General features: G+C 35.4%; 3 protein-coding genes across 6 annotated transcripts; 1 reads left to right on the forward strand and 2 right to left on the reverse strand.

The window, feature by feature from the left end:
* Positions 1–7,681: 7,681 nt before the first annotated feature.
* On the reverse strand, positions 7,682–34,033 carry LOC127865082 (uncharacterized). The gene is made up of 4 exons (XM_052404977.1): positions 33,422–34,033; positions 31,890–31,963; positions 28,870–29,045; positions 7,682–7,875 (listed from the first exon to the last, which is right to left on the reverse strand). Exons 1-4 carry the CDS (start codon positions 33,470–33,472, stop codon positions 7,682–7,684), a joined length of 495 nt encoding a protein of 164 aa, XP_052260937.1. The 5' UTR covers positions 33,473–34,033.
* Positions 34,034–38,099: 4,066 nt separating this feature from the next.
* Positions 38,100–100,790, reverse strand: LOC127865090 (germ cell nuclear acidic protein-like). The gene is made up of 4 exons (XM_052404989.1): positions 100,167–100,790; positions 45,384–45,735; positions 44,345–44,436; positions 38,100–38,195 (listed from the first exon to the last, which is right to left on the reverse strand). Exons 1-4 carry the CDS (start codon positions 100,788–100,790, stop codon positions 38,100–38,102), a joined length of 1,164 nt encoding a protein of 387 aa, XP_052260949.1.
* A 22,578-nt stretch (positions 100,791–123,368) lies between these two features.
* Positions 123,369–128,737, forward strand: LOC127864277 (uncharacterized). Of its 4 annotated transcripts, none has more exons than XR_008041672.1 (4): positions 123,369–123,490; positions 124,948–125,167; positions 126,072–126,228; positions 127,827–128,736. XR_008041672.1 is itself a non-coding variant. In XM_052403948.1 (4 exons), the coding sequence occupies exons 2-4, from the start codon at positions 125,059–125,061 to the stop codon at positions 128,040–128,042; spliced, it is 462 nt and encodes a 153-aa protein (XP_052259908.1). In that variant the 5' UTR covers positions 123,369–123,497; positions 124,945–125,058; the 3' UTR covers positions 128,043–128,736. The 4 variants fall into 4 exon arrangements, 2 of the variants coding, with proteins under 2 accessions (XP_052259908.1, XP_052259907.1); XM_052403948.1 differs by having other exon boundaries at positions 123,369–123,497; positions 124,945–125,147; XR_008041671.1 differs by having other exon boundaries at positions 123,375–123,497.
* The last annotated feature ends 15,442 nt before the right edge of the window (positions 128,738–144,179 follow it).

Consider the following 144,179-nt stretch of genomic DNA (forward strand, 5'->3'; position numbering starts at 1 on the left):
TTTATATGATGGGCGCATATGGAATAAGACCCATTTTCACATGACGAGGGTCATTACAAATCTCATTGCGAATTGAAAATGCCACATTTAAGAACAATGCTTTTTGATACAAAATTGAATTGAAAATAGCAAACTTGTTAATAATGGCAGCCTATCCACACATTAAGGAATGATTTCCAGACGTGCTGACCAAGTACGGCAAACATTGTGGTATGATAATTAAACGATTTTCTCTTATCGTGACACTATACTATTTCGCTAATGATTGTTTTCTCATCTTGGAGGCGAAAGTGAAATTCTGCGAGATGGATTGTAACGCGTAATTGTAACAGGGCCACAATTTGTGTCGTTTGAGCATACAGAGAGTAGTCCGGAATTCCTTACACTGAACAGTGCTACATCCTTTGTATTGAGCACATACGCAGTGGTGTAGCAAAAATTCAGAGGTTGTAACTCGAATCAGCTTATTAAATATTCGAAAATATACATGTATTGATAATGATAACTTCTAGCTTATTGATTCATTTCCCACTTAAAACACAAACTTATATCATGTATATATGAAACAGATTTAGAGCAAATATAAAGAGAGGATATTTGTTGGATTCGATGGAATATCGATTTTATTTCACGAGTGATCATATACAAGAATATTTCACGAGTGGCGCAGCCACGAGTGAAAATATGTATTGTTTATGATCACAAGCGAATTAAAATCGATATTCCATCGATTCCAACAAATTTTCTTTTTATTTTATGCTTTTTTCACCGTTTATTTACATTGTAAAAGAGTTTAACTGGATAATGTCGCATGATTTATGACGTCATTTCGTCGAAAAAATGACGTCATTTCACTGTAAAACAGTGAAAAATATCGTTATTTTTCACTGTTATTTTTCTCTGTTTCAAACAGTGAAATACCAGTTTTATTTCACTGATATTTCTCTATAAACCACCGGAAAGCATAAAATAAATAACTTTTATTTCCAGATATTTTAGTTTAAGGCCCTTTCTTATCTAATAACGTCAGACAAATATTGTGGTCGGACGTACCAACTGACAGACAGACATGATGATGGACAGAGGGTTAGCCTACAGCCACAAATATCAGAATACATTTCTGAACACAAAGTCGTGTGTTTTTGGATCCATACTAACAAAACAATTTATGTGATTTTGTAACATTATATACAATACACAAATATAACAGGACACACATATATGTAATATTAATACTATAAAACAGCATGTTAAGTATGTCTGCAAAACGAGATTTTTCGTACAAAATATATATTTATATCTTATTATGTACCATAATATCTTTTCCTTTGGTATTCAAACCATAAGCCATACATACCAATTTGTTTACACTCTATAAAAATAACAATATATATCACACCATCTTCAAAATACTCTTCTCTCATTGGCTGTTTGACGTCACATGATGAACCCATATATTGTATATGGTGTCAGGAGACTATATGGGGCAGTAGAAATATAATAATACTGGTTATATATAACCATAATTGTTAATTTATTGAGTTGGAAAGTAGTTGGGGTGATATAATTGTTACAGGGTTAGTGACCCGATACGGGATAAACGGTTCCGTGGAAAACCTGCGGTCTCGCCCCGAAATTGTTTCCACAGAACAGTATATCCCGTATCGGGTCCGTATCTAACCCTGTAACTACGCCCCGATATGGTTTTCAACAGATCCGTATATCCGGTGTGTAACTAACCCTGTAATAACGCCTCGATATTATTTTCCACAGAACCGTATATCCCGTATCGGGTGTGTAACCTACCCTGTAACTACGCTCCGATATGGTTTTCCACATACCCGTATATCCCGTATCGGGTCAGTACCTAACCCTGTAACTACGCCCCGATATGGTTTTCAACAGATCCGTATATCCCGTATCAGGTGTGTACCTAACCCTGTAACTACGCCCCGATATGGTGTTCCACAGAACAGTATATCCCGTATCAGGTGTGTACCTAACCCTGTAACTACGCCCCTATATGGGTTTCCACAGAACCGTATATCCGGTGTGTAACTAACCCTGTAACTACGCCCCGATATGGTTTTCCACAGAACCGTATATCCCGTATCGGGTCAGTAACTAACACTGTAACTACGCCCCTATATGGTTTTCCACAGAACCGTATATCCCGTATCAGGTGTGTACCTAACACTGTAACTACGTCCCGATATGGTTTTCCACAGAACCGTATATCCCGTATCAGGTGTGTACCTAACCCTGTAACTACGCCCCGATATGGGTTTCCACAGAACCGTATATCCCGTATCAGGTGTGTACCTAACCCTGTAACTACGCCCCGATATGGTTTTCCACTGAACCGTATATCCCGTATCAGGTGTGTACCTAACCCTGTAACTACGCCCCGATATGGTTTTCCACTGAACCGTATATCCCGTATCAGGTGTGTACCTAACCCTGTAACTACGCCCCGATATGGTTTTCCACAGAAACGTATATCCCGTATCAAGTGTGTACCTAACCCTGTAACTATTAATACACACTCTGGGGAAACAGGTCTAAATTTATGTGACAAGTGGTTTCTCTGTCAGGATACTTTCCGCGTCAATTCTATCAAAATTAAGGCTAATCATGTTTCCCCTGGTTAGCCTGAACGGACTGCACTGGCTAATCTGGCACTTCACTTTACGCTGTACGGACTGCACTGGCTAATCTGGCACTTCACTTTACGCTGTACGGACTGCACTGGATAATCTGGCACTTCACTTTACGCTGTACGGACTGCACTGGATAATCTGACACTTCACTTTACGCTGTACGGACTGCACTGGATAATCCGGCACTTCACTTTACGCTGTACGGACTGCACTGGATAATCTGGCACTTCACTTTACGCTGTACGGACTGCACTGGATAATCTGGCACTTCACTTTACGCTGTACGGACTGCACTGGATAATCTGGCACTTCACTTTACGCTGTACGGACTGCACTGGACAATCTGGCACTTCACTTTACGCACATGCATTTAGTCCCTGTACGGACTGCACTGGCTTATCTGGCACTTCCCTTTACGCACATTCATCAAGCCCAGTTTTTCCCAGAGCTAGGCTCAAATACTAGTAAACAATTCAAACTTATCCCTCAACATTGTTTCATTCATACATCGTACATTAAAACAATCACAAATAATTACTATCACACTGATAAGAAAAGAACAGCTGTGATTATTTGATAAAGTAAAACTCTTTGGTTGCTCACTTGTAAAGATTCCCAAATAAAAAGCAATAGATACAAAACACTTGTTGGAAATGGTGAGCTATGCAATTCATTATGAATATAAGTTACCCCATATATTTTACCGCAATGAAGAAAGTGGGCATTATACACATATTGATACAGGAAAGTTTATTTATTTACCTAATTTAAGAAGAGGTAAATAGCTGAATATGTGATTTATCAATTAAATTAAAATAGAACACCAAGCAATAATCTAAAGAAAAATATATGGATGAAAATAATACTTATACTTGTATCAAACAGGGCTAGAAAAATTTGTATTTTGTAAAAACTACTGAATTGCGGAAAGGTTTAGCATTTGATAATATCTACTATTATCATTCCAAAAAATTATTGCCTAAAGGACAAACAATATGCGTGGGTTTCAATTCCTCACAATGCTCTATACAATATTTATTAATTGATTATTGCCAGTGTGCATGTTATAGTCTGCAATTAATACTTAGGTGACATGTTCCGTGTAAAATACAAAATGGAGCCTCGTTCTGGAAAAAGGGCCGTTATGCATGTTTGTTAATTGCCGTCCCAAATTAGACTGTGCAGTTCGCACAAGCTAATCAGCGACGACACTTTGCGATAACAAAAACTTGTCTTTTATAAAAGACTGCCTTTAAACGCAAAATTGCATAAAAGCGTTAAGTGGCGTATCTGATAAGTCTGTGTATTCTACACAGGCTTATTCGATACGAAACTTTATGCATATGCATTAAGCCTAGTTTTCCCAGGTCGTAGCTAAATGTTTCTACAAGGTTCCTGTCTCAACTGACTGTGACGAGGTGTCGACTAGTTACATAGTGTTCCACCGATTGTCGTCTTGGATTTTCTCACAGACCATATAACTATGCCTTCTGTTTATATGTCATATTCAGTATTTTCGCGTAAGGTGTATCATTAAGTCGCAGTTCAAATAATAGACATGTTCAGTAAGTATTTATTAAAGCCTCGGTCTGGGAAAGCTGGGCTTAATGCTTGTTCGTATGCAATGGCTAATCTGGGACGACATTTTCCGCCTAACCTGGATTTTCGCTAAGAATGGACTTCCTTGAAACGACAATAAGATATGCCTGTATGCACTGAACAGGCTAACCCGGGACGAAACTGTACGCACATGCATTAAACCCAGTTTTCCGAGAAAGAGGCCAATTTCATGTTTGAATGTTGGGAAAGTGTACACAAATAACCATTGCAACAGGAGTATGAACTTGTTAATCCACGGATATATTTTTATGCATCTAATATACTGGTATATAAATACAAAACATAAAAAAAACACATTATTACAGTCAGTTACGTGTTCATTAATAATGTCTACACTTGCCACACTATAATGTCAAGTGATAAGTATGTATATGTTCTAAAACAATAGCACGCAGTTTCATATCTCGTTTGAACAGCTAATAAATACCCTGACTTTAAATCATAGTTAATACACGCAGAGATGAATTCATGCATATTGTTGTTCTCAGATACATTCTATTTTACCTCTAACAGAAAACATGTTTTTAATTGCAAATATGAGATCATAAGCTGACCGTGTATTAATAGTAACACGGCTCCTTATTCGCTGCGTACGATGTAATAGGGTTAGTAAAATTCACTCTCGTTTACTTTCCTGTATCACAGCGTGCGGGGTTAGTAAAATTGTGTGAAATGAATTTATCTTATCGAGTCAACTGCATTCTCCCGCAAAATCTTTAAAACATGACGAAAGTAAGGTATATTGTTTTTGAAGGCGTCATTCAACCGGGTGCAGGATCACGTGACTTTGATGGATTCCCAATTAAACGTTAATTAAGGAAAACACACCGGTGGTGATTTTTTCAAATAACTTTTTAAAATATGTTTTCTTAAGAATTTCGACTAGTGCTTAAAATAAATATTTTTATGCTGCTTATGGCAATGGGAAAAACATAAAAATTACTTTATTTGATAAGCGTGCTCCTTAAAAAAGTCGTTGTGTACTGCACGGTTATGCTGCACGCAACTTGAAATGTTGTTACCGATTTCAAGCGTATTCAAGGACTTATTCTTATACCTTAAGAAATCTTTTATGCACCAAATATTTTTTACAAATGTATTGCAATAACTTAAGATATTAAAACAAAAATTCCTAACGGTGTGTTTGCATTATGTCCAGCCCATGTGTAACTCCCTGAAAACCCACTTTAATTTGCACCCTGTTCAATGCTACTGACTGCGTGTGAAAAGCTACGGACCTTATATAGAGCAATATATGTGTTTGTCTGAAACACTATGTCCCCTTCTGCGCCGCTTTGAAGCTATATATTTGACCTTTGACCTTGAAGGATGACATTAACCTTGACCTTTGACCACTCAAAATGTGCAGCTCCATGAGATACACATGCATGCCAAATATCAAGTTGCTATCTTCAATATTGCAAAAGTTATGGCAAATGTTAAAGTTTGACGCAAACACACAAACAAACAAAGCAACAAACCAACAAACCAACAGACAGGGCAAAAATAATATGTCCCCCACTATAGTGGTGGTGGACATACAAAAACATTGTCAACATGCTTTGCAAAGAAATAAAGAGTATTATGTAAGGTGAGATAATTTTCCATATAAGCTTCGAGGCTTTTCACGTGCATTCGGCAACGTTAAAACAATAAGGTTAATGTTTGTCATGTTATTGCGTTGTATGCTGGAGAAATAAAGGTACTCGATTAAATAAATTCATGACACGGCTTCTTATTGACCTCGCTTAATGTGATACAGCTTAATATGTTTAATGGGCTAACTAAGAAGCCATATAACTAATTATGTTGTCTACAATAAATTTTAAATATCTTGAATTAGCGATAACAGTAATTATGTGCATCATTAGAAAGGTATGGAAGACGAAAACATCCTCTTTATATTGTCGAAAAAAAGTACCTGGCTAAACCATCGAATAATTCAAGAAGGTATATTTGCTGCATTATGCTGTTTTACAACAATTAATTGTTAACACATATGCCTGTTCTTTAGTGCAACATTTTTAATGTTGCGTTAAGCGCATTCTTTTCATTAGTGTATTTTGATTTTAAGATTCAACAACTACAATGTGCTATCGGTAACTTTCACTCCCTTTTATGTAAAAAACCCGCTCCCTCCTCTTAAATAGAAAATTGTCTCCGCATCTGGTGTCCCACTCGCCCCCTACTCGCCTCTATTCCCAACACCACTTCATCTAACACAGAATCATGTCACCGCGTCTCGTTAACTTCGCGCCCAATATTACCCACGCTACCTCCTCTGACACATAATAACGTCACCGCGTCTGGTTTCTTAGTCGCCCACTACTCGCCTCCTACCCCTCCCCTTACAAATGATTATGCACACGCGCCTGATGTCCTACTCGCCCATACAACCTGGAGCTGGGGGACACAAGCCTTTCCGCGCTATCGTCGCGCTGGTCAAACGCACTACTCATCTAATGTTTCAAATGATTTCTCACAGTGTTCCACGTCGAGCCGTTGAAGCCGGAGCCGGCGGATCGCAGTGCGACTGCGAGGTTTGCTCAGCGTGAATACCGGACTGTCGGTCATATCCGGGAGGAAGCGCCGTTTGCTGCGCGTCCGGGCATGAGGTCCATTTCGAGTGCTTCCGGAGGGACAACAGACCAATGGTGCTCGTCCGGGAGCGGCGAAAGCGCCACCGGAACCAGAAGCGCCGCTCTTCGGTGTGAACCTGTCATACACAAATGACCTTGTAAAGTTAACGGTCTAAACTTACAACGCATGGACCAACATTGATAAATGAACTCAATCTAACACTCTAGACTTTGTCCCAGCTTAATGGGACTGGTAAACAGATAAATGAGACAGCAAATAAAATGTGGTATATTGAAAAAGATAGCATTCATGCTATTTAAACAAACGAAACAAAACATATGAATATTTCGTTTTGTTTCTTGATAGGTAAATCAATAGCGTTTGTAACGTTTTTGTCGATGCATTGGAAAACACATGCTTTTGCCTCCCTGACAGGTTCCTTGCCCGATCGATAGTGGTTCCGAGATCAATCCTCGATGGAGAACGCGGCTTGTTGAGTTGCGATACATTTCACGAAGTGCGAGAAGGGTGTTAGTATCAATGACTGGATCAGGATCATAAACACCGGAAATTGATAAAAGTTTGTGAAATAGTCTATCGTGCCATACCCTGTCAAAGGCCTGACGAGCGTCCAGAAAACATAGATATACACTTGATCCCTGATAGAAGCGAGTATACCGTCCTTGCACCGGCTTAATAAAATCGATTCATAAAGCTTTAGCAGCGTTGACGATAGTGTAATTGCTCGGTAATTATTAGGCTGGTCTCGCCGCTTTCGCCCGCCTTTAAACAGTGTAATAATCTCACCTTCCTTAAGTTTGTCAGGTCTGCTCCACTTCCTGTCTGACAACATACTCCCAGTGTGAATCGAAGTCCGGTGAGCTTGAAGGGGTGTACAGGTCTTTAAAGTATTTCGCCCACTGCTCCGTTATTTCCTCCCGGCTTCCGTACATATTCCCATCGAAGTTGATGCCACCTCCTATGTCGGCACCGGATCCCCGTTTCCTTAAGTTTACTGTCCACCAGAAACTCACACTGTCATGTACAGAGTCATATTCGAGTTTATGGTCAAGTTCTGTCATAAATTGTTCACCGCACCGCCGCATGGCCCTCCGGAAATGTGCTTTAACCGCTTTATACTCACGATATTCCTTGTGCTGTGCGCCCCGTGGTTTACCATCGCTGCACCACGCGGCACGTGACGATCTCGTATACGCATATAGTTCCGTGAGCTCCTTTGTCCAGAACGGTTTCAAATGACGCCTTTTACGTTTAGTGGGGAAACATGTATTGGCACAATCACGCATACTGCTACACAGCACCGAATACTATTCATTTGCATGTATAGCTTTCTATTTGTAACAACTTTAGATAATGTTTCACACATGATTTATACTTGTACAAAAAGTAACTGTGAAATAAACAAAAATATGCAACCTATGAACTCTGTGTTTGTTCGTCCGTCGTTGTCTAACACCTTCAATTGTTTGTGTAAGAATAGGCGTCCATTACGTTTTCTGTAATGTAAAGTTGTTGTCATAGGTGTGAAACCATTGTTTAAGTAAATATTTAGAACAAGACAAATGAACAGAGTTAATTCAGGGTACAGACTTTGATACTAGCATAAGAATGGTAATTAAATGATAAAATAAAAATAAAGTTAAAAGCAAAAGCAGATATTCACTTTTCATTAAAAAAAACTGCCATGTGCTGACATCTCACACATTTTCGCTAATAAATGATCCCCTAGACTAGTAAATTTAAAATCACAAAATTATTTTCCGGCTAGAGATGTTTGTTTGAAAGCAATTTTCACATAAAATATATTAATAAAGACAACACAGTTTTAGACTAAACCATATACTTTTTAATAAGAATGGTTTGCCTTTACATGAAATCGATACTTTAAAAAGAAATAATAATAAAGAAATAATAAATCTTTAGAAAACAAAGATATGTACTATTCAATAAAAAAAATATGTCTCGTTATTGAATCCTATACATTTTCTTAATGGGTATATCTGGAACTATATATTTTTTTTATAAAGAAATAATAATGTCTTTTTCAAAGGTAGATATCTGATTTTCAAAGAAATTGTATATCTCGGTCATATATCTTTAAAATTTTGCTAATTAACATCTGCGGAATTATTAACGCTAAAATCATAAAGTTTACTTCAGGCTACGGAAATGACCTTTATAATTATCTTCGAATAAAAACATTCAATAAAGAAATAATTGTTTTTAAGCAAAGGCATAACTGAAAGGATTAATTACAAAAAAATACAGCAAAGTCGGCCTTAAACATTACGTGAAGAATTTGACAGATAACAGCGATCTACATGTCACCCATATAAATGAAAGTCTTTCAGTGCCAACTAAATAAATGGAAATTGCAGCAATTAAGCAAAATTCGCCCCGCCTTTTGTAAGCCTAGTAAGCTGATTGGGTTTGAGTGCTTCGACACACGCCGGGTCCTCACATAATACAGCATCGGCTGCGTAAAGACCTTTGTATTTTCGGAATACACACACACGTCACGTGAAGGTTATTTAATAACAAGTTTAAATCTCCCTGGAATATTTACATGATCTGCAATGTTTTTTTAAACCAGTATTTTTTTACATGCTTTATTTGATGATGGTTCTACATGTTATGTAATTAATTGGTTTAAGTTAAACAGTGCAACCGTAGTTTATCTTTATTTGCTTTATAATTTATGTATGTTAATGAACTATATTCAATTTCTTTCTTAGAATTTGAATTATAAAATATAAGAAAGGTACACATTTTATTGATATGTTTTATAAATTAATGATCTTCTTACATACTCAAATAGAGCAATCTCGATGAATATATAAGAATACCAAATTAAAGATGTTAGCTTTATTGTAAGTGCATTACCATGCCGGGGGGGGACTACTTGGCTATGTTTGGAAGTCAATCCAGCAGCTGTTCTCTCCCTTTAATTCTTCAAAGAAGCGAACTGACTATTTTCCCAAAACGATTCATAAAAGAAATAACACTCTTGTCTAAGCATATTGCGATTGTAAAGCGTGAACAGGTTTATTCAATATAAAAATGTTCAGCAGATCAAAAACATGTTTGCATTCTTCTCGATTGTTAAAAGGAATTGTTACGTTTATGAATGATCATAAATTAAAATTGATAATATTAAACACATCTGGAACGATCTTCAACGGCGAAAGCAATGCGTGTTAGAATTTACTTATGTTTTTGGATTATTTGTACACTATTCCAAATGCATACATTATTATTGTATTATATTAAAACATGTAAACGCAGATCTATCAGTATATGGACAGGTTTTTGCATCTGGTACAATAGTTGATGATTTCTGTTATTTAACTTGATTTGACATTATTTTTCATTATCAATGATGTTTTCGCTTATTATAATACAAAACCATATTGATAAGTGTCAATTAGTCTCGTTCTGGGAAAACCGGGCATAATGCATGTGCTGTCCGCAAAGGCTTATCACGGACGATACTTTCAGCCTAGAGTGGATTTTCGTTTAAAAGAGACCTTCTTTAAACGAAACATTCCTTAAAATGAAAAGTTTCATTCCTGCTAAGCCTATGCGGACTGCACGGGTTGATCTGTGACGGCAGTTTACACTCATTCATTCAGCCCAGTTACCCCAGATTTCGAGTCTACTATACTTTAAAATTAAGGTATTCTTTTGAAGACAAATACCTTCCGAGTATTCTTACGCAAGCAATGTTAAATACACAGATATCACTGGAACAAGCACTTATTGAGATTAGTATACAACTTGATTACCTGTGAAAACAGAAGTTAATAAGTGTGACCCCTGGGGATCACAGGCCAACATACACCATGCTGCTAGTTACATAGGCGCTAACAAGTGGCACATGTAAAACGTGTCGTATCTCTACAGGAGACACAAACCATTCTGTTTTAAACAGCTGAAATAAAGACCTTAGTTTACTAAAATATTTTTTTTTATAAATTGTTAATCAACATCTCTTTGAAGTGTATTTAATGAGCACAAAAGACGATCAATTATGGACTTAACAATAACTCAGTTCCTACCAGGACCATTCTTGGTCTGTAAATTAATAGAGTAACAGAATGTCAAAATGTCTTCTTTTAATTGTTAATGTATCGCTCAAATGTTTTTATTTCCGAAACGGGCACCCAGCTGGAGTAGCTTACAATTGATTTGTAAAATTATCATTGGATTTATCAGTTGATGAAATATAAATGATGATTTTTGTTGCAAAATAAGTATTTGTTCCATGTGAAGAATAAAAAGATGATAAATGGAGCATAAACCGATTACGTAAACATAATATGGCCATGAACGTTTTATTTAACATGTTTACGCTCAGAGCACACATATACATCGTATTGTCGCATTCTCCTTGCCTTGCATAGAGTGAAATAGAACGTTGTGCCATAGAGTTCTTAGTTTTTACATTGTTAATAACAAAGTGGTAGTGTCGGTTGAACCAGCGTGGTAAAAGTTGTTTCCGATCAAGGGCGTCTAGAGCTTAGTGCGTGATAACAATATTTGTCACTATAGAAAGCATATAGAGCTACGAACGTGGTTACAATAGTTGTCACTCTAGAGAGCATATAGAGCTACGTGCGTGGAAACAATAGTTGTCACTATACAGCGCATATAGAGCTACGTGCGTGGTTACAATAGTTGTCGCTATACAGAGCATGCAGAGCTACGTGCGTGGTTACAATAGTTGTCACTATAAAGAGCATATAGAGCTACTTGAATGGTTACAATAGTTGTCACTATACAGAGCATATAGAGCTACTTGCGTGGATACAATAGTTGTCTATATAGAGAGCATATAGAGCTACGTGCGTGGTTACAATAGTTGTCATTATACAGAGCATATAGAGCTACGTGCGTGGTTACAATAGTTGTCACTATACAGCGCATATAGAGCTACTTGCGTGGTTACAATAGTTGTCACTATACAGCGCATATAGAGCTACGTGCGTGGTTACAATAGTTGTCACTATACAGAGCATATAGAGCTACTTGCGTGGTTACAATAATTGTCACTATACAGCGCATATAGAGCTACGTGCGTGGTTACAATAGTTGTCGCTATACAGAGCATATAGAGCTACGTGCGTGGTTACAATAGTTGTCACTAGACAGAGCATATAGAGCTATGTGCGTGGTTACACTAGTTGTCACTATACAGAGCATATAGAGCTAGGTGCGTGGTTACAATAGTTGTCACTATACAGAGCATATAGAGCTACGTGCGTGGTTACAGTAGTTGTCACTATACAGAGCATATAGAGCTACGTACGTGGTTACAATAGTTGTCACTATACAGAGCATACAGAGCTACGTGCGTGGTTACAATAGTTGTCACTATACAGAGCATATAGCGCTACGTGCGTGGTTACAATAGTTGTCGCTATACAGAGCATATAGAGGCAGCGTGCGTGGTTACACTAGTTGTCACTATACAGAGCATATAGAGCTACGTGCGTGGTTACAATAGTTGTCGCTATACAGAGCATATAGCGCTACGTGCGTGGTTACAATAGTTGTCGCTATACAGAGCATATAGAGCTATGTGCGTGGTTACAATAGTTGTCACTCTAGAGAGAATATAGAGCTATGAGCGTGGTTACAATAGTTGTCACTATACAGAGCATATAGAGCTTCGTGTGTGGTTACAATAGTTGTCGCTATAGAGAGCATATAGAGCTACGTGCGTGGTTACAATAGTTGTCACTATACAGAGCATATAGAGCTACGTGTGTGGTTACAATAGTTGTCACTATACAGAGCATATAGAGCTACGTGCGTGGTTACAATAGTTGTCACTATACAGAGCATATAGAGCTACGTACGTGGTTACAATAGTTGTCGCTATACAGAGCATTTAGAGCTATATGCGTGGTTACAATAGTTGTCACTCTAGAGAGAATATAGAGCTATGTGCGTGGTTACAATAGTTGTCGCTATACAGCGCATATAGAGCTACATGCGTGGATACAATAGTTGTCACTATACAGAGCATATAGAGGTACGTGCGTGGTTACAATAGTTGTCACTATACAGAGCATATAGAGCTACGTGCGTGGTTACAACAGTTGTCGCTATACAGAGCATATAGAGCTATGTGCGTGGTTACAATAGTTGTCACTCTAGAGAGAATATAGAGCTATATGCGTGGTTACAATAGTTGTCGCTATACAGCGCATATAGAGCTACGTGCGTGGATACAATAGTTGTCACTATACAGAGCATATAGAGCTACGTGCGTGGTTACAATAGTTGTCGCTATACAGAGCATATAGAGGTACGTGCGTGGTTACAATAGTTGTCACTAGACAGAGCATATAGAGCTATGTGCGTGGTTACAATAGTTGTCACTATACAGAGCATATAGCGCTACGTGCGTGGTTACAATAGTTGTCGCTATACAGAGCATATAGCGCTACGTGCGTGGTTACAATAGTTGTCACTATACAGAGCATATAGAGGTACGTGCGTGGTTACAATAGTTGTCACTATACAGAGCATATAGAGCTATATGCGTGGTTACAATAGTTGTCACTCTAGAGAGAATATAGAGCTATGTGCGTGGTTACAATAGTTGTCGCTATACAGAGCATATAGAGCTACGTGCGTGGTTACAATAGTTGTCACTATACAGAGCATATAGAGCTACGTGCGTGGTTACACTAGTTGTCACTATACAGAGCATATAGAGCTACGTACGTGGTTACAATTGTTGTCACTATACAGAGCATATAGAGCTACGTGCGTGGTTACAATAGTTGTCACTATACAGAGCATGCAGAGCTACGTGCGTAGTTACAATAGTTGTCGCTATACAGTGCAAATAGAGCTACGTGTATGGTCACAATAGTTGTCTCTATACAGTGCATATAAAGATATGTGTCTGGTAACAATAATTGTCGCTTTACAACTTTTGTTACTTTTGTAAATTTTGGCTTGTATTACTACTACTATACAACAGGTTATCAGTCTATTGTTATAAGGCTGTGTACGACGCGCGTTGAACTAGAGCCAAACTTTCTACTTTGATATAAAGAGCACTATCTATGTTTATGTGTGTTGTCCATATGATTTACTTTTCTAACTTTATTTTATAACGATATTGTCCACTTTCGAAAATGAATTTACGGTGTTTACAAACCAACCAAACCGAAAGTGAAACTGGATACATTACGTTTTGCGATGTAAACACTAAATATTTGTTCAGTTTAAGGAAGCGAAACGATTTCAGAAGATAAACTATCTATGCAATACAGACTATAATTCTATGTTCTCGTCCTATCTTGCTCCTTAACTATTTATACCGCTCTACATATGCAGTACTAAATAAGTCTAAATGCATACAATTCTAATTTTGTACCCCCCCCCCTACATGCATTGCTGATAACTACCTTCCCTGGAGTATTAAATGCAAATTCACTTTTTACAGGTATACTAGATTATGAAAGACTGATACCTCATCTCCAGAGGCGTAGCGACAGTATTCGGCGCCCGTGTACAATCTATAAATTGTGCGCACCACCCATCTCCTCGTGAATCATTGGAATACAGCATGCGGTGTCATTGAAAAATAAGAGCACAATAGTCGATAACATAATAACACTATCACCAAACAAGGCAAAGGTCTACGACGCACAACGGACGACGCACGATTGACAAAAGGCGAACACAAGCAACACGATATGAAGATAATTTGGAGAAAACTAAATGTATACTTTTACAACGACAACAATCATGATATTAAGTCTTTTTTTCATCAGCCACCCAATGCGCCCATTATTTTTTTTTATCATACTTAATTGATTTTTTTCGGCCCCATGCCCTTAAATTTGTCAATGATAGCATCAAAATCTATTGTTCAACTGTTTCCTTAGTTTAAGTGCAATATCACAGAGGCGATCTGTCAATGATAGCATCAAAATCTATTGTTCAACTGTTTCCTTAGTTTAAGTGCAATATCACAGAGGCGATCTGTCCCACCGATGCCCTGAGATATGAGAGAATTGGCTTAAGTTTGCCAAAGTAACGCTCACAAATGGCTATTGATACTGAAATGGTTAAAATAATTTGCAGAGCAATGCGCAAATTGGGAAGACATCATTACCATACGACTCAATGAAAGAAATACGTTTCAAAGGTGTTGATGGTAAGGCATATTACCATTCGTAGTAAGTTACATTGTTCAGTCCTCAATCTGGTTGAACAGTTCTTTGCATTCAATATCATTGCCAAAACAATTTGCGTTATTACGTTATATTCCAATGTAAATGCGAAAACATCGCCCCTTTATTACGGCAATATGTGAGCTACTTAACCCGTAGGCTTAAATAGAGGCAATAATATCACACATACAACACACACATGATATCCTTACGTGAAGATTGAGCACATTCTTACAAAATACGGCCGCATTAAATCGCCGATCTCTTCTTTATATAATACGTTCAATAGACACAACTGAACCTAAACCACCTATCTACTTATTCTTTACAAAACATACTTTCTTAAATGAACATTTTCACGTTCTGGTAAATTGAAAAATTAAAATACAAGTGTTTCAGACTCGCACATTTTCGTTGTAGTTATGATATTTGTGAGAAAACAGTAATACTGAACATTTACCATGCTCTAAAATATCCAGTATAGGCATCTGTTGACGATTTAAAAACCTGAAAATTATGAAGAGTTGCAACATCGATCAAATGTAGTTTTTACTGGTTCCCGCTAGCATACACTCTAAGGCAACACTTTTATATTATGTTCGTTTTTACTAAGATCCCTGGGGGGGGGGGGGGGGTAACTTCCTATATACGGGTATGTAGGAAAATATGGGGTGTGTTTTTCGACTAAAATTATAGATATGGGTATGGTTTTGAGCATCTAAGTATAGATATGGGTATTGAAATCAGAAATTTGCTTGTATATAAATGCATATAGATTTGAAAGTATCAGTATCAAAATGGGTATGATAAATTTCATTCTTGTATATAAATGGGTATAACGAGGTAAATTTCAGTGGCGAGAAAGATGCAGAAACTTGACTGTTTTTATCGGTTTGTACAATTTTGACGGACCGGATTGGACTAAACGGGAACAGTCAACAACGTTTGAACCCATGGATCGCGTTCTCACTCTTTGTGACATCTTCCCAACATTTTCGGAAAAAAACTGGAATTTGCCTTTTAGTGAAACTTTGGCCTAGATGTTCTGTTAGCAAGTACTTCACTTTTCTTGTATTGAAATGGGTCCGCTTTTTCAAAGGTATCGTATACAAATGGGTCTGCTTTTTCAAAAATCTTGTATAAAAATGGGTCACATTTTGGAAGTCTCAGTGAGACACCCCTACCCTAAAATTTGGGTAGTTACCCGCCCCCCACCCCCCCCGGGCTAAGATCGTTTAACATTTGTGTAAGTAGGTCGGCTTTTGTTTTGTTATTTTAAAGGAATTGTTGTCCCGACTGCAATAAAATTGTTCAATGACAGAGATGTTTTAAATCATTTTGTTACATTTTTTCTTTATATGAAAACCTATATTGAAAAATTGAGCGGTTTAACCTGGAATACCAAGTACCGGAACCTACAATTAAGTTTGGTGGACTAGTTTGGTTGGTAACTAGTGGAAACAAACAACACTTTATTTGCGTTATGTTCATTTCACCGTATTATAACCCTTGACTAAACAATGTGTCGCGATCTATTCCCGTGCTCGTCTGTGAAAGGTCATCCTCTAAATTCAAGGTCAAGGTCATTAATTTTCGTTTCAATACGTCACTTCGTCACGCCTGGTTGAATTGTTATTTACCTTCGGACCAGTATTCCACTCGATGACTTATGATGGTAGAAATACTAAAGAACTGTATGTTTTGTGGCTAGAATCTGCTAACTTTGCATGAACAATACAATTCGACAATGCTTTTCATTCAAGTGAGCCTTACTCACAACTGTTCTTCTTACGCGTGGGCCCAGCGAATGTATCACAATTGCTTTAGAAAACTAAGAAAAAGTACCTCTCTAAAACGCGCGTCTTTCTCTGGCTTTGTCTTAGAACGCGTGCATCGCTGTCGTATTTCCAGAAAGAGGCCACCGGTAAGCTCAGAACCGGTTCTTCATTGTCTAGTCCCCATTCACTTTATCTGGAAGACTGGTGGATGTCACTAAACATTCTAAGTAAAACACAAATACAATGAATCCTCTTCGGGCGCCCTCTCATGATGGCGTCTGGGGCAAATTTCCCCACCCACTGCCCTTCCCTCGCAACGCCTCTGCTTATCTCCCCAATTATACTTTGTGTGGCTCATTCTCAGGACAAACCCATTCAGAGAGAAACTACAGTGTAAAAAGAACGCTGGATTTTACAATTCTGGCTGACCAAGAAATGTTATCAGTTAATATAAATAACACTTCCAGTTTAAAATACATTGAATACCAAATATGACATTGGCTTACAAAGAAAATAATACAACGGTTGATATTTTCAATATTGACTGTAACAATTTGATACTGTTTAAGCTTCTCAGTATACCGTGTCTTAATCCTTTACCCCTTAGATACGTATTTTAACACATTTGTAGTCCCTAAACAAGATAAATTTATTTAAAGACCGATCTTATTAGATTAAAGTTTTAAAGACTTTATTTCCAATAAATACATACTGCAGCAAACAGCATAAAACCTGAACAGTTACTCGCAGGCTGTTCTGGTTTTATGCTGTTTGCACATAGCCATTTTTACTTTGCTTCTGAGTGGGAAAAGGTTAAAATAAAAAATCCTAAATTATGCAGTAGAAACATACATATTTTTATTACTAGTTTTACAAGTATATATTCATATATTATATTTTTATTAATGGTCGATCAAATTAAGTTTACTGATAGATCTATGGTTTGATTTGACTTTTTTCCATTGGAACCAAATTTACATCACATTAGCTCCTTGCTTGTCTGTAAGTACTTTATAAATCATGGATTACTATTTTACTGAGTCAGCCTAAATATTTATACTAATAGTGTTTAAACAGAGATTTGCTTGTGTACATTTCAATTGAAGATGCAACAATATTATAAGGATAAATGTATAAATTAATAAAGAATCAATAACAAAAACAAATTGTGCATTTTTTCAGTTTTTTGTAAAAGGATTTGAAGTAATTGTGTGTTTGTGAACTATTATTTATGAAAATTTGAATTAATAGATCAAACTTTGAATGGGCATCATTTTGTTGATTTTCTCAGACAAAACTATTAATTTCCTATTCAGAATGTATTATTGTAATAGTCATTCTATTATTACAAGAAGTACAAAAAGCTATATTCTATGACTTTTTAATTAATAGTGTTTGTAATGGCATATTTTATCATTCGACTGAATTTATAAACTGTGTTCATGCAAGCATGGACACGGTTTCATTTTTTTGACTATTAAAAAATCATATTAAACATTAAATTTTGATGTAGAATAGGTTTTATATGCAAGTGTCTATTACACTTATAAATTAAAATAGCATATTATACATTATTGAACAGATTATTCCAAGATTGATATCTTATTCTGACTTCGCACAGTGCAGTTCAACATTTGAACATTGTATTGAACTGTATAGGAAGCTATAGTTTTGAAGTACAGCAATACAAAATGCATAATGCCTATCACAAGTAGACCATATTAGGCCTAAATCATCTTGCCATAACTTTTTTAAACCATATTACATGAGTGGTGTCATATTACAATTTAAGCCTATAATTTACCTTAATAATGTGAAATGTCATGTTAATATTTTATTTTTGACCTTTAAGTGGTGAAAAAATAAAAATGCAACATAGTTACTGTAATTAAGTAAATTAAGTGACAGTTAGTTTAACTGATGTGTTTGTTTGGATGCGCATGTAGATATACCATGTTTTATGCAGAGAAAAATAGCAAGAAAAGGAGTTTCACATTGTTTTAGTAAATAAGAAACAAAGTTTTTGGACAGAATCATCTATTATACTTATTGATTACCTATACAAAAGGTTTTGCTGGCATATTGGATATGGTGTCCATCTACTTCTGGCACTGAGTTAGAGTTCGCTAAATCACCTTTAAAGAATATGCACCAGTAAAGATAGGACCATGTAAGAGTAGCAGGGTTTGGTGTAAGGAGAACTTATACTGCCTTGCTATATGAGCTAGCTTTTATGGCAGCGTGGTAGAATGTCTGCCTGATTTGGAACCGGGCGATCCCTTGTTCAAACCACATTTTGGTTGGGGATTTTTCTAGCTGGGTTACATTGGCGCCCAACAAAAACATAAAGCTATATACGGAAAAATGTCCCGCCCCTTGGAAGCCATGTTTTGCAAGCAAACGTAACCATTTTCAAACTCATCCAAGATATCATTGAGACAAATCTTCTGACCAAATTTCATAAAGATTGAACAATAAATGTGGCCTCTAGAGTGTTAACAAAGTTTTACTAAAGCCATACATAGCCATATCAGCAAAAATGCCCCGCCCCCTGGTGACCATGTTTTTTAAGCAACCTTTTCAAACCCAACCGTCGTATCCAGAAAACACATGTTCTGACCAAATTTCAGGAAGATTGGACCAAAAATGTGACTTCTAGAGTGTTCATATGTTTTCACTTTAAACATATAGAGAAAACTGCCCTGCCCCCTGGCGGTCATGTTTTTTCACCGATCTGGACCATTTTCGAACCTGTCTGAGATATCAATGAAACCAATGTTTTGACCAAGTTTCATGATTATTGGACAAAGATTGTGACTTCAAGAGTGTTCACAAGGTTTCTCTATAGCCATATAAGGAATACTGCCCCGCCCCCTGGTGGCCATGTTTTTCAACGGACCGGAACCATTTTTGAACTCGACCAACATATCATTTAGACAAACATTTTGACAAAGTTACATGAAGATTGGGCATCAAATGTGACTTCTACAGTGTTCACAAGGTTTTTCTTTTTTTTTACCTCGTGACCTAGTTTTTGACCCAGCATTACCCAGTTCGAACTCAGGCGAGGTATCAATGGGACAAATGTTCTGACCAAGTTTCATAAAGATCGGACAATAAATGTGGCGTCTTGAGTGTTCACAAGGCAAAATGTGGACGACGCACGACTCACGATTGACAAAAAGGGATTACAAAAGCTCACCATGAGCACGTTGTGCTCAGGTGAGCTAAAAAACACCATGTGTGTCAGACGTCCCACAGATGTCATGGCAATAGGAAATTCCTGGAAAAATTTCACACTTGGAGGAGGTGTATGTAGAAGGGTTCGGTATAAGGAGAACTTATACTGCCTTGCTATATGAGCTAGCTTTTATAGCGACACAGTAGTTTCTGTCTGATTTGGAACCGGGAGGTCCCGGGTTCGATTCCCATAGTGGTCGGGGATTTTTCTGGCTGGGTTACACAAGTATTGTTGATTTGGGGCTAATAATCCTGGAGCCAAAATTTACCCAGGTTTAAGGCCGAGGCCAAATAAGCATGATCCTGCTATACACTGAACAAGTATTGGTTCTACCGAAGAAACAGGATTGAGTGTTCTAGTAAGCTTCAGCCTTTCAGTGCAAGTTATCTTAAATTAATAACTACCGGTACCGGTATTTGTTGAAATAAACATTCTGCACAGATTCAATTATTTATTTTACCTGTTTGTAAGAATCTTTCCAATCCTGAAAGTCATTTAACTATTTCAAAAGCACCATAACTATGAAAAAAAATATTGTTTTGAATATTGCGTTCTTCAAAAACGATGCCGATGATAATTCGACACGATTAGGAATGATAAGATATTTCTAAATTTCATTTTCGCTAACAATTCCAATACCAATTCAATTGCTTTGAACACAGTTGAAAATAACACTCTTACACTGTGGAAATGTTCTACATACTGTACTATATTTCCACTGTTTTTTTCCCCAAGCATCCTAGGGATTTAAACATTTTCTCTGACTTTTGTAAATATGCAGCCATATTGAAATTAGTTAAAAAGGGCGACCATTAGACCAGAGGCAGATTCAAGCGATCAATCGTCTGCTGATCCAGAGTGGTTAAGCAGCTACGCCCAAAAATATAGGTCATGTGATATTTGAGAAAATACTTGATGCAATAAAAGTTCAGTTTTTTACATCCATCATTTAACCAGCTACTCTCCATTAAAAGAAATGCTACCAACGGTTAAGGTCTCATTATAAAGTGTCCAACATTAAAACGAATCTGTAGTACACAACAATGCTTTTTCTACCAAATTTTCAGATGAATATTCCGACCTAAAGTCATGGTAAGTGCCCATACATGAAATTATGTCAACTAATAAATGGTGTTGATTTATTTAGAAAGTAAAGCATATTGCATTGCACAACTGCACTATTAAGTATATTGTAACTTCTACAGACAAAACACTGGTTATAGAAATAGTGGACGAAAATAAACATGAAAATAAACATGAGTAATGGAATGTGCTTTGTCTAATAACAACAACAATGCGAGACTATACACAATATTTCATTTAATTAGCAATACAAAATTAACAAATCACAATAACTTAAACAGACACCCGTTTACAGTTTAGAGAAACATGTACATGTTTACTATAACAAGAGCACCCCATAATGGGTGCCACGCTCGGCTGCGGGTGCAGTTTTGAATGAATGAAAGCTTGTACGAATTTTTTTTTTTTTAAGAGGACACCGCAACCTTGACCTTTGACCTAGTGACCGCAAAATAGGTGTGCCGTGTAGAACTCATCAATGTGCATCTACATATGAAGTTTCAAAGTTTTAGGTGGAAGCACTTTGATTTTAGAGCAAAATGTCAAGGTTTTAGCACGACACGGACGTCGCACAACACAACGAGCTGGCTATGACAAGACCTCGTTTTTTTCCCCGAAAACAGCCGAGCTAAAAATACCCTTAACAGTAATGTCAAATATTGAAGATATTTTCAAAAGCAATTAAAAAATTTATCCGGGAAGTCTACATAGAGTTTATACACCCTATATCTACTAATGAAAAATGTTTATTTAACGTAAATGAAAAAAATCACATATGATTGAAGCATTTCATCTTAAATTACAAACATAGTCCAATACCAATAAGCTTGTATGATAACATTTTTGGGGGCTAAGCATGCATACAAATTATTGCAAATTTTGTATTTTGTTTTCTATTTATCAATTTGATATATCTAAACATGACACACAATTTATACATATAAAGTCATTTTCAGTCGTTCAACAAAAGAACAAACATGTCACATGCATTCAATAAAAGTTCAATATAAACAACCACAATTTGTGGGAAATCTGGATTTAAGACATACGTGTATGCTGAAATTTTAAACTAGGAGAATTACGGAAATTGAACCCCAGTGAATTCACTCCACTGACAGCTATGTTGACTGGTCAACGTTACACAAACTGTAACAAAACTAGTTAAATGACACAATTCTCTAATAGCAGTGGATCTATGTCAATACTTATCAAGTACTTTAAATACAAGTATAATATTATTGTTGAAATATACACATTTCATAAACGTCACATTTACACAACTTTACACATTGTGTGATCATGTAAATGTAATTTTTCAAATAAAGTCATTAATGATGCATTTTGTTATTACACTTGGTGTTTATGTAACAATAAGTATCACATTGTACCTAAACTTTTACTTCCTGAAACAAGCATATATTTTCTAAAGTGTTTATTCCACAAAACCCTTTTAGAAATTCACCTATAGCCGAGTATATAGTGCGAAATAATTAGAAATGTATTTACTTGTTATGTAGAGTTGTAAAACACAATTATTATTTAACAAAATAGATATCTTTTGCAAATAATAGTACTCGCTTATATTGCCAATAGAGGCCATTGCAATTCTTGGCAATTGTTAGCATATGACATCACTCTCCCTTAATTTTAATTCAAATTTCAAGATATTATTTTTTCTTTAGTTTATGTAAAAAAATACATTTTAAATAGTTGCTTAAATTCATTCGATGAAAAACATTGCATATAACAAGCTGTTTATATTGCCTTAACTATCTTTATCTCTTCAAAATATGTCATGCTGCATTATTTAAACAGTTTAATACGTATATGAGCATTTACACAAGAAATGTTGTTTTAGAACAATTGTTTGTACAAATAAATGTAAACAGTGAGTTTATCTTATAAAAATGGCAACATTAAATAAACAGTTTACACTGAACATACAATTGTTTCGCAGTTGCTCTATGTATACATGGGAAAACATACCTATATACAGTGATCAGAAATCTTGGTTAAGTTACACTCACTGATTTAAGAGGGTTGTCTAAATGTGCATATACAAATATATGGCATAATAAACTATTATGTCCAAAAACAAACTTTAAAACTTACCAGCATGTAAGTCTATGATATAACAACACAAACTAACAATCATAACTTTTGCCATTTTTTATAAAATACTTTCATCTTTGTTTAATTCTCATTTACATGAAAAGCTTTCCCAATAACACAAGAGTCATACTCTAATCATTTAACAAACCACAGCCATTGAAATCAACCAAGTACTGGTAGTAAATACAGAATCAATAATGTTAGGTAGATTAAATGATTTTTCCCAGACTTTATTTATACATGTATTCCCATGAAATATTATGCTACTTAACAAGATTCTTGATCGAATACTGACCCGGGTGAGCCAATCGACTCATATTGTTTCAGAAAGATTGATAGACAGACAATTCCGATATTTCATAACTCTCAGCCTTTCTGAAGAATTTGTTTAAGTAGCACATCTATATTCATACATGCCATAATTTTTCAGACCAATTCCGGGACATTGAGTTAAATTGTCCGGGACTTTTGCCGATTTTCCGGGACATGTATAGAATGTAGCAATATTTATAGACATATGCATTTTTGATACGTTTTTTTTTTGTTTCGCATCGTTAATTGCAAAAGTTCGAAAGCCTATCCGAAATACACTTGATCTATTAAGGTCAAATAAAACATTACTACTTCCGTTACTAGATACAAGCCACGTGTTTTCAGTGTAAGCGTTCTAAACATAGATGGTGACGTCACTGCGTTATTGTTATTAAGACCGGTGTGTAACGCGTAGTTGTTGATACGCCTTTATTCATTTATAAAATGTATATAATAAAAAATACAACAATACAGTACCGTTAGATCGTCAACTCAAATCAATTCACAATACATACAACCAATCACAATAAAACAAATACAACGAATCTGCTGGGCGTTTTGACATGGCGAACGCAATTCAAATTCACTTATTATTTTTAACGTTATGTTTACTGGGGGTTTAGAACAAGACAATAATAAACTTAGTGAGGATGACATTTTATATGCTTACTACTTTACTCAACTTCTTTGTCGGTTAAACGTGCGAACATAAACAGCTTTTAATTTTTTACTCAGCGATGTTGGACTTCGGATGTGTGAACAACTATCCTTTGCCCTTACGCAGCGGGAAATAATGACGTAGTAGATTAAAGTCAATTTACAACCACATTAAACAATGCCGCCTTTTCGGTTTGACCGCGAACGTGAGACAATCGATATGATAACAGGACCCCTGTTAATTGATCGATTTTGACACGTAGCGTAGTCTGCCTAATCGGGTATGCATTGTCATGGAGACGCTGCAGATATACACAGATTCGAGGTGCAGTTAAGCCTAAGATAAGGTACATGTATATATGGATTTTGTAAATTCCGGGACATTTGACAGATTTCCGGGACAGCGGGACAAGTTCTTCATTTCCGGGACTGTCCCGGACATTCCGGGACTGTCCGGGACATTCCGGGACGTATGGCATGTATGTCTATATTACTGGTAAAAACAGAAAACATGAACATGTTTCATTACAGGAAAATACTTCAAAATTTTTTCAATTTTATCCAATTTACCACCATCATTTAAACAGCTTTGACAATCTTAAAATAAAATGTTATCATTATCAGGATCAAAGTCTGTAGTGAAAGTTTCATAATACAGACAAAGACATTGGATAGACTTGTTATATGTGTGCTTATGATAATAATGTACATACTATATTTCACCAAAACTTTCAACATAAAATGACTGACAGTATCATAATTCCCATAAAACATATACTTGTGTTTTCCTTTGAATACAACTTGGCTGGTCACATACAAAACGTGGCTGTCCACATGACTTTCTGGCTTTCCACTTCAATTGTTGTGATATGTCATTCTGCCATATCGATGTGAACAAGCTCATTTATTTTCCATCCGTCACAAAATTCAAAGATAAAACCTGTCAGAGTAAGTGCTGAACATACCAGGAGGTATGTAGAGTCTAGCACATCTTAAACAGTATATATCTCTGAGCTTCTCAGGTTTGACTGAGGAAAATATGGTAACAACTGCTGCAACAGGCTGTAATTCTGATTGGCCAGTTTTCTTTCTTCCATGGGTGTCTGATAAAAGAAAGACACATTACTGAAAAGTCAGTTTTTTATTATATTTTTGATACAGATGAAAAAAATTAACAAGCACTGCCTGCCGTAGGGTGTTAAAACATATCTGATTTGAATCCAGAGAGGAAATAATGGTCCTGAGACTATTGATAAAATAACAATCGACTATACATATTAAAGATGAAGTGTAACCTCTTAATATACAAATACTATGGGATGGGATTTGATAAAGATAATTTTTTGCCATTCGAAAAATAATTAATAATGACAATAAGCTGATGGCCCAAAACACGTGCATTGAGCAAGAGTTTTTATGAGAAATCTCATATCTCTTTTGTGAAGTAGGAAACAAGAGTTGGTCACCATGGTCACGGACGCATCCACATTTTTCTTGTGTCACAAAACTCCACTAATGTCATAGAGAGTGAAAAAAGTTACACAGGAGGGTAAGTTCATATGATGGAACATATCTTTGATTTCATCACATAAGACGCAATGCTCTTAGTAGACAATCAAATCCGTTAGCTGATGCGAAAGACTTATGGACGGACTATGTTAAATCTACATTCAACCACCCATCGCTTTAATTGGTGCCATGCAAAAAGCATGCACATGACTTGAAAACTCACCCAAGGTTCCCTATGTTCATAGACTGAGGGTCGTGCAACATGGCGATGACAGAATATCGAGACGATTTTTGCAGCTGATGTTTGTGCCTTGTGTAAAATGCTTCCGGAGCAGACTCTACGCTTTGCAATTCGGGTTTTCTGGAAATAAAGTCAATCATGTGTCAAACGAGACAATACTAGCATGATTTGGACATTTTTTTTTCAAGACTCCTAAGTACTGGTTCAACCCGGCCACACTTGTGATTTTCTTAATAAGCCATAAACTTTCATATAAACAAGGTAAAATTAATAGGCTAAACTAAAGCCTTGTGTCCACGAAGTTCCAGTGTTGGAAAGCCTCTTAAAACTTAACATACAGTCAATGCAATCACGCCAAATATTATAAAATAGTTTAATTTTTTGTTTGTTGGTTATGACCAATTTTTTGAAGAGTATTTATATAAAAACAAATAATAAACTTTTTCTGACAAAAGTGGTATATATATTTGATGATTCACCAAATACAACACTTTTTGAAAAAGTTGATTTACATAAGTTGGGGACAATCACTCAGAGGTGGTTATCACCTAATAGTTACGATGCAGATTTATTAGCGTCTATTTCGTATTAATATTCGCTCTATATCTCTACTTTACTCACAACAAAATTTCTTAGCGGGATCACAAAATTACAGCTCCCGCTAAGAAAATACGTGGCGAGTCAAGTCGAGATATAAGCGTATATTAATACAAAACAAATACTAATCACTTTCTTACTGTTATGGCTGGAAATAAAGCGGCATTTAAAAATTAATAAAACTAGTAAAAGCTATAAAACAGCGAACCATACCAGTCTTGGCATGGACGTCGCCATCTTGACTTGCACGTGATTACCCCCCCCCCCCTGATCACTTCTTCCTTGCCATTGATGCCATGTTGTTCAGTCATCTTGTTAACTGCAAATGACGGAGAATACTGCAGGAACATGTTCAAAGATAGATTCCAGTTCTGTAGTAAATCCGTTTGCAGTAAAAAACATAATGAGATTTCTTTAAAGGGAAAGAGGTTATTCTTTCTGCAGACATTGTGTTTACTGAGAAAGATAGTGACATATTTAAAGGAAAATGTTTAAGACCTTTTCTGCAGTCATTTTGTTTTAAGATATAGTGGTCATCGAGTTCTCAATATACTTTTACAAACATTATTAAAACCAATAAAATACAGTTTATGGAATAACCTAAAATAATTAAAATAATAAAAATTAAGAACGTAAAATTAAAAAAACTGCCTCTATTTGGATTCCAAACTTGGGTAATTTATATTTGTATTCAAGGCAGTAAAAGCATATTGCGATACTATACACTATGTACCGCAATATATTGGTATAAGTTGTAGTCATATGTTTATTCATTTAAAATTGTTGCCATTTTTTTAGTAATGCCAATGAGGTCTGTCAACTTACCCACACAATCTGTGAACAAGTCCCTTTAGGATCTTTCATTTTCTTATTGCCGTGAACATTTAAGCTGATGTGACCTTAAACCTGACTCCCAGGTGTGTACAGTGGTCATGTCAAGTGGCAGCTGATAATTTCATTGCTTGGCACCAAGTGGTTTTGGGTGATCCTCGACCTAGTTAGGAGAAGAGAAATCATAGAAAATATAAATCAAAGCAAAGTTAAATATATCAATATGTTTAGATATTTCCTGAAACACATGTTATTTAGATATATTTTGAAACAAATATTATGTGTTCATCATGTGTTTGAGGCAAAATGTTAAGAAATACATTTTTTGATGTTTGCCATTAATACAATAGTTATCATGCATATGCATCTGTGGTGTTAATATATTGTGCTATAAAACGCTCTCACATTGAAATTAACAAATATTTTCAATAACTCAATTAGGTTTTATTTAAAACAATCCATATAGAGCGGACAGTGCAATAGACTGCGGTGCATAGTTATTTATAATATAAGTTACACAGCCTCTGAATTCCCATGTATGATGAGATACAGAGACAGTCCATTAATATTGTGCAAGAGAGTCATGACTGGGCCAATGATACGTTAGAGCTTTGTCACAAAATGTCAACTAACCCTCAACCCACACTCGACGGGGTTCACACAATTGATGTTTCATTATAATTGTCTTGAGAAATATGCACGTGGTTTAATCAAATACAATACAATCCTTTAACTTTATATGCAGAACAAGCACCACTCTGAATGACTAACCTTCAGAAAAATGACTCCATTATTATGACTCTGTGAAAATGTAGTAAAATGTATGTGTGAAAAGTATCCACTTCGATAAGCCTGTGCAATCTGCACAGGCTAATCACTGACAACACTCTGCCTAAACCAGATTTTTTACAAGAAGAGACTACCTAAATACAAAAAAAAAACATTAAAGCGGAAAGTGTCGTCCCAGATTAGCCTGTGTGGACAACACTTTAGGCACATGCGAGAAAAGCTTCATTGTAATTATCCAGTCAACAATTAAAGAAAACATTCACCAAAGGTTAGTCTCGATATAAGTTTTCCCAAGCCTAATACATTTGAAAGAGCTCAGCAATGGCACTGCTGATTGTTGAATTGTGGGTGTTGTTGCTGCTTTTGCTACTGCTGCTGCTGATGTTGCTATTGAGAATGAAGCAGCAATATCTGCATGTCTTACTGTTGTGACCTCTATTTCTCTCTGTGGCGCTTCATCTTTAGCTTCGGTTGTTACACAAGAGACTGACGGACCTTTAAACATGAATGAAAAGAAAACATGCATATTTGTCCCAATTAAAGGCCAAGGGTATTTCAAGTTCACTGACCAAAACACTCTATATTCCTTAAATGTTAACATTTTCTTTTAAAACAATCTCAAAGTTCCTTAGTAGACAACAATCTAAATGGTTCTGCATTGAAAATCCTCTGAAAGTTGTTAATTGAAACAAGAGGTTCATGATGGCCCTAAAGGGCTTACCTGAGTCAAACGTTAAGCTTTGGTAGAAGACTCGACCTGGTGCAAGATCGGAATTCAATTTTAAACTTTGCTTAGATATTGTCAAGATGAACATTCTGAAAAAGTTTCATCAAGATTGAGACATGTATGTGACTTCTACTGCGGAAACGAGGATTTCAAAAGATTAACTAGTTTTGGATGCATGTCACATAAATTAAAACTCAGCCTAAAATGAAAAGATTAACATTTTGACAAAGTGTCATCAAATCAACTTATAAATGTGGCCTTTAGAGTAGCAAGAAGATTTTTCTACCATAATAACTAGTGACCTAGTTTTTGGACGCACAATCTCTCATTCCAACTTGCCATTGTCAAGATATGCATTCTCTCAAAGTTTTATCAAGATTGAGTCATAAATGTGGCCTCTATATTGGCATCAAGGGTTTCTAAAGATTTGACCTGGTGACATAGTTACATAGTTTTTGGATGCAAGTGACCTCCATACAAAATCAGCCTAGATATTGTACAGATAAACATTCTTACCATCTAATGCAAAGGTAAAAATACAAGTGACCCCTTCATATAAATGGCAGTTTTATTATGATAATTACCTTTTATATGGAAAAGGTTGATTTTGTAAAGAGATAAAACGTCAGTTTGCTTTGTGCCTATAGATAATTTGTATGTTGTTGTTTTTAAAAGCTCTTGATGGTCAATTTAAATTTTAGGGTTTAGCGTGAAACTGTTGCATCTTCTTCACATTTCTATATGAGATGCAATAGTTTCAAACTTATTGAAATAAGATATAATGGTAAATTAAGTGAAGTGCAGAAAACTGAGTTTGCATTTGGATTTTACCAATTTGTTACAGCTTGATTACATCAAAGTCTTTTAGTTATAAGGGCTACATTCTGTGAATATTGGGCTTAATGCACGTGAAGTCTGCACAGGCTATTCATGGACACAACTTTTGGCCAAGACAGGATTTTCATGTAGAAGAGACATCCTTAAACAAAAAATTCCCCAAAAGTGGAAAGTGTCGTCCATTATAAGCCTATGCAGACTGCACAGGCTAATCTGGGGCAAGACTTAAACCAGCACGTGCATTAAGACCAGTTTTCCCAGAACTAGTCTTATTATGAATGGGCCTCATGGATGGTGGTCACAGCTGTGCCACAGTGATCCCTTTTCCAATGGCAAGGGACTTACCTCAGTTGTTTTATATATATTTATTTGGGGCTGTTATTCGGACCCTTTTAAAATGTAACAAAATATAGATTTTTTCCAAAATGAATAAAATTAACAATTGAAGGATTCCAAAACAAATATATTTTTTTTGCAATATTAAGTTCATTTTCATAATCAGCTCTACAAGTTGAAACATAGCAAATGTAATATTGAACACACTTTTTTCCCTAATATTAAAACAATTGTTAGTAAAAACAACCACAACACCAATTTCTCCATTTTACTTAAAACAACACAGTTTTTCAGAATCCAAAGGGCCCCAGCCCCAATCCAAAAGTGGTGAAACAAGCAAATTCGTTGAATTTATATCCCCCACCAATATCAAAATTGTGACAGAGGGATGGACTGACAGACAACGCCAATTCTATATCCCTCCACCTTTTAGTGCGGGAAGAGGGGGGGGGGAGAGTAATTAATGTAAATGTACAAGAAGCTAAGAATGGTTGGTGAACATGGGCCCAACATGTGTGTATTATAAGTATTTGGGAAAAATCAAAAACTTACAACATAACATTTTAGGCATATATTTTATTAATGAAATGCATTTATGTACAAACAAGTTTCATTAAAATGCACAAAAGAAGTTCCACAATATGCTTCTGGACACAAAAGTTTTCTGGATGGACGGACAACGCGAAAACAATATCCTCCTCCAGATAAAATTATGACAGAAGGAAGGACAGACAAGTCAGCGACAATATGCTCTCACTTGTTGGAGCACAAAATCTCTAACCTGTAATTTCTAAGTACAAAGATGAATACATAATTCTGGAAAAAATGCTGGTCAGTTAAGGGTTTTAGCATAGGACCTTACATGAAGCATTTGTGTAACCTTGACCCTTGCATATAGTATATTGTGAGACGTTGACCTTAACGTTAGACATGAGCCTTAACCCTAGACATGAATCTTACATACGACACACAGCAAGGAAGAAGATGGAAAAGAATTATAGAAGGTCAAAACAGAATCCACTGAGCATAGTAAAATAATGGCTATGCAGTAAATATTTCTACAGATGTGTGACGTTTGATGTGTGACCTTGACTTGGGTCACAAACGCATAGGTCTTGCACTGCCTGATATTTGAGGACAATTACATCAGGCCATTTTGTGAATCAATTTAGTATGGCAGAATCCTTACCAAATAAGGCATATTTAATCAAAATGTGTGATTTTGATCTTTGTGTGTGACTTTGACCACGCGCCTAGCAACCTGGATCTTATATTTGACACTCAGCTAGATACTGGAGAACAATTGGACAGTTAATACAGAATCCCTTGATGCATAGTAAAGAAATGACTAAATAATGTGTGACCTTGACCTTAGCCCCTAGCATTATAAGTGTTGAATGTGAAGCACCTCCAGATGATTGGCAACAACTATGGCAAGTTTCATGGCTCTGGCTCATGTGTTAAATAAAGATGCAGCCCTAAGCTTATATTATAAAGCATTTTTTTCAAGATACAAAGGGTCATAACTCCATTATATACAAATAGTGTACAATGTCCATTATGGGTGCATCATCCTCTTATCCATATACATACTCATACCAAATTTCAATGAAATCAACCAAAGCACTTCCAAGATATAGCTCCAGACACAAAAGTGCCAGATGGACTGAAGGACGGACGGAAAGACGGATGGACAGACAACGCCAATACAATATCCCTCCGCCTATGGCGGGGGATAACAAACTATTACTGAGACTTACCTGTTGAGATGTATTGCCTGTGTTGCAATTGGGTAACATTTTTCTCTGGGACTGAACTTGTGAGGATAAGGTCCCTGTGAACAGATAGAAAGATCTTAACAAATCCCAGAAATATGTTCAATGCATTCGGAAATGGCATCAGTTACATGGACCATATATAAAACCAAGGGGTGTTGTGGTTTAACCAAATGTTTTTTCGAAGGTTTTACATATATCAGTCAATGACCACAAGGGCCAGGTGCATTAATCAAACAAACTCTGTAGAGGACCTCTAGATTATGCTCCATACCAAATATGGAACACTTGGGCTTTGAAGTTGCAGACAAAGATTTGTTGTCCCTAAATATGTTTATGTAAAACTGGGAAATCCTAGGGCTAAGCCAGTTGATCCCAGAGACATAATTTGGTAATATTTTGAGAGGACTCACTTTACACTGTTGCACACCAAACATTAAACCTCTTGGCTATGGGTTTCAAAAGCGAAGAAAACAAGATGTGTTTGTGAAACACAATGTCCCCCTATATGACGTTTGACCTTGAAGGATGACCTTGACTTTGTGAAGGATGACCTTGACCTTTCACCGCTGAAAATGTGCAGCCCCATGAGATACACATGCATGCCAAATATCAAGTTGCTATCTTAAATATTGCAAAAGTATTCATAAAATAAGTGATTTGGGCCACATATATTTGACCTCTGACCTTGAAGGATGACCTTGACCTTTCACCACTCAAAATGTGCAGCTCCATGAGATACACATGCATGCCAAATATCAAGTTGCTATCTTCAATATTGCAAAAGTATTCATAAAATGAGCGATTTTGGCCACATATATTTGACCTCTGACCTTGAAGGATGACCTTGACCTTGAACTTTCACAACTCAAAATGTGCAGCTTCATGAGATACACATGCATGTAAAATATGAAGTTGCTATCTTCAATATAGCAAAAGGTATTGCAAAATGTTAAAGTTGGCGCTAACAGACCAACAGACAGACCAACAGACAGACAGGGCAAAAACAATATGTCCCCCACTACTATAGTGGGGGACATAAAAATGAACACCCAAGAAACATTCCTGTGAGGTTTCATTTAATTCTTTCATGTGCTTCAGGAGAAAATGTCCCTTGACAAAAAGTTGACAAACAGAAATACATTGCAAAAGGATTGACAGCAGATACCATGGTATCAAAAATGCATCCACAGTTTCAGGCCTCTAGTAGCAAAAAAAACTGTCAAAAAACATCACTTCAATTATGTCAAAGATATCAAATCAAAATATGGAGGTTCCTAAGTTCACATGCTTTTTTAAATAACTGCAAAGTTTCAATCCCTCTTGCACAATACTTTTTTTAGCAAGGGCGGCCACACAAGGGAAAGAGATGGACGAAAGGATGGAAGGACAGACAAAATCACAGATGAGGGCAAATCTTTATACCCCCCCCTTACCTCATATAGTGGGGACATTAATATCCATACTCTACCAAAAATTATTTGGATGACTGTGAAACTGTTTGCATAACAACCTACCTTGTAGATGAGGTAGTCTTGGCCCCTGAGCAGGGAAGTTTGGAGTTCCATGGATAGACTGGCTGTACCCTGGGGGTAGGAGCTTTACCCAAAATTCCTGACCCAAGAGCTTGACACCTTTACCAAGGCATTGTCCTTGGATGTGGGGGCCCAACTGACCAGAAGGCCTGTTGTTGTTCAGCTGTGTAAAGATGTGTGATTGTATGGGGTCCTGTAGGAACCAGAAAATCTAGAAAATCCCGGAATTTTATCAGTTTTTAATAGACCTCTACACAAACAAGAGCTGTCAGAGGACAGCACGCTCGGCTATTCGAGTGCTTGACAGTATAACGTAATCCATCAGGGGAAAATTGTTCATATTCAATAAGGTCAAGGTAATATAGTCATATTCTAAGTGGAAGAGGACCATAATTGAAACATATTATTGATCCCTTATGTTTTAAAGAAGTTGTACTTTATAGACGATTCTGAGTTCAGGTATATTTTCTACAATCTCTTTAACATTTGTAAAGACATAAAACAAACTAATAAGATTTTATTTTAAGTTTGATATCAATAGCTTGGGTGGGATGGTTGGACAATCCTTCCAAAAGAAAGTAAATAAATATTTGTGGATTTTTTTTACTATGTTTCAAAGAAAAAAAATCTTTTTGGGTGGGGGGGGGGTGGTTGGGTGGGGGTAGAGAGAGGGGGTATAATGTGGGAGTGTGGTCATTAATAAGATGATCTTTCAAAAATAAAAAAAATAAAAAAATATTATTTTTTTTTTTTTTTTTTTTTTAGGGGGGGGGGGGGGTTCTGGGTGGGGCGTGGGGGATGGTTTTGGTGGAGTCATTGTGTTATGTCAGGTAAGTGTTGTTATGTCAAAGTATGAAACAAATCTGATCCTTAATAAAGAAGTTATGGCAATTTAATTAAAATTTATTAATTTGACCTTGAGAGTCAAGGTCATTCAAAGGTCAATGTCAAATTCAACTTGCCAGGTACAGTACCCTCATGATAATTAGAAAGTATTTGAAGTTTGAAAGCAATAGCCTTGATACTTAAGAAGTAAAGTGGATCTAAACACAAAAATTAACAAAATATTCCAAGTTACGAAGACAAAAAAGCGCCATAATTCCATTAAAATGCCAACCAGAGTTATGCAACTTGCCCTGTACTGTCCCCTTATGACAGTTTTCCAAGTCTGAAAGCAATAGCTATGATACTTAAGGAGTAAAATGGACCAAAACACAAAACTTAACCAAATGTTAAATTATCTAAGTATAAAAGGGGCCATAATTCTGTCAAAATGCCATTAAGAGTTACATAACTTTGCCTGCACAGTCCCCTTACGATAGTTAGTGAGTGTTGCAAGTATGTAAACAATAGCTTTGATACTTTAGGAATAAAGTAAACCTAAACACAAAACTTAACCAAAGTTTCAATTTTCTACATATAAAAAGGGAACATAGTTCTTACAAAATGCTTGATATAGTTGTCTGCTCTTGATTATAGATTGTGGTCATGTTGGTCAAGATGTATTCAAATTATAAAAGCAATATTACAATGAACATAGAAAATATTTGATGTGGTACGCAAACTTAACACAGATTTATCAATAGTATGCATATTCTAAGTGGAAAAAGAGCCATAATTCTTACAAAATGCCTGTTACAGTTTTCTGCTCCTGTTTATAGATTGGGGTCATGTTGGTAAAGAAGTATACTCAATATGAAAGCAATATGTTAACGGACATAACAAATATTTTAGGTGGTACGCAAACTTTAACATAAATTTATCAATAATATGCATATTCTAAGTGAAACAAGGGACAAAATTGTCACAAAACCAGGTTTTCATTGTGAAAAAAAATCTGATAAAGGGAGACAACTCAAACTGAACTTTTTAAATGAACAAACAAAATTAACACCCTTTGTAAGTTTGTTTTAAAATAAATCTATTTTTAGTCGTGGCGACCTTGACATTGGAGATATTGACGTGATTCTTTTGTGCAACACACCGTCCCATGATGGTGAACAAATGTGCCAAAAGATTTTAAAATATCATAATGAATGACATAGTTATAGCCCAGACAAGCTCATTTATGGCTATTTTTTACCTTTGAACTCAAAGTGTGACCTTGACCTTGGAGATATCGACGTAATTATTTCGCGCGACACACCGTCCAATGATGGTGAACAAATGTGCCAAATGATTTTAAAATCTGACAATGAACGACATAGTTATGGCTCGGACAAGCTCATTTATGGCCATTTTTGACCTTTGAACTCAAAGTGTGACCTTGACCTTGGAGATATAGACGTAATTATTTCGCGCGACACACCGTCCAATGATGGTGAACAAATGTGCCAAATGATTTTAAAATCTGACAATGAACGACATAGTTATGGCCCGGACAAGCTTGTTCCGCCAGCCCGCCAGCCAGCCAGCCCGCCAGCTAGCCAGCCAGCCAGCCCGCCCGCATTCGCCAATCTAATAACCAGTTTTTTCCTTCGGAAAACCTGGTTAAAAAGGACCATAATTCTTAATAAATGCTTGATAAAGTTGTCCGCTCTTATTTATAGGTTGGGTTCATGTTGCTTAAGAAGTATGCAAAATATAAAAGCAGAATCATTGAGAGAATGGACATGAACATTATTTCATGACCATTCAATTAACAAGCTATATGGCTGACCATATCCCAAAGCAAAATATGTTTTTTTAATTCTTTGAAGAAAACAACATCTTCTAATCTGTATAAAAATACTATAAGCTAAAAGGTGTAATTGCTTTCTAGTCAAACAAGAATTTGTTACCATTGTGACAAAAATATCACCCAATGGTGCAAGTCATAATATGTAGCATGATGTTATAGATTGTCTTAGTTTTGTAATTTTCAGTAAAGTTTGATACAAAATGTACATGCACAACCTCATATGAGAATGAAAATACCTAAAAGTTTGAATGCTGAACGTTGAATCTGAACAGCCACAGGCCACCGACATTTAGAAAGACCGACAGACATCCATCCAATGTGATTCCAATATACACCAATCAACAGGGGTATAATTAATAAATATCTACAGGGCATATTCTTACTCCAGCAGCATATTTGTATACTTAAAACTTGGACAGGTGGTTATTAAAAATTTTAATTTAAAGATATTCTTATTTAAAATAAATGCAGATAATTATTTCATAGAATGTTGACTGCATTTCAATAATTGTTTAATTTAAATAATTTAATAAGTATTTTGTTTAATTTATGCAAGGGGAATTTTGTTAATATACAAGTGAAAACACATAAAAAACTTTCGGTTTAGAGGCTGACTTTTGGAACAAAAATGAATGAATATATGCCCTGACCCTTAATGATTAAAACTGATATCAGTTGTTGCTGCTGCGATAGGGCCATAGCCAGAGATTGTGTGAGTCTTGACGCCAAAGTCACCGCCCTGAACAGGGAATGTAGGACAACACTGCTCCTCAGTCAGGTTCACATTATTGGAGAGCAACATATGGAGGTCAGTCACGTAAACAGGTGAGTCACTCAGCGCCTGCTCTATCTGTGGATCAGATTGTTTCACCTTGAGTGACTCGTCGGATGAAAGTTGAACTCACCAAGGCTCAGCTGTTGGAAGTGTTGCCATATTTATCTGTACATTAAAAAACAGGAATAACTTAAGCACTTTTAGACGTGACACTTTGAATAGCAATTGTTCTTATGTTCAACTTATAGAGCTGAATAAGGAAATGAACTCAATGTCACAACCTATTTAAAACAGTATTTGTTTTGGCAAACATTTAATTGGGAATTAAGTCAGTAATTATCGAAAAATATGGAAAAGACTTTTTGAGATTAGGAATGCTTTGACCAAATAAATAACACTGTAAGGTCTCACTTGAAGCTCAAGATGCAGAGATGACATTCTAGCCTCGCTGATATTGCTAAGGGCCCAGTTTGAGTTCAACCTAACATCGGGTTGAGAGCCAAAGGGCATACTGGACCACACAACAAAACTGTTGTCATTTTTCAACGCCTTCTCAAGCGCAAACTCAATGCCAGGCTGTTTAGGATTGGAGTGGGTTGTTACAAACCCTGATGGGTTCACCTTTAGCACCTTGTTTCAGCTGTTGGTCGAACTTCCCGCCTGAGGCATGGCCATGGATGCTATGAGTGTTCACAACAAAGTCGGTGCTGCCTTTCTTTGTTAGCAACTGCGTCAAAAGTGCGTTCTCTTTGGCCAGTTTGGACACCTGTGAGGACAAACCGGGACTGTCCGTAAAGTTACGACTGTCCAGGAGTATCCAAGTGGTAAGCATACGCTTCCGACTAAAACTCTACAAATATTCCTTGATTTTCTCTTGTTACTTTCCGTTGTATTGTTTGTCCCAAAAAGAATGGAACGCGTTATCCAACTTTGTATTTATCGTGATATTAGTTGTGAAGTCCAACATTGAGAACTGACTGTACATGTTGCCATAACTGCTGCAATAAGTCCTTGTGTCTGTAACGGTTGTCCCATCTCCGGCACTCGGGTCTAACAAACCAAACAGGCTCAAGTGCGGATCACTTGACACGAAAATTGTGGTTGTTGAGAACCATGTGTGAAAACTCTTTGTGCTCAAAATTTTCTATAGGAGGAATTTTTTCAACGATGATGACCCTTTGAAGCTGGATGTCAAATGGGAGAAGCTAGGGGTCAGGGGAGGGGTCGTGCTTGACTTGAGGCTTCTGCCGGCCCGACTGGTGCCATTGCCGTACCAACTCTATATCAAAACCGAGGCTCTCCTGAAAACATGGGAAATATGATCTAGTAACAAGATGTGTTTGTGAAACACAATGTCCCCCTATATGATGTTTGACCTTGTAGGATGACCTTGACCTTGTGAAGGATGACCTTGACCTTTCACCACTCAAAATGTGCAGCTCCATGAGATACACATGCATGCCAAATATCAAGTTGCTATCTTCAATATTGCAAAAGTATTCATAAAATAAGCTATTTGGGCCACATATATTTGACCACTGACCTTGAAGGATGACCTTGACCTTGACCTTTCACCACTCAAAATGTGCAGCTCCATGAGATGCACATGCATGCCAAATATCAAATTGCTATCTTCAATATTGCAAAAGTATTTATAAAATAAGCGATTTGGGCCACATATATTTGACCTCTGACCTTGAAGGTAGTGTTTTTCCCAGGCCATTTTAGCGTGGCGAAAAGCCACGCCGTTCTCCCGGATCGCCACGTTGCCCTTCTCAAAGGCAAATTTCGCCACGCGCCCTTTTTTAAAAGGCAAATTTCGCCACGCGCCCTAATCGATAATATCTTTATTGCCTTACAATCTAACTTGGTCCCCAAAGTCAGCTTCATTGATTGTCTGTGACGCTCCGACTGTGCTTGATTTACTCGAGAGACGTCAACGTCTAATCGACTATATTAATTGAGCAGATTTAATCTATAACAGTGCTCGTATTTATATGTAGGTCTTACTGACTGCTCCAAAGCTGTGAATTAGTCATGCGTGAATAACCCCGTGTCAGTATCAATCGATAATGCCGGAGGCTATGTTATACCAAGCGCACTTTTCGCTCGGCAATGTGTATTCCTCCACGATAAAATCATTACTTCGGAGACTTTGATGAAAAACTCGATGTTATTCTCGTGGCAATTGTGCATTGCATGCATTATTCAGTTATATCGAAACATATATTTTTACGCATAATTACATTTAAAATCACATTTTTTTTTATTCTTTATCGTTTTCGTCTTTAGGATAATTAGATCTAATTATTGAAATAATTACTGAGACGTATACTAATTTAACAAAATGCGAATCGCGCATACGATTTAACGTTGTTATGCACACCTGTCGCTTACAGCAGTTGACATTTTATCAACATTGCGGACTATACAGAATTTAATTGTGACTCGGCAAAAATGGCAAATAACGTCGTAAACGATCGAATTAACGATAGTGATTATACATTAAGAAGGAATTAATGAAATGTCTGTGATAATCAACGATGCATAAAAATGTTTTAGATAGCAACAACATTATTTATTTATTCGTAATCTACTCGGTGGATGTATGTCACGGAAACGAGTGTTTGCATATTGTTAGCGATCAATTTACTCGCTATGTTATTTTAAACATCTGTCGAGATTATTGTTAGAAAATGGGACAAGACAAACATGGTTTCATTTATATGTTAGTGGATCTGTGTATAATCAGATTCATATGCATATATTGCTTTATTATATTTGTCGTGCTGTACAGTTTATTAAAACAGCATGGAACTTAAATGTACATTGCAAGGTAAATATATTAATATAAATCATAGTAAGTTAAATACATCTATTACCATTAAATTTGCTTGTTTATATGTTATTATTTCCACAACTGCTTCTGTTGCGATTACATGTTTCCCTGTAATTCAGGTATTCAGGGAACGTTTTTGCCCGTTTTCGCCTAAACTGCGCGCTAAAATGCCCTTTTTGAAAGTAATACGCCATGCCCCTTTGCCCTCCTGGGAAAAACACTAGAAGGATGACCTATACCTTTCATCACTCAAAATGTGCAGCTTCATGAGATACATATGCATGCCAAATATAAAGTTGCTATCTTCAATATAGCAAAAGTTATTGCAAAATGTTAAAGTTGGCGCAAACAGACCAACAGACAGACCAACAGACAGACAGGGCAAAAACAATATGTCCCCCACTACTATAGTGGGGGACATAAAACAGGTTTATATTACAATCTATAACAAACTATGTCTCTCGATAAGAGTTGAAGTTTTTCAGAGGCAAAACTTCATTCTCATGAATTTTGAACTTGGCATTTCACTGGTTCCTTGTCCAAAATAACATGACAATTGATTCAATCAAACCATATCGTACTCAAACATCATTTAAATTGTTGGTCAATACTTTATTAATCTTTCAATTCATAATTAATATTTTTAACTTTTTTTGTTAGTGTCCGCTACAATGCAATCCCCAGACATGGAAAGGCCGCCCCCCCCCCCCACATCACTGGACTGTAATACGGCCAGCCTTTCTCCAGACAGTTGTCTTCTTTGCTGAGCAGTAGCTGTAACGTTGAGCGAACCAATTTGGAATATGAAAACTGCACAGGCTAATCTGGGACAACACTTTACACACATGCATTAAGTCCTGTTTTCCCATGCAACCTTACATTGTTGCCATTGCATGCATAAAAACTAACTCTAACGCTTTTATTACACTGTTCTGGGAATGAGGCCGGGGTCCTTATTATTGAGAACAAATACATTCCATGGAATCATATTTATAAGCTTTATTAAATATCTCACAACTTTATAAAAACTCAAGGCCTTATGAGGATGACAGAAATTCTCGGGGTGTTGTGTAACTGAGGTTCCTGTATGATAAGTTGGAAAGCATCGAGCTGAAGAAGGGTTTGAGTTATTGATCCTCAAGTAAAACAAGTCCTGCTGTAAACATGATATACACAATAAAAGACGCCATTTTATGTTTTGTTAAATCATATCGTTCTTGTCAATTTCATCATTAACATTCTTAATACACAGGATACACTGTAAACCATTATTATTTGAGGGACATTATTTTTGTTGATTTTAAGGGTTGACTGATCCACAAATTTATCACACACAGAAAAATAACTGACACAAATTCATCATTTATTTTCCTGAACTGAGAAATCCACAAAATAAACTAATGTGAGTTTACACTATACAAACAAGTAAAGAGGATATTTTATCTTAAGTAAATTCATACTTTTCTTTTCCACCTCATCTTTTTTGCATTCTTAATACATAGGGAATACATAAGCGGGTCTTTTCCTGGCATATTTATGGGTATGTGAAACGGACCCATAAGCAAAGCGTTTTTCTTTCTTTAACAAAGGCAGTTTGTAAAACATGCATGCCCCCAATATGGGCTGTCAGTTGTAGTGGCAGCCATGGTGTTAATACGTTTTTTGTCACTGTGACCTTGACCTTTGACCTAGTAACCTGAAAATCAATAGGGGTCATCTGCCAGTCATGATCAATGTATCTATGAAGTTTGATGATCCTAGGCCTAGGAGTATTCTTGAGACATCATTCGGAAACAATTTTACTGTGTCGAGTCACCGTGACCTTGAACTTTGACCTAGTGACCTGAAAATCAGAAGGGGTCATCTGCGTGTCATGATCAATTTACCTATGAAGTTTCATGATCCTAGGAGTAAGCAGTCTTGAGTTATCATCCAGAAACCATTTTACAGTGTCCAAGTCACCGTGACCTTGACCTTTAACTTAGTGACCTGAAAGTCAATAGAGGTCATCTGTGAGTCATGATCAATGTACCTATAAAGTTTCATGATCCTAGGCATAAGCGTTCTTGCAGGGGGTTTTATCTGATTTTTGGGAAAGGGCCTGGCCTTTTTTGAGGGGAAAAAAATCGCGCAAAATACTGGATTTTGGGGGAAAAAATCACGCGAAACGCCGGATTTTGGGGAAAATAAGGAAAGTCTTAATTAATCAATTCAACATATTTTGCTGTTTTTAAAACAAAATCAAGGCAACAGATAATTTAATTATGCAATATGTTATATTTTCTACACTGGATCAGTTAACTTATGTATTAAAAGTTTAAAAAAAAAAAAAAAAAAAAATTTTTTTTTTTTTTTTTTTAGGGTAAAAAAATGAAGTCTGGGGGAAAATTTACCTGCTGAGGGGAAAGAAAATCTGAGGGGAAAGGGCCGATTTTCGGCGGGTCCCAAAGAAGGAAAAAAAGCCCTGTCTTGAGTTATCATCCAGAAACCATTTTACTGTTCCCGGTCACCAAGACCTTGACCTTTGACCTAGTGACCTAAAAATAAATAGGGGTCATCTGCGAGTCATGATCTATGTACCTATGATGAAGTTTCCTGATCCTAGGCGTAAGTGATCTTGAGTTATCATCCAGAAACCATTTTACTGTTTAGGTCACTGTGACCTTGACCTTTGACCTAGTGACCTGAAGATCAATAGGGGTCATCTGCGAGTCATGAACAATGTACCTATGAAGTTTCATGATCCTAGGCGTAAGCGTTCTTGAGTTATCATCCGGAAACCATTTTTCTATTTCGGGTCACTGTGACCTTGACCTTTGACCTAGTGCCCTCAAAATCAATAGGGGTCATCAGCGAGTCATGATCAATGTACCTATGACGTTTCATGATCCTAGGCGTAAGCATTTTTGAGTTATCATCCGGAAACCATTTTTCTATTTTGGGTCACTGTGACCTTGACCTTTGACCTAGTGCCCTCAAAATCAATAGGGGTCATCAGCGAGTCATGTTCAATGTACCTATGAAGTTTCATGATCCTAGGCCTAAGCATTCTTGAGTTATCATCCGGAAACCATCTGGTGGACAGACATACAGACATAAGGACGGACCGACCGACATGAGCAAAACAATATACCCCCTCTTCTTAGAAGGGGGGCATAAAAAGAGAATTAGATCTCAAAGTGTGGATTAAAAGCGTTCATTGGTGACACCACATGTCTGCACATGTGTAGATACAGTTATTACGACAAGGGCTGTTTGTAAAACATGCATGCCCCCCACATGAGCTGTCAGTTGTAGTGGCAGCCATTGTGTGAATATGTTTTTTGTCACTGTGACCTTGACCTTTGACCTAGTGACCTGAAAATCAATAGGGGTCATCTGCCAGTCATGATCAATGTACCTATGAAGTTTCATGATCCTAGACCTTAGCGTTCTTTAGTTATCATCAGGACACTATCTGGTGGACGGACAGAAGGACCGACGGACAGGCCGACATGTGCAAAACAATATACCCCCTCTGCTTCAAAAGGGGGGCATAATAAGTGCCTTATGATTAATATGTCTCAATTATATTTCAATAAGATCTAAAAAAAAGTATATTACTAGCATAATATGATTTTGTTCTTTTAATTTTAAGTATTAGAAATAGTTATATTAAATTTGTTTTTCTTAAATCGATGGACTTTTCGCACGAAAAAAATAAAACTCCCAAAATTGCATTTTTTCCCAAATTGGCCATGAAAAGGCCTGATAATTAAAAACGTCTTTGTTACCTTCTGTGTATTCAGGTCATCCTTGTCCACCACATCCTCAGCATCCTTGTCCTGACTCAGCAGCGACTGGAGCAGCAAAATAGCTTGATGTTTTTCTTGTATGTGTATTTAGGACTCACACAAATTTATATAAATGTTATGAAAATCAATAACAGATGTTCAACAGCATAAAATATGGCAAATTAATAAATCTCACATCAAGTGTTACCTTTCTGTAAACATTGCGTAAAATATCAATATATGCTTCTTCAAAGATAACTTAAACAATATTTTATTTAAAAAATATTCATCCATATACATTTCTTACATGGCATGGTGTTTATAGAAATGAAAGTCTAAAAATAGCCTCAGTTGCTATGTAGATGTGCATCTATGTACAAATATGAAATTTTCAGTTGAAATGCTTTGTTTTTTCATGCAAAGTTTACAAGAACTAAATGTTAGGACCATAATGACACAAATGTTATGACAACATAACATAATATGCATTAGATCTAATGTTCTAACAAAACCCCTCACATTGTGTAATTAGATAACAATATGTTCACATAAATCATTTGTATCTTTAACTACACACTTAATGTTGTATTGTAACATCACACACTACTATGTTTGTATGCTAAACAACACATGGTCATTGAAATACTAATCACTAATTACAACAACTAATACATACATGTACACTCTATTCCACTCTGAACACCAGGATGTTGTTGCTCCTGAACTGTCCCACAATGATGGATGATGTTTTGCTGCTGTAGCAGACTGACCCTGGGCTCCTCACTCCATCCTCCTGAGTAGCCAGCGTAGCCAGCTTACTCTGCCCCTCCCAGCCCACCTGTAGTACAGTGTCGGACCAGGCTCCACAGACCAGCAGCACCTGGCCTGCAGGGGTCACATGTAGACCACGTGGGACACGTAGTGCTGGGTCTGTGAATGTAGCCAGGAGTGTGCCATCCCTGGCCAGGGTGAGAAGCTTGTTGTACCAGTGGCTGGTGATGTACAGCCTGTCTCCTGTGGGACTCACAGCACACTTGTCTACTGCAAAACAGAGTAACATCAAGATATTGAATTGCTGTCAATGTTAAATAATCTTATTAAACATACTGCAGTGATATTGTATTACGCATATGTTGCTATAAAGAGGCCTTTACACATCTAAAATATATGCATACATTTCAATAATTCAATAGTTAAGCGTGACAATAAACTTCAGTAGCAGAGCTATTGTGTTAACGTTTGACATGTTGAAATGCGACTGGTGAGTTAAATATGAATTGAAGCAAAACAATTACACAGATGGAAACAATTACACATATTGAAACAATTGCACAGTTCTATCAACAGGTAAACATATTGTACATGTACAATCATTTAACAACCACAAAATTAAGACAGGGTCAGAAAGTGTCTCTTTCCCAGGAACTCAGTTTCTATTTATAGACATGCCATGTAGTGACAGTCAAAATACTTCATTACTCATGTTTATAAATCAATATTTTTGAATCTTGTTTTGGCTACAATGTACTGTAGCATTCAAAGGGCACATATGAATTATATAACAAATATTTTATAATAAATCAGCGGGTTTTCCGCTATTACATCTGAATTTTATTTTATTATCATCTCACAAAGTATATAACTATAATTTATAAGATTTTTTTTTCAAAATAATAAGATAATGGCCTAAAGGGTCAATATTTGTTGATTAAAAAAATAAATACCAATTCGGTTCATTTAGTGGATAAAAATTCCCAAATTTGTCATTGTGTGGATTTAAAAAAACACAATTTGACTAAACTCCTTTTCTCACAATGGCTAGAAAATCCCTGTACATAATAGGTATGTTATCAAGATGAATTCACCATGATTCTTACCTGTGTCATGAGCAGATTCATCTTCATAGAGTCTGCAGAGCTGTTTGCCACTCAGTGTGTACTTGAACAGGGCAGTACGGGAGCAGATAAACAGTTCACCCTCGTGGTGGTCAATACCTTCACATTTATGTTGTAACTCAAACTTCCTACCAAGAGTGAGTTGACTCTGGGTGACTGTAATAAACTGGACATTATGTGTGTTGCTAGCATTATCACCCAGAGCCACCGCAACCTCACTGGATGTGATCTGACACATGTCCCTTACATATTCAGTCACATCACAGTGACTCACCACTTGGTACTGCTGGTTCAGCAGCTTGATCCTCTTATTCTTCAAGTCTGCGACCAGCACCTGCCCATCAGTCAGAACACATATGCCTCTGATCCAACATACACCTGAATCACTTGGTATTCTCACATTGTGCTTAGTATTACTCTGGACATTAAACGCCTTGCCTGACTTTCCCAGCAGAGTCAGTGCCTGCTGTATTATATGCTTACATTTTATGCTGGCTATAAGGCAGAGCTGCTTATGATCTCCAATTTTCTCAACAATTTCATGTAATTGTGACAAGTCACTGTGAACACTGGTGCATTTATGAATAGAACTTGTAACTGACCCTTTAATGCTTATAACTTCATCTTTCATCTCGTTAAGTTCCTTCGCAGTAATATTATCAAATTCATTCACGATAGAGAGAACACTCCTACACATCTCTTCTTTTAAATATTGCTCATTTCCGCCTGATGTACCCACAGAACTATTATCACATTCATCTATATAAGTATTTAAATTGCCACGTATTTGCTCTATCATAACTGCACTATGTTCCTTGTATGTTTTCTGCAATGACTGAATGCTGGCCTTCTGACTGATCTGCAGGGTTTTAATTTCCCCCAGGACAGTTTCCAGCTCCACTGACATCCCCTCCAGGCAAGTGGGCTGCGAGTTGGTCAGCTCCGAAATCTGGGTCACTTTACTGCACTGGCTGAAATAAACATGTACCAGCAAGGAATAGTCAGTGATATTATGTAATGCTTCAAACAAGTATAAAGTGTCAAATAAAAACATACATGGACAATAAATTAACGCTTCTTGGGCTGAATATGGGGGTATATAGATTTGCACTTTTCCATCCATCTATGTGACTTTTCTGTCATATATAACTCAACATGTATCCCTGCAACTTTACAAGTACAGTAACCAGGCATGTGAGCTAATGTGCACCTCTATATGTTGTTTCTGTTGTTTTCATCATAATTGTAGTAATGTCTCATATTTATACATAAATGACATTTTAGAATATGTGTAGAGTGTAAAATAAACAGTATTGCTAGAAGAGGACTAACACTTTACATAAATATTTATCATTGTGTAATTTTACCCACATGCATAGTTTGATGTCACTTTTCAACATACCCAGAGTTATGGCCCCTGTTTAGCAAAGAAATCACATTTAAAATTGTGTTGTGAGTAACTCAAAAAGTACAGCTGATAGAGGGATGAACTATTCTTAAAGTATAACCCACAGGGCCCTCACACTACTTTGGGGGAAGGGGTCCGCAGCCCTTAGGAGGGGGAATTTTCGCGGCGTTTCCCTTTTTGGGGGATTTTTTTACTTACTCTCTCATTATTTCATTTGTACATGTTTGCACTATATCCATTGCACTTTTCATAATTTAGTATGTTTGAAAAGATTAAATTGAAACAGAATTGAGATATAATAATCATGAGACACATCTTTCTATTAAAAAAAAAAAAAAAAAAATTTTTTTTTTTTTTTTTAGGGGGAATTTTTCCCCCCAAAAGGGGAAAAAAGTATACTTTTCAGGTGGCAGATTTGATAGATTGAGGGCCCTGACCCACCATGTAAAAGTATGCACCTTGATATTTTTTTAAGTTTTTTTTTAAATAAGAAGAGTTATGTGACAATCCCTTTAACCAAACGATAATATTTTTTCAATTGTGAGAAGCGTTACTCAAATAGAGGGATACTTCTACAGTAACATAGTAATTGTCAGGTTAACGTTTGCAACTCCATATGTTTGTTCATAATTTAAAGACATGTTTGCAGTTGTGGGACAAATTGGATTGTAGAGGTATCCATGTACTAAGAATACATTTCTAGTAGTTTATATTGTTTTCAGTTTTAGTATCATTGTACACCTTGACCACACTATCCATAATAACACATGCAAGAAAAGATCATTAATGCTCTACCATCCCACAAAAAACAAGCATGACATATATTAAATGTCTATTCCCAAACTCAGTATGTACAGTCTAGCCTGTGATGAGCGACATATGACATGCAACCTGGTCTACTATCTCCCAATATTTGTTGTTATTTAACCTCTTGTGATTATTTTGCTTTTGTTGTTGTCATGTGATCTATTTGTGGAAAAGTAAAGACGCCATTGTTAAATGTTTGAATGGTCAGGTTAGCGTGTGCAACTCCATATGCTTGTTCAAAATGTTCCTAATTATTCTTGAGTTATCATCAGGAAACCATTTTACTGTTTCGAGTCACTGTGACCTTGACCTTTGATCTAGTTACCTGAAAATCAATAGGGGTCATCTGCGAGTCATGATCAATGTACCTATGAAGTTTCATGATCCTAGGCGTAAGCATTCTTGAGTTATCATCCGAATACCATTTTTCTAAGTTGAGTCACCGTGACATTTTAATTGTCAGGTAAACTCGTGCAACTCCTTATGTTTCTTCATAATTTTTTGACATTAATGAAGTTGTCTTAAATGGGTTAAAATTCAATGATTAAATGCATTTAATAATGGCAGTACTGTAATATAACTTTTATCATAATTGAATATCTGCTTATAATATTATTATTGGTATAACAGGAACTAAAACTGACTACTAAATCTTTATAATTTCATGTTATAATCTTCTGTGACCTTTGACCAATTGACTTTAAAATGGATTGACCTCTTAATTTTTCTCTATGTAAACATAAAACATGTTGCCTGGCTGTAGGTCAAAGCATTCCTTAGATATATTGTAGAACACAATTGGTCTACGGACCAACGGACTAAAGAACAGATGCAAAGCAAAATGACCCTGCTTCTTACAAAAGGGTCCTCTATTTCTAAATATAGTCCGAGTATTATCATTCTAGCCTGTGATAAGCGTCTTATCAAATGCAACCCAGCGATTTTTCTTCTTCTTTATAAAGTACCTATAAAAGGTAAACTTTCCCAATTGAAGAAAAACTACGAAATTCCAAATTGCTGTCTGAAAATTTCCAAAAAGAAAGGCAAATTAATTCTTTTTTTTTTCAAGAAGTGCATTTTCTGCAAGTTAACAAACAAGTACAAGAGGGCCATGATGGCCCTGTATCGCTCTACTGCTGAAAAAGTCTGAAAATTTTCTTGGCGTGTGCAAATACTTAAATATAGGCCCTATTTTAGCAAAAATACACTTTTGTGACCCCCTGGGCTGGGTCAAATTTAACCCCAGGGGCATAATTTGAGCAAACTTTGTAGAGGACTACTGTATCTCACTACATACGAAATGTGGTAGCCCTAGGTCCTAGAGTTAAGGGCAAAAATATTTTGAAAGTTTTCACAAAATAAGATATAAGCGTACACTACGCGCCCCGCGATTTTTGCCTAAATCACCGACCACCGCTTTAGGGCCGACATGGCAAATCGCAGTGATTCGCCGCAAATTGCGGTGAATCCACTCTGTGGTTGATTCACGGTGATTTCACTGCGACCATCTGGCGATAAACATCAGCTGTAGAACCATTGCGAAAACACCGCAAATCGCCTTGATTCGCGGTGACAACTAGATTTAAATTTCAACTTATTAACTAATGTCATCACTATTGACGATCACATTAGATCGCGAAAATGTATTCCAATATGAAAGTAAACACCGTACTTGCTGAATGTCAAATCCTGATTTACAAACAATATCTTTATTTGTTTAAATAACAATTGTACAGTACGGCTCACGCAAAAACAACAAAGTTCGCGGCTACAGATTCTTTTGTTCTCGAAGTTTCTCCGCAGCCACAACGAGTATTCACTTCGAAAGAAACAGGTACAGATAATAACCTGATATTTTTACTTCTACGCGATTGTTTTAACATTTCGTCAGCTTCTCTGCATACTTCATACAATTACAATCGGATGTCATCTGTCAATGATTGTGTAGGTCAGTAACCATACCGAGGAAATTTTTATAGTTTAATATCGGAAACGAGACTTGCTTTAAACGTCGAAATAAACGATATCTATTTGCTTGAGGATTGCTCAAATACACAGACAACACATATATATAAATAATGTTGACCATTTGAATAAAATCAAATGTTGGTTTATTTGTAAAATTAATATTTTCACTTCGTCCTGATTTTCAGAAAATGACTTACATGTGCATCTAAATTTAAATTTACACATTGCTTCAGGTGATGTACGCTTCTCCAATCGCCATTGGGCTGCTAGATCTATTTAATAAAATAGAAGCGTGTAAAATTCATTTAATGAAACATTACTAATCGTTTGTCTTTACAATTTCTTGAGCAATGTTGAACAGCCTATACTTTTGAAAATGGAAGCTGTGATCATTCGGAATTATCGTTATTTTAAATGTTTCAAACATAGTTTGTTACACTTAAAATTAGGCGGTGAATTGTTTGATTTGGTGGCATTCTGTTTCATTTCGGACCCCATGCAATTTTTCAGATCATTATCTCTTTGCTTTATTACTCGAACTTGTTAGTTTCTGACCACGTGTGCTACTAAATGTAACCATAGGACTGTGTATTATGGTCCATGCAAGTTGCTTGGACCCGTGTTGAATGATCCTTAAATGTTAGATAAGCAAGTGCACTGTTGATTAAGTTGGCAGGGCTCGACATTAATGGTTGTCCTATTGCCCCTGGCAAGTAAAAGTTGGGTCCGGGCAAGTTATTTTATAATCTAGTTGTCCGCCTGGGCAAGTGCAAAAAAGAACAAAGAGCATTTAATTTAGACTTTAATTACACTTTAATTGCTCTAATCATTTTGTTAAATGTTCAAAAATAAAAAAGGTTTTGTGGTGTATCATTTTGATCTTTATTAAAAAATATTAGGTTTAAAGTTAATGTGATATTTCCTGTTTGGGCAAGTGGCTTTACGTTCACGGCAAGTAGATTTTTTAAGTTCTTGCCCAGCAGGGCAAGTTGGTTTTTAGGTTAATGTTGAGCCCTGGTTGGTTTGTACAAAAGTTCTACTGAAAACCGCCGATTGCATCTTTGTTTTATTATCCAATCAAGCCCCAAACATCCAATATCCGGTGTATTACCAGAAACAAACTTAAGATAAGCACGCGTTGTCTGTCAAAACAATGATTGTATAGCTGTTACCCATATATGCTCTCAGAGACTTTTCTTTTTTAAAATTTAAATTGCTTAAAACATTTAAAATAACGATATTTATTTTCATTAGAATTGCTTATATATATATATATATATATATATATATATATATATATATATATATATATATATATATATATATATATATATATATATATATATATATATATATATATATATATATATATAAGTTTGACAAATTCAATAAACAGATATTGTTTTTTTTTCAGAAAATAAACTCACTTTCTTGATTCCCAGAAAATGATGTGTACATGTTGCATTTAATCTAAATATAAATTAAGTTGTTTATTGGTCGTTGAAGAAGATCATGAACTGAACATGACACTTAAGTGTGTAGTCAGTATACAATACAATAATTGTTTCAATAATGAAGGAACTGAAACAGCCCAACGGTTACAATACAGCGTGTATGACATTCTTTAGGACTCTTATCGTCAATATTAACCAGAATTCGCTTTTAAAATGGAAATAGGGCATATGCGGGATTATCGAGCAATGGATAAAGACGGAAGAAGTTGCATGAATGTGATTGAGACAGTTGAAACGTATGTATCGGGGAATCTAGAGACTCGGAGAAAATACGACGATTACATTACAATCAGTTATGAGTTCTCCATGGCTTCAAACTGTTAATTGCATAACCAATAACACAATTATCACTCCTCCAGTTGCGGCATCATACAGCTAGGTATGAACACTGTTTTGTTTTATACGCAGCATTTAAAATGTAAAAAATAACCTGTCAGGGACATGGGTGTGAAATACATGTTGAAATTTTTAAAAGGCTACTCTCTTACATCTGCCAACAATGCTAATAATCCCATATTGCTATAATCTTTGTGAAGATTAGACATGTACATGTAACGTAGGAAAATCGTTCTTCACTGCGTTGACCGTGAACGGGGTGAATCGCGGTGAATCACCGCGGAGATATTTATGCATACACGGTGATCATGCTCGACCTAGCGTGATGAAACGCGCGAGATCGCGATAATTTTTAACCCAAAATAAATCATGACCACCGAGTGTTTGTGATTTAGGCAAAAATCGCGGGACGCGTAGTGTAATATGTTTGTAAAAGCATTCAAACATAATACACAATAACACTTGTCATCAGCTAAATTTCAATCGCAACTTATATACCAATTATGGCCATACAACTTTTACAGTTAGCACTTTGAAGGCTTTTTTACCTGACCCGAAAAAATATTATCCTAAAACAATTGACATGTGTTGAAAACCATATCGCATATCCCTTTATGCTATGTACTTTGTGAAACAATTGTTTTAATGTATGAAACCAATTTGTGTATTGTAATACTATTAGTATTATCTGTCTACTCCAAATTAACATTGACCAACTCTAAAAAAAACTATTTTGGTAATAAATAATATTTATTTAATACAATATTTGTCTGTAGAAGTGTAGTGTTAAGCACCCGCTTACAGTCTACAGTTTTTAAATTATACTATGTTAATATGACAGAAGTGGTTTCATTTTTTTTAGATGCTTGATCTACATTACAGCCAACGCGGAACAAACATAATCTGCGGCTACGCCACGGCCCAAAATTTAGTTTGCGGCGGGCATGTCGAGTGTTCACGGGCGTATTGCTGAGGCACTTGGCATTGATCTGCGCAACGACGCATTCTGTTTTAACTTCGCCTACTTTCACAGAGTAAATCCGCCGCATACATACGCAGCAGATTGAGTGAAAAGATATACACCAGGGTTTTTATCTGATTTTGGGGAAAGGGCCTGGCCTTTTTTGAGGGGAAAAAAATCGCGCGAAACGTCGAATTTTGGGGGAAAAAATTGTGCGAAAAGCTGGATCTTGGGGAAAATAAGCAAAGTCTAAAATAATCAATTTAACATATTTTACTGTTTTTAAAACAAATTCAAGGCAACAGATAATTTAATTATGCAAGATTTTTCTAGTTTCTACAGTGGATCAGGATAACTTATATATTTAAAGGAAAAAAAAAAAAAAAATTTTTTTTTTTTTTTTTTTTTTTTTAGGGGAAAATGAAATCTAGGGGAAATTTTACCAGCTGAGGGGAAAAAAAACCGAGGGGAAAGGGCCGATTTTCGGCAGGTCCCAAAGAAGGAAAAAAAACCCTGTACACCTACATGTACATTTGTGTAGCATAGAAACCTAGATTTATGCTACTTTCATATTAATTATTTTCACGTTTTAATAAGCGATATGGCACTAAGTGCGCTTTAACAAATTATCGTTGAATAAATTTCGCACAATGTTAATGTTTCGTTTGATTCTGAAATGAGCTTTCTTAAATTTGTAATCCGCAACACACTTCCGAATTTTAATGCTAATGCTACATTAACAAATTCTAGCGTCAAATAAATAGTGCTAAAATATCCTTTGTCTCCATAAAAAGCGCGCGAAAATTATGCAGACATGTACAACGTTGCATGGAAAGTTTGGGTGTATTTTGTGTTGTATAAAAACATTCATCATGTCAGATGATTTATGCGTGTTCAATGGGGAAACAAGATGTGTTTGTGAAACACAATGTCCCCCTATATGATGTTTGACCTTGAAAGATGACCTTGACCTTGTGAAAGATGACCTTGAAGTTTCACCACTAAAAATGTGCAGCTCCATGAGATACACATGCATGCCAAATATCGAGTTGCTATCTTTAATATTGCAAAAGTATTCATAAAATAAGCGATTTGGGCCACATATATTTGATCTCTGACCTTGAAGGATGACCTTGACCTTTCACCACTCAAAATGTGCAGCTCCATGAGATACACATGCATGCCAAATATCAAGTTGCTATCTTAAATATTGCAAAAGAATTCATAAAATGAGCGATTTTTGCCACATATTTGACCTCTGACCTTGAAGGATGACCTTGACCTTGACCTTTCACCACTCAAAATGTGCATCTTCATGAGATACACATGCATGCCAAATATGAAGTTGCTATCTTCAATATAGTTATTGCAAAATGTTAAAGTTGGCGCAAACAGACCAACGTACAGACCAACGTACAGACCAACAGACAGGGCAAAAACAATATGTCCCCCACTATAGTAGCGGTATAAAAACCGCCCCGATTGGGCGTTATTTCATCACATCTTTAAATGGTAACAAACGCCAAAATGTACTTGATACTTGAGAATACAAAATGTAATTGCGAATGTGTGTGTGTCTTGAGCACTTTTATCGTAAATATTAACCGGAATTTCCTTTAAAACTGGAATATACCGGATTATCGGGTAATAATTAGCGATATCAACTGCATAATGTAAACAAAATGAAACTAATTTATATACACATAGTCAAACAATAGTTATAATAAGCTGATAATTAACAAAACAACAATTAAGTGTTGGTTATTGATGTGGCTTCAACTGCTAATTGTCTCAGCTAAAATATAATAGCAAAAACAACAAGCAATTATAAATCAACCAACTGCTGGATTCTTGACTACTCGTATGAGCCAACACATAATTACGTGACATTTATGTGTGAAATACATACACTACGGGCAGGAAACAAACTAACTTGGGGCCAGCCACATTAAATATGCTTATATGCTAATACACTTTGTCGTAAAAATTAAACCCAAAACAAATATGTCTGTTGATCGTTTTAATATAAAGACAATAATCATACAGTGCAATAAACGCACACAAAGTAACTTAAAGTACTTAAGCTGATTCTATAAATGACAATGGCAAATGATTATTGGAATCTTATTAATACAGGCCTGTGATAATCGTATTTTGTTTTAATTAATTCAATTTTTTTTATTTGCATTCTTTTAAAATAATAATTATTTATATCCGGATGACAGCAATTTCTTTAGAAATGGGAATGCAATCACTAAAAACAAAACAACAGCATATTTTTTTATTAACTAATTTATCTATTTTGAATCTGTGCGCATTAAATTAATTATGATTTTAAATATAATTATAATTGTTCTTTTAAATTTCTTTGACTAACTAATCATTTAAAAAAGATTTTGATTTGAAGATGCGCATGGACTCGGCGTCATGTCCCAGATCGCGGCTTTCCTCGGCATGTCTCGGCGGAAAGATGCGAAGCTTTGCTTCGAAATGCTTCAACGGCCGACTCGGCATCGACTCGTTTTGCATTGCCGCCGCGGTTCGCAAAATATGTTTGTTCCACGTTAGCTGTACTGTAATCAATCTATTCTAATTTTTTTTTTAAACTTTGATCATTTGATCAATGTACCTATGATCCAAGGCATAAGCGTTCTTGAGTTCTCATCCAGAAACCATTTTACTATTTCGGGTCACCGTGACCTTGACCTTTGACCTGAAAGTTGCTAATCCACCGATAATTACGAGTAACGCCCGTATTATATAAACTGGAATCACAGTTCATTTTTTATACTAACAAGTCATAATACTACACATAAACATTAAGAAAACACATTTCCTCGATGAGATACATAAATTATCCGAGTAGAATTAAATTGCTACGTCATGACCTTCGACATTGTAAATGGCGGAAGTATTGTAAATTAACACTGAACCCGCGTTCAATTAAAAAATGGCGATTCAAATTACAAGTAATGGTGATTCAATAATGGAGAAAGCATTAACTGGATGTAACAAACATTTGATAAGGTTTGTTAAACCAGATAACAACAAGGAAAATTTGGATAATTAAAGTTAAACTACTACTGGTAAGGCATTCTTAAGTGTATATATTTTGGACATGTATAGTAATCGGATAAACAGTAATAGATATACAAGATGTTCCATGCATTAAGATTGTGTTTTTGTACAAAAGCAATCATAGGCATGATGATAATATAATGAGGATAAATACACTACGCGACCCGTGATTTTTGCCTAATTAGCGAAGTCAAGGCGGGCATTTTGCTCTTTGGGTGTAAAATCACCGCGATTTCACATGACTCGTCACTCCGACGTCGTGCGAGAGCAAGATAATCTTCGCGCTAAATCCCCTCAATGTTGTGGAGATTCGCTGCGATTCGCCGCAATTCGCCGTGATCGCAGTGGATATCATTGACATCGATGATTCGCCAATTCATGCATATAAACCGAATCGTATTGATAACTGTATACATAACGCTTTTCTATTGTTCACAATTATCAAATAATCCAACATAATTGCAACATCACTTACCAAAAAATAATCGTAAACATTTATGACGGTAAATATGTTTGAGAATTTCATTAACACAACTATATGACTACGCCATTTTTCAGAAGTGTAAAGAGTATAGTGCATAATGTGGAAAACAGCTTTTATTGGACGAGCGTATTTAAATTTAGATCGAATGCAATACGATCTTACAAAAAAACGTTTTATTGCGTCATACGTCATAATGTAAAAAACGTTTTCCTCCTGGAAATTGTGCTATTCATGCATAATATTATCAAAATATTTTTTCGACACGTAAAGCATTGTAACAAATTAATATACAATTCAAAACAATTATACCATAAGTATTAATCTTCCGTTAAATTCCCAAATGAGAATAATAATTTATAATCCGAAACACACTTCCAATGTTTTAATGTTAACACGACGTTTGCAAATGCTTCCAATATAGCCATCAAGTATATTTCCCGACAAAAAAGCGCGAAAATTATGCGGCAATGTACAAGGTCAAGGTATAGAGTGTGCAAGTATTGATTTTTTATACAAACTGCGTAGCGCAGAGAACATTGAATTCTGTTGATTTCGGTTAAATGTTTCTTTGATATTTTAAAAACAGTTATATCGCAAACAATTTGATATTCCTTTTAAAGTCATATCAAATCAAACACGCCGTATCCGTATCGTTACTGAAAGAAGTAAAACATAATATCTTGACTTGAATAGTTTTTTTGTTGTGACAGACCATCTGAGTAAACGCCGAAAAATATATACAAACTGTTATTTTTTGTCAATGCCCTTTGATCCATTTTCACACTAAATTGGCACCGCCATCTTGTTGTTTCTGTGTTTGTCACATCTTTTCAGAGTTTGAACACGTACAAAGAGTGCCAATTAGACACTAGAATAAACACTATCACCCGCTGGACAGTACACAATAAATAATCAAATGTTGAGTTTTTTTTTGTTTTGGACGTGAAAACCCAGAGAAATGCATGTACATTATACATCATCATATTTATTGAACTTTGCTAATGCTTAGTGCTACGTTGATATACTCGTTTTTTTTTCAGCAAAACAAACACAATGTTTAATGGCTTTAATATATAGGCGATGATGTAATAACAACATATTATATAACACGATATTTAATAACATGTACTTAAAAATAGAACAGTAATGTATTTCCGATTTCCGGCTTATCAAGCATTGTGAATGTATGTACAATGCTCGGAAAGTAACGCGAGTAACACGAGTTATCCGCATTGAAGCCTGAAACAGAAAATAAATAAGTAAAGCATAATTTAGTCCAAATAAATAGACGTAATCGGTAAGACGTAATCTACCGATTAAATTTAAACTCTAAATGAAAGTGTTACTTAAACAATTTTCCGTGCCTTAAGGCGCGAATATTTTGCTAAACACTGTTAACAAAAGGGCTACACGTTATAATTCTTAATGAAATGCAAAAATAAGTATTAACATAATTAATAACGTCAATAAACACACACGGTAAGATCAAAGTTTAAAAGGAAACTTATATCATATATCTCGTAAATTACCAAATTATTAGTTTCGTCTAAATCAAATACCATGTATAGAGAAACAAGGTATTTATAACCGACCAATGATGAAACACTATGCAACTTTCAATTTACACAGTGCTACGCTACATGTATATGGCAACAATATGGAATCTGAACAGTGGTAGTGTCTTCGGGATGGAATATAATTGATTGTAAGTTTTAATAAACATTCTGCTAATGCAATCAGTTAAATAATGTTTACTTGTTATGTTCAATAATTATTGCATGATCATTCTGCGCTGTTATATCAGTTTGGAGCCGTTAAAGCTTCCGACATTACTTCATCAAGTTCATGTCGGAACAGGAGTATTTTAGCTTATACAAAAGCTTTCTTATTGCAATGTATAATGTAAGTGTATACATATATGTTACATGTACATGTAATGTAGTGTAACCCTCGACGTAAATCGCTAAAAAAGGGGAATCACGGCGGTTCGCTGTGATTTGCGCCGATTCGTGCTGATTGCTCAACAGCTAGATACATCGCGCGACGGTCGCCGAGACATCACCCAAATTTTCTTGTCGCTCGGAAACACCGCGATTTGTCACGTTGCATCGATTGCGGTGATGCAAGAATCGCGGCAAAAATCACGGGTTGCGTAGTGTATGTGATGAAAAGGTGCTACTGGTACAAATCTTAAATAACTTAAATGTGTTAAAGACTTAAATGTGTTATGATCAAGTCAATTTAATGAGCATTTATTGTTTTTACAAATAAACATAGTATAGTGATAGAAATAATAAAAAGTTGTAAAATGAACAGGTTTTGTTTTAGAAAAACTTAGTCGATATTGTTCGCACAAATTATTGCTAAGTGTGTCCTTATCTTTGTGTACCAATTCATTAAAATATGTTGTGTTATTTATCATGGTATTTTTTATTTAATAAAGCAGTATAACTTTTTAAGATATTGTGTTACTCTTAGAGCATATTTGTATTAAAAAAATTGAATAATACAGATAAAAACACAATTAGCACGCTTCAAAATTGACCCCAGCATTTTTAAGTTTGACTCCTCAAAATTTCAGTCCAGGGGCATTGATGACTCCTGGTTTTAAAAATCTATTGAAATCCCTGATGATCGGTTCTCGCAGTGATTTTTTACAATTGTTCTCATCTGAGTCCTGAGACTCCATAACCTGCAAAACTGCAAAGTCTCCGAATAAAAAAAACGAGTCAGGGGTTTTCCTCGCTTCATTGGAACCCTAACCTATGGATTTTGGGAAAAATTCTCGCTAAAATTACTGCTTTGGGAAATGAAAAAGCTGGTGTAAGTAAATATCTTTGGAAAATCTGCATGATTTTAATGAAATTTTTAATTGGGAAAGGGGCCTTTAACAGGCTCCTGATATATAAGGCTGAAAACCGCTGCTACTGCGAGTCCAAGTATTAAACTTTATTTTTTTGAAAATTCTATGCATTTTTGGGACTCACATAACTCAAAACTTTGCATCCCCAGATATTTTTGTGAGTCCAAGACACAGGACTCACAGGTAAAAAAAAGCACTGTCCTCGATGCTCTCAAATTGCGTCACGTGATTCACACATTTTCAATGGGAATTCCCCCCATCCCACAATTCAATTTGTATATGAAATTGTGTAAAATGGCGGACATTTGTGTTTATGAAATTCTTTGAAACATTCATTGTCAATATTGGCCGTATTTTGGTTTGAAAATATAAATCGTAATAATACTGGATTATCCGGTAATGGATAGAGTTGGAACATGCAAAGATCTATCAATATTATATGTTTATTTATAGATTTAAGGAACATGTTTGTATCCATTGAAATCACAAGTAGGGTCTATTAAAATTATGAAATAAAAGTGGGACTTCAAAATTTATGTTTGGGACGTCCAAAATTTATGGTTTGGTAGTCAGGACTGCCAACTTTTAATTGCTAGCGGAAGCGCTGTTAATTATTAATAACTAAAGGAATATAAATGTGTGAGATACCTGTGAATTGTTCCAACACATGCAGAGCAGCACAGCTGACTGTGGAAATGGCAAAACTTTGTCAGTGTTTCATCCTTATGCACCTCACACTTCCTGAGAAAATCTTCCACCGCCTTAGAAACTGGCCATTTCTTAATATCCTCCCTTCCACATGTCATATGTATTGTAAAAAATTGACTATGCAGGATAACACATTTTTTACAATAAAACCTTAAACATTTTTCACAATAAATGTCTGCAGATTCCGTAAGATTCTGCTCTAAGCAACGTGTGCAAGAAAAGTCTTCAACCATACGCAAACGTTTTGGAACCGAAGACAATGAACCTGTTGCCATTTTGTTACTGTTTATAATGTTAAAACCTTTTTGTTCAAATCGTTCAAGTATATTTCTTGTGAAATATGAAAGAAATAAAGCTAGTCCCAAAAGTTTATCAACCTTAGAAGTTAAAATTAACACTGAAACACAGATAAATTCAAACACAAGATGTGCGATAAAACTTTTCAACCATAGGCCAACGTTTCACAACATTTAACAATGAACCTGCCGCCAATTTGATACTCTAGTGTATGAAGTTTTACATGTTAAAGTACATGTAGTTAAAGTATAATTCTGTTAAAATAGTCTATAATTCTGTAACCCGGATGGTTACGGCTGTGTTGTATCCCAATAAGCAAGACATCATAAATAAGATAGTTCACAGTTCACTTCTTTTAATAATGTAGGAATGCTTTTCAGTCCTTTATGAAATACATGCAGACGAGAATTCAAAAAGCAGCTAATCCTTCAGTATAAATCAGGATCTGAAATATATAAAACAATAAAATACTAAACAATAAAACAATAGTTCTGTTCTAGTGGCCTTAACATTTATTTTATATGACTCAACTACTCATATAAGATTCTGGTACAATAATGACAACAATATTCATAAATACACAAAACGCAGCATCAAAACCTTAAAAACAAGGGCTGTTTGTAAAACATGCATGCCCCCCATATGGGCTGTCAGTTGCAGTGGCAGCCATTGAGTGAATACGTTCTTTGGCACTGTGACCTTGACCTTTGACCTAGTGACCTGAAAATCAATAGGGGTCATCTGCAAGTCATGATCAATGTACCTATGAAGTTTCATGATCCTAGGCGTCAGCGTTCTTGAGTTATCATCCAGAAACCATTTAACTGGTTTGAGTCAGTTTGACCTTGACCTTTGACCTAGTGACATGAAAATCAATAGGGGTCATCTGCGAGTCATGATCAATGTTCCTATGAAGTTTCATGATCCTAGGTGTAAGCGTTCTTGAGTTATGTTCGGAAACCATATGGTGGACGGACCGACAGACATGAGCAAAACAATATACCCCCTATTCTTCGAAGGGGAGCATAATACATTTTTGTATTTGAGGGGGGTATAATGTGGGGTATTGTCATTTATAAGATGATCTTTCAAAAATAAAAAAAGGATTTTTTTTATATTGTTTTTGGGAGGGGAGGGGGGGATGGGATTCTGGGTTGGGGCGTGGGGCATTGTTCGGGTGGAATCCATTGTTGTATTCAGTTAAGTGTTGTTTTGTCAAAGTATTAATAAAATCTTATCATAAATAAAGAAGTTATGGCAATTTAACTAAAATTTACTCTTGACCTTGAGAGTCATGGTCATTCAAAGGTAAAGGTCAAATTGAACTTGGCAGGTACAGTACCCTCATGATGGTAAGAAAATATTTGCAGTTTGAAAGCAATAGCTTTGATACTTTATAAGTCAAGTGGATGTAAACACAAAATTTAACAAAATATTCAGTAACTAAGACAACAAGAGCTTGTCACAGTAGTGCCAAATCCCCGCCGAAATGTGTTTGCTTGTATGACAACATTTGTTTTAGAGAGTAGAATAATATTTGTAAAAACAAATAAAGGGAGATGATTCATTATGCTCCAGACAAAAATTAACTTTGAAATTAAATAAAGGGATATAATTCAAACACTAAGGTAGATAGAATTATGGTTCTTAGTCACTGCACTTCTCCTACTTGCCATCTGTTTAAGTTTGAAGTTTCAAGTATTAATCCCTTCAGCAGATTTAGAGTTATGCTCCTGACAAAAATTTACTTTAAAATTATATAAAGGGGGAGATAATTAAAAAAATAAGGTAGATAGAGTTATGGTTCTTAGTCACTGCACTTCTCCTAGTTGCCATATGTTTATATTTCAAGTTTCAAGTAAATCCCTTTAGTACATTTATAGTTATGCTCCGGACAAAATTTACTTTAAAGTTATATAAAAGGGAAGATAATTCAAAAACTAAGGTAGATAGAGTTATGGTTCTTGGTTACTGCACTTTTCCTACATGCCATCTGTTTATATTTCAAGTTTTAAGTAAATCCCTTCAGTAGATTTAGAGTTATGCTCCGGACAAAAATTTACTTTAAAATTATATAAAAGGGAAGATAATTAAAAAACTAATGTAGATAGAGTTATGGTATTTGGTCCCTGCATTTCTCCTAGTTGTCATCTGTTTATATTTCAAGTTTCAAGTAAATCCCTTCAGTAGATTTAGAGTTATGCTCCGGACGAAAATGTACTTTAAAATTATATAAAAGGGGAAATAATTCAAAAACTGAGGTAGATAGAGCTGTGGTTCTTGGTCACTGCACTTCTCCTAGTTGCCATTTGTTTATATTTCAAGTTTCAAGTAAATCCCTTCAGTAGATTTAGAGTTATGCTCCGGACAAAAATTTACTTTAAAATCATATAAAAGGGGAGATAATTCAAAAACTAAGGTAGATAGAGTTATGGTTCTTGGTCACTGCACTTCTCCTAGTTGCCATCTGTTTATATTTCAAGTTTTAAGTAAATCCCTTCAGTAGATTTAGAGTAAATCCATTGAATAGATATGGAGTTATGCTCCGGACAAAGTTTCAGCCGGACAGACAGACGGATGGACAGATGGATGGACAGACGGACAGGACCAATTACTATATCCCCTCCGAATTTTTTTTCGGCGGGGATAAAAAAGGGCCATAATTCTTACAAAATGCTTGATACAGTTGTCTGCTCTTGTTTATAGGTTGGGGTAATGTTGGTAAAGAAGTATGCAAAATATTAAAGCAATATGTCCAGGGACATAAGAAATATTTAGGGTAGTACGCAAACTTTAACATAGATTTATAATAATATGCATATTGTAAGTGAAAAAAGGGCCATAATTCTTACAAAATGCTTGAAACAGATGTCTGCTCCTGTTAATAAATTGGGGTCATGTTGGTAAAGAAGTATGCAAAATATGAAAGCAATATGTGAAGGGACAATGAAATATTTGAGGTGGTACGCAAACTTTAACATTTGCAAACTTACGCTAATGGGAATGGAAATGCCGACGCCGGGGTGAGTAGAAAAGCTCCAATATATATATTTTATATATAATAGTTGAGCTAAAATTAGTGAAAATCTCTGACTCGGCCCCATCCCAACCCCCATTGGCCACTTTCTCCTCCTACACTATTAGCATCTCAATATTTTGGTTAAGAGATTTTCTTCATCAGGGCTCAACATTAACAGTTGTCCTATTGCCCCTGACAAGTAAAAGTTGGGTCCGGGCAAGTTATTTTATAATCTAGTTGTCAGCCCAGGCAAGTGCAAAAAAGAACAAAGAGCATTAAATTTAGACTTTAATTAGACTTAAATTGCTGTAATCATTTTGTTAAATGTGCAAAAATAAAAAAAGGTTTTGTGGTGTATCATTTTGATCTTTATTAAAAAATATGAGGTTAACAGTTAATGTGATATTTCATTTTTGGGCAAGTGGCTTTACGTTCAGGGCAAGTAGATTTTCTAAGTACTTGCCCGGCAGGGCAAGTTGGTTTTGAGGTTAATGTTGAGCCCTGTTTATAACCAGATCAATGGCCATTTTAGCAAAAAATATTGTTGTTTAATTGTGAGAAGCGTAAATACAAAAATTATTGTTGAAATAGGGTTCAATGTTAAGGAACATATTAAGCCTTACTTGCACATCTTCATATTTGTTTATCATAATTGTTTAACATTTGTACAGCTTTAAGACAAATTATATTATATGGGTATACATGTACATGTACGTAAAGCATACTTCTATGTGTTTGTATTGTTTTCTACTTTAAGTATTTGAAATCTTAACCACACTATCCATAATCTCATATGCAATCAGATATAATCAATGCTTCTCCACCCCACAAAAAGATGCTAAAGGCCCTTAGTATAATGTGGTCAGAAACAGCATTAGAGCAAATACATGTTTTTACTATAAACATTAAACTCAACAAGACTACTGCCAAGCAATAATTGTCCCCTACTGGCCCCAGCATTGTCAGAATTTTTCCACCATTGTCAGATTTTTTATATATTTGTTGCCATAGCAACCAGAATTTTTGACGTAGGAAGAAAATGAAATGACATGCATAATTTCCATATTGCCATTTATCAATGTTTCAATTTTCATGAAAAAAAATATGAAGAACTTTTGAAGCTATCGCAGGATCCACCATTTTCAGCAATATTTCTAATTTCAGCAATATTTCTAGTGTATTTGTTGCAATAGCAACCAGAATTCTTCACGTACATGTTGGAACAAAATGAAATGACGTGCATAATCTCCATATTGCATTTGTCCATGTTAAAAGTTTCATGAAACAAGAGATGTGTTTGTCAGAAACACAATGCCCCCTAATGCGTCGCTTTCAAGCCATAAATTTGACATTTGACCTTGAAGGATGACCTTGACCTTTCACCACTCAAAACATGTAGCTCCATGAGATACAAATGCATGCCAAATATCAACTTGCTATCTTCAATATAAAAAAAATAAGGACCCAACTTTAACGAAGGTTAAAGTTTTAGGTAAGAAAAATACAATGATATTTGACCTTTGACCCTAAAGGATGACCTTGACTTTTCACCACTTGAAATGTGCAGCTCTGTGAGATACACATGCATGCCAAATATGAGTTGCTATCTTCCTGACTGACTGACTGACTGACTGACTGACTGACTGACAAGACAGGCAGGCAGGCAGGCAGGCAGGCAGGCAGGCAGGCAGGCAGGCAGGCAGGCAGGCAGGCAGGCAGGCAGGCAGGCAGGCAGACAGACAGACAGACAGACAGACAGACAGACAGACAGACAGACAGACAGACAGACTGATGGACTCACAGACTCACGGACTGATGGACTCACAGACTCACGGACACACAGACAGACAGACAGACAGACAGACAGACAGACAGACAGACAAGTGTGACAGACTGATGGACTCACAGACTCACGGACACACAGAGGGCACACCATAATTAAGTCCCCTCCGATGTTAAACACCAAACATTAAACCCCAGACCTTGTGGTTTCAGAGAATACAATTTTTAATGTTATTTACTACATCAGTCTAAATAAATCATTTGACCCATAGGCTTGGTAAGTTTTGACCACAGACTCGTGATTTGAGCAAACTTTGAAGAGGACTACCATACTTTGTTACACACAAAATATCAGTTTAAGAGAAGATTTTTTAAGGTTTATTTAGTAAACAATAAAGGTGTTTCTACATCTGATCACTTGGGGTGGAAAGTTTTGACCCCATCAACATGATTTGAAACAAACTGAGCAGAGAACCACTCAAAGTATAACATGCAAAATAACTAACAATCTAGGACCCTGTGGTTTCTGAGACGATTTGGTCAACATGTATATACTCACTGACAGATCAACAGACCAGAACAACCTCACAAAATGCTCACAACTCTTGTATACCTGACTAAAAAAAGTACATGATATTGGCTTACATGTTTCAGATATCTACTTTTTACAAAGTATTAATAACGTCCAGAAGAATCATTACACCATTTAATATACATAGGTTCAGTTGTTCATGAAATTGTGTGCAAACACGAACAATTTCATATAATATTGTCTTACTTATTGTTAACCAAACTGCAAAAACTCAATGCAATTTAATCAAAGCGGATTTTTTTTTGGATCTGTGTGCATGTCCCTTTATGATATATTTTAACTGTTTGATAATAGGTTAACTTGTCAACCCTTTAAAAAGGTTTCAACTGTTTTGTAAATTCTGATCATTATTTTCTGAGGTCCAACCCAGAAACTAGTTACAACAAACAGACAAAAGGATGGGCAGACGAGCATGGAGTATGACAGATATAATAAGCAGAGAATCTTGATTCACACACAAGTTAACTCAATTCCATTGAAACTGGAAATCAAACTTTATATTGATTATCAATAAAGTGATACATTAAGCTCCCACCCGGTTGGAAAACATAAAATATATACATTGATAAAAAGGTTTATTGTTTAATATAAGATGTAGCCTGAAAGCCAAGTTGCAGACAGGTCATTGAGTAAATGTATGTAAGTTTGTTCTATCTGCAAAAATGTTATAAATCAAAGTCGATATTAGTTGACTGATTTTGTTCATTTATAGTTAAGGATAACATTAGAATGGGACAATGATTTAAGTTTTCTGAATTAAGTTGTTGAAGATTTGATTTACATCTGTATAGTTATTATTTAATTGAATTTAAAAATGGCATTATATAATAAACATCTTTTTCAAACAGTAAGTAAATAAAAAGCTGACCAACAAATTACACGCATGTAATGATTAGGACATAAAAATAAAGCAACTGCTAACAATAATCTCAATGACTAACTATGGACGATAGTAATTTCATCATACAATACCATTATTTAAAATACTGATTAACAACATCTAAATTAAATCAGGTACCTGTGATTAAGCTCAACAGATCTGGAGCAGCACAACTCACTATGGCTATTACACAATGCTGTTAATTTTACATTTTTGTGTGAATGTCTTGAAATTGCCGATGTCGCCATTTTCATAATTCCCTTTCAACAAACAAGATTTTACAATCTTAAATCAATTGTAATATTTATTTACAAGCATGTGTACAATGAATATCACAGAAAACACACAAACAATGTTATTAAAAACAGGCAAGTAATACGAAATTTCAAACTGAACAGCAACCAAGTTAACCGTCAAATGGCGCTTGTATGATAGGAGTAAACAGTGTCACTATGCACACTGTCACCTGACTATTGGGTTATGAGTGTATTGATTATTTTAAACTGCACAAAACAAGGCTTTGTAGATAAACACTTTAAACCAGATTATTTAACACACCACACTTTAAATTGATCTAATAAATAACATGTTATGAACATGTAATTATAATTATAATAAAGTAGGTTCTTACATAAACCATTTTTATTATAATACATCAGATCCTTTTTCTCAAACATCAGGGCCGTCGTCAAACTTTTGAAAGTGGTCAGGCTCTAAGTGCCTTAGGCCTGCGAGCGCCGAAGTTACTAGGGGAGGGGGGGGGCATGACCCCCCAGCCCCCCCCCCCTGCCCCTGGAAACATTTTTGAACCAAAAAAGCTGAATTGTGACATCTGGGAGGTTTCGAGGATAAAGTGCACAATATTACTAAGTTACACGGCGACGCACCAGGCTCAATATTATTTGCAAATGCGATAAACTATGGAAAATAGTTTGAAAACAGTTTGTTAATTTGCTAAGTTGCAGTGCTGTAACACCTTTAAAAGTTTCCAAATACACAGCTGCGCCTTTATTCTCGAGCAACGAACTCCTCTGCAATTTTAGCTAAGTCAAGAGTGTCCGTTCTTTGCTTATGAACGTGCAGTCATAAGGTTGTTGGGTCTAGTTTGAGACATTGTGCTTAATAAGATATGTCCTAATTCGCCGAAGCGCAGAGAACGTCCTCTTGCTTGTGGCCTTTGTAGCTGGCATTGTCAGTAAGATTCGTGTACATATAATTATTATATACAATATGGCCTTCTTAGGTGTGCACCTTCTGTGGTAATAACTGCCAATGTTGGGATTCATTATTTGCAGTATAAGATTAATTCTAAGTAGACATGAGCAGATTTGATTTATAAAAAGATAGGAATGTCCCGAATTGGCTTCCGTAGTTTTATATTTTGAAAAGAGGGACACCATGATATCGCCCTTTTTTCTTTTCTTTCCTTTTTTGATTTGAAAAAACAGGGTCAAATGATTCTGATACAAGATCTGTCTCGTACCTTCAATTGAACGTAAGGCAGAAATCAACATCTGCACAAGAATTGCCGTCCTAGTTACGGTACAATATTGCATTTCTTATGTTCAGCTATAAGTATGGGTTTCTTGGACTATTCATTTCCTTCAATATGTGAACGAAGGGTATATAGCATTTTTCGAGTATTTTTATTATTGCAATATAGCGAATGTAATCATTTTACTTACTTTGATGTATTTTCTTTTCCTGTACCATCGTTTGTACCATCAGAAAACAACAAAGTTAGAAAACGGATAGAATTACCAGGATTTTATCACCTTTGCATCAGTTTTGTTTTAAAAATGGGTGTTTTTTTAAATAAGGAAGCATGATAAAATATGTCTGATCCAGAGAAGATTAAGCAATTCATCTCCTAGCTCAGCCTTCTTTTCTCTTTTTTTTTGTCAAAAAGTGGTCAGGATATAGCCTCACCGGCCAACGTCCCACGACGGCCCTGAACATTATTTAAAACTTACAGTTACCACAATGATGTACAGTGATATATATGGAAGGGAATATTCGCCACTAAATGCATGCTGTTGAATGATATTCTTATTTTAACTACTGGCATACTGTTATGCTTTTGATACATGTCAGTTTCATTTGTCCTAGTTACATTTGATGTGCAAACATTCCATCTTCTTTGCGGCATATTGGTAAGTTATAATCACTTCATAATTTATATATTTTTACTTTGTGTGTGTTATTAACAACTGCAGTTAAACGTTTTAAATTTGTATTAATGCTATTGTTAAAGATGATCTTTGTTTTATTATGTGCGTTTTGCTATGCTGCTAATGAATTTAGCCATAACTAGCTGTTAATATCTTTGTGGATCTATAGTACTTCTTAAGTTCGAATGCTATTTTGTCTCTGATTCAGAATCAGTCTTCGTTTCTGCATACACAGCCATTATATAATATTTCACGTTACAAAACAAGGAATCAGTATTGAATCCCCCAAATTCTAGCAAAAATTACTATTGATGGGTGATCACTTTAAACATCAAAATCAGACCTCCGATATCAACTGAGATAGTACATCGGCTATCTCTGGAATCCTCCGGAATGCAGTGCAATTATCGATGTTAAATTAAAGGGTAACTCGTATTCTCCAAAGTGTGCATTAGCAAAGGAAAAGACAGTTACACATTCAGCCTCTCTATGTAATACTATATGGCAGTAATACCAATAAATCAGTATTATTTTAACTTGATTTTAAATATAAATCAGAATCCAACGAAGCCATAGCTTGTGAATTGATATTATTATGTGACAGAGTATTCCATTATATAATCAGTTATTCCGGTAGTATATGCAAATATGAAGTCTACTGTACATATCAAACTTAAAATTGTATAAATTACTTTTTAATAAGCTTGTTGATCCCCGCTGAAATGTAAACCTTGAATCATGTTTGACCATGTTTAACCATGGTTGATTGTGCCATTGGCTTTGACTCTGGTCGATCATGACTACATGTATGATCAGCAATCATTGGACATTGGTCTGACTGTGTTAAAAAGAACATGTTTTCAGAACCATCAAATATTGTTAGTTTAAAAAATTGTCAAATTCAAGTATTTAAACATTGATATTAATTGTATAACTAGTGTCTGGTTCTAACTTTGTAAGCAATAATGTAATATTTTAATCATGGTTTATAGTCTTTGTTTGACCATGATTGGAGGTCAACAGCAATTTCTATCTAATAAATCATTGTCCGTTTGATAAACATTCCACATTTTGATGAAAAAACAAGATGCTAGCTTTTATTATTTAACATGTAGTAAAATAAAAGTTTCTCAGCAGGTTCATGTTGTTGTTAATCATGATACTGATGTATTGTCCCTTACTGACAATGATTCATGGTCAGAAGGCATCTTGTCTCTGTCTGTCCATGATTCATAGTCAACAACAAACTAAAAAATGTTTAGATGATACTTTATATTAAAGTCAGATAATGAATCATGGACACAATTTAGTTTTCTGACCATGATTAACAAATAATCAAACACATATACATTGAATAATACACAAACTTATGTCAGAAGCTGACATTACTAAAACACATTGTGCTAATGTTCCTTATTTATTCTGTTTTGTTTAACATATCTACATGTATGTACAGGCTACATAATTGTGCAAAGGGCAGGCAATTAGCTGAGGCAATAGCTAGGGTTTCAGCCCAGTGAAAGTTTCGAGGACTGTTCAAGAACTGTTGATGAACTTCAAGAACTGTTGATGAACTTTAAGAACTGGTGATGAACTTCAAGAACTGGTGATGAACTTCAAAAACTGTTCATGAACTTCAAAAAACTGTTCATGAATTTCAAGAACTGCATGATTATGAACTCACAATATATGGGATGTTTCATTCAATAACTGTTTCATGAACTCTAGTGCATGCAACTTTAGTTCCTGACATGTAAGTTCATGAATGAGTAAATGAACTTGAAGTGCTTCTACCTACGAAGTTTCAAAGTTGTAGTCATTAGTACGATATTGCAATATGCAGCTGAATGCTGTACCTTTTATAGCAACTAAAATGCTGCTATAATTGGACCAAACTGAATGTGTAAGCCAGTTCAATAAGAAAAAGAGGCATTAACTTCTTATATCGTGATATTACATATATTGACATATGATGCTAACAAAATAGTATGCAGGGATATGCGAGTACTTCTTGGCATGAAGGTGGGGGGGGGGAAACACAGCACAACCATGAAGCATGTGGCTTGAATATACATTTCAGTCAACTAACATTACTTTGCTTAGCATCTTGTGGGTATCGTTTTGGGAATGGGGCCGGGTCCCTTTGAATTGGGAAAATTTGTGGCGTTTAGACTAAAATTGTGAAAATAGTGTTGTTGTTGTTTTGCTAAAGAATGCTTCAAAATTGAAGATACAAGTGTGTCCAGCATTATATTTACCTGCAAGTTGGTTTAATTGAAATATAAAACATAATTTTTTTTTTTTTGGAAACCTTCGATAATACTTTTTTCCATGTTGAATGAGTCAAATTACAGGACTCGATTTTGAATGAAAAAAAAACACTGACACATTGAATCTTTCCAAAACAACCACAGTTGTTGATTTGATAAACTTTGTTCATGGGTCTGTGAAAATCCTTGATATACAGTACAATAAATAAGTGTAGGGTAATAATTAAAAGGTAGTTAAAAGTGTAGGGTAATTGTGTTAATGAATTGCAATTCTCCTCATTGATATCTACACACCCATAACGTTTCATATTCAAATCTTATAGCCTATATGAGATATAGCCTTAACAAGAGCCGTGTTTGTGAAACACAATGCCCCCTACTGCGCCGCTTTGAAGCCATATATTTGACATTTGGCCTTAAGGATGACCTTGACCTTTCACCACACAAAATGTGCAGCTCTATGAGATACACATGCATGCCAAATATCAAGTTGCTATCATCAATATTGCAAAAGTTATGACCAAGGTTGAAGTTTTGGCACAGACACACACATACAATGACAGACATACACATACAATGAAAGACAGACACATACAATGACAGACATACACATACAATGACAGACAGACACATACAATGACAGACATACACATACAATGACAGACAGACAGAAACAATATAACCCTGATCATTCGATCCGGGGCATAAACAGTTTCTTCGATTGGTATTTTTGTTTGCAGATCACTTCATTTTAGGGGATTATTTCTATATAATTCTTTCAGTTAAAGATCCATGTTACAATAGCCCATGTCAGGATGGAGAAGAGTGTACTGGTTCCACGGCAAAGATCTGTATTGGTATGGATGGGTGGCTGGGACTATTCTGTGAGAAAGGTATGCATTTGCAGAAACAAGTATTGCTTTTAATGGAATTAACCGATTAATATATTTAACTCAGATTGTTGTCAATTAATTTAAATGAGCCGTGCTCTGGGAAAAGCGGGTTTAATCAGGCTAATCAGGGATGACTCTTTCCGCCTAAACTAGATTCTTGCTAAGAAGAGACTCTCTGTAAACGACACATACCATACAATGAAACGTTTCATCTCTGATTAGCCTGTGCAGACTGCACAGGCTTATCAGGGTTACACTTTACGCACACGCATTAAAACACCTTTCAGGGACAACACTTTCCGCCTAAACTAGATTATTGCAAAGAAGATACTCTCTGTAAACGAAACATACCATAACATGACAAGTTTCATCTTTGATCAGCCTTTGCAGACTGCACAGGCTTATCTGTGTTACACTTTACGCACACCCATTAAAACCCCTTTTCACAGAGCATGGCTCATTTAAGTAAATGTGAATTGTTTTATTCTGAGTAAAATGAAAAGTGAATTATTAAATAAAGCTATCGCAGTTTAATTTGAAAATATGTATGACAAACAATGTGTTTGTGAAACACCATGTCTCCATATATTTGACCTTTGATCTTGAAGAATGACCTTGACCTTTCACCTCACAAAATGTGCAGCTCCATGAGATACACATGAATGCCAAATATCAAGTTGCTATCTTCAATATTGCAAAAGTTATGATTAATATTAAAGTTTTGGGATGACAGAGTGACTTAATGACAGAGTGACAGAATGACAGACAGACAGGCCAAAAACAATATACCCCGATCATTCGATCCGGGGACATAACAACAACAAAGGGCAGTAACTCGTAAAAAAGTGCAGGGTTATGGTTCTTGTGCATTGCACATCTTCCCATAAATTTCTACACAACCATGAAGTTTCATGTTTAAATCTTGTAGCATATCTAAGATATAGCCCTGAAAAGTTATATCCTACCAAAACAACAAACACTTTTCACTATCAATATGCCATCTGTCTATAATCTTCCATGTTAAGAAGAACACTCACTATTCTCAAGCAGTGGTTGAAGTGTGTGGTTATGACTTGGTATTAAAAACTTTCTTCTGCAGTATTTAGAGGGCGAATATTAAATTACAAGAATGTAATATGACCATACAAATTGTTCAATTTAAGTTTTAATAGCATTTACATTGTCTGTGCTCGAAACTTCGAAATGGTGTTGTTTAGTCTGAGAAAACATCACACACTTAATAATGTAGTACAGTGACCCTGCGTTTATCCAGACACATCCGTTCTGGTAGAAATTTACGAATAAACAAATCTTCCGGATTATCAAACCAGTGCCGTTTCAAGAGTTAAATATTAACCTTATGACATAAACCTTATGTTTATGTACATTTACATACTTATTTCGCAACAAAAATGATATTTTTTTGTTGCGCAGACATTTATTTAGTTAAAAACTAGAGCTTTGTCACAGACGTGACGTATACTCCCACCTGCCGCATTGACACAGACTATTTTGCATGCTGTCTTCACAAAACAATAGAATCTAATTTATGGTGATTTTTAAGCATTATTATGCCATTATCATTTATAGCATTTTTTACCTTTGAACTCTTGAATTCTTTCACATGACACACCATCCAATGACTGTGAACATAATTAATGAACAGAGTCATTTTAAAATCTCACAATGAATGACATTATATACTTATGGCACAGACAAGCTCATTTATGGCCATTTGTTACCTTTGAACTCAAAGTATGACCTACACCTTGGAGGTATCGACATAATACGTTCGCTTGACACACCGTCCAATGATGGTGAACAAAAGAGCCAAATGATTATAAAAACTCACAATATATAAAAGACATAGTTATGGACCCGACTATCTCATTTATGGCCATTTTTCACCTTTGAACTCAAAGTGTGACCTTGACCTTGGAGATATCGACGTAATTCTTTCGCGCGACACACCGTCCAATGATGGTGAGCAAATGTGCCAAAAGATTTTAAAATCTCACAATGAACAACATAGTTATGGCCCCAACAAGCTCATTTAAGGCAATTTTTTACCTTTGAACTCAAAGTGTGACCTTGACCTTGGAGATATCGACGTAAATTCTTTCGCGCGACACACCGTACAATGATGGTGAACAAATGTGCCAAATGATTTTAAATTCTCAAAATGAACAACATAGTTATGGCCCGGACAATCTCATTTATGGCCATTTTTGACCTTTGAACTTTAAGTGTGACCTTGATATCGACATAATTCTTTTGTGTAACACACCGTCCAATGATGGTGAACAAATGTGTCAAATGATTTTAAAATCTCACAATGAATGCAGTGATTCATTTTGAAATCTACATCAATGAGTCCCTGGGACTCGCATATTTTGAAACAATGGGTCCAAACTGAAAACAATGGGTCCCAGATTGTGTCTTTGTAAATTCGTTACAAATAATCTACTTAACATGATACGCCTTAGCCAGGGGCTCTTTAATGCAATTTTACAGCTAAAAAAAAGAAATAGGTTTATAGGAAGTAAAATCTTTATTTGTTTTACTTTAAATAACAAACAGTGAAACATATATCATCTTAAACAGAGAACTTTTAACTTATTTAACAATTTGGACTGACTAGAGTTTTTATAAATTGGAGGACTAGTGTTAATAATTTTTTGGTCAAAATTATCCCTTTCAAACAGTGTGACAAAAGACAATTTCTGCTTTGGTCAAAAGGTTTAAACCTTCAATAAATATTTAGTGTAACAACTCTCATACTGTATTTAAGGTGTATAGCCTTCTCGCCATGTTCTTTCTTCAAACAGGGAGAGCTTTTTCCATAAATTCATCCCTGACAAAATTGCACAACTTCACACTCATAAGTTTGTCTTGTTTCCCTACAATTAAACTGTTCCTGAATTTGATCCAGACCTTATTCTGTACATAAAAAACCCTCTCACAACCTGCAGTATGAACAGCAGATGTCTGTGTTGTCATATGTACTTACATTCTACATAACATAGGACGGAATACTGTACGATCTGTATCACTATTATGTATGTACCGTATAAAAATAAAAGATGCTATTTATTTCAGAACTTGCACATTTTTAATTGTCACTTTAGAAAAAACAACAATGATCAATTAATCCAGAAAATTATAATAACATCGCTTTACAATATAACTGTCTGCGCTCACAACAGACGAACACAAAATGTGTTTTCCGCCATTTATTCTTCACATTTAACCACATGTTTTACATCGAGGCAGCGTTATCGATAAATATCTACTAACTGAGCGAGTTTAAATTGTTGAGGATCAATTTTGAAAACCTTTTTGGGTGGCATTTTCTTTGTTTACCATCCGGGCCAGCAAATTAAACGTCCAATAAACTTTTAATAAAACGCCGTAACTGATTGGATAATTGATATATTTCAACCAATCAAAATATGGGTATTACATTCTGGATGTAGTAATGTTACTTCCGTTCTACTTTTCAAAACGGTGTTAACATGTGTTTTGCTTATCTCCACAAATCGACCTCGGTATCATGTACAACTTCGACGATGTTGAAAATCGGACTTTTTAAACAATGCGTCCCTAGTAGGCACATGTTGGAGAATGATGCTTTCCCCGAAAAAAAACGTTCGTCTGGCACACAGGACGCACATCAAAATGAATCACTGGAATGACATTAGAGTTATGGCCCGGACAAGCATTTGACCTTTGAACTCAAAGTGTTACCTTGACCTTTGAGATTTCGACATACTTTTTTCACACGACACACCGTCCCATGATAGTGAACAAATGTACCAAGTCATTTTAAAATCTAATGCTAAATAACATAGTTATGGTCCGGACAAATTTTCAGTTTCAAACACACTAAGTGACCCCATGACCTAGTTTTTTACCTGGCATGACCCATATTAAAACTTGTCCTACACATCATCTAGATACAACTTTTGACCAAGTTTGGTGAAGATCGGATGAAATTTCGGGACAGACCGACCGACAGACGGACAGACCAACAAAGTGAATCTTATATAGCCCCCATTACCAATGGTAATTGGCGTATAATAAAATGTTTGTTAAACAATGTAAATACAAAAACGTGTAACCGAAATTAAGAACATGTACATGTACACACATCAATGGTGTTGAAGGCATTAATGGCAATAAAATATAAAACTGAGATACACTTTTAAAATCCTTATTTATAACCCGTCTCATACAACAGAATGTTGAAATGATTAAAATAGCGACACGTAACGTTCGATGCGTTTTAAGCGGATTGCTTAAATAATCCTAGCACAACTGTTCACGCACAATGACGGTCCGATTGTAATCAGCGTCTTAATTGGTCGCGTGTTCAGCTCATGAAAAGACATTTAAGAATATAATTGTATCATTTAAGATGCATTGTGTAATGCCGCCATCAATCTAAGTTTTAAGTCGGAGTCAAATCATGTTTAGTCACGCCTTTCAGCTTAAGCGCCTAAACGCGCTTTTGTTTATACGATGGGATGGCAATTAAGCCTAAAACTACAATACTTCATGCCTCGGTGATTGTGCTTTTGTTTGTACGGCGGGTGGGCGATTAAGCCCCCATGTTGGGAAGCATCCCACTTAACGAGCCATAATCACAGCTAAATACTAGGGATGGCATCGAATACCAATATCGGTATTTGAATGTTCGCAAATTCATTCAATCGAATACTCGAATATTCGCATAAAACGGCTGGATTGATTACCTTGTTATGTGTTAATTTCCATTGGTTTGTAAGTTATATCCGTTTGCTAAATACGAGGCTGTTTATAAACGTTGCTATCGAATAATTGTATCGCTGTCGACTAATACTATGACCGATACTGTGATCGGGCACAAAAAGAATGAAAAACATCGTGTCATAGATTTTTATTTTTTAATGATTCCACAGATTTGTAGCAGACCGCGCATATGTAAAACAAAGTTTACACACATAACACGTTGCGGTCTTCTTATCCACAGACCGTGTAAAGTATTCCATACTGCAGAAGGGGCTGGTGGCATTTTCAGATTTGAATTATGATTCCTTGATGATTGTTTAATTTATATCATCTGTTACTTTTGAGTAATTCACATATTTAAATATCTGTTCAAACTGTGATCACAAAAACTAAATTATTGTTCACAAGTAAATTGAAGCCCTTAATTGGTACCTAATTGACAAACAACAGTTCGGGCCCTTTCTTATAGTAAGTATATTGCATTGTGCGATTTGAGTAATTCACGCATTTTAATGACTGTACATACTGTGATCACAAAACTTAATTATTATTCGCCAGTCAATTGAAACCGTTAATTGGCACCCCATTGGCAAACAACAGTCGGTGCCTTTCTGAGAGCGTGTATATTGCATTGCGCAATCAACACTGATACGGGCCACGTTATCTGTTTGACACGAAGAACGTCACGTCAAACATGTTACTCCCAAGTGATTTCGGTTGCTTTTTAGAAAGCGGTCCGCAGGTCATTTAATATTGGTGAAATTACGTTTGGAAAAAAATGCGAATATGCGAATATCATTTTTATTATTCGAATGCTGACCATTCAATCGAATATTCGATTATTCGAATAATTTTGCCGTCCCTACTAAATACACAGATCTGTGTTGCGAAATCTACGTCCGGATTCGGAACGCGAGATGCCGGTCTAAACGGGGCAAAATATTGCATAATAAATCTGTTCCCCTTGACTTTCGTCCAGATCGCGAGATGGTCGGACTATCAAGATCCGGATAAACGCGGGGTCACTGTATTTATATTAATGCAAAAGTGGAAAGTGAAAGTAAAAGCACAACAATGATACTATTTAACAAAAAAGATTCATTAAATTGATTCTACAATACTCTTAATTAAGTGTTGCTTAGAGTCATTTTAATATTAAAAAAACAAGAATATAAGTAAAACTTATCAATCAGAGCTCCAGATAAGGGTCGTATTTTCGTAATTACGAATTATTTTCAAGTCCGTTGCGTATTAATTTTAAAATCTTGTCGTATCATTAATAATTACAAAATCAAGTTACGAATATTATTTTTACATCGGTTCGTATCTATTTTTATTGAGTTCTTTTCGCGTATTAAAGATCTTTGCGGTGCTTATATAGAATGGTTATCGGGTTTGTGTAACAAAGAGCATTTTTTCCAATAAAAGCGGCGTATACAGTCTATCTGTCCAAAAACAATGGCGGCGCCCATCGAACGTCCTAAAAACTGCAAAGCGTCCAAAAACACGCTTTTAACATATTGCACGCAAAGTGAGCCGAAGTTAAATGTTTATAAAGACATTATAGAAAAGATCTTATACAATGTTGTATGTTCAGTTGCCTACACAGTCGGAAAAGCTAAACAAAAACGCGATACGACGGGTCCTAACTTAAAAAAAAACACAAAAAACATTGAACGAGTGAAAGGGACAAGTCCCGTGGCTAATCGTTGAAAAGATTGAAGGGGAGACCCGTTTTAATTGTGAAATATGTAAAAATTTATCTAAGGCATGCGATCTAAGCACTGTTTGGGCATATGAAGGTATTTGAAAAATAAAATTGTATAATACTGAAAAGACACCGTTGAACTCGCATTATATAAAGTTGCTAGTATGTTTATTTTGATTTTTTTGCATGAAAATAACCATTATAATTTATTTTTAGGTCATTAAGAAAAAATAAGAATTATTTTCCAAAACTTAGTAGTAGCGTTTAGAATAAAATTTCAGAGTTAAGAATTCTTTTTGAAAATCTGGTAGTAATTTTAGAATTTCACAACACCTAATCTGGAGCTCTGTCAATGCTCCACAATAATGCGCTAAGTTAATATATGGGTTAATTTTAAGAATGAGTTCCACAAAAAAGGAAATACATGTGTAAATCAACAAGCCAGAACAATCAAGCGGTTAATTGGGTAAATATGTTACTTCTAGAATGCTCATATTTGTTTCATTTGACGGAGCAATCTAGTTTTTGGACCTAGTTTTGTAAAAGACACATTTTTTATTTAGACCAATGTTCTGACAAAGTTTCGTGAATATTTGAAATAAACATAATCTATAGTGTTTTAACAGTGTAATTTTTGATAACGGGCAATGTGTGTTTAACAATGGGAATAAATGTCATCACAAAATCACTACATAAGCACATTGTGCTAATGTTAGCTAAGAAGAAAACAAGCTATAAGGTACATCTGTATTAGAATTGACAGAGCACTGTGAACAGGGTTTTTATTCAACGAGTTTGTAAATAGGCTGGGGTCCTTGGTGTTGCAAGGCGTTTGACTGAAACTGGTTAATCAAATTAATTTTTTTCTGCTTACATTAACTATAAACTTGACTATAAAGTGTTTCACCATAATACTACAATAATGTACACATTGAATCTTCTGAAAACAAAGTTGTTGACCGGACTGGGGCTTTCATTCCATAAAAGCAAAATACTTTTTCTAGTGCATTCTCACAATGGGGGTATTGTTCTATTCTGTGTATGCTTCCGACATCACTTAGTTTTGATTGAACACCTCTCACTATCAACAGACCAGCTGTCACTAATCTTCCTTGTTAAGAAGAACACTCATGGTTTTCAAGCAGCGGTTAAAGTGTGCTGACATGACTAAGTATTAAAATCTTCCTTTCGCAGTATGTAGATAGTGTGTATGTAGGGGGTGAATATTAAATTCTTACATTTGTTATGTTATCATAGCAAATTCAATTAAAAGCTTCTATATATTTGACAAGTTCAGTGTTTTAAACTTCAAATTGGCATTGATAAGTCAATGTTAACTTCATAATGTAGTATCCCTGTTTTATGCTAAGTTACTATTGATGAATATATTAAAATATATTTATATTAAATGTAATTTACATGTCAGTCAGCAATTTAGAATTTTATCAAATAATATATTATGTTAAAAAGTACTACATGTTGTGTATAGATGATTGCTTCCGAATGTAGTAACCCTTTACCACTTTGATGCACATTTTGACTCATTTGAAGTCCCTTAGAAAGTTTTATTTAATACAATACCTTTCTTACTAGTTTTAAGTGTAAAGGCTTCATTTCCAACCATGAGCCACTGATGAGCAGCAAACAGCATAAAACCTGAAGAGCATGCGAGTTACTCGCAGAATGTTCTGGTTTTATGATGGTTGCAAAAGCCATTTCCACTTTTATTTCAAGTGGCATGATATTAAGACACTTGATTTAGGTTTAAACAAGATATGTGTTTGTCAGAAACACAATGTCCCGATTGCACCGCTTTGAATCTATATATTTGACCTTTGACCTTGAAGGATGACCTTGACCTTTCACCACTCAAAATGTGCAGCTCAATGAGATACACATGCATGCCAAATATCAAGTTGCTATCTTGAATATTTAAAAAGTTATTGCAAATGTTAAAGTTGGAGCAAACAAACAAACACTGTCAAAAACAAACCAACAGACAGGGCAAAAACAATATGTCCCCCATTATAGTGGAGGGGGACATAAAAATATATTATCAAGATCTCTGATGTACGCTGCCATAGAGGTGACATTTACTCCTCTTATGTTTTAAATGCAATCCTCTTTTTCTATCTCGCTCCCACGACATAATAACTCGATGGAATGAGTTAGCTATGTCGTGGGAATGACTTACTGAGTCGAAAAAACGCGAGTTATAAAGAGGGATGCAAAACTAAATGCATGAGAGAGGCAATGAAAAAAGAGCTGTGCATTAAATAAAGGAGGATTGCATAAAACAATATACTGCACTCCTCTTTTATTTTGTCTTGCACTCATCTGTTTTCTATCTCGATTTTTTCCCTATACTAAGTAAGCCGTTCCCACGACATAGCTAACTTGTAACATTCCTACGAAAAATAAGTCGATCTCTTCAATCGGTTAGCTGACAAGCCAATAACCACATTAGCTACAACTATTTTTAGAGGACCAAAATACAAGATGCAAGGAATATACTACAGGGCTCAAGCTAGACTCCAATTTTTGGGAGAAGTCACTTCTCCCTAAGCTCTGGAGTGGGAGAAGTGGGGCAGTTTTAGGGAGAAGTGGATCTTTTGCGATCACCGATGGACAATTGTGAACCATGACCTGTTAATGTGTATGAACTAAAGTAATAAAATCATTCCTTTTAATAAATTTATTACTGACAAAAATATAAGCATAAAAACATAAGAAAATAATGTTGAAAAATCAGTTTTATAAGCACTAATTTATCAGTTCATACATATGACACAAGAGCAAAGCATAAAACTCAATATGTACATGTATGTTTGAATTTGAGCACTTCAGCTCAGTACAAAAAGCACCTTTTTACTTATAGTACAGCTTGCGGACTTTCAAGGACTTCTCAAGATTTATTTCGGGTAAAAATTATAGACAATAGGAAAATCAGCGTCAGTAAAATTGCGACCCTATCAAATTTATTTCCGAGTCTGTGACGCATTAATATTGTTTAACATGTTAATTATATTAAACAAACCCGATATTAAAGTAGATAAAATAGAATAAATAATCTAATAAAACACTGCCGTTATTTACGATATATGCGTTTAGAAATTTTGTAAACACGGGCGTCTGCCATAATAATTTCGGCACATCGAAACTCAACTTGCGTAAAACACTTGCTCAATTAACCGTTAAACTCCACCTCCGTTCTCTGCAAAAGATTTGAAGGCGGAGCTATGCACATGCTATTATTTAATTGGACGATTACCAATGAGGAACAAACACACGATTAGTTCGGCATGTTGATTGCTAGACAAGGAAGCCAATTTTGTCAGCGAGAAATTTGTTGCATTATTGCTTCAGACAGGAAGCGGCTATCCTTTGATGACGTCAAACTGTCAATTCACACGGAGTGCAAATTTTACGAAGACTTTAACCGACTCTTTGTTTACAATTCAATAATAAAACAAACACTTGCTAACATTAAACATTGGATTAAATCAACGAGTTTGCATGGCAATAACAACTTTAACAAACATTACCGCAACGACGCGGGAATTGATCTACCTAGAATTTTTTTTGACACATTTAAATCACTCTTTCATAGCCGCGTCATGCGAAAATGGGTTTTATTCGTTTGGGCCAGTATCTTAAAGTATTATATTCGATATGTGTTTGCGTGTCGTATGAACGAATCTGCACTAAAACTAAATTTATGGTTGCGATAGACACCTATAAACATGTTGTATGCGCATAATATCACTCCAAGCGTTTCGGCCAGCGTATCTTCAAGTATTATATTCGATATTTCACATTAGTGCCCCAGCCCTCTAAGCCGAGAGGAACTGTCTTTTTTATATTAAGGATTGGAGTTAGTGTTCGTGTGTCGTATGAACGAATCTGCACTAAAACTAAATTTACATCGTACATCATCAGTTGTCAAACGAAAGTACGCTTGATATTAAATGCATTATTATTCTCTTTCCGGGATATTGTTTTAGTATGTTGATGCTGCATTAACAAATATAAGTGAATATGAAGTGATAACACCAAAAATAAACACCGGTTGCGATAGACACCTATAAACATAGCATATACTGTTATATGCGCATAATATCACATCAAGCGTTTTGGCCAGCGTATCTTAAAGTATTATTTTTGATATATGCGCATAATATCACTTTAAACGAAACAAAACAGTATAGTAAAATATACTCACATGCAGCATGTCGTCCATGATTTGTGGTTTTTGCAGGAATCTCATGACCCTTAGCAAACTGATTGTCAAATTTTGCATCTAGACACAACTTACAGTGCCATAGTCCTTCACTATCTTTAACATACCAGTCAAAAGATGCCTGATTTAGTGATTTAGAAAAACTCCTTTTAGGTGTGTCACACAAATTAGATTCAGAGTCAATCTCAAACAATTTACGTTTCATCGAACTTGGTTTGGGCGAATCGCCCTGTAACCAACTCGTTAGAGACATTTCAGATTTCAATTTTGTGTTAACAGTCCGAGTTCTCGATTCAGAATGATCATGACCAAGATAATGAGTATAAAGATTCGTTATATTGAGGACATACGTTAATTGTTCGCACTTTTCGTCGGCATCAACTCAACTTTTACCTTCCTGGACCATTTTAAGCCATCTACTACTCACGAAAAGCAAGTTTTCACGGTTTGAAAAACGGACAATACGGGCGAGGAGCATAAAATATACATACCTGTCTACCAAGAACAGATACCAATTAATACATAGAGACCGACATTCTTTTAATCCACATTGTTTTGGGGACATTGCATGCGATAATTGTCATCAATTAACAAAGTTTCTTGCCCGGTGTCGGCATGTTTTCTATTAGCCGAAATGGAGTTTGTAACCCACGCTCAGATTAGTCAGAAGAGAACCCTGCCAAATACCTGTATGACGAGTGCTGTGAATGGTTGCTTATCAATTTTCAATAGGTAATTTACTACGCCAGGGGGCGGAGTTTTGTCGATTCGGTCAGTTGATTGACGTTGGCGTGTATTCGGTAATAAACAGAAGCAACTTTGATAGCGCCGCGGATATGATAATTGCCAGATTTTAGGGCGAAGTGGTTATCGCCTGTGCTTTTGATCAGGGCGATTACATGGAAGCCGCGGCGATATCGCCCAGTTGCGTGAGCCCTGTACTAAAGAAAAGAATATTTAACAGTCATTTTGTTATACAAATTGTGTCAACCTCTTTTTGTGACCAGCTTATACAACTGCATTCAAATTTAAACCGCTGTTGTAGAGAATCACTATGCATTTACAACATTATAAATAAATTTACAAAACCTAAGTGATAAGCGGGTTTAGAATATAACAAGTTATAAGTAGTTTTTGGTCTATCTAAGTGTTTAAAAGGATGTGATCCATGCAGTGCTGAATGTAATCTAGACTCCAGGATCATAACTTCATTCAGGATGTAAGTCAACATAAAAAATAATAATCCTATTGGCTTTGTATTTTGAGGGCGCTGATGGTGCATAGTACGTTGATATTTATAGAATCTACATAAACCATGTGACCTTTAACCATTCAGACCATGTTTCATTTGACTAAGTTAAACAAAATATAGCATTTATAGTGTTTATAAGCTTTTTCTAAGAATTTAAAAGGTAGTTTTTAATACACTTCACTTAGAAATGACCGTTGTGATATTGTGATGATACAAATTCGGACCGAATTTCATCTACATTGAATCATACAGGTAGCTTCTACAGTTTCAGCATTTTTTGTGTAACCTTTAACCTGTTAACCATGCTTTTTATATCATGACCCAAATTTTACTATGACCTAAATATTGTTCAAATAAACATCTTTATTTCTATAGTGAAATTATGTTCATGAATTCGCTTGGAATATGCTTTATTTTTTGAGAACGGGTCCTGTACACATGCTATTGGGACTTTTTTGCGTCGTGAAATTATCAAATTGGGAAACAAGAGGGCCATGATGGCCCTGTATCGCTCCACTGCTGAAAAAAGGCTGAAACAAATATTCTCTGCATGTGCAAATACTTAAATATAGGCCCTATTTAAGGACATGTACACTTTTGTGACCCCCTGGGCTTGGTCAAATTTAACCCCAGGGGCATAATTTGAGCAAACTTTGTAGAGGACTACTATATCTCACAACCAGGGGTTCTGAAATATTTTATGAGTCTACTTGTCCACGGACAAGTTGGACCCACAAATTCACTTGTCCGTACCAAAGAAGTACTTGTCCGTACTTTTAAGATAAATAAAGGAAAACATCATTACTAATTAAGCAAATAATACAAACATACACTTTTGTTAAGTTCTATTTTTGATTATATACATAGTTAACTAGAAAATACAAGCAAGATGTGCAAACAATAAGAACACGTTTAAGTCACACATGATACCATCTCGGATATTTAATAATCTCAACATGACTAGAAAATTCACTCGAAATAAAATAATCTCCCCTAAATATAATTATATAATTATCCGCTTATAAAGACAACTCCTTACAATGATTACATTCACACACACCGGTAACGTTTTCAATCCAAGGAAATTCAATTAGCCAGGACTCAACAAATTCTCGTTTCCGCTTGGCATCGTATGCTTAATCATATTCATACTTGGCTTTTCTCTTCTTTTCCGAAGCCGAACTGATTTTATCATTTGTCTGATTAGCGTCATGGCTTGACGTTAAAGTGGTTTTATTTTAAAAAATGGAATGCAGGTCGGTAAAACATGTTTGCGGCCATTTGCAATTTACGAAAAATGTTATCTAATGCGTGATTGGCTGTTGCTGTACACGTGCGCTGGTTTCTCTACTATAAATGTTACCTTATGCGTGATTGGCTTTTGCTATAATAAATTACGCGTGGACTTGTTTACTACATTAAATAGTTATTATCGGACAATAACCTACTTCCAGTTAAAAAAGTGTGCTAGTTCGTTTTGTATTTTTGGAAAATTTTGAAGTTTCGTTCTTGAAACAAAATTTACCACAGAAATTTTACTTGTCCCTGGACAAGCCAGCTTTCAAAAGCTGCTTGCCCGGAAGGGGAAATTGACGACTCGGACAACTCAGACAGCATATTTCAGAACCCCTGACAACATGTACATACAAAATATGGTAGCCCTAGGTCCTAGAGTTAAGGACAAGACTATTTTTTAAGTTTTCACAAAATAAGCAAGATATAAGCGTATATAATGTTCAATTTTGTGACCCGCAGATCAGGGTCAAATTTGACCCAAAGGGCATAATCTGAACAAAATTGGTAGAGGACTATAAGCCGTTACTGCATACCAAATTTGGTAGCCATTCTCTGAATGGTTTTCCACAAAAAGATTTTTAAAGATTTCACAAAATAGGAGCTTTATAAGCTTTTAATAAATTTTGTGACCCCCCAGGGCAGGGTCAAAGTTGACCCTAGAGGCATTATTAGAACAAATATGGTAGAGGTTTCTTAGATTTCACTACATACCAAATTTGGTAGCCCTAGGCCCAATGGTTATGGACAAGAAAATTTTCACAAAATAGGCCCCATATAAGCGTTCGTTCAGTTTTGTGACCCCCAGGCAGGGTCAAATTTGACCCAACGGGCATAATTTGAACAAACTTGGTTAAGAACTATTAGACGTCACAACATACCAAATTTGGTAGCCCTATGCCTTATGGTTAAGGACAGAAAGATTTTTAAAGTTTTCACAAAATAGGCACTATATAAGCATATAATTTATTTTGTGGCCCCCAGGGCAGGGTCAAAATTGACATTTTGAACAAACTAAGTGGTGGACTTATGATACAATGTCACTACATACCAAATTGTGAAGCCCTAGGCCTTATGGTTATGGACAAGAAATTCTTGAAAGTTTTCACAAAATAGGCATTATATAAGCAAAAGTTCAATTTTGTGACACCCGGGCAGGTTTAAATTTGACCCCAGGAATAAAATTTGAACAAATTTGGTAGAGGACTATAAGATGTCACTACATACCAAATTTGATAGCCCTAGGCTGGATGGTTATGGGCAAGATATTGTTTAAGTTTCCACAAAATAGGCCTTATATAAGCATATGTTCAATTTTGTGATCCTCGGGGCAGGGTCCAATTTTACCCCAGGGGCATAATTTGAACAAACTTGGTAGAGAACTATAAGATTTCACTACATACCAAATTTGGTAGCCCTAGGCCCAATGTTTATGGACAAGAGATGTTAAAGTCTTCACAAAATAGGCCTATTATAAACGTATGTTCAATTTTGTGACCCTAAGGCAATGTCAAATTTGACCCCAGGAGCATAATTTGAACAAACTTGGTAGAGGACTATAAGATGTCACTACATACCAAATTTGGTAGCCCTAGACCCAATGGTTATGGACAAGTAGATTTTAAAGTTTTCACAAAATAAGCCCTTTATAAGCATATATTCAATTTTGTGACCCCCGGGGCAGTTTCAAATTTGACCCCAGGGGCATAATTTGAACAAACTAAGAAGAAAACTATTACATGTCACTTTACCAAATTTGGTAGCCCTATGCCATACAATTATGGACAAAAAGATTTTTAAAGTTTTCCCACAATAGGCCTTATATAAGCATATGTTCAATTTTGTGACCCTCGGAGCAGGGTCAAACTTGACCCCAGGGGCATAATTTGAACAAACTAAGAAGAGAACTATGACATGTCACTACATACCAAATTTGGTAGCCCTAGGCCCAAAGGTTATGGACAAGAATTTGCAAAGTTTTCACAAAATAGACCCTTTATAAGCATATGATCAATTTTGTGACCCCCGGGGCAGGGTTAAATTTGACCCCAGGGGCATAATTTGAAAAAAATTGGTAGAGGACTATTAGATGTCTCTACATACCAACTTTGATAGCCCTAGGTCCAATGGTTATGGACAGGAGATTTTGAAAGCTTTCACAAAATAGGCCTTATATTAAGCATATGTTCAATTTTGTGACCCCCGGGGCAGAGTCAAATTTGACCCCAGGGGCATAATTTGAAGAAATTTGGTAGAGGACTATTAGATGTCTCTACACACCAAATTTGATAGCCCTAGGCCCAATGGTTATGGACGAGAAGTTTTGAAAGTTTTGCACAAAATAGGCCTTATATAAGCAATTTTTCATTTTTGTGACCCCGGGGCAAGGTCAAATTTGACGCCAGGCACATAATTTGAAGAAATTTGGTAGAGGACTATTAGATGTCTCTACATACCAAATTTGATAGCCCTAGGCCCAATGGTTATGGACGAGAAGATTTTTAAATTTTTCACAAAATAGGCCTTATATAAGCAAATTTTCATTTTTGTGACCCAGGGGCATAATTTAAACAAATTTGAAAGAGGTTCACCCCAGAAACATTACTGGGAAATTTCATCAGAATTGGAAAAGTAATTTAGGAGAAAAAGATGTTTTAAGGAAAAGTTAACGCACGCACGCACGGACGCACGCACGCACGCACGACGGACACAGGACCATGACATAAGCCCTGCTGGCCTCTGGCCAGTGGAGCTAAAAAACGAGTCACGAAATCTTCCAATTGGGAAAAATCAAGTTGTGAATTGTACCAATTGAAGAATGGTATTTTAATGAATTTGCCTACATCATCTTCAACTTGTCCCACTGTTTCCAGTGTTTCATGAGCACTAGTCCTCGGTTCATAGACTTTATCATCAACAGTCTCAAGTATCATAGGACTTGTACAAATAGCTTCGTCATGTTCGTCGTCAATCTGCATTTGGCTACTGTCATCTCTGACAATTTTTGTTGCAGTTTGGGTGTGGAGTTGTCATGAAAACACATTTATTTATGCAAGGTCATGAACAAAGTCCCAACAATATCAAAATTGTGAAAAATTTAGTCACAATCTCTTAAAAATGTTACAAACAATAGTAACATAGAAATTGTAAAATTATGTTTCTATGCATAGATATAGTACAATATTATCATACTTTCTTTGGCTGGGCACTTGTGCGTTCAAAAAATAAAATCATATATCATATGAGCAACATTATTCTGACAGGTTAACTGTATTGTCAATGATCCATAGTCAATACTTTTGACAAACACTAAAATGTTGTCTATGTTATGTCTATTGCTTGGTTTGACACATTAGTAATACATTGATTTTTGTTCTCTTGTGAGAAATGCTAGCCATATATTTTTTTCCAAGTTTAAACCCTTTGTCAATAATTATTGTTCCATGTCACATGCCGGCAGGATTCCCTACAATGTCTGAAATTTTAACGCATTTCACGAAAATGCAATTAAATCAATTTGGAAAGAAAGATTCAAACAATATTTAAACTTATAAATGGATAAAACTACAAATCAACTCCAGATTGCTGCACTTGTCTGGCTATCGGTCATCACCACATTACTCATGTGTTTCACTTTCGTCACATGATCTTTGTTATTTAAGTTATTTCCGTTGTAAAAGTGCATGCTTTAATCTTATGTTATTTCTTAAAAGTGAATCTACACTGACTTTTTTAAAGGGGCCTTTTCATGTTTTGGTAAATTGACTAAATTTAACAAAGTTGTTTCAGATTCGTAAATTTTCGTTGCAGTTATGATATTTGTGAGGAAACAGTACTACTAAACATTTATCATTATCTAAAATATCCACTATATATGCATCTTTTGAGGATTTAAAAATCTGATAATTATAAAGTGTTGCAATGCAAAACGGTTCAATGATTTGGAGTGTTCTGTTGTTGTGGTTATATTTTTTGAAACTATAATGATAGCTTATATAAAGTATAAAATACATGTACATCCCTCATTGTATTAGCACAGATGGCCGAGTGGTATAAGAGGTAGACTTTTACTCCAGGGGCCAGTGGTTCGAGTTGAGGGTTACTATTTAATGTTTATAATTGAATTTTTGCTGTTTTCCTGGAGCTTTTTAGATCCAATGTTTACATGTAATAATATAAAGCATTTAGTGACAAACTTCAATACATGCACAAATCTGTGAAAAAGCACTTAAACAAGAGATCTCAAGTTTGACTATACAATTCACTTATGGCCAAATGCAATAATGTGGTAACTATGGTTTATAAGCCGATCTTACGTTACAACAGTGGTTTCACCAGTTTTATAATTTTCAATTCTTAACAAAAAGCAATTTCGTTGAATTGATATCCCCCGCCTTATCCTAATTAATATCTATACACCTATGAAGTTTCATGTTGAAACTTATATAGTGTCTGAGATATAACCCTAAACGTTAGTGACAGACAGACAGATGGACGGACTGATAGGCAGACTGATGACTGACGCACGGACAATGACAAAGCTATATCCCTGCGCCTTTTGCATTTAAATAAGCATAACACGTTATCTGAGTGGGAAACACAATTTGCAAAATCAGAAATGCAAACAAAAAACAGCAACACATATTGTACTTTTGAATGTCAAATGTATGCTTTTGACAGTGTAAAGCTTAAAAGTACATGCCAAACAGTTTAGAAAGGCTGTTTTTTGTGATATATTGTGAATATATTCGATTAGTAAAACGCGTGCATCAAAATTGTGAGATGGCTGACCGATGCAGGTCACACTCAAAGAAGTAAAAAAGCCCATCAATATGTATAGGTTTTGATTGCAGAATAACTCCATGATTTATTGCAGTAAAACCACATGATTTATCGCAAAACATCCTTGAATTTTAGTCTATGTCTACAGAAAATAGGTCGCGGGTGTTTGTAGAAGGATAATTAACAAGACTATTGCCAAGCAATAAAAGTCCCCTTCCGGCTCCACCATTGTCAGAAATTCCACCATTGTCAGATCTTTATATATATTTGTTGCCATAGCAACCATAATTTTTGACGTAGTAACAAATTGAAAAGACGTGCATAATGTCCATATTGCCATCTATCCATGTTCCAAGTTTCATGAAAAAATATTAAGAACTTTTAGAGTTATCGCAAGATCCAGAAAAAAACACCACTTTCAGCAGTATTTCTTGTCTATTTGTTGCCATAGCAACCATAATTTTTGATGTAGGAACAAAAATGACATGACGTGCATAATGTCCATATTGCCATCTATCCATATTCCAAGTTTCATGAAAAAATACTAAGAACTTTTAGAGTTATCGCAGGATCCAGAAAAGTGTGACAGACTGACGGACGGACGAATACAAAACCATAAGTCCCCTCCGGTGAAACCGGTAGGGGACTAATTAGAACAAAATTAACTAGAGCTTTGTCACAGACCTGACGTATACCTCCACATGCTGCATTGACTCAGACTAATTTGCATGCTGTCTTCATAAAACAAGAGAACCTAATTTATGGCAATAGACTGTTCCAGAATTTAGTAATTACCCAATTATCTCCCCTGAATACTCTCCACGTCCGCCATTACACTACTGCCTAACAACCGGTAACATATATAAGAGAGCGCCGATTATTCAACGGATGAATTTCTTTCTCTTTGTAAAACTTTTTTGTTTGTCATGCAAATTGTATGAAATAAAGTGCTAGAGGAGATGTTAAGCTAGTGTTATAACAGAAAAATGTTTGAAAAAAAACGTGAATTTTTTAGGTATTTGTCTAGGAAAATAAACACGTTGACACATTAAAAAAAACATTCAATTAAATTAAATGCAATATTTATCATTTGATTATTTGCATCAATCTTAAAATCGCGTAATCCTTTGCATTCCAGTGTTGAATTGCCCGTTTGTTCTGCATAATCCGATTATCTCGTTTTGATCAGATCTAATCCAGACTTAACTAACAACATGGTGTCATCGTGGGGTGTCATAAACCACACTGGGTGGCAGATGACAGTCTGGTCATTAAACACAATTGATGATGCCACCATGTCTTATCTTTCTGGTAGTATTAAGCAGTCATTTGGTTTAATATTTTACCTCCGACATACTTAACAGTTGCGTACATTAGATATGTTACATATTGTACAAATTAAAAGTCCAATATAGAATATCAGAAATTGTACACCGTAAAGATACTAGCCAATTTAATCCCTGGTTTAATTTATGAAAAAAAGTATTTGATAATTACAAAATTTACCTAAAAACATAACATTTAACGTATTTAGCGGGTATCGGTTAATAAAAACTACGTCATTTTGTATGAAGATTTAATGTTACGGCAATGCACGAACGACATCATAAAAACCAGAAATTACATTTGACACCAACGGGAGTTATGTTTAAAAAAATTATGTATATAGATATATGTGTGTTAAAATGTTAGATATTTGCCACTCATACTCACTAGTAACGAGTTTTCAATATACATGAATACACAGTTCAATTTGCATCATGTAAAGTTGTGTTTTTCAGTTGTATGTTAATATTCCTCAATAGCGTAATTCTCTGTACAAAACCCATCAAATTAAAATTACATGTAAATACTGTCATGCACTTCGCTTTAAATAGGGCTTTGTAGTATGTTTATTTTCAAAGCACCCCCTTACACTTTCTATCACTCACGTGTTTATCACACTAACTTACTCATGCCATTCATAATTATATTTTTATAATTAGATGTATTACTATTGTAATTTATTGAAGCTTTCCTGCAAAAAATAATACGGCTTATGCATAGAGCTCTTTGTTGTGTCAAATTGTTGGCCGTTCAGTCTTCAGATAATCTTTACTTTGCATGATGCTAATGACGCGTTTTTTAAGATGCCAATAAATGTATTAATAAATTCTTTTGGCACTTAATAATATATTTTTGAAATATTTTTAGGCGTTTTTTTTCGGAGTTTGGTTTCGATTAATTGATTAAACAAGCGTCATTATCCATATGTTTTGCGTTACTGCAAAAACCTATAAAAAACATATTTTAAGATTTTTAGCTTGATAGCTGTTAAATGATTCCAAAGATGAAAATCTTCTCAACTAGATATATTCACTTTCTCTTCATCTTCCATATAATCGTCAAGATCAATATCACTCTCCCAAATATTCGGGTTTTTGTACGAGACATAATTCCAGCTCACAAAATTAAATTTAAATCCAAACAACAATTTGTTTATATCTGATTTCAGTAAGAACAAGACAAATAATGGAAGGCGTATCAAAAATACCATACTCAATACAATATGTTATGATTTTAGAGTACAGAGACTTACCCATTTCAAACAATAAGCGTAAATTAATTGCGCGAGAATCTTTAATAAGTATAATCTGCTTGATGTTGCGGCTATTAAAATCAACACAACAATACATGCGTTAATTGTTTGTAACAAGTAATAAGTGAAATGTCTAATCAAAATAATATGAGCGACTGAACCGGCAAATTTTCGCCGATGATTATCACTTGTTTACACACACACACACACACAAAAGAAACACACAAAAGCATTTTAATTTTTTTATTTGTAACAATCAATCTCAACTTCAAACAATCAATTTAACGACAAAAAATGTGATAACCGTCTGAAAATAATTCATTAAGTAATTTATTTATCCGACATCGGCGAAGCGGGTATTCGCTACGTCTTTGGCTTTTGGAATCGCTGACTCGCAGAAGTTGGCAGTAGTGTAATAGCGGACAGTCACGTGACTGACAATATGGCGGCGGTCAATTTATCGATTCTGGAATAGTCTATTTTTAAGAATTATTATGCCATTATCATTTATGGCCATTTTGAACTTTTAATTCTTGAATTCTTTCCCATGTCACGCCGTCCAATGACTTTGAAAAAAAACATTGATATAGTTATGGCTCGGACAAGATCATTTTTTCATTAAAGTATACTGACCTTGGCCTTGGAGATATCCACACAATTCTTTCGCACGACACACCGTCCAATGATGGTGAACAAATGCGCAAAATGATTTTAAAATCTCGCAATGAACGACATAGTAATGGCCCGGACAAGCTCATTTATGGCCATCTTTTACCTTTGAGCTCAAACTGTGTGACCTTGACATTTAAGATATCGACGTAATTCTTTCTCGGACACACCGTCCGCTGATGGTGAACACCTATGGCAAATTATTTTAACATCTCACAATGAACAACAAAGTAATGGCCAGGACAAGCATTTGACTTTTGAACTCCAAGTATGACCTTGGCCTTGGACATATTGACGTAATTCTTTCGCGCACCACACCGTCCCTTGATGGTGATCAAATGTACCAAGTCATTTTAAAATCTAACAATAAATGACATAGTTATGGTCTGGACAAAATTTCTGGACAGACAGACAGACCGACAGACCGACAGACAGACCGACAGACAAAGTGACTCCTATATAGGCCCTATTACCAATGGTGAAATTATAATGTTAATTGCAGTGAAATTTTTAACTCGTTAAAATTCACTTATGACTTCAATTGGAACCAAAACGTTTGCTCAAGACATTATTATAAGGCAAAAGGGACATTATTTATTGTATCTAGGTATGAAAACCATTGACATAAATGATAACAATTGTATATGCAGTTATATGCAAGTACTATACTGTCGTAGATGATCTAGGAGAAAACATAGCACATTGATATATTTTATGTTAACATATACATGTCCGTCAATTACAATTTGTTTGCAAAGTTTATTGTGGGGCTTGTTTGAAATTGCATAATAAGAGTGCGGATTGAATCCTCTAAATACAAACCTCTTTAACCAATGCTTAGTAATACTAAAAATACTTTACCAAGTAAGAAGTAACAATGAAGCATTGTTAATTGAGTGTGTCTTTCAGTTTCAGTTTAAAATTTGTCATTATTAATAGACTTGCCATCCTAAAATCTTCCTTGTTACGGAGAACACTGATTGTTATTAACTAGTGGTTGTAGTGTGCCTTCTTGACTCTGTATTGAACCACTAAAGAACAATGTACCATAGATCCTCCTCCAGTCTGAATGTTTAAATATCAAAAGTGCTTTTTGAAAGAAGCAATAACAAAATTTCCAACTAAAAGTGTTTTTTTTATAGATTGAACAATTTGAAGCATAAATGTTGTAAAAGAAAAGTTGGATTTCAGACTGAAATCTGCAAACAAAACTAGAGTTTTGTCACAGACGTGACGTATACCCTCATGTGCCGCATTGACACAGACTATTTTGCATGCTGTCTTCACAAAACAAGAGAATCTAATTTATGGCAATTTGAAAGAATTATTATGCAATTATCATTTAAAGCCATTTTGACTTTGAACTCTTGAATTCTTTCACATGACACGTCGTCCAATGACTGTGAACAAAATTAATGTACAGAGTCATTTTGAAATCTAAAATAAACCACGTAGTTTACTTATGGCCCGGACAAGCTCATTTATGGCAATTTTTTACCTTCGAACTCAAAGTGTGACCTTGACCTTGGAGATATCGACATACTTCTTTCGCCCGCCACACCGTCCAATGATGGTGAACAAATGTGCCAAATGATTTTAAATTCTCACAATGAATGACATAGTTATGGCCCGGACAAGCTCATTTATGGCCATTTTTGACCTTTGAACTCAAAGTGTGACCTTGACCTTGAAGATATCGACGTAATTCTTTTCTTGCGACACACCTTCCAATGATGGTGAACAAATGTGCCAAATAATTTTTAAATCTCACAATGATCGACATAGTTATGGCCCGGACAAGCTCGTTTATGGCCATTTTCGACCTTTGAACTCCAAGTGTGACCTTGACTTTTGAGATATCGACGTAATTCTTTCGCGCCACACACTGTCAAATGATGGTGAATAAATGTGTTGAATTATTTTAAAATCTCACAATGAATGACATAGTTATGGCTGGGACAAGCTCATTTATGACCATTTTTTACCTTTGAGCTTAAAGTGTGACCTTGCAGATATTGACGTAATTCTTTTGCATGACACACCGTCCGTTGATGATGAGTAACTGTGCCAAATGATTTTAAAATCTCACAATGAACGACATAGTTATTGCCTTGACAAGCTCATTTAAGGCCATTTTTTTATCTTTGAACTCAAAGTGTGACCTTGACCTTGGAGATATCGACATAATTCTTTCGCGCGACACACTGTCTAATGATGGTGAACAAATTTGCCAAATGATTTTAAAATCTCACAATAAAAGATAAAGTTATGGCCCGGAAAAGCATTTGACCTTTGAACTCCTGGTGTGACCTTTACCTTGGAGATATCGACGTACTTTTTTCACATGACACACCATCCCATGATGGTGAACAAATGTACCAAGTAATTTTAAAATCTAACGATAAATATCAAAGTTTTGGTCTGGTTAAACTTACTGTTTAAAACACAATAAGTGTCCCCGCGACCTAGTTTTTGACCCGGCATGACCCATATTCAAACATGACCTAGACATCATCTACATACAAATTGTGACCAAGTTTGGTGAAGATCGGATGAAGTTTCGGGACAGACGGACAGAGCAACCGACCGACAGACCAAAGTGACTACTATATAGCTCCCATTACCAATGTTAATGGGGATATAATAAAAAATTCTTACACAAAAAAAGAGAACAAATGTTAATATGTATCATGTGCCGCTTTCAGTCCATATCATACAGAACTAGATATGTCACAGACACTCATCCCCCATGGACACAGTCAAATTTAATCAAATATAAATTATAACCAACCCCGCAACATATGCTTTGTTTGAGGATGGGTGCAAATTGGACGGATGAACATAATGATAGATGGACGGACGGAGGACAATAACACAAAACTGAGACAAAGGAAGGTTATATTCATACCAAGTTTCAAAGAAATCCGCCAAAGCGCTTCCAAGATATGGCTCCGGACACAAAAATGCCTATAGTAAAAAACATTTTTTCAAGATACAAAGGGCCATAAGTCTGTTTTTAACAGACGGTGTACAATGCCATTTGGCGTGCATCATCCTCTTATGCATATATATACTCATACCAAGTTTAAATGAAATCTGCCAAAGCACGTCCAAGATATGGCTCCGGACACAAAAGTGCCTATAGTAAAAAGCATTTTTTCAAGATACAAAGGGCCATAACTCTGTTTTTAACAGATGGTGTACAATACCATTTGGCGTGCATCATCCTCTTATGCATATATATACTCATACCAAGTTTCAATGAAATCCGCCAAAGAACTTCCAAGATATGGCTCCGGACACTAAAAAGCATTTTTTCAAGATACAAAGGGCCATAAGTCTGTTTTTAACAGATGGTGTACAATGCCATTTGGCGTGCATCATCCTCTTATGCATATATATACTCATACCAAGTTTAAATGAAATCCACCAAAGAACTTCCAAGATATGGCTCCTGACACAAAAGTGCCGGACGGACGGACAACGCCAAAACAATATCCCTCTGCCTCTGGCGGGGGATAAAAAATCTTCTTAATATACTTAATACTTGAGCAAAATACTACAAAGTGTCATATTTTTATGAAGCACACATTTATATCTCTCACCACATGAAGTTGAACAATGACAGACATAATTTTGCAATAATTGATTGCACAAAAAATGCCTCCCTTTAATATCACTTAAATATGATCTTCCTTAGGCTGTTGAGTGAAATTTGCCAGCATTTGAAGCAAAGTTGAGTTAAAAAACATATGTTTTTAAATTAATATATTCTTCCAAAGAAACTAGAAATGCGACACATTTGACACTGATGACCCCACGGTACATGTTTGGACACACACAGATCGACTATTATATTCTACAAATGGCAAACAAGGGACAAAATTGTCACAAAACCAGGTTTTCAGTTGAAAAAAGTCTGATAAAGGGAGACAATTGAAATGTGTATTGTTAACCCCCTTGTGTAAAATTGACCTTGATTTCAATTTAAAAAACAACAAGAGATGTGTTCGACAGAAAAACAATGCCCCCTATTGCGCCGCTTTAAAATAAATTAAAAAAAAATATTATTTTTTTTTTCCTTTGACCTTAAAGGATGACCATGACCTTGAACTACCAACACTCAAAATGTGCAGCTTTATGAGAACGCCGCTTTGAAATTTTTCTATTGTTTTTTTATTTTATTTTTTACCTTTGACCTTGAAGGATGACCTTGACCTTGAACTTCCACCACTCAAAATGTGAAGCTTCATGAGAACGCTGCTTTGAAATTATTATTTTTTTTACCTTTGACCTTGAAGGATGACCTTGACCTTGAACTTCCACCACTCAAAATGTGCAGCGTCATGAGATACACATGCATGCCAAATATCAAGTTTCTATCTTCAATAATGCAAAAGTTATGGCCAACGTTAAACTTGAAGGTTTTTTTTCGGACGGACAGACAGACTGACATACACACATACTAACATACTGACAGACAGTTCAACTGCTATATGCCACCCTACCGGGAGCGTAAAAAGTCTGATAAAGAGAGACAACTCAAAATCAAAATGTGCATTGTTACTGATTGTTCATAGTTACATAGTTGTTTCAAAATCAATATATTTTTTGGTGTGGCGACCTTGACCTTGGAGATATTGACGTAATTCTTTTGGCAACACACCGTCCAATAATGGTGAACAAATGATCCATATGATTTTAAAATCTCACAATGAATCACAAAGGAATGGCCCGGACAAGCTCATGTATGGCCATTTTTGACCTTCAAACTCAAATTGTGACCTTGACCTTGGAGATATCGACGTAATTCTTTCGCGCGACACACCCACTAATGATGGTGAACAAATGTGCCAAATATTTTAAAATCTGACAATAAACGACAAAGTTATGGCCCTGACAAGCTCATTTATGTCCATTTTTGACCTTCAAACTCAAATTGTGACCTTGACCTTGGAGATATCGATGTAATTCTTTCGCGCGACACCGTCTCATGATGGTGAACAAATGTGCCAAATGATTTTAAAATTTGATAATGAACGACAAAGTTATGGCCCGGACAAGCTTGTTCCACCCGCCAGCTCACCAGCCCGCCCGCCGACATCCCCAATCTAATTACCAGTTTTTTCTTTCGGAAAACCTGGTTAAAAACACAAAGGGCCATAACTCAGCACAAATTGGTGGCTGTCAAAATCCGTTCTTTACTGATGTAATTAAACTATGGAAGTTATGGAAAGATTCACACAGAAGTAAAAGTGGAAATAATAAAACACATTTTGAGAATATTTGACACTGCACACATCAAAATTCCTTTCTTTAATATCATTTTCATTTAAACATAAGGCTTCTCTTCAGTGCTTTATCAGCTCAGAATAGAAGTTGTCCACTCCTGGAGATTTCCCTGCCTTCAGACTACGCACTCTCTCCTCCACCTCTTCCTTTAGTAAGCATGGACAATCGTCAACCACTTTCTGGTCTGAGATCGTACTGACAGAGAAAGCGCGCTCGTCAAAGCAGGTATATAAAGTAGTTGCTGGGTTAGATTTGAACAAAATACTATAAAGGACCACTCACGATGTGACATAACAACTATTAAATCTGTGTTTTTTTATGAAAATACGCTTGGCGGTTTGGAGCTAATTGACAACTGACCTCTCACAAATGACAACAGACGACACGCCGCTGGGCTAGCTACTACCATAGCTCACCGCATATTGTTCTCAGGTGTGTTAAAAAAGAACCAGTACATTCGTTGAATTCATATCCCCCGAAACATAAATTGAGTTGTGAATGGGTACAAATCCTTTGAATGAAGGTATACTCATAAATAATGATTAAGTGTATGGTAATTGGTTTATGAATTCTCCTCATTGATATCTTAACACCCGGACGTCGGACAGCGGACGTGCTGGCTATGACAATAGCTCGGGTTTTCTCGGGTTTTTCTGTCCCTGACAACCATAATTGAATGCTGATGGGGCAAAGGTCCTGCAATAACTATTTTATTAAATATTTATTAAATTTTATAAAACTATTTATTTGAATAATTAAGTAAGCTTGTTCCAGCATTATCACTTTATATCAAATATATATATATATATATATATATATATATATATATATATATACGTCTATATACGGCCAAAGTTCAATTACTTAAATATTCTAAATATTCATAGCTACGCAAACATCCTTAATTTTAATTTTGGACTAACATCCTGCGCCTTGCAGATATCTTCAAATGTTTGCATAAAATCTACTTTTGTTTTCATGGAAGGCATATTGTTTGCATGAAATCTACTAATGTTGACATTGAAGGCAGATGCAAACAGCTTAAACATGCAAAGAATATGAACATGAGCGCAAATATATCTGCCATCAATTTTCTTGCTGCATACAAGTATGGTAAGAAATCTAGGCTAAAACATCTGGATAAGACAACTTCAGTAAAACAAGAGGGTCAACATATATCCTTGTTGACTGTGAGTACTTAAATAGTGGATTTCTAGGAATAGCAGTTAATAAAAATTGCATCCGTTTTCTGAATAAGTGGCTCTTGACTGACTTCATAGAAATACATGTTGAATGATATTAAGCACAAATCTTTCCCCATCACTGCCATGTCATGATAAAGATTCATAATTATGTATATTGGGCACCTATTATACATATTTCCATGTGAGCTGGTAGGGTGTTGGTAGTGAGATTATGTCTAAAGCTGGACTTTTAAAACACATGATGAGACAGCAAACTGTTCACAAGAAACAGCTTGAAAGATACGATGTATAGATCAGTATTGTACAGTCAGTACTTGGTCCCTAGCCTTTAAAAATACACAGATTTGGATACAATGTCAATTGTATAAGTTAATGTTAACAACTAGACATATAGCATGTGCATTGTGACCAGAGTGTTACTTTTTTATCAAAGATGTTGGTGTTGTAGAATTTTATTTTAAAGCAGAACCACAATTATTGATAGGATGCAATGTGTTCACATGAGATAGGTTATTTTGGTTAACAGTGAAAATAAAATAAAGTACCAACTTGTCATGATTTAAGATTAGCAATGGTAAGCATCATTAAACTCAATTCCTGATTGTTTTAATCCAGTCAAAGGCCTGACTGGCCTTGGAGGTATACAAGAAAGAACACAAGAGCGCAAATGGTTCTGTGGCATTCATCTAAAACTGCATAAAACTAAAAAAAACTTAGCAGGTGGTTTTTGCAAGGTTTTATCAAAAACTTCCAAAGAAATTTACCCAGCACCTTAAAGCCATGATTTTGAGAAAAAAAAGTAAATATGAGTAACAAGAGTCAGTGCATTATCATCATTTTCTTCATCATCATTTTCATTATCACAATTGTCAAATAATATATCATAATATCTGTATAAATTTCGTTATAATCGTCATCACCACCATCACCATCATGACAATCATTACCATCATCATCATCATCATCGTCATCATCACCATCATCATCATCATCATCATCACCATCATCATCACCACCACCACCACCACCATCACCATCAACATCATCATCATGACAATCATCACAATCATCATCATCATCACCATCATCATCATCATCATCATCATCATCATCATCATCATCATCATCATCATCATCATCATCATCATCATCATCATCATCATCATCATCATCATCACCAGCAGCAGCAGCAGCATCATCATCCTCTTCCTCCTCCTCCTCATCATCATCTTCAACATCATTATCATCATCACCATCATCATCACCAGCACCACAACCACCACCACCACCATCACCATCATCATCATTATCATCATTATCATCCTTCTCATCATTCTCATCATCATCATCATCATCATCATTATCATCATCATCATCCTCTTCCTCCTCATCATCATCATCTTCATCATCATCAACATCATTATCATCATCACCATCATCATCACCACCACCACCACCACCATCACCATCACCATCATCATAATCATCATCATTATCATCATTATCATCCTTCTCATCATTCTCATCATCATCATCTACATCATCATCTCCATCATTAGCAATGATCATGCTTTTTTTGTCATAAACAGAAAAATACATGTAATATATTATATAATGTATATAAATGATGGGAAGATTAAATATTGTCATTTACAATAGACATTTGTTGTACACCATATAACACTTGCCTGTGTTATATGTTCTTTCGGAAACATACTGTTATAATTTATTGAACATGCTGAGACCAATTTGTGTCAATTATAATCTGTCTTTTTTTTAACACAGACCAACTCCACACAACTCCACAAAACCTTTTCTTGTAATATTATTTATAATTATTATTATTTTTTAAAAATGTACACATGTTTTTGAATATCATTTATTGTGAAATCCAAATGTTTAAATATATCATTACCCCAAAAGAATAAATAAATGTTTAACTGTAAAATGTTAGTATTGAGGATCTGTTTACAGGCTTTTAAGTCTTCTATTTTGATATGACATAAGTGGTTGCATTTAATTATTAAAGATCTATATGCCTGATCTGATAAAAAAATCTACTTGAAATAAGAATTTTATTACGCAATGAGCATTATTTTTAGTGTTATACTGCTGTATTGAATGAGAGCGTTTTGTTTCTCATAGATGGTGACTAATTCCCCAGAAGTGGTTGTCACACTCTCCTCATTATTGCTTGTTATTAAACGTTACAATAATCTGACTTGGTCAGTGGCATCACAGTTAGACCCCAAAGAAGTGCTTGTTAAGTTTGAGGTCAATCTCAAATTAAAAATGAAGTCCGGTATATAGGATATCCTAGCAATTGTCAAAATACAATGCCCTTGCATGAAACAAAGCTATTTCTAATCATAATTGATGCAAGATCAAATATATCATTAAAAAAACAATGACTGGACAGCAAATTGGAATAAAACTTAAGGCAATACAAGGAGCTTGAATAATGACAATTATAACTAGAGCTTTGTCACAGACATGACGAATACCCACACATGACGCATTGAAACAGAATATTTTGCATGTTGTCTTAACAAAAAAAGCGAACACCATGCTCAATGTTTAAAATGCACTAAGTGACCCTGTGACCTAGTTTTTGACCCAGCATTGCCCATGTTTGAACTTGATCTACACATCATCTACATACAAGTTCTGACTAAGTGTGGTGAAGATCAGATGAAAACTACTTGAATTAGATAGCGGACACCATGCTCAATGTTTAAAACGCACTAAGTGAACCCGTGACCCAGTTTTTGACCCGGTGTGACCCATATTCGAACTTGACCTTGACATCACCTAGATATAACATCTGACCAAGTTTGGTGAAGATAGGATGAAAACAACTTTTATCAGAGAGCGGACACTTAATACGGAGCGACAGACCGACCGACCGACCGACAGACCGACAGACCTATCGACCAACAGACAAGCTCAACTTCGTTTGGTGGGGTATGTTTAACCAAGAACTAGGCCAGAGTGAAAAATCTAAGTACAAAATGAGGTTAATTTCAAGGAGAAACTTAAGATAGGTAAATTTGGTGTAACCAAAATTTAGACCTTCTGAGTTTAAGTCCCAAAATTGGTCAATGTTATAGTCAAGATAAAGCAGGTGATTTTCGTTTATTAAGAGTGTTCATAGAAACCATCCATGTCAGCGTTTAAGCATTGTAGAAAGCGAAAATGTCATTAGATGGAATGCATAAATTTAAGTTAACCCTTTCCCACTCAAAGCAATGTAAAAATGGCTATGTAAAAACAGCATAAAACCAGAACAGCCTGTTAGTAACTCGCAGGTTGTTCAGGTTGTATGCTGTTTGCTGCTAATCAGTATATAAGGTTTGGAAATGAAGCCTTTTAAACTTGCATCTAGTAAGATAGGTCTTTATTTAAATTTAACTTTCTGAGGGAATACAAATGCGTCAAAATACGTATCTAAGTGGTAAAGGGATAAACAACAACAACAACAACATTAAATTCTGCAATAAAGCTTATACAAGCTCTCAGCCTATATAAGCTCTTAGCCTACAAGAGATTGGACTCTGCATTAGTCTAAACCAAAAGTAGGTAAGCGTCAACAGCAACGTGCAGTAAGGTTGATATGGGTGTGATATGGTAGTGTTCAAGTACAACATCCATGCAAGTAAGAAAGATATGTGTTCACCGTGTAAAGATGGAAGGATGGGTCAATCAATATGTACCTCCCAAATCAGTCAATGCAGGGGCATACACAATATTTGTGGTCTTCTCATAAATATATTAATTTTAGTACTAGACACAATTTTGCTGTCACTTATTATTATTATTGTGATCAAAGGAAATAACCACTGGTGAGGAGCGTCAAGCAGATCTGGTAAACGGAAGGGCATGCTTAAATGATGACTGGGGAGAATAGATAGCTAAGTATTACAATCATGTACATCCTAGTTCATGCATACAACTACAACTAAATTAAAGACGATAAAGAGTAAACCACTTTACAGTCATATATGATAATTGCTAAAAATTGTTCTTTTTATTCATAGCTTAGGGTTAATACAAACAGTGCGAATTATTATCAGAAAACACAAGTGGCACAGCCACATTCATTCGTACAAGAAAAGCCTAGCAAGGCAACATTAAGGTTATACAATTATCTACAACATAACATGTCTGCACATTTTAATACAATTACCTGACAATTGTTTATATTAATTTTGTATGAGAGAAGTTTTGCCTAACTGCTCCAGATGTATGTTTTTGTTGTTAAAAACAATAAATACAGTAGAAATGTAATGAAGTAGTTTTTGGATAATTAACATGTATTAATTTACAAAAATGAGGTCTATGCCCTGCTATATTGTAACCTTCTAGCTCTTGAGAAATATATCTAAGGGAACAATATGATATAACGCTGCCATTTGAAAAACTTGGATATCAACAAGAACAGCAAATGAACGCAAAATCAATTGCATACATTACTGTAAAAACCAATTTCTTTGTCAAGGGATGGATCGCCATGATTGAGTTGTATTATGCAGCAAACACAATGACCTTATTGTTGTTTTATGCAGTGAACACGTTGGTCTCATTTACATGTATTGGTATTATGCGGCGAACATGTTTACCTTATTAAGTTGTATTATGCCGCGAACACAAGACCTGATTGTTGTTTTACGCAGCGCCCCCACATCAATTTACGTAGATCATTTCTTAGGGGTTAAACAATGCATGATCATCATCATGCTTCTAAGTGTATAACAGTCCTGCAAATCCCTCTTAGAGTAATATTTACCTCTACCTTTAATCTTGATTAACATCACAGGCATCAGGGTGTTATATTTTACTACACAATATATGTATCCCGGAAAAAGCAACTTTTTGGAAAAACCCACTAATCTGCTGGTACAAATAAACATGACCCATTTGTAATCCTTTCAAAATCACACACCGTATCAACCGTTATTATCTAAAGGAAGCTATCATTGGTTGATATAACGGACCAGCAATGTTTGTACCGGGGTGATTAGTGGGTTTTTCTAAACTCGTGCTTTTCCGGGATCAGTCTATTGTACCACTCTTACCACAGGCTTTTTTATTTAAATGAAGCACAAGACCACAAAAGCCAATAAGAAACATACAAATATTGCTACATTTATGAATATAATCAGTCAATATGTTAGGGTCAAATGGTATAGCAAGACAGTATACAAAATAAAATAAAATTCTGCAACAAAATTTGCTTTAATTTCCTTTGTTAAAATTATAAAGTAGTTTACTTAAGTTCAAATACATGTACTTCTTCAGAATGTGATTCAAACAGAAGAAAGGGAGAACAAACATAAATGTATGTTTCTCTCCTACCAGTTGATAAAAAATTATAATAAGTTTAAACAAAGTGAGAAATTTGAGTTGTAACCTATGTTACTATTTTTTATAACAGACAATGGGTATATTTAATATTCTAGTCTGATCGGGATATATGTTATTCCAATGTCATGGCATATTTACATTATTCAGGGATTGGTTGCAATATTTTACAATTGGTAGCATGAACCAATGATTTTTTAAAACATAAGTTATTGATTACAAATGATTGCAGGACTCCTATTAAGGGTTTCAGAATGCATTTTCTGTTTGTTTAAATAAATTACTCCGCATATCTGTTAATGATTTTTATTTCGGAACAAGGGATTGCAAACTTCTAAATAATATTGCTATTGGATTTCTATCCAAAAACTGGTACTTTGAGATTACTGGATAAAATGCTCACATTCTAAAAACATTTATACTTCTGATGTTTATTCTTGAAAATGTATCTTCTTCACTAACAATAAATGCCACTTTTGCTCAGAAAGAACAGATACTGATGCTTAAGTTGTTTTTTTGTTTTTAATTTCAATCAGCATAAAGCCTATTTTCAAGTGCATTGTATATTCAGCAACAATGCAGAGTTCATTGACTTTTTATACTGAATAAAAACATGTTTAAAAAACGAATTTTGAAGGCCTTTGAAAACAGTTTGGATCCAGATGAGACGCCACAGAACATGGCCTCTCATCAGGATCGAAACTGTTTGCTATTCTGACAGTATTCTTTGAAAAAAAATCGAAGAAAATGCTAATTTTATAAATTCAGCAGACGACATTTAGCAGACAACAAATTTCCCAGCATGCAAAGGGTTTAAGTGTCCACATGGCCATGCAGTTACTCTCCAGACATTGAGTCATTCCTCTCTCTCATGACTTGATATTTTGATAACTGGTTTGAGCCACTCTCTTGGAAAACCAGGCTTAATGCATTGTAAAGTACCGCCTAGACTGGACTTATGTTCAGACTAGAGTTCCTTTAAAAAAAAAATCCATTAAAGCCGAAAGTGTTGTCCCCGATTAGCCTTCGCGTACTGTACATTCTAATCTTGAAGACACTACACACACATGTATTAAGCCCAGTTTTCCCATAGTGCGGATAAATTATAATTTATCAATGAATAAAGATAAAGCCATTTGCATTTGCATAATAAAAGTAACCATGATGAGTACTTAATGATAAGTATAACTTGTTAGTCGTTGCGCACTAAAATAAAAAATTCTTCTACTGCATTTTTTCGTAAGTACTTGCGTATCTGACATCAGATAATCCTAACTTAAATACATAAAAGTTTGAGAGAGTCAATATCAAGGGTGGCAAATAAGTTTGATGGCATTTTCGTCTGGGATGCATATGTCCGCTTGACTAAACACAACAGCTTGCTGGCATATTTATTGTACACATAATATTCACGGGCACTGATTGGGTTTTAATTACATTAACTTTGATGTCTAAAGATTTTGCTTCTCTTTTTAACTTGTTATGTCACGTCTTCTTTGTAGTACAGAACAATTGTTTTGGTCCCAATAAATTAATGGGTATAGATGCTGTTTGATCAATTATAAAGAGTTCAATTTTGTAAAGACTTAACAATGATATTAATTCTATACACTGGCTTAAGACATTAATAACAGCTATCCTATTGATAAATTTTGTTTACTGGATCTTGATTCCTTGGCATTTTGTTTTCCCAGTCATAAAAAAGTCAATGACAGCGCTTAGCCCATCTAAAAAAAGGGGGAGGGTTGGGCGTAGGGCAAGCCACCCTGTGATAAACCAACTACAGTACAGCCCAGGTTTTTTTTTCCACTTTTTGGGAAGATAGCCCATGGCTTTGAAATTGGAAATTTTATCGGCATTTTCATGAAATTGGGAAAATTAATTCATAAGCCTTTTTTTCCACACGAAAAGTCCACTAATTAGGGAAACACTAAATTTGATATCACACTTAATAATCATTAAAATTAAAAGAACAAAATCATAAAATACTTTGTTTGATGTAATTGAATTAAAATTGAGATAAAATACGCATTAGACCATAAGACACTTCTTTCTAAAAAAAAAAAAGAAAAAAAAAAAAAAAAATATTTTTTTTTTTTTGAAATTGGGAATTTTTTGCCACATTTTGGGAAAAAAGTATACTTTTTGGGATTGGGAACATAGCCGAATTTCGGCTATAAAATCGGGCCAAAAAAAAACCTGCAGCCAAAGCGGAACAAACGTATTTCGCGATCTGCGGCGGCAAGAAGAAACGAGTCGATGCCGCGTCAGTCGTTGAAGCCGCGTCAGTATGCGGCGGTAAGTCGCATTTCGTCGCGAAACTTCGCATCTGTCCGCCAAGGCATGCCGCGATCCGCGACATGATGCCGAGTCGATGTGCATCATGAAATAAAAAATCTTTTTAAAATTATTAGCTACATGTAGTTAACAAATTTTGAAAGAATAATTATAATAATAATTAAAATCATAATAAATGCATTGTGCGCGGATTGTATTAGCATATACATGTAAGCATAGTTAATGTGTCTGGCCAATAAAGTTTGTTTCCCGCCCGTAGTGTATGTATTTCACACATTAACAAGGTCACATAATTATGTTTTCGCACAAACAAGTGGTCAAGCCTCCAGCATATGGTGGATTCATAAATTAATTTCATGTTGATTTTGCTATTAAATTTAAGCTGAGAAAATTAGCAGTTTGAAGCCACATCAATAATCAAGACGGTGACGACGTATTTGTTGTTTTGTTAATTATCAGCTTATTATAACTATTGGTTGAATATGCGTTCATAAACACGTTTTATTTTGTTCATATTATACAGTTAATATCGCTACTAATTACCCGATAATCCTGTATATTCCAGTTTTAAAGCAAATGCTGGTAAATATTTACGATACACAAACATTCTCGATATTTCCTTAAGTATCAAATACATTTTGGCATTTGTTACTATTTATAGAGATGATAAAATATCGTCTAATCGGGGCTTTCTTCCCCACTGAACACGCATTTTACACCTGACGTGATGTTCATGTATTTATACAACACAAAATACACCCAAACTTTCCAAACGACGTTCTACATGTCTGCATAATTTTCGCGCGCTTTTTATGAAATAAAGGATATTTTAGCTCTGTTAATTTGACGCTAGAATTTGCCAAAGGTCGCGTTAGCATTAAAATTCGGAAGTGTATTTCGGATTACAAATTTAATAATGATAATCGAACGAAACATTAACAGTTGCGCGTAATTAATTCTACGCTACTTACATGTATGCACATGTAGGTGGATATCTTTTCACTCGATCCGCCGCGTAAGTATGCGGCGGATTTACTCCGCGACAGTACGCGAGGTTAATACAGACTCGGTGTCTTTGCGCGGATCGATGCCGAGTGCCACACCGTGTGAACACACGATTCGGCCGCCGCGTACTAATAATCTGGCCGAGGCGTGCCGCGGAATATGTTTGTGCCTCGTTGGCTGTACTGTAGCTACAAAACGCCATTTGAGACCACAGGCGAAGAGGATGAAATTAATTGTTACAATATACTTTTTATATGATTTAGAATGAATAATTAATAAGCCTGTCTGCGTTATTCTTGAAAAATTGCATTTTTAAATATTGTTTAAACATATTCAGTAATTTATAGCCTTGCATTATCTTCCGCCTATCTCCTATATTCCAAAGTGCTTTAATGCACATGCTCTTGGGTTTCATAACTCAGATAAGTTCTGACATGCCCTGTGCCAGGTCACAGCAGGGGCTGAAATTATATTGGGATCAAAGACATCACAGGGTCATGTCTTTTGGGAACAACTAAATAGCTTGAAATTTCAGCTATAATTCAAATTTCGTCCCAAATTATGTAAGTCTAGTATGCAAATTAGGTAGGCGTGCTGGGACGCACTCCAGGTCCTCACATAAATCCGCCTCAAGCGCAGGACATCATAAAATTGAAAATACAGGGGCATATCTACTTGATTATTGGGGATTTGTAATAAATATCAGTAAAAATGCCAAAACACATCCAACAAGATCTTTAGCAGAATGTTGCTTCCCAATACAATGTTAACAAACTATCAATAAATAAAATAATTTTGTGTTATAAAGTGTACAGCAATTTTATGTTGAAAATCATAGAGGTTAGTTCTTAAACTGAAAAACCTTATCAGCAGAAATTGGAGGTACTGCAAACACCCTATTGGATGTGCAGTACATGAGGTTTTGTTGTATATGGACATGGTGCATTATTGAAACATAAGTAATTTAGTCAGCAAATTATGTGTGTGTGTGTGTGTGTGTGTGTGTGTGTGTGTGTGCCAGGGGGGGGGGGGGACGTTCATAGTAAATCTCTAATCCAGTTAAATACAACATGTCTAAATCCCATATTTGGTCTTAATCAGCGTTTAATAATTTGTAATAAGAAGAGACTTCCATTAAAGGGGTCTTTTCACAGATTTTGGCATGTATTGAAGTTTATCATTAAATTCTTTATATTGATAAATGTAAACATTGGATCTGAAAAGCTCTAGTAAAAATTAAGATTACAATTAATGAAAGAAAACAAAATTAAACATCAACTTGGGTCGAGCCACTGACCCCTGGAGTAAAAGTCTATCGCTTAGACCTCTAGGCCATCTGTGCTCATACTATGATTGTTGTATTTTTTACTTAATATAAGTAATCCTCGTAGTGTCGCATAATTTAACGACAACAACAAAACTCTCCAAATTATTTAATCGTTTCCCGTTGCAACGCTTTATAATTTTCAGGTTTTTAAATCGTCAAAAGATGCATATGATGGATATTTTAGAGCGTCGGGTAAATGTGAAGTATCACTGTTTCCTCACAAATATCATAACTAAAACGAAAATTTGCGAATTTGAAATAATATTTGTTAATTTTATTGTCAATTAAGTAGAAGATTTCTTTAAAGAAAAGTCCATCAAAATGAAAAGTTTTGTCCCTGATAAGCCTAAACAGACTGCACAGGCTAATCTTGGGCAACAATTTACGTGCATTCATTTAGCACAGTTCTCCCAAAACGTAGCTCATATTATGATGACAAATCCAGAATCAAAACAAATCTAGGTATCTGGTACAAGAGATGTGACCTTGTTTCTACATCAATCTGTATGATATCTGCAGCTTGAAGACATATCATATCTCTTGAAGCAATATCACCTGGTGGGGTATGAATCACCCTATTAACACAAATACTATACTTTTTTCACTACACCTGGAGAAATCGGAGCTATTGTACTTACCATTCTATCAAATGTCATATTTTTTTGCAGGTTGCATTTATCTTGTTAACGATGATGTGCTGTGAGGTATTAATTTGCAATCCAATTAGGATGCTGCCAGCAGTTATATCTCAGCAGGAAGCAGTTAGAGTTAATCCCGGAAGTTATATCTCGGCAGGAAGCAGTTAGAGTTAATCTCAGCAGTTATATCTCGGCAGGAAGCAGTTAGAGTTAATCCCAGCAGTTATATCTCGGCAGGAAGCAGTAAGAGTTAATCCCAGAAGTTATATCTCGGCAGGAAGCAGTTAGAGTTAATCTCAGCAGTTATATCTCGGCAGGAAGCAGTAAGAGTTAATCCCAGAAGTTATATCTCGGCAGGAAGTAGTTAGAGTTAATCCCAGCAGTTATATCTCGGCAGGAAGCAGTAAGAGTTAATCCCAGAAGTTATATCTCGGCAGGAAGCAGTTAGAGTTAATCCCAGCAGTTATATCTCAGCAGGAAGCAGTTAGAGTTAATCCCAGCAGTTATATCTCGGCAGGAAGCAGTAAGAGTTAATCCAAAGCATTTGAGCCGTGCTCTGGAAACATGCATGTGTTTCAAGTTTCAACCCAGATGAGCCGGTGCAATCTGCAAAGTATTATCTGGGATGACACTTTCTGCTTTAATCCCAGATGAGCCGGTGCAATCTGCAAAGGATTATCTGGGATGACACTTTCTGCTTTAATCTCAGATGAGCCGGTGCAATCTGCAAAGGATTATCTGGGATGACACTTTCTGCTTTAATCTCAGATGAGCCGGTGCAATCTGCAAATGATTATCTGGGATGACACTTTCTGCTTTAATCTCAGATGAGCCGGTGCAATCTGCAAAGGATTATCTGGGACGACACTTTCTGCTTTAATACCAGATGAGCCGGTGCAATCTGCAAAGGATTATCTGGGTTGACACTTTCTGCTTTAATCTCAGATGAGCCGGTGCAATCTGCAAAGGATTATCTGGGACGACACGTTCTGCTTTAATCCCAGATGAGCCGGTGCAATCTGCAAAGGATTATCTGGGACGACACTTTCTGCTTTAATACCAGATGAGCCGGTGCAATCTGAAAAGGATTATCTGGGATGACACTTTCTGTTTTAATGGAATTTTTCGTTTTAAGAAAATCTCAAGCGTAATTCCAGTTTAGGTGGAAAGTTTTATCTCTGATTAGCGGATGCGGACTGCACAGGCTTATCTGGGACAACACTTTAGGCATGTGTATAAAACCATAATGTCGTATAGTGAGGCTTATTTGCAAGTGTCGGAAATAGACAGTTGAATATTCAAATACATATTTTTGTGTGATAAATAAAACAAATATAATGGGACATAATTACATTGTAAATTGAAACTGACAAATACAGAGCTGTAAATTTTGTAACGCCCCAAAACTGCATGGTATAGGCTGTGCACTCGTATATTAACATGTATGTAACACATAAGTTACTTTAAAAAATAGTGCATTAGGGCCTAAGAACAATATTACAAATAGTTTCAAACTTTGATCTGTCATTTCACCCTTATAAAGCAGATAATTTGAATAAAGAACACTCAAGCATAAAAGATGTACAAACATTGTGGAACCCTAAGTATTTGATAGAACTCATTAAGATTTTTGGCAAACCCATACTATGTTTTCCTTGTAAACCGTAGGAAACATTTTGAATAGTCTGGTTCCATTATTGTCACAATGTAATTCATATGGTATGTAAGAATTCCTGACAGAAAATGAATTGTCCATGAAAATACTAGGTATTATGAAGATGTTTCTCTCACCTGTAAAGTTCACCACTATGCTATGAAAGAGAAACAACTGACACTGTAGGTAAGAACTGATTGAGGTTCTATTTTGTTGTTTGTTACTGGAACAGCATAATGCTATCAAAGTTGGCAAGAAACTATACTCCACACAGGAAACAGTTTAATATTAGTTGAAAGTGAAGTTCTAATCAATGCACATGTATCCATTAATGAGCAATAAGACTAAAGTATTTGCTCTTGATATTTCTTTATTGTACTTAACATTATGTTTTCCATCTCATGATTGTAATTGATAAAAACTTTCTCCATCACTTGTTATGTTAGCATTTATAAATTCAATACATTGAAGCTAGATTATTAAAATGCTTATTCCTAAAAATTTACTCTGTCTGTATTATTTTGCATGCAGTTATCCAAAGGAAAGCATGCACCATGTTTTGGTGTGTAATTTTAATGACAGGTCATTAAAAAAATGGGTCTGGTTACTAGATTGGCTTAAGCCTTCTGCATGAGCATATTTAAGTTTTATGAGCCATTAAAATGCACTAGACCTCTGAAAATAAAAAAAGATTGATAGCACCCTGATGTTACTGTATATCCCCTAATAGTACACTCCATGAAAGGTCAAGTTTCTTCCTTCTCATAGATTAAGACTGGTATTCCATCTGTCCGTATCAGCATCCGCATATCCGCATCCGCAAAAAATAGAACAAGTTTGTGACATAACGGTATATGCTTATTGTTTATTCTTATGATAATAATTTAAGCACAGATAGATTTAATAATAGGGAAATATTTTAATAATATGTTTGAGTATCTAACGTTGCTGTATGTTGCGGGTATTTAGGAATTAACATAACAGATGTCTTCAGATGGGGTATGTAATGAAGTTTGAAAAATTGATTATGGAAGTATGGTTTCATTTCTCCAATGTAGTTCAATTATCGGGAACTTATGTTGATTTGTCTCAGCCCTTGATTAACAATTCGGCTCGTACATAACAAGCCCCAATTCAGATATATGGTATATAATGAAATTTAAATAATTGAAATATCCAATTTCCCAATGTACATAACAAATGTAAGTTCGGATTGAGTGTGTATCTTATGGGTATCGGGGTTCACGTAATCGATTATAGGAGTGTTAGGTTTTACACTACTAATGTGGTTTGTCCATAGAGAGCATCTGTTTGTATGATCAAGTATGCAAATGAAATGTTCCCAAAGTGATAATTGTATATTGCACTCTTCTGCTGTGACATGTGGTAGGTGTATAAGCGATACATCCACTCAACAAGGGTTATTCGAAGGGGTGGGTTTAGAAAATCGGGGTAAGAGAACAGTTAACCAACCAAGAATGAGAAAGGAAATATCTTAATTTTATGATCATGTACCTTGGAATAAAATGCGGTGCTTTGTTGTAAGAAGGGATGCTAGAGTCCTAGTTTGACAATCGAGTAGAGTAGTCACGCTTTCTTGACGTGGCGGCCAATCCCCAGGCGGCCAATTGGCCGCCGCGATGTAAAATTGTACTTCATGAACATTAGAAGCGTTGTGTAAGAAATTATTTAAAAGAAATAAATCTCGATGAAAACAGAAATGAACTTTGTTTGTTACTGTGTGTTCTACATGAACAATGTGTAATTACGCGACACAGGACATTTTATGGTGCGCAGTGCCAGGATCAACCTGAAGTGCCACTTCTTTCACGGGCCAACAGAGAAAAAAACGCAGATGGAAAATAACGGTCAGTGTTTTCATAAATTATGGCAAACAGGGGTTTATTTCAAATTTTATCAAGTAAGAAATAAAAAGTAAAAGGCGTCATGACAACGAAATTTTAAAGAATTGTTATAAAGAATTTTACGTAGTTAGGTGTTAAAGAAATAATTAATCATGTATGAAGAAATCATGCAAGTATCAAAATCATACAGTTTTTCATTGATGAGTAGTTTTTCTAAAATATCGGGAAATTAAGAATAAAATTAATGAATAAGAAAGTATTTGAAAGGTACAAAATTTTCTGAGTTATAGAAGTAATGAAATTAGAAGCGAACAAGTAATTGAGAATATTTAAATAATTTTATATAATTTTTCTGTGGTGAGAATATATAATTATATACGAACTTATGTTTTTTGCATAATATAAATACATTTGTAATTGATGGTATTTTTTAAGTTGTTGATATTTTTGCAAGTTTTCATGAAATTAGAACGTATGAAGAAATGAGAATATTTGAAGAATGTTTCATTAATTTGACATTATAGGAATACGGATATATGAGGCGTATACATTTTTATAATTAAGGATTTTTGAAGGCAGTTTAATATTTTGATATTATATTAAAGGAACTTATAAGGTAGGAATAAAAATTAGAGAGTATCCGATTTTGACGTCATTTTATATAAGATATGAAATAGAAACCTGCACATTAATGGGAATTTAGAGACATACACACAAAAATCAGTATACTTGACTAATTATATGTGGTTTTATGCATAAATAAAATAAAGAAACTAGGAGGGTAAACACATTTATAAGAAAAATAATGTTGAGTGCGAATATGAATAGGGCAGACACTTAAAAAAAAATTATGTAAATATGTATATACGTCATTGTGTTGATTGCAAATATATGTAGGATATCGGTAATATTGAAGGTCTTGAGTAATTTTAAGTAAGAATTTAATGCGATCTGACGCGTATAGCGCAGTTAAACTATAACGATATGTACGCATTAAATTTCTAATATAATTGTTAAAGAGTTACAATTATATTTTATGAGCACAGCTGACTGATCAGCGTTCGGACATATCGAGCCTGAGGTTCTGATAACCTTAGCGTCCTCATGAGTTAGAGAATTTATCCCTGTGCCATCGAAGCAACATGGACAGAAGATGCGATGTTGCATAAGAATTATTTGAGTAGTTCGATTAGGAGCAAAGACCTGAATTTTGAGGTATACAGATAAATGTTCTGGTATTATGAATGCATATATATAAGTCTGCCCTTTTCATAAAAGTTTACACACATTTTTAGACCAACGCGCGTATTTAAGAGCGAGCAGGAACATATGTCGATAGAAAAATACCTAAACTATTATGGTATAAAGATTTGTGATGTTAAGATACGAACGCGATATGTCTGTTTAAAGTTCAATACCCTAGGTAAATAAAGTAGCGCATACCTGTCACAAAGTTACTTGTAGCACGTACGTAAAATATCGAGCTGTTATGTAATGTTTAAGGGAGTGTTGCAATAGTAAGCGATGTTATAAAGGTTGTATTTACTAAGACTTCATAGTAAGTTGTCATGACACTATTTAAGACGAACTTAAGGGGATATTTATAAATGTTTGCCATGATTTTGAACAACTGATACTTGTATAAACACAATGCAGATGAAAAATTGAGATTTGAAGACCACGCAAAAGAAGAGCGACTTCACGAGACAACGCCTTTCACAACGAACTGAAGAATAAACAACGTGATCAGCATGGAACATCATTGGGTTTACTCTCAAAGTGAACACATGGTTCTATCGCTAAAAGAAGACCCAACGCCAGAAGTTTTCGAATGACATTAAGTGACGCAACACTGGACAAAATACTTGTGACGTTAAACACTATAGAGTTAGATGCAGCCGTTCAACTGTTTGACGTGCGTAGATAACGCATTTGGAATGATACTTCCGAGGCCTAAGACATCAAGGAGAACACTGCTATAGTTAATACCTCGTGAGCATTATGGCCAATAGAAGATCTTAATGTCCCGAGAGAAATGAAGGCGCTGGGGCCATCAACAAAAGTACAAACGACAACGAAAACAACAACAACGATGAATACAACGGAAACGACAATCGACGACGCAAGTTAAACATCGGAAAGCAGAGCTGAATCAACAAACGCATTCCAATCGCCACGGACGAATCCACAATCGGCTTATCTTCATGACGGCGGCAATGACTTCAATGAAACATCGTATTCGCCGCGAGCTACAACTTCAATACTACATGGACGACAACAGATGTAATGAAGACCAACGATAAACAGATGATGTGCTCAAATACATCCCGACTGACATTGACATTGTATAACAATAACTAATATATCTATTTCAGCCAAGACGCTTGTAAAGAAAAATATTATTGTTATCCGCATATTTCCCATCATAGATGTGTTTATATGAATTATGTTTTCAAGTACTTCGTAAATTGATAATTAAATTTCAAAGATTTTTTTGCATCATAAAATGAAAAAAAAAAAAAATAAGAGGGAGGGTTGTGTGACATAACGGTATATGCTTATTGTTTATTCTTATGATAATAATTTAAGCACAGATAGATTTAATAATAGGGAAATATTTTAATAATATGTTTGAGTATCTAACGTTGCTGTATGTTGCGGGTATTTAGGAATTAACATAACAGATGTCTTCGGATGGGGTATGTAATGAAGTTTAAAAAATTGATTATGGAAGTATGGTTTCATTTCTCCAATGTAGTTCAATTATCGAGAACATATGTTGATTTGTCTCAGCCCTTGATTAACAATTCGGCTCGTACATAACAAGCCCCAATTCAGATATGGTATATAATAAAATTTAAAGAATTGAAATATCCAATTTCCCAATGTACATAACAAATGTAAGTTCGGATTTAGTGTGTATCTTATGGGTATCGGGGTTCACGTAATCGATTATAGGAGTGTTAGGTTTCACACTACTAATGTGGTTTGTCCATAGAGAGCATCTGTTTGTATGATCAAGTATGCAAATGAAATGTTCCCAAAGTGATAATTGTATATTGCACTCTTCTGCTGTGACATGTGGCAGGTGTATAAGCGATACATCCACTCAACAAGGGTTATTCGAAGGGGTGGGTTTAGAAAATCGGGGTAAGAGAACAGTTAACCAACCAAGAATGAGAAAGGAAATATCTTATTTTTATGTTCATGTACCTTGGAATAAAATGCGGTGCTTTGTTGTAAGAAGGGATGCAAGAGTCCTAGTTTGACAATCGAGTAGAGTAGTCACGCTTTTTTAAAGTGGCGGCCAAAAAAAGTGGCGGCCAATTGGCCGCCGCGATGTAAAATTGTACTTCATGAACATTAGAAGCGTTGTGTAAGAAATTATTTAAAAGAAATAAATCTCGATTAAAACAGAAATGAACTTTGTTTGTTACTCTTTGTTCTCCACGAACAATGTGTAATTACGCGACAAGTTGAAATGCACTTTATTCCATTCATCCGCATCCGTATATCCGCATGCGCAAAAGGCGCCCGCAAAAGAAGTTCCAGGGCTCAACATTAACTGTTGTCCTATTGCCCCTGGCAAGAAAAAGTTGGGTTTGGCCAAGTTATTTTATAATCTAGTTGTCTGCCCGGGCATGTGCAAAAAAAGAACAAAGAGCATTTAATTTAGACTTCAAGTGAGCATTCTAATGCGGATGTTGACAAGATACGGACGGCATTTAGCATGATGAGAGTAGCTGTCATCTCAAAAATCAACTGAAAAACTATCAAATTCGTGAAAAATTACCCGGAATTATACAACTAACTCAGTTCTGCATATCGGGACTCTGATTTTACTTCAAATGTTTGGAAAAGCATAGCCAAGGCACTTAAAGAAGATGTTTCAGGTATTTACCATTTGTATTCTTTTACTGACAGAATGATGATTTGTACCTTATATCTACTTAAATTCAGGCCTGTCCTTCATAATAATTATCTCAATTATTATATTTAGTTTTATCCATATACAAAAATAAAGATACGCTCGACATATGGGGATAAATGGAATATAGCGTCCGTATTATGATTTTGCGGATACGGATACGGATGCGGATAGATGGAATACTAGCCTTAGCAGCAGGAAGAAAATTAAGATAAAGTACGGACTGGGTATTACGCGCGTTAGTATCACAAATAGACTGTGGTCAATATTTGTCTCAACTTTGATTCTTTCTTAATTTGTGTGCAGGATATGTGCGTGGACTACGTTGCATATTAATGTCTTTCAGTCTTCCTTTTGTTTTAACACTACACATAATTATTGGTAAGCAAATTAAATCCACCAATCGGTCTACTGACGAAATATGCGAAAATCAATGTTTGGAGATTAATGATAATTGTTTCACAGTATTAATTGTTATCTTTGATACGTCTGTTTGGATTGCACTGTGGTATCTGGGATGACACCTTACGTACATGCAATAACCCAATGACAGGACTCACATGCTTGCTGTGGGAAAACAGGGCTAAATGCATGTGCGTTACATGTTGTGCCAGATTAGCCTGTGCAGTCAGCATTGGCTTATAAGGGATAATAATTTCTGCCTTTACTGGATTTTGCTTTTAAGAGACTTCCTTTGAACGAAATAGCCCCTTATGTTTAAAGTGGCGTCCCTATTGAGCCAATTCTGTGCTTATCTGGGACAACCCTTTACACTTGCATTAAGCCCCGTTTTACAAGATTGAGGCTCATGTATTTTTTAGAAGTACTGATGGGTGTTATTATTAGCAGAACTACAGCATACTTGCAGGTTAACTGTACTCACCTAGCCAGGGTGCCCTCGTTATATCATTGAGCCCAGGTTTAGGTCAAAATTAAAATATTGTTGGTTTGCCCTTTACCGACCCTAAATTTTACAGGTGGGTAGGTAGGTAGGAAAATTATTTTATTTTATTTGAGAAATTATATTTTTAATACACTTATAGTCTATGAATATTTAAAACTCTGTTATTAAAGCACTGTTGCAGTGTACGAAGCCCTATGAAGTTTAACAATATCTTGTTTGCTGTTTATTGCATATATTAATATCAAATGCATGCTTGTGTGTTATTACATCAAATATTTGTTCATTATAATATGTTAATTGCTCAAATGCATTTGCAATTATTTAACAGCCAGACAGCTTTTATTTTTAACTTAAACCTTTCCCTTAAATTGGGCTTAATTAGCATGCAACAAGCGTTGAAGGAGTGTAGAAAGACAGCCCAAAGCCTTTAATGGAAAAATTCAGACATGGCGAAAGACCGTCACATTTTAAAGGCCAGACTTGCCAACCAGGAGAAACAATTTACAGGCCAGTTGAAATTTGTACATGCCTCAATTTTAAGTGTTTGACCGGTTAGTGCATAGTCTCGGCATGGCAAAGTAAATTCATAAAAGGGCAAACTGAACATTATTATAAAGCATTATTTCTTCTTGAATGCTCTGAGCTTTTATGAGTACATACGTACAGCTCAGAGGGTCAATAGCTAGGAGTTGTATTATTGCAACTAACATAAGCATGAAAACTTGATTTGGGGAAATAAATTAAGGGTGTTAGTTTCAGTTTGTGGATATATTAACGCTTTCAACATATATACTTGAGTGTTGTCGATGTATTTAGCTAAGAGACATTAATATATTAAATAAGTTTACCTTTACATATCCATTTCACTAACATGCCATTACAGTAAACTGTTTAGTGTGGCAAACATAATAAAGCAGAATATGCACATGGATCTGATTAAACACAGATCCACTTGCATGTAAATCAAATCATGTTTGTCTTTTAATTTGCATTTTCGAACAATAATCCTGTAACTGTTAGATGTATTTTTCTTTGCGAGTAGACTGCATTCCAATTTTCAAACACTTGTTCTGTGACATTCAGTTCATACATTTCCAAAAAAAAGAGTTTTAACATCATTATTTCTTTTAATTGTCCGCCATCTTGTATCACGTTAACAACATGTGTACAACAAACGTAAACTCGTATATGTCCGACTACTTTCGCGAACCAATAGTTAAGTATGATGTCGTTCGGCCATTTTCACGGAACACCGCCTATCGCGATGCTGGTTATAGACGCTTGCATTACTGTCTATTCTGGGGCGTATGAAATTCCAACCATCGGAGCGACCTAGATCTGTCAGGGGCGATAATAATAGACAGGGATATAAATACGCGCACGAATAAATATTGCAGTCGGCTCTTTTATGATCGTCGAAAAAAACGAAAAAAAAAATACGTTTTCAGAAATCGCAATAAAATTTTTTGGGTCGGGGGGTAAAAAGTGGGTCGGTCGGTAAAGGGCAAACAAACTCAATTTTAATTTAGGCCTTACAGTTTTAATTGACCATAAATGGTAGTGCTGCAACAATACGCCAAAAACCGTATTGCAATATATTGTCAGTTCAAAAACCCGTATTGCAATATATCGCAATATATTGCTTACTTGTACCAAAATTATAACTTGCCAATTACCTGATAATCCCGTATATTCCAGTTTTAAAGCAAATTCTGGTATATATTTACTATAAATGTGCTCAAGAATAACAAGAAACACAAACATTCGCAAATTTTCTTAAGTATCAAATACATTTTGGCATTTGTTACTATTTAAAGATGTGATGAAATAACGTCCAAGCGGGGCGTTTTTTTTTCCACTGAACACGCGTAATTCACCTGACGTGATGTTCCCGTTTTTTTACAACACAAAATACACCCATACTTTCCATGCCCAATCTACATGTCTGTATAATTTTCGCGCGCTTTTTATTGAGACAAAGGATAAAGCACTTTTTATTTGACGCTATAATTTTTTATTGTCGCATTAGCATTAAAATTTTGAAGCGTAAATCCGAAGTTCGGAATACAAATTTAATAATGCTCAATTCAAAATAGAACAAAACATTTACAGCTGTGCACAATTAATTCAACGATAATCTGTTCAAAAGCATCGAACGAATGCTCCGATGTAACAACGCTACTCTGTATAATCTCAGAACGCTATTTTTACGGATTTTTTTTTTACACTGCTTACAGAGCTCTAGATAAGGGCCGTACAGCCGTAAATACAGCTTTTTATTGAAGGTTTACGCATTTATTTTTATAAACTGGCCGTACAATTACGACTTCAATATCCCTTTTACGCATTTACGAAAAACGTCTGGCCGTATCGATACGTCCGGGTCAGCGCGGCGAGATTGGTTGGTCTGAAACCTAACGGCGCTTTTCGTTAATTAAAATTACCTAAAAGTTTGAGACTGGGCTTTAATATGTATGTCTATTCCGTCGCGTCATTTTCGATACCCGTAAACCCGTCAAAAACAATATGACTATCACGCCTTTATAATGTCTCCTTTTGATGTTTCTGTGCTAGTAATTAGTCAATCATCTGATCACACGTCCTTTCCGATCTAAGTGTGCTTGATAATTGTTAAATTGGTCCCGAAATTATTTTAATTGGCAAATCAATGCATCATACCTCTGCCAAACTAATTAATCGTAATACTTTACGTTTGTAACACAATGAATCATAACGTTTCCGTTAATTAATTGCAATTAAAATCAAACGGATAATTGAGCAAACATCAAATTTGTAATAATTGAATAATCTTAATTTCCCATTTATGATAAACAAGTACTAAATTAAAATTGCAATTTATAATAAAATTTGTATTAAAAATCTTAATTTTCCATATATGTTAAACAAATACTATTCGGAGCGAAAGAATCATTTACAAAAGGCTTATATTACATAATAATTAAATAAGGGCGAAACAACCCACTTGTAAGGGCGAAACGACCCTGGTCGAAATGACCCGGGGTGACAGAGGGCGAACGGGATTAAGGGCGAAACGACCCGAGACCCTATGCGCAAAGGGGGGCCAGCTAAGCCGCTTTCTGTTCAAAAATACACTTTATTAGGCTACATAAGGTCGTCTAACCATCAGGAAATCCAATGTGTTAGCGCAGAAAATGACATTGTCGCCCCGATATTGGACAATTTAATTGCATTGGTGGCAAAAAAAGGAAGAAAGCATGATGGGAACCGTATCCGAACCAAAACTGTAGAGGATTGGAAAACAAAATATGATTGGCTCGTAACAGAAAAAATTGAAGGCGTTTTACGGCTAAATTGTAAAATTTGCCGCAGTGCTGCTAAGCCTTGTAAATTGAGCACAGTGTGGGCCTATGAAGGTTTGTATTATACAGACTTTTCATAAACAAAAAGTAGTGTACTTAAAGTACAGATAAACTTGATGTTCTTCTTAAAATCAGTATGCTTGGACCACAGCTGCAGCAGTTTGATCCAGTGCCAGCAGTGAAAAAATGGTTAAGTGACAAAAAAAGGAGAAAGAAAAGACTTCGTGAAGCATATAAACCAAGGAAAAAGGCTAAAACATGTTAATATCAGATTGACTGTATTAGTATTACAGACAGTTGAAGTGTTTGCTTAAGCTTTTCTGACAGTGATATTAGTGTTCTAGTACTTAGTTTACATGTTGGCTTGTGTTTTTGTCAATAAAAATGAAGAAATAGTATTTAGTTATGAGTATTAATGTGTTTTGTATTTGCATCATAATTAAAGAAGCTAAATATGTTTATTATAATTGTTGCAAATGTTTCTGAAAAATCAGTTATACACCCTTCAATATCCAAGAACACAGGTAGTACAGTACTACCTGTATTTTTGGATATGGTAGTACAGGTACTAATTGATTTTCAGCGTTACTCCTTTTCTTTCTGTCACTGGCAGTACCGGTACTAATTTCACAAATCCTTATCTAGAGCTCTGATGTGGGGTGTGGTAATTTATAAGATGTTAAAAAAATGGGGGTGGGGGTCAGGGGGGGGGGTAGGGGGGTGGGGGGTGAGAGGGGGTAATAATGTGGGGTGTGGTAATTTTTTAGATGTTTAAAAAAAATTGAGGGGAGGGGTGAGGGGGAAATAATGTGGGGTGGGGTAATTTATTAGATGTTTAAGTGCATATAATAATATCAAAGTGCATCTGATGATGATGGAGATAGTAGCGATAGTGATGGTTTTGGTGGTGGTGGTGATGATGATGATTATGATGATGATAATTAAGATTATAATCATCATTTTCATCATCACCATCATCATCATCATCATCATCATCATCGTCATCATCATCATCATCATCATCATCATCATCATCATCATCATCATCATCATCATCATCATCATCATCATCATCATCATCATTATCATCATCACCATCGCCATCATCATTATCATCATCATCATCGAAATACTACTTCTTCTACTACTTCTACTACTACTACTACTACTACAACTACTACTACTAAAACAACTATTATTTCTACTACCACTGAACCTGCTGATTATTGTACCACAACCACCAACAACAATAACCACCACCACCACCACTACTTCTACTACTACTACTACTACTACTACTACTACTACTACTACTACTACTACTACTACTACTAACCGTACAACGAAATTTGCCCGACTCATTTGAGAATGACGTCATTTTGACGTCATGAAGTTATTATTTCAACGAAATTCTAAAGCTAACTTTTGTTTAAATGTAAACAAAATGACAAATATGAATAACATAAAAAAAGAAATTATTTTGACATCTACTGAAAGCAAATGTAATATTGAAATTATTTTATATACATATGAAATAGAACAATACGTCCATTACGGGAGGAAATGGGAGGGAAAAGCAAGACTATGACGAGCCTCATAATGGGAAAGATGATCCTTATGTTTATGCATAAGAACCTTTCCGCTTACTGGATTTTTTGTTAAGAGGAAGTCTTTTCCGGACGAAAATTAAATGTATGCGGAGAAAGTCGTCCCTATTAGCCTGTACGGACTACACAGGCTACTCTGAAATGACATTTTACGCACATGCATTTATCCCAGAACGAGGCCTAAACAATGACTTAATAATGCACAATTTCTATTCTCGAAGTGGCGTGCGCTGGGCGGGACTGGTTCCTCAACGGACGTTGATAAAGTTGACAGCCGGCCCATTTCCGGTTGATGTCGGCCCTACACCGCCGGGCTAGACAGATCGTCCATCTCTGCAAAGGTAAAAGGTCGGTAATTGAATAGAGCCCGTCTTATAGAGCATCATACGATATATATGTATGGTCGGTAATTGAATAGAGTCCGTCTTATAGAACTTCATACGATATATATGTATGGTCGGTAATTGAATAGAGTCCGTCTTATAGAACTTCATACGATATATATGTATGGTCGGTAATTGAATAGAGTCCGTCTTATAGAACTTCATACGATATATATGTATGGTCGGTAATTGAATAGAGTCCGTCTAATAGAACTTCATACGATATATATGTATGGTCGGTAATTGAATAGACTCCGTCTTATAGAACTTCATACGATATATCGGTAATTGAATAGAGCCCGTCTTATAGAACTTCATACGATATATATAAATGGTCGGTAAATGAATAGAGCCCGTCTTATAGAACTTCATACGGTATATATTTTAGCAGCGCTCTGGGAAAACCGGCCTAAATGCATGACCATAAAGTGTCGTTCCATATTAGCCTGTGGAATTCCCTAGATGCTCGCTAAGTCTTGTATTTCCTTCAAACAAATCATGCCATGCAATCAGAAAGTGTCATCCAAGATAAGCCTGTGCGTACTGTACATGCTAATCTGGGACAGCAATTTTAGTTTACGCACAAACATTAAGCCCAGTTTTTTCCGTTCGGGTTTCATATTTAGTTACGGTGCGATTTTGGACGGAGTACAATAACAAGGTCTCGACCTCTCTAATAACTTACTTTCAATAATTCGTTTCAATTCCCGACAATAATTTACTTTTTACTTTTTTAAGGATATTATTTTGTATTAATGTGAAATAACGGTGAGCATAAATTCAAGCCTTAACTGTAATTTTCCGGTACAAAATTTGATAAGAAATTACCAAGGCGACTTTTGAAACCTAAGGAAATTTCTTAATTTTAATAATAAATATGCCCTCAATCATTTTGCTGGTTTGTTTAGATGGGACACATTTTACAAGTCTGTCATGACGAATCTTTGGATTACACAAAGCTTTTGAATTAAAACACTGAATTTAGTCGTATGCCAGCTTTTCCGTTCCCCTTAAGACATCGGTGCATGCCTTGTAATTTAGACAGACTCGACATGTTTTTGTTCAGACATGTCACTGGTTTTGAGCATCAAATATTTCACTGGTTACGATCATGTCTCCGATCAACACATTGTCCTTCTAATAAAAACAACAGCATGCGATGACGTCATTTTGATCCATTATTATTTTCTTACACTTATTTGTTTTCGTTTCAATTAGTACAACACGTACGGATGTAGTCAACATTATTGAGATTCGTTATAGGTATTTGACTGCAAATAATATATATAAACACGCTCACAATTATTAAATTTACGACAAGCTCGAAGCAGTTTTCGATCAGCAAAAAGGATATAACTGATGTGAAGTATCCGCTTCGACCATGCGCAGTTAGCTGACTTATTATATTTCAGCAGCCAGTCAGTCCTTTCCAATACCAGAAGTTACTCGCTCTTGGTTTCCGGCCCAGTACCCTCTTGCTGGACCCGGACTGCGTGTATGATGCCACCTGCCACCGCGCCTGTTGTATGCATGCACCGCGATCCCGGAAGGAGAGCCCACAGAAACCGGACGCACCTAGCGGGATCGCGGCACGGGGCGCTGTTGATCCTCAGATGTGAGTATCACGTGTCATAAGTAAATGATTGATGTTCGCTATTAATTTTTCACACGGTATTCTTTTGGGTGTTTGTTTATCGTTTGTTCGCTCTCAGGTGCCAGCCTGTATGCTTAGATTACTTTTCTATCCATCGGGCGCTATATAGGAAATACTTAGTAGCACTACACAATAACAATCTTCCCTTTTTCCCATTACCGATGAAATTTTACAATGCTCGTTCTGGGAATTATAGGCTTAATGCATTTGCCATAAGTGTCATTCCAGATTTACCTGTACAGTTCGCACAGGCTAAGCAGTGAAACCGCTTTCCGCCTTACCTGGATTTTTGTGAAGATGACGCTTTCTATTACACAAATTTCCATTAAAGCGGATTGGATTTGCTAAACACAAAAAACCACAACAACCGAAAAATTCTAAACCGTTATACAGGCCAATTAACATATATTCTATAAAATTCATATTTAATGAAATTTTTTAAAATAAAATTAACAATTTTATGTATACTCGTCAAACAAAATAGATGCAATGCTTGAATTAAATCAGTTCCGAATGAATAGCAAATGTTCAGATGGTAATTACCTTAAACACGCGTTATTATATGAAAAATGGCGACCCCTGTCAACGATGACGCCTTGTTATTTCAATAATAATTCATGATAAACTCGTGTTAAAAGTCGTTTTTTGAACACTCTGTTTTATCTGCATCGATTTTGTACTCAAAACACGAGTTTCACGTGCATGATAATGTTTTGAAAGCTGAGCGCACGAGCTAAATGTGACATTTTTTTAAGTATCTTTACCTATTAAAGGAAATGCATAAGATTATTTTTCACTTACAACACAAGTATTTGAAATTAACGCAGTGTTTTTTGTCACGCGTTTCCATATAATATGTTTGCCTCATTTTTGATAAATGCGCAGTGACAACATCGACTGGATCGCCCCAAGTCTGCACATGCGCAGTGACAACATCGACCGGATCGCCCCGAGTCTGCACATGCGCAGTGACACACCACCCAGTATTCCGAACGCCGCAGTTTTCAGTTTCCGGAACAACGCAAACGTGCCCCACTCGAAGGTAATAAATGGTTAAGACTCCACTTACACGACCGCATCTTTTTAACATTATATGTCCAGTTTTTGATAATGTTCATAAACAACGTAACTTATTTAGTCCTGTAATGTTTGGTGAAAAAAGAATTTAAGTTGTATCTACCAGCTACTGATGATACTTTAAGTGATGCTCGATTGGTCAATTTAGACTGCACCCGAGTATTATTCCCGCCTTAAATCCGACGTCGTAAAACGCGCTACGGAATACTAAACAAAATTAACTTTGAAGAAAAACTCAACATGTCTTCAAGGCAGGAGTATCGATAATATAGTGGCTATTTTTCAGAATATTGACATAAATATGAACATTATTAATATTAAAAATATAGCCGACAACGATCAATTTAGCGTTGGAATTCCCGTATCCGGGGTACATTTAAGTATACTTAAGCGTACCCGGGGTACAGTTAAGTAGTACCCGAGTCGACAATGACCAATCGAGCATAAGTGACACAAATCATAAAATGTATTAAAATTGCAAAGACGCACCTTTATTAAAGTATATCCTTCATAACGAGTAAAATAATAATTGTATAATTATAAATTACATATGTACTAACCACGGATCGTATATTGACAGGAGTTGAATCGAGTATTTGACCCTTACTGTAGTAAATTAAATTGTATGCAAAAACTAACCATCCGATTTTATTGGTTTAAACGTTATCTCGTTGTTTATTAATTCCTCTTTCAAAAAATATATCTTTTATTATATTTACGTTGTTATTAATGGATTTATAGCGCGTTAAACACAAAAAATAAACATTTTATGTTTTACCCCCGCGCGTTTAACCGTGTCGTAACTTAGTCACTTGAGTGGTAGCTATCGATTAGCGCACATCGAAGCGCCGAGGTTATACATTTGGATGTACCCATAGATCATTAGAGAGCCTACGTTTCGTAGCTTTCAGATATATAAATATATATAAAGTTTTTTTCTGATTTGGGCAGCGAGTTATAACTTTAACTTTTGCAAATATCATACCGTTTTAGAATCTAGATTTACGGTTTACATGTTAGTACTTTATACCGATTTGTAGCGTTTATAAATGGAGTCCGGCTTTTAAAACTACATCTTGATTAGAAGAAAAGAATTCTGTATACGATAGAAAAAAGGGTTTAAAAATGAAAGTAAATAAGGAATGAAGGCGTACGAAAGTAGCGCGCGATCCTAACGCTCCGAACGTTTGGAGTTTTATAATCTAGGTTGACATGTTCTTACTTTATACCGATTTGTAGCGTTTATATGTGGAGTTCAGTTTTAAAAATTCATCTTGCGTAAGAGAATAGAATTCTGTATACGATAGAAATAACTGCAATAACCACTGTTGCTGCTGCTAGTATTACTTCTAATAATAATTATGAGGAAAATTAAATAAAAAATGCTTCTACTACAACACTCAGTATATCCAGAGACGTAGATAACATTATCTACGTCTCTGGTATATCCAGTAATACTACTATTACTGCGTCTACCGCTATTGCTGCTGTTGCTGCTATGACTACTACCCCTACTACAACCACTACTTATAAAATCACGAACAGGTGCATTACCTATTACAGACTCAACTCAACGTTCCGGTGCGAAGTATCCAGTTCGATCCCCTCGATATCCGGTCATCGCGACCAGGTGTCGAATCCCGCTGGGTCGTCGAATTTCGTACTACAGCGGATGTGTCAAAAGCTACACAGTCGGGACTTCTGGTGGACACGTACCGGCTGGTGTTTTACCAGCACGATGACGTCACTAGCTGCGAAACCGCGGCCTATAGAAACTAAATGGAGGTTGTTAACGCACAGGCCGTGATAGCGGCGTCTGCTGATAATGCAGTGTGCGAGAAACTTAAACTATGTGACTATGTCGTTATGTTAATTAAGGTTCTTTGGGATATGTACACTAGCATGTACCAACAGTGACTCGATTAGTACACATTCAAGTGGAATACTTACATAAACGCCATTTAAATTCAAACATCCACATTCATTTATGACAAAAATACGCTTCCCTTTTGTTGTCGAAGTTTTTGTTTGTTTTGAATACTTAGAATTAGAATACATGTATTGGTAATACTAACTTTTAACATATTGAATCATTTCCCACTTCAAACACAAAGTTAAATCATGTATACATTAAACATATTTAGAACAAATATTTATCAGCTTTGTTGTCAAGCCATTTTAGTTTAAAGCCCTCCCCGTCAGACAAATTGTGTGGATAAATTTGTGGACGGACCTACGAACTGACAGACAGACATGATGATGGACAGAGGGTTAGCCTACGGTCACCTATATCAGAACACATCTCTGAACACACAGTCGTGTGTTGTTTTTTTTTATCCATACAAACAAAACAATTTATTTGATTTTGTAACATTATATACAATAAACAAATATGACATGACACACATACAATATTTATACTATAAAAACAGCATGTTCAATATATCTGAAACAAGATTTTGGTACCAAAAATATATTTATAACTTATGATGTACCATAATATCTTTCCTTTTGGTATACATACCAATTTTGTTTACACCCTATACAAATAACAATATATGATTTAAGAGCCCAAGAAAGTATCGCCCCTGATTAGCCTTTGCAGACTACACAGGCTAATCTGGTACTACACGTTACGCACATGCATAAAGCCCAGTTTTCTCTAGAGTCAGGCTCAAATAAACAATTCAAACTTTTTCTCAACATTGTTTCATTCATCATAAAATCTTACATGAAAGCAAACACAAATAATGACAGCCATACTGATAAGGAAAGAACACTAGCTGTGGTTATTTGATACAAGTAAAACTCTTTGGTTGCTCACTTGTAAAGATTCCCACATAAAAAGAGATTGCCAAGCAATATTATCCCCTACCGGTGAAACTCCACCATTGTCAGTATTTTTTTAATATTTGTTGCCATAGCAACCAGAATTCTCGACGTAGGAACACAATGAAATGACATGCATAGTCTCCATATTGCCATCTATCCATGCTGCAAGTTTCATGAAAAAATATGAAGAACTTTAAAAGTTATTGCAGGATTAAGAAAAGTGTGACGGACTGACAGACTGACAGACAGACTGACAGATGGAGCGCAAACCATAAGTCCCCTCCAGTTTCACCCGTAGGGGACAAAAAGCAATAGAAACAAAACACTTGGAGATGTCGAGTTTTGCAATTCACGAAGAAAGAAAGTTACAGCAGTAAACTTTTCCTCATAAAAAAATGTTAGATATCAAACACATGTTGGGAATTATGATTTATGCAATTCATTATTAAAGTAAGTTACCTCAAATATTTTACCGAATGAAGATAGTGGGCGATCACAAATTGATACAGGAAAGTTGACTTATTTACCTAATTAAAAGAAAAGGTAAATTGATAAATATCTGATTTATCAATTAATTTAAAATAGAACACCAAGAAATAACATAGAAAAAAATATATGGTTGAATATAAGCATTATATAACACAGGGCTAGAATATTTTTTATTATGTAAAAAATACTATATAGCGGCAAGGTTTAGCATTTGATAATATCTACTGTTATCACTCATAACAAAATAATTGTTAAAAGACAAAAAAATACAGGTGTGTTTCAATTCCTTGAAATGCTCAATTAAAATGTTACCGTAGGCAATATTTTCAGTTTACGAACATAATGAGATATAACAACAAAGCCAAACGAACTATATTCTATATGAATGTTACTAGCTTGATTTGTAAATAGCAGAAACATTAAAATGTAATCAACCGTTAAGGCATAAAAACAAGCCTTGCTCTGTCAGTAAAGGCGTAATAATGTGTGTGTAAAGCGTCGTCCCAGACTAGCCTACGCAGTCCGCACAGGCTAACGAGGGACGACACTTTCCCCAAGACAGAATTTTCATAAGAGACTTCCTTAAAACATTCACATAAATGGGATTATTGGGCTACATGCAAGTGCATGAAGTGTCGGCCCAACTTATCCTTGCCATAACAGGGATGAAACTTTCCGCTTTAATGATTATTTTTGTTAAAACACAAATCCAATCTGTGCAGAAAGCATCTTTCCTTATTAGCCTGTGAAGTCTTGGGACGACACTAAACACACTATGCATTAAGCCTGAGCAGTCCTGGGACGACACTAAACACACAATGCATTAAGCCTGTGTAGTCCTGGGACGACACTAAACACACAATGCATTAAGCCTGTGTAGTCCATGGACAACACTAAACACAATATGCAATAAGCCTGTGCAGTCCTGGGAAGACACTAAACACACTATGCATTAAGCCTGTGCAGTCCTGGGACGACACTTAACACACTATGCATTAAGCCTGTGCAGTCCTGGGACAACACTTATAGCACAATGCATTAAGCCTGTGCAGTCCTGTGACGACACTTACCGCACCATGCATTAAGCCCGGTTTTCCCAGAGCCATGCTCAATTTAATCGATTTGTTGACACAGTAGCTTTCCTTGCAACTACCCTCAGCTAAGTAGCGGCTCATCTGTATACGTGTATGTTATTCAAATATTTTGTTCATATACCAGCATCTAATATTATTTTATTTACCTTAATATTTTGTTGATTAATGTGGTTTCAAATTTCTTTTTCAGGATCACTCATTTTTAAATGTGTATCTTTTAATATTCAAGATTAAGGTATTGCTAGGGATGAACATTGAACCAAATTTAATAGCCCTAGGCCCAATGGTTATGGACGATAAGATTTGTTAAGTTTTCACAAAATAGACCCAATATAAGCATATGTTTAATTTTGAGACCCCCGGGGCAGGGTCAAATTTGATCACATGGGCATAATTTGAACAAATTTGGTAGGGACTATTAGATGTCTTTACATACCAAATTTGAGAGCCCTTAGCCCAATGGTTATGGACGAAAGATTTGAAAATTTTCACAAAATAGGCCTTTTATAGGCCAGGGTCAAATTTAACCTCAGGGGCATAATTTGAACAAATTTGAAAGAGGTTCACCCCAGGAACATTCCTGAGAAATTTTATCAGAATTGGACCAATAGTTTAGGAGTAGATGTTTAAAGGAAAAATGAACGCACGGACGCACGCATGACGGACACAGGACAATGACATAAGTCCCTCGGAGCTTTTGCCAGTGGAGCTAAAAGACAACAAATTTAAATTTAACAAAAACACCGACATAATCGTTATTCCTACCTGGGCTGGAACCCCTTACCTTTAGATATTAAAACAGACTGTCACTGTAAGAGCTTGTTCATCCGAATTTTTACAAAAAATAAAACATTGTATTCATAACATAAAGAAACAAAAGCCCTTCAAATAATCAAAATGCTTTGCCGTGTTACTTTTTCTTGTTTTATCAATTTATTATTATTATTTCTCATACACGCATATGTTTGTTCATTATGATCATGTTTCCATTGTGTTATTTCGCTATCTGATTTACAGTGTTCTTTTAAATATGTTTCAACCTATACCACAAAGTTGTAAAAGTCCCTTTAAATACAAAATCGCTATACATGAAGTTCAATGTGCCTATATTCAACATTATTAAGCCCATTATTTCACCCAGAAGTGATCATATGGGCCTATACAAACTGCCAAAATCAATACAGATGTTGTGTTGTAAGAAGTCAGTTCGACATATTATGCTTATCTTTCTGGTGTCAATGTTTTGCTATCTTAAGTCTCCTCAAAGTTATATCTGACGGCTCTACGTGAGATTAGAAGATTGTGCATGTGTGTTTTGTCAATGCAAAATACAAATTGGTGCAGTCTGAAACACGGGCCATGTTCCTTTTAAAATGTATTAAATTTAGAATATATTTAGTTTGTGTGCTTACACTTGAAAATAAATAAAGCAGCTTACATTGATGTTATGTATTTGCGGGTAGGTTTCGGGTCATATACAAAAAGCATAAAACCGTGTTAGAAAATGTATAATACAGCCTAAACAGACCTATTTGTTCAACAATAATAATCCTTGTAATTAGATTTTTTTTTAAAGATATTCGTAAGTTGTTAACTTATTTAGTTTTACCTGTATAGCAAGTGTACTATAGACAGTATAAAAACAAATATTAATAGAATTGTATGAGTATAGTTTTAAGTACGTTCCTACTGATTTAACATATTCGTTTAATAACCATTATTAAGCAAGTTATTTCACCAATAGTACAATAAAAAGCATAAATTAAGCAGCATTACGGTATTTACTGAAAGCTTACATCTTGGCATGACAGTGTTTTCCCATACATTCCTCATTTGTTTACTGTTATATTTTACATGCAGTTACATTAATAAACTTAAAAACAATGGAAATCCCACCCCTTCCCAAATTAGTGTGTAAAACTCGAGTTAAACACGAGTTTTATCCGTGTTAAACCAAGCGGTATTGGCGGTTGGTTTTTAGTGGGTTTTGGTATGTTGGTTTTTGTGAGTTTTGGTAAGTTGGTTTTTTCTGTGTTTAAAGTGGGTATTTTTACCAACTTGGTTAAAACTGAGTTAAACACAGAAAAAACTCACTTGTTACATAAATGTGGGCTTTGGTAAGTTGGTTTTTTGTGAGTTTTGGTAAGTTGTTTTTTTGTGAGTTTCGGTATGTTGGTTTTTTGCGAGTTTTGGTAAGTTGGTTTTTTCTGTGTTTAAAGTGGGTATTTTTACCAACTTGGTTAAAACTGAGTTAAACACAGAAAAAACTCACTTGTTACATAAATGTAGGCTTTGGTAAGTTGGTTTTTTGTGAGTTTTGGTATGTTGGTTTTTTGTGAGTTTCGGTATGTTGGTTTTTTGTGAGTTTTGGTATGTTGGTTTTTTCTGTGTTTAAAGTGGTTTTTTTTACCAACTTGGTTAAAACTGAGTTAAACACAGAAAAAACTCACAAAAACCAACATACCAAAACTCACAAAAAACCAACATACCAAAACCCACAAAAAAACCAACATACCAAAACTCACAAAAAACCAACATACCAAAACTCACAAAAAACCAACTTAAACACACTTCTGTCTACAATAGTGTGTTTAAGTTGGTTTTTGTGAGTCTTTTGTTCGCTTAAGGGATCATAAAATTTTGCTTGTTTGACCTGTAACCTTTGTAAAAAAAAATATTTACACCTTAATGGTAAAAAGGTTATTTGAGATAAAATCACAACAGATCATTACAAGCCCCATGTGATTATAAATAAAAGACACACACAATTTGCAAAAAACAATGTTTATATTAAAAAAAACAAATAATGTGAACATTTTTACAGTGCATTTTTAACAAAACCAGGAAAACATCTACCCAAGATACATTATCACAATATGCGAGCAGATTTAACATAATAAATTAAAATAAATAACATTCTCCTCTTTGGGCTACCACAGGTAAAAATGGGAGGAAGGGTATGAACCATGATTATATACAGTTTCAGTTAGGATAAAATTAATAATAATTGTTTTTAACTGTGTTGATGGTACCGGATTTATAAAATCACAACATTAAGGAATCCTTCATCCTATCTTTTCCTGGAATAGCCCTTTACACATATTTACACCTATGAACAAAGGAACATATTGCTCAGCACTAAACAGTTTATATATTCTCCCCGCAGTACATGACACGAAGCCTCCTCAAGGCCCATCTCATGTTCTCTTCCACTGTTGATATGGGCAGGGCAAACTTTTTGGAGATGACAACTGAAATGTATATGAACAATCAATGCAGGATTTTACTGTACATTACAGTATTAAAAAAACATGTAGAAGTTTATTCCACCCAAATCAAGTCTGATCTGAATGACTTGATTTTGGTGAATAAACTTTTACATCAATATCATCAGTTCAGATATCCCATTTTAACATCATCTACATTAGAAGGATTTCAAAAGAGGTTTTTGAAACAAGGAGGCAAATTACTGTTGCTTGAATTTTTTATATCGTTCAAAATTAGAGCTTGATCGTTAACTTTATACTGAGGTTATTTTTGTCTGCCTATGTGTTAAATTCTCAAAACGTTTATACACAAACACAATTTTTAGTAACTCTTAAATTTTAGCAGTAGTATTAAATTAACGCAAGACAGATTATGTGCTGGAGTCAAATTTGAATCAATTGCATTATGTTTGTTTCAAAATGAATATGGAGGCAGTAGAACACCTATATATTTAAATCCCCTTTTTCCCTATAAAAAAGAATCATACCAACCATGGCGTAGTGTTCAGCAATCAGATGACCCTCTCGAATCTCCCCCTTAGGGGAGGTTGAACAGCACTTCATAGAGCAGTCACCAGCTGATCAGGTCTGAAAACTTTACTGTCATGGCCTTTGCGAGGTGCGTCTTGTGCAAGATCTCATTTGAGATCAGGTCCTGGAAGATATTTTATAATGTAAGTGATAAATATTGCTGTTATGGTATATCTTGTTACTATAAATATTATTAATTTAAATCAAAACAAGTTTGTTTGCTTGTTGTTTTTGTTTGTTTATTTTTGCAATTTAAATCCTGTGATCACATGTGACTTAACGCTTGTCATAAATAATTAAAAGAAATTACGTGTGGTAGAAAATACTGTTTGAAAATGTACCAAGATATGTGGTCTCATTTGGCTGTGTGGACTGGTCGGAAGTGTGACGCCTTTCAAATGCTAAAACCTGTATAGATTTACCTCTCAGCAAATCCAACTTTCCTTGGTCAAGGACAGGGCTTGGTTTTCCCACTCCTGATCTACTCAAGATGGGCTGCTCGTGCAGGGTAAAATCTGGTGTCAAAATCCATACATCAGTTAGTCCCCCTTCTGCTGTCTTTTGGCAGGAATATTCTATCCAAAGAATCTTCCAATCAATGTAAATTTCACCTTTGGAGTTTAACCTTCAAATTTAAAATATAAAGTTTTCATTGAATATGTGGGAAAGAAATCTGTTCATTAATGACCAGAAATAGGTATAAATAACATTTAAGATGACAATAATCATAAGATACAGCCATAATTATTCAAATGGTGTTGTTTTTCCTTATAATTGCATTACATTTATACTTATCCATTTACATTTCCCAGTGACAATACATAAATATGATAATGATCATAATTAATTCAATATAAAACTAAATAAAAAAGTGATGTAAAAATGAAAATACAAACCTAAAACAACTGTTCTTCAGTATTCCAAGATAACAGGCAGTTGATGAATTATGAGACCATATCACTTTAACCATCCACTTTGAATCTCCTTTGCAACAAACTTATTGTTGATTTACACATTGTAGTACATACACATTGTTTTCACCACACAATACTTCATGCTGAAAGTTATTCAAGACATTTTAAACTAGAATTAAAAGTCTTAATGTTACTCAATTATACCTTAAAGCTCAAAGTCAGTTGATGAAAACCCCCTTTGTTTTCAAAACATAACTTCCTGTCTCCAGCCAATCAAAGTCGCTTGTTTTCAAATAGATGGTGGCTCAGCCAATCAAAAGTCTATCAACACCCCTTTGTTAGGCCTATAGATGGAGCACTGATACTGTGATAAGAATTAATGTTTATGATTTAATTGGGGGGGGGGGCTAATCTCTTATGTGTGTCAGCCAATTACTAAATCTGAGAAATATCTACTGATTTCAACACCAACATATATGTATTTATTGAATAATACACAGCACCCTTAGCATATTATATTTAATTGTGAATATTTAAAAAAAACATGCTGAATGGTGTTAGCAAATAATATTAATAGTATAAATATTATTTATTTTTGTTGCCTTTTAAATTGTATGTTAAAGGTCAATGTGGTAGGCATTAATTGTATTGGGGTTAAATATCAGTATAAGAAAGTTAAAATAGTTATTGTTTTTATGTTGAGGAGATATAATTGATGCTGGCAAGCCCACATAAGTTTCCATATATTAATCAACACTTTCACACTGAAACTAGTTTTATTTATTATAGAAACAGTGTCACTCTCCCCCTCAAAAAATGAATAAAAAAACACACTGTAAGTCTATTGAATTCTCCAAAGAACATGAATTAAATGGAAGTATTCACATTTTTATAGATGTGTGATTGTTCTTATAATATATTTAATATTTATGTATTGATTCAAAGTGAAAGACAAACAATTTCATATTCAGGTATAAAACTAAGTTTGAACATTTTAACATTTTTATAGTATCTGTGAACCTGTGATGTTCTGAAAGAGCAATTTTTATCCAATGTTTCCTTAAAATTATGGGGAGCCCATAAATGTACAAAAGGTGCAATGGCAAACAAGCTGTAAAAAAGCCCCTTTACAATTCACCTTGATAATATATGGCTATAAACATGAAACAAAGACCTAGTTGAAGAATTATTGTTTTATTGTTGAGTTATGTTAATAAACAAAAGACCAACTTATTGATAAGTGTGTTAAAGTGAGTCTTTTAGCCTTGTTGCGGCTTTCAAATTATTTATAAAAAGACCAACTTAAACTCGCTTTAACCCACTTCTGTTTATAAAAAGACCCACTTCTGTTGTAAAAGACTCGCTTATGAAACAAAAAGACACACTTAAACACACATAAACCAACTCATAAATAAAAAGACTCACTTTTGACACATAAAAAACCAACTTCTTACAGCAAAAAAACTCGCTTTAACACACATCTACTTTAAAAAAAAACAACTTTAAACTCAGTTAAGCACAGTTTAGCTCACATAAAACTCGCTTTTATTAGCAAAAACCAACTTCCACTCAGAAAAACTTAGAAAAAACACAGTTTTATGTTGGTTTAAGTGTGTTTTGGTATGAAAGTGGGTTAACTTTTTGCAAGGGACATGATTGATATAGTCATTTTCAAGATCGTGTTTTAGTTTAAATTATGTTAATGGTTCATGGTATGTCGTTGGTATTGCCCTGTGTTGTATAGGCAATTAGTTGCTTGTCTTAGGTAGGAGATAAGCAGGTGTAAGTACTGTTTTTTTCGGCGTCAGCTGTATACGCCAGCTTTTCACCTTAGCCTGACCTTTGTTAGCGTCCAATAGAATTCAAATAAAACTTCCCGCGGCCAGGTACAGATGAATACACTTCATTGACTGCATTGGCTGATTTGATAATACCACTAGAACATTGGAAACATGTCCGCGTCTTTGTAACACTGTTTTACTGCGTGTTCAGCATGAAACAGTTTTATCTCTGATAAAAAGGCTTTATAGATAGAACAGTTTTACACTCAATCTCGACATCAATACAGTTTGTGCGTACATCTTTTATTTTCAGAGGATTTTCAGCGCGAGAACGTTGTGTACTTAAAAGCCATGTTCTCATATTTAGTACTGACTTCCATATTCCTGTCAACATGTTATATGTAAAAGTATAAAGAGCAGTGGAAGCGATGCCTCACTTTAATGTGTTGCATTTCAACCCGCGAGGTATAAGGGGTCAGTTCGCGGTTAGTGTGTTTGAATGTCAGAGTTTATATACAGGTCAGACCTTCTGTGCTGTTCGGAGTTCGCGGTCAGCTATATAATAGTTATATAATAAAGACGCTATAGCGTGAACTAGGTGAACCGGAATTTTCTTTACCACCAGAAAGATGTGAAATGAAGATATCCAGCGATATTATTTTATGGCATGTCAATAATAGATTCTTAATGTGTTTTCAACAATACCATGATAAATATTATTTTTAATTAATTAACAAGAATTATTCCATCATATTTACTAATGTATTATTGCAGCATATTGACTAATGTATTAAGTATGAGCGCGATGATTCTCGATACTGTTAATAATCGAATCAAATACACGTAGCAATTCCCGATAAACCACTCAAACAGGTTTGTTCGAAGAACGCGCGTATACATATTTAAAATATGTACGGAGACTTCGCGTGTGGCCGGTTGACTTTGGTTTTCTTTTTTGTATCTATAGGTTTATGACCAGCAATATGTAATAATGTAAAATAAGCCGCGAAAACTCCGCGTAACATCCCGTACTGCGTTTGATGCAGCTAAAAACTGCACAAAAAAAGATATTGGCTAAACTTGATCTCATTCATTTAAATCTTTACCTTCCATAAACTTCAACCACAATCAACGCCGTATATCTTTTTTAAAGATATTTCTTGTTTCGGATACCGCATCCCAAGTTTCATTATTCCTATGGAGATTTTATATTTTGTATTTTTATCAATGATAGATATGGTAAATTATGCATGAGATAAAAGTGTGCTGGAGGACTAACGGACGGAATGACAGTCAAAATAAAACAAAATGAGCTGCCCAGGTTCAATAGAGGACAGTTATATATGAGTGACAAGACAATAATTCGGGATTTATTTGGCAAAACATGTTGTTTATTGAGAGTTCAACATCAAACTTATATTGGGAAATACATATCATCAACATAAACATATTTAATTATTTACATACAACTTGTATATAAAGAAATGTTGGACAAAAACAACATAATCAGTATAATGATGTTTATCTTAAAAAACACAATTAAAGTACGCAAGATTATAGACAATATAAAACTCAGTGAGCCAGAACATATAAACATGTTAAAATAAATGCAACAGATGTACGGTTACAGTTAAGATACTATTTTAACCTTTAATATTGAAATCCTCTTAACAGTTATCTCACGATTTTGAAGCTTTTAACACAATTCAGACAGGGGTAAACAATCAGGAAATAATTTAGAAAGACCCTGATCAATATGAGGTACACAAATGATTGCATGGGGCCTACGGATACTTTCCATAGAGATATTATATTTGCTTATTCACAATGCTTATTTGGAGAAGATGAACATATAAAGGCATGATTTTAAAATTGCATTTCATACTGTATTTCGAATAAAGCACAATAGTTATATTGTTACCAAATACTTATATTTGTGTTTGGTAATTAACACATACAAGTTAACTAAGATTTTTTTTTTTTCTATGTATCAATTTGATCAACATTTGTCACACAATTTACAAACATCAAGCTATATTTAGCTATTCAACAAAAGAACACATATGTTTCATGCATTCAATAAAAGTAAAATAATAACAACCCCAAGTTTAAGGAAATCTGGTCTTAAAACATTTGCTGAACTTAAACAGTGGGATATTTACAAACAAGAGATGTGTTTGTCAAAAACACAGTATGCCCCTTATTGCGCTGCTTTGAAAAAAAACACATTTTTTTTTACCTTTGACATTGAAGGATGACCTTGACCTTGAGCGTCCACCACTCAAAATGTGCAGCTTCATGAGAACGCCGCTTTGAATTTATGATTTTTTTGACTTTTGACCTTGAATGATGACCTTGACCTTGACGGAAGACCTTGACCTTGAAATTCCACCACTCACAATGTGCAGCTTCATGAGAATGCCGCTTTGATTTTTTTTTACCTTTGACCTTGAAGGATGACCTTGACCGATGACCTTGAACTTCCACCACTCACAATGTGCAGCTTCATGGGAACGCCGCTTTGAAATTATTATTTTTTGACCTTTGACCTTGAAGGATGACATTGACCTTCACTTTTTACCACTAAAAATGTTCAGCTCCATGGGATACACATGGATGCCAAATATCCAGTTGCTATCTTCAATATTGAAAAAGATATGGCCAATGTTAAAGTTTTCGGACGGACGGAAAGACGCCATATATTTGACATTTGACCTTGAAGGATGACCTTGACCTTCGCCTTTCACCACTCAAAAAGTGCAGGTCCATGAGATGCACATGCATGCCAAATATCAAGTTGCTATCTTCAATATTGAAAAAAGTTATGGCCAATGGTAAAGTTTTTTTCCGGACAAACAGACAGACTGACATACCGATGGACAGTTCAACTGCTATATGCCACACTACCGGGGGCATAAAAATGACCCTAATGAAGGCACTGCACTGACAACAAGTGTGGGATGGTCAACGTGAAAGGTCAAACGCACTGTTACAAAACTAAATGAAATGTAAAATTTTATTATCAGCATATATACGCACATATATTTATTTAAGTGTTTATTCCAAAAAATCCTTTTAGACTTTAATGTATTTACGTGCTATGTTGAGATGTAAACACATTTATTAATTTACAAAGCAGACATCTTTGTTTTTATTTTTTAAGCAAATAATATTGGTCTCTATTATTACAAATAGAGACAATTGCAATTTTTTACATTTGTTAGCATATGACAACACTTTCCCTTACTGTGTAATTGACTATTTTTGCTGGTACTGTGCATTATTTTAACAGTTTAATATATATATGAGCATTCACACAGGAAATGTTTTTTTTACAAAGGTTTTTACAAACTAAGGTTAACAGTTAGTTTATCTTATACAAATGACAACAATACAAGAATAATTTACATTTAAAATACAATGGTTCTACAGTTGCTTTATGTGTAAATGGCAAAATATACCTACATAATATATACAGTGATCAATAAATCTTGATTAAGTTACTCACTTATTAAAGAGGATACACTCTGGTCGTCTTCATGTGCATAAACAAACATAAAGCATAATAAACTATTGTGTCCAAAAACAAAGTTTAACAATTGTGAGCATACATGTCTATGATCTAACAACACAAATTAACAATAATAATTGTTGCCAATTTTCATAAAACTCTTTTTTTTTTTTTTTTTTATTCTCAGTTTCATTAAAAGCTTTCCCAAACACGCAATAGGCATACTATATTAATTTTACAAACAATATCCATTCAAATCAACAAAGTGGTATTTACAGAATTGATAATTTTAGGTAGATTAAATATTTATTCCCAGAATGTATTATTATTCCAATGAAATAGTATGCTCCTAAACAAGATTCATGATCAAATACCAACCCCAATGAGCAAATTGAGTAGAATTGTTTTCGGTAGGATTAATAGACAGAAAAAGCTAAAGCGTAAAAGTTAGAAACCTTTGTGAACAATTCATTAAATTAGCTTATCTATACAACGGGTAAAAACAGAAAACTGAAACATATCTTATAACATGAAAATACTCATTATTTTCAATTTTGTCAAAGTTACCAGCATCATTTAAACAGACTTGACAATCTTAGAATATCTTTGATAAAATTGTTTTTCCATTCATTTACCATTATAAGGATCAAAATATGTAGTGAAAAATTCATTTTACAGACAAAGACATTGGATACAAATGCAATATGTGTGCTTTAAAAAAACACTTAACATGCTATGTTTAACCAAAACTTTCAACATAAATAGACTGACAGCATAATTCCCATGAATCATTAACTATTGTTTTTCTTTGAATACAACTTGGTTGGTCACATAAAAAATAAAACGTTAACTATTGTTTTTCTTTGAAAACAACTTGGCTGGTCACATACAAAATGTGGCTGTTGACATGACTTTCTGGCTTTCCACTTGAATTGTTGTGATGTGTCATTTTTCCATTTCGAACTGAACAAGGTCATTCATTTTCACCCGTCATAAAATTCAAAGAGTCAGAGTAAGTGCTGAACAAACCAGGAGGTACGTAGAGACTAGCACTTTTAAAAATGTTTCTGATTGGATGGTTTGATTTCGTAAAATGGCATCTGAAAACAAAAATACTTGTTACTGTAAATGCCAGTATTTCATTTTATTTTTGATACCGATGAAAACAAACAAGAACAAGCACATGACTTGGTATTTCAAGGTTTTACAACTAATCTGATTTGAATCCATAGAGGAAATGATGGTCCTGAGACTATTTATAAAATAATAATTGATAATACATATTTATATTGAAGTATGACCATTTTATTACCAAACAATTTGGATTAGGATTTGATGAAGATACATTTTGCCATTGGACTCAAATATCTTTTGAGAAGTAGTAAAAAGGGTTTGCCACCATGCACCCACATTTTACTTTTGTCTCAAAATTCCACTTATGTAAAAGAAAAAGAACCAAAATACAAAAGAAGGCAAGTTCACAGTTTTGCAAATATCTTTGTTTTAATCACACTAGAAGCAATACTTTTCGAGTTTAGACTTGACATACAAATTCAACAACTGGATGCACGTATGGACGGACACAGGTAAATCTACATGAATCTACACATCTGTGGACTTGGGGGCATGCTTAAAACATTCACACAACTTGAATACTCACCTGAGGTTCGCTCTGCATGATCTTTGCAGACCGAGGGTCCTGCACCATGGATATACCAGAATCTTGAGATGATGACTGCCACTGGTTCATGTACTGTTATGATGTTCATAGACGGAGGGTTCCACACCATAGAGATGCCAGTAACTCGAGATGATGACTGTTGCTGGTGCAAATGCTTCAAAAAAAGCTCAACGCTTTGATATCCGGGTTTCTGCAATTAAGTATGTCATGTGTCAATTAAGACAACTATTTTTAAGAATTAACTAGCATTTCATAAAAATTATCAAATATCAAAATGCGGGTTCAACCCTGGCAACACAATACTCTCTCAAGAAGATATTAACTTTAAAAAAACTTGAGCTTTGACACAGACGTGACGAACTCTCCCATCTGAAGAGCGGATGAAAATAACTTGAAATAGGGAACACCATGCTGAATGTGTAAAACGCACCCATGACCCCGTGACCTAGTTTTTCGCACGGCATGGCCCATGTTCGAACATGACCTAGAGATCATCTAAATAAAACTTCTGCCCAAGTTTTTTGAAGAGGGGATGATAAGTGCTTGAAATGGAGAGCGGAGACCAAACTGAAAGTGTAAAACGCATTAAGTGACCCCATGACCTAGTTTTTGGACCAGCATGGTCCATGTTCGATCATGGCCTAGAGATTATCTATATAAAAAGCCTGACCAAGTGTGGTGAAGAGCGGATGATAAGTAATCGAAATAGAGAGCGGACACCAAACTGAATGTGTAAAACGCACTAAGTGACCCCGTGACCTTGTTTTTCGCCCGCATGGTCCATGTTCAAACTTGGCCTAGAGATCATCTAGATACAACTTCTGACCAAGTTTGGTGAAGATTGGATGACAACAACTTGTATAAGAGAGAGGACACTTAATACCGACCGACCCACTAACAGACGGACAGACAAACCGACAGACAGACCGACAAGTTCACTCCTGTATACCCCCCTAAACTAAAAGGTTTGAACATCACGGATCCCTCTTTGTAATTAAATGTTAGTTTAAGAACCATATTAAAAGTTGATATGGAACCTGATTTTGTAAAGAGTGAAAGAGTCAGATATGTTGGTACCTGCTTGTTTGCTGTTGTTGTTGTTGTTGTGGTTTTGAGTTTAATATAACTATAGATGTTAAATTTACAATGCAAATTTGAGGGTTTAGCTTTGAACTTGTGCACTGTCTTCACTTTCTATATTAGATACAGTAGTTTGTGGCTGAACCCTCAAACTTAGATTAGATAAACTGGTCAATTAATTGAAGAGCAGAAACCCCAGTTTGTATTGGGTTTTACCTATTGTGTATTTGTGAAAGCTTTATTGCATCAAAAGGTTTAGGCTATTACGACTGGGTCTCCTGAATGCTTTGCCACAGTGGCCCCTTTTGCAATGGCAAGGTGACTTACCTATTGAGATGCAGAGTTTGATAATGTGAACATCGCTCACTGGGCTTGAACTTGTGAGTAGAAGACCTCTGTGAACAGATAGAAAGACCTTAGGGCATCCCAGGAATGTGTCCCTGTAAACCAAATAATTCAATGCATTCTGAAATGGCATCAGTTATATTAGAAGTCAATCAATATTGTTTGAGCAAAAAAATATTTAAGAAATATATTATGTTTGAAGGATCTTGATATAACTAAACACTTGATACAAACATAGCCTTCTATATATTGTGCACTTGATACAAACATTTTGTGTCCCTCAGGAACCAATATTTATTAAGTTACATGCAACACTAAAAAGCTGGGACGAACATAAGGAAGGATGAAAGGAAGGGCGGGGAGAATTACAGACAAGGACACATGTGTATGCT

The sequence above is a fragment of the Dreissena polymorpha genome, chromosome 1 (assembly GCF_020536995.1).
Source record: "Dreissena polymorpha isolate Duluth1 chromosome 1, UMN_Dpol_1.0, whole genome shotgun sequence".
In the NCBI taxonomy this organism is placed as follows: Eukaryota; Metazoa; Mollusca; class Bivalvia; order Myida; family Dreissenidae; genus Dreissena; species Dreissena polymorpha.

Coding starts and splice junctions, on each gene's coding strand:
- LOC127865082 (XM_052404977.1), bottom strand. CDS start 33,472: ATGGAACTCCAAACTTCCCTGCTCAGGGGCCAAGACTACCTCATCTAC. Junction 31,964..33,421: donor AAGACTACCTCATCTACAAG/GTAGGTTGTTAT, acceptor ATCTGTTCACAG/GGACCTTATCCTCACAAGTT. Junction 29,046..31,889: donor CAGGCAATACATCTCAACAG/GTAAGTCTCAGT, acceptor AAACTTTTTCAG/AATGTTCATCTTGACAATAT.
- LOC127865090 (XM_052404989.1), bottom strand. CDS start 100,790: ATGATCATTGCTAATGATGGAGATGATGATGTAGATGATGATGATGAG. Junction 45,736..100,166: donor ATGATGATGATGATGATGGT/AATGATTGTCAT, acceptor ACTGATGGGCAG/GTGCTGGTCGCAGACTTGAA. Junction 44,437..45,383: donor TGAATCTGCTCATGACACAG/GTAAGAATCATG, acceptor CTACATTCACAG/ACCCAGCACTACGTGTCCCA.
- LOC127864277 (XM_052403948.1), top strand. CDS start 125,059: ATGCATGCACCGCGATCCCGGAAGGAGAGCCCACAGAAACCGGACGCA. Junction 125,148..126,071: donor GGCGCTGTTGATCCTCAGAT/GTGAGTATCACG, acceptor ATAAATGCGCAG/TGACAACATCGACTGGATCG. Junction 126,229..127,826: donor CAAACGTGCCCCACTCGAAG/GTAATAAATGGT, acceptor TACCTATTACAG/ACTCAACTCAACGTTCCGGT.